This window comes from Natator depressus, chromosome 5 (genome assembly GCF_965152275.1).
Source record: "Natator depressus isolate rNatDep1 chromosome 5, rNatDep2.hap1, whole genome shotgun sequence".
Lineage (NCBI taxonomy): Eukaryota > Metazoa > Chordata > Testudines > Cheloniidae > Natator > Natator depressus.
This window is the reverse complement of record NC_134238.1, coordinates 1,772,032-1,904,790: the sequence shown is the minus strand read 5'-3', so window position 1 is coordinate 1,904,790 and position 132,759 is coordinate 1,772,032. Positions and strand designations below refer to the sequence as shown.

Genomic DNA, 132,759 nt, shown 5'->3' with positions numbered 1-132,759 from the left:
TCAGTGCTCCGTACTCTAAGACCCTGTTGATGCAAATGTAACACCGACAGACCCTGGTTGTTGGCAGGCGGGATTGAACCTGGGACTTCTGGAGCTAAATGCGTGAGCCTCTACCGCATGAGCTAAAAGCCACGTGCCTGTGAGCTAAGGCTGTAGAGCAGACTCATCCATCTCTCTCTCTCTCTCTCTGAGGGGTCTTGGTGCCACGAGATGGGCCAGAACACCACACCAGGAGGTGTGTGGGTTACACAAACACTTGGGCACATGCTTAACTGTACACACATGAGTAGTTCCATTGAACTTGACAGCTTCCAGGACTTTCTCCTGTCTACCGTTAAATGACCCAAGAGATGAGACTGTCTCTCAGGTTACAGGGCCTTTATCCAAACTGTTTTTCCTGATATTCATCCCAAATTTTCCTTTTCACAGTTTTATCCAGTTGTTCCTGATTACATGCCCTCACATCACCCAAAGTAATTTCCTTTCTTCCTTGGTGCTGTACTTACCCTTCAAATATTTGTAGAGGATTTTTCCCCGCCCCCTCCCCTCATAATTGTTCTGTAGCAAAGACAAGACTAGAAATATGAACTGAAATTAGACAAAAACCATCAAAACTATAGGAAAACCTGTTGCAGTTGTAAAATGAGCTGGGGAATTAAGCCAGCTTCCAGGGAGGCAGTGAAGTCAGTCACTAAATCTTTCAGCTGCTGATTGATGATCACTTGCTGGGAATGTTCTAGAGATGTTACACTCCTGCAACAAGCAGCAGCAGCCAGGGAATGGATTAGATGACTTCATGTGGGACTCGACCAACGTTAAACATGTGGTTTCACTCCCCTTCCATCCACTGAACCCCCCACAAGCTATTCTAGACTTTCCAAGCAATTTTGAGCTGAAGATATATTTCTAAAACCAGCTTCAAACATTACTCTGGAGCCTTTACACCACAATAAAGGTGTGCATTGACCCAGCCCTGCATTGTCCTTTCAGACTGATTAATACAGCGATGTACAGTGCGGCCTGTTTACATGTTCATGTCTCTCTGGGATGATTGCATCAGCATGGCTGGGGTGAGCATGAAATTCAAAGCCGTGGGGATTCCAAAGGCGTCTCTGCTAGGCCGTACGTGATGCTCTACAAGGGTCTCTTGATCTGTCATTGAATTAGCCTGTGAAATCGTTGCTGTGTTTTTTCCCTCCGGGCTCTGTTTTCCTAATTGTCATTGCTGCATTTCCGTGAGAAGAACATGTCCTGCTTAAATTTCCCATCCCATCCAGAAGGCCCTGTGCTGAGGGCAAATTTTTCTATTTTTCCATCTTGATGCACATGGATTTATGCGCAAAACTCCCGTTAATGCTAATGAGAGTTCAGTATGTAAATACTGCACTGTACCTGTGCATGGAGATGAGAATAATAGGTCCCTTTGACCCTGGCTTTGGGAGCTAGGAAGAGGTGGCTTTTCCCTTAAACACCTTGGGTCTGGAGGACAGAGCATGGTCTAACAGCAAACAAACTCTAGCTGCATGAATGCAAAGGTGGCATGCTACTTTGAGAACTGTCTCAGGCCCTGAACCTGCCTGTACACAGCACTGGCTGAGCTACGGTTACTTGTAGCTGATATTTACTGGACAGGTTATTCGATGCAATTAAAATGAAACCTGTTGCTATACATGAGTGAAGGGTCACCAAGGGAAGCTCCATGGAAGATAATGGACTAGTGCATACTTATACCAGTGTGAATTTGATGCCTAGTCTTTTCCATGCCATTTCAAACTCTTGGGTATTAGCTCCAGTGTCCTGACTCTGGATCAGCCAGTACCTGATGTTTCAGAGCAAAGTCATGTTAACTCTCCCATAATGCACCTGGCCAGTTGTGCCAACCTGATGGGCATTTCTCACTGACCCTTCTGGCAATGATCCTCTGCCATGAAGCAGGGGTTCTATCCCTCCTCTTTGAGCTTGCAGAACTGGAGATTTTATAGGTCAGGAAGTTATCCAACCAGAGTCTTTAACGCTAGAATAATAAGTCAATCTGCTTGTATCTCCCAGCGTGAGTGCAGGGGTGGACCTGTGGATAGCATGTCACACCTGCTTAAGTGTGTGAGATCCTGTCACCCTCTGGGAACTGAATATAACTATATAAGCTGCAGACTTGACCTCTCTGGGTGTTGCCATTTTATCACCCTCCAGTAACTGCAGCCTACAGAGGCTATAAAATTGACCTCCAAGGGATGACTCATATACAAGACAATGAATTGCTGCACTCTGTCCCTGGAGAAGGTGCATGTCTGTGGCCCAGGGGAAGAGATGATACAGGTGCACTCGCACTTAATGTGTTTAACATGGAATTGTGACTAAAGCATTTCTGAGACTAATGTGATCTGTAAAAGGAATCCCCTCTGGGTTGTGTGCTGGGGTTCTTCTGATAGACACTACTTGAGGGTCAATGTACTGAATGACAGGAACTGGGAGACCATGTCCTCCCTCTCCAGACATCTCCACTCTGGCTGACAGTGCCATCAGAAAAGCAATAGAAGCCGCTCTTTTTCTGAAATCCCATGGATCATGTTCACGTTCACAGAGGCTTTGTGCAGGAAACTGCAGGGGCGGAGGAGGTGGAAATGGAACACAGTGCTGCAGTGCAGCCCGTAAGAAACTCTTCTTCCAAGCGCTTGTCTAGGCTAGTGAGCCCTGCCCCTCCATGACCCTCATTGGGGCAACTCTGGAGCTCTGAGGGCTGATCCACTGATCTCCTGGTATTGCTCTCTGACAGGTTTGCTCTACTCACCGCTGGATGGCGCCTCCTCCTGGGGCTTCGCCTGGTCAGGCCAGAGCCCCTTCCAGCGGTTAGACCCCGTCAGTTTCCCCCCTGCAGCCCCTCTCTCGCTCTCAGGAGCTGCAGCGTCCTCTTCGGGACTCAGCCCTCCGGGCAGATCACTACTGTGATTTCCCTTTCTGGGGGAGCGTATCAAGGTTCCCGCTCTCCAGCAGTATCGGGCAGTCTTCTGCCTCACAGTGCCGCTCCCACAGGGGAACCTGGGCCCACCTTCTACTCCGGGTCCTGGCTCAGGGACCCTCAACACAGCAGCCAAGATCTGTTCCCTGCACCTTGCTGTCTTTTCCTGAGCTGCTTCTGTACCTCCTGGCCTTCCCCACTCCTCTGGGCTTGCCAGTCTCTTCCCTTCCTCTGCCCAGGGACTAACTTTAGGGAAGTCATCTCTGCAGCCTCCAAACACTCCTCCCTCTTCCCAGGGAGTGACTGCAGCCTTTCCCAGCTGCCTCCTCCGTTGCCAGCCTCCTGGCTTTTGTAGAAACCCCTCCTGTCTCTTGCAGGTGAGCATCTATCTGATTAGCTGCCTACAGCTCCCCTGTTTGCAGCCTAATTAGCTGATTGGGGCCCCCTGGCCTAATTCAGTTCTTGCATGGCCAGTGTGGAGAGCACACCCCATCACATGGTCTATTGTGGTCTGGTGCTGATTCCATCTCCACATCTTGAGGGCCTGCAGAGAACTCTCCATGGTGCCTTAGTGTAGCCCTCTGTGTAGGGTTGCAGCAGGGTTTTCACAGTGCACAGATCTCAGGAAGAACTGCATCCTTACTGCTTTAGTCATGCATTGAGTCTCTGCCACCCAAAACTCCCAGATACTTCAGTGTCACAAAGGTACCATTCTCCCTGGACACAGGGCCAGCCCAAGGTGGGTTGTACAGACAGCCTAGGTCTTGTACTGGCTCTCTAGTTGGGCTGAGTTTCCCTTAGATGTGTGCCAGGGCTAGGCCACAGTGAGGGAGCTTCTGATTTCTCAAAGACCTTTGCATGTCTTTGATAAGTCCACCTGAGGAGGGTGCCTGAGACCAAAGGCTTAAAGGATCCCTGCATACAGCATGTGTGTTAGATACAGCCATTGTCTTGCAAATATCAACAGGAAATGTTGTGTAACACACACTTTAAGAGTGCTTTAATCTCTCTGCGCTCTGACAAGCCTGGCTGTTTTCCTACCCTCAGCTAGTGATTTTCTATTCACACTGGCATGATTAGCCTTCCACAAGCCCTCCTGAGTATCCCCCAGAGGCTCACGGAGGATGATCGGGGAAATGTGCACTAAATGCAGACACATTTGGGGGTTTGCTACTGCTGCAGGTGGTGATTATTCCCTGTGGGTTTCTCTAGCAGCCCAGGTGTGAGCCGCAGTTCACAGTCAAATAAACACACACAGCCTTGATCTTGACCTCTCTCAACTTCCATTGGCTTCAGGGACCAGCGAGGGCACCCAGCACCCCAGTACAGGCCCTGTCTACCTGAGAGAGCACCTCCCCTTTTGATCAGGTCTCCCCATCATAGCAGTGAGGGTGCTGGTGAGTGTGGGAGACAGAACTTCCCTGGGAACTGGCCCTCAGCTCACGCGCTGTGGCAGAATGACCCAGTGCCTCCTTGGGCTCAGAACAAAATGCAAAACTCTGCTCCACCACAGCGCGTTTTGAACACCCACTCCCGCAGAGACACGACTATCAGCAAAGGGAAGGGCCAGAAACTGACCCTACTCTCTTTTCTACGGGCTGGCAAAAGAGAGAGAGATGTTTCTATTTTAAAGCCTGGGGAGGTATCCGTTATGATGGCGACAGGGCCATGTAGCTACCTAGGCAGATAGGACAAAGGGAAATGGAAGGAGGTCACCACTTTCCTGTTGGAAGCATGATTGTGTTGTGGATTTCCTGGTAATGCCATTGGATGATTAATGGTGGTTACAGGGTGAAGTCTCGCTGAGCGAAGGGCTCCGTGGAAGGCAGGGAGCTTACCGAAGGGAGTCCCTGGGTAGTTAGGTTCAGGAAGGCTGTGCCCTGTACAGAGGGGTGGCATGGAAGAAGCACAAAGAAGAGTGGCAGGAGGAGGTGGCGAAGAGAGGTGGGGTGGGGATGGTCTGAGCACTGAGATGGGGCCGGGGCTCTGCTGTTCAGCTGAGCAACTTCTGCCAACGAAGAGATGGTGAGCACCGCTCTGTGATGTGACGAGGATCCAGACACTGCTGCACTCATTGCAATAAATACAGCTAGTGTTACAAGCCATGGGCCTAGATCCAGGCTCTGGAAGGATGCCAGGCTCCCAAACTGCTGAGCTGGGGGTGCACAGCCCAACTCTAGATCTTCAATTCCCATCACTAATGTTCCTCTCTTGCCCAAGACTACAGTGTATATTACACATACTCATGCCAACGAGATGATGTTGCACAATTTATTATGGATTGAAATAGCCAAGTTTGGGGGGGGGGCGCGGGAAGGGTGTGAGTTACAGATTGGGACCAAGTCCATGGGGCCCGATGCGTTGCATCCGAGAGTGCTAAAGGAGTTGGCGGCTGTGATTGCAGAGCCATTGGCCATTATCTTTGAAAACTCATGGCGATCGGGGGAAGTCCCAGACGACTGGAAAAAGGCTAATGTAGTGCCCATCTTTAAAAAAGGGAAGAAGGAGGATCTTGGGAACTACAGGCCAGTCAGCCTCACCTCAGTCCCCGGAAAAATCATGGAGCAGGTCCTCAAGGAATCAATCCTGAAGCACTTACACGAGAGGAAAGTGATCAGGAACAGTCAGCATGGATTCACCAAGGGAAGGTCATGCCTGACTAATCTAATCGCCTTCTATGATGAGATTACTGGTTCTGTGGATGAAGGGAAAGCAGTGGATGTATTGTTTCTTGACTTTAGCAAAGCTTTTGACACGGTCTCCCACAGTATTCTTGTCAGCAAGTTAAAGAAGTATGGGCTGGATGAATGCACTATAAGGTGGGTAGAAAGTTGGCTAGATTGTCGGGCTCAACGGGTAGTGATCAATGGCTCCATGTCTGGATGGCAGCCGGTATCATGTGGAGTGCCCCAAGGGTCGGTCCTGGGGCCGGTTTTGTTCAATATCTTCATTAATGATCTGGAGGATGGTGTGGATTGCACCCTCAGCAAATTTGCGGATGGTACTAAACTAGGAGGAGTGGTAGATACGGTGGCAGGTAGGGATAGGATACAGAGGGACCTAGACCAATTGGAGGATTGGGCCAAAAGAAATCTGATGAGGTTCAACAAGGATAAGTGCAGGGTCCTGCACTTAGGACGGAAGAATCCAATGCACCGCTACAGACTAGGGACCGAATGGCTAGGCAGCAGTTCTGCGGAAAAGGACCTAGGGGTTACAGTGGACGAGAAGCTGGATATGAATCAACAGTTTGCCCTTGTTGCCAAGAAGGCCAATGGCATTTTGGGATGTATAAGTAGGGGCATAGCGAGCAGATCGAGGGACGTGATCGTTCCCCTCTATTCGACATTGGTGAGGCCTCATCTGGAGTACTGTGTTCAGTTTTGGGCCCCACACTTCAAGAAGGTTGTGGAGAAATTGGAGAGAGTCCAGGGAAGGGCAACAAAAATGATTAGGGGTCTGAAACACATGACTTATGAGGAGAGGCTGAGGGAACTGGGATTGTTTAGTCTGCAGAAGAGAAGAATGAGGGGGGATTTGATAGCTACTTTCAACTACCTGAGAGGTGGTTCCAAAGAGGATGGTTCTAGACTATTCTCAGTGGTAGAAGATGACAGGACAAGGAGTAATGGTCTCAAGTTGCAGTGGGGGAGGTTTAGGTTGGATACTAGGAAAAACTTTTTCACTAGGAGGGTGGTGAAACACTGGAATGCGTTACCTAGGGAGGTGGTAGAATCTCCTTCCTTAGAGGTTTTTAAGGCCCGGCTTGACAAAGCCCTGGCTGGGATGATTTAGTGGGGGATTGGTCCTGCTTTGAGCAGGGGGTTGGACTAGATGACCTCCTGAGGTCCCTTCCAACCCTGATATTCTATGATTCTATGATTCTGCTTAGTTCCATTGCTGTAAATCCAGAAAAACCCTGCTGAAGTTAATGGAGTTAGGATTTATGCTAGGGCTTGGCACTGGGTGTGAGAGAGGTGTAATGGAACAGGTATAAATGGCAAAGTAGCTTGCACTGATCTGGTAGTGTGTGCCCATAGTGTGGCTTACACAGCTGTGGTATCCTGGGAGGATGTTGGACGGTGCAGTGGGACACGCCCCTTTATCTTACACCATCCTGCCTCAGTTTCCTCTCACCAGGGTTTTCTCTCTCTCCCAGCAGGGGTTCATGTGGATCAGCCTCTCCAGCTGGGTAGCTCTCAGAGTTTACTCTCCTTCTGGGGTAACAAAAGTTGGCACAAACAGCTTTTTCACTCTGCTTGGGCTCCTCTTCTGCCCGCTTTCTGGGCTCCCTTTAAATCTTGCTCTGCAGGGACAGAGCACTGACTCCCAGGCTACTTCCCTGCAGTTCTTCCAGGACCTTCCACCGGAGCCCCCCGTGCTCTCTGAGGTTCCTTCCAAACTGAGTGGGGCACAGGGGCTGACTGAACAGGGCTGGTGAGCCCCAGGCCCATGGTTCTTAAAGGGGCAGGCCACCCTGTCACAACCTGTAAAAACTTTTCACTGTCCTTGGCTTCCTTCAATTAACCTCAAGAATATTGCCTACTCCAGCTGCCCCAGGAGCAGGTGAACTGGCAGCTAGAGATGAGGCTGCTTGTCAGTGGGGGAAATGAACCCTGCAGCCATTGCTTTGTGAGGCGCTTGCAGGGGCGAGGGGGGCAGCCTGGCTTTGCTGCACATGCTCTAGTTTATTCAGCTGGCTGGAAGGTAAACGCTATTCTGAAACGGACACGGATGAATAAGCCACGTGACCGGGTGCTCAGGAGAGACTGGATGGACAAGACATGTACAGCAAAGCGAAGATCATCAAAGAACCTTTTGAACTATGCAGAGAGTAAATGTTGGTTGCCAAGAACTGAGAAGGCAGCTGGACTTGAGTCAGCTGTCGAGGGATGGCTGACTGGTTGGCCGAAGGGACTGGCAATGGGATGTTGAGTCTCCCACCTGGTGTTTTCTTGTTCAAATCTAGCACAGGTTGAGTTTGACTGGAAATCATTCCCACACTACCATCCGATGGCTGTTTGGAGACCAATGAGAAATGAAGTGTGGGTGAGATGGCATTCACAAGCCAGGACAGAAACGTTCTGCACTTAAATCAGCCCCACCTTAGACTGGAAGGTAAGCTTTCTGGCTGTGGCTGACAATCAGGACAGGACAGGATACAAGGGAGGAGACAGGCCTGGAGGTGGCTACCTTGGCCTGGCGAACACGTTCTTAGAGAGGCTAGAGACTGAACTCCCTTCCAGATCAGGAGTAAGGCCCGTGGGCAGGGCAGGGCAGTGGGGGGAACCTACTGCTGCCTGTCTTGTACTTCCGGGGCTAGACAGCATCAGTCTTCAGAGTTGTCAGTCCAGCACTTGGTGCAATCAGACACCCACATAAGAGCAAATTAACGTTATTGACCATTGAGGAGCGGTTCCTTGTCTCCCTAGACATGATGGAAAATCCTGGTGCAAGTGGCCATGCTGTAACTGAATTGATAATGCTGTGCCATCCCCAGTCCTCCAGACGCTTAATGTATGTGCTTCGCTTCACTCCCGTGAGCAGCCCCAGTGAAGTCCATGGTGAAAGGGTAATTGAAGAAATAAAGATTAAAAAATGGAATCCAAAGCAGGTAACGTGGATTCCAGTGTGACTGAAAAGCTGGGGAGCAAGCCAGCCCGTGTGATCTACGAGGACTAGGGACCAAGTGGCTAAGCGGCAGTTCTGCAGAAAAGGACTAGGGGTTACAGTGGACAAGAAGCTGGATATGAGTCAACAGTGTGCCCTTGTTGCAAAGAAGGCTAACAGCATTTTGGGCTGTATAAGTCGGAGCATTGCCAGCAAATCGAGGGACGAGATCATTCCCCTCTATTTGGCATTGGTGAGGCCTCATCTGGAGTATTGTGTCCAGTTTTGGGCCCCCACACTACAAGAAGGATGTGGAAAAATTGGAAAGAGTCCAGCAGAGGGCAACAAAAATGATTAGGTAGCTGGGGCACATGACTTATGAGGAGAGGCTGAGGGAACTGGGATTGTTTAGTCTGCAGAAGAGAAGATTGAGGGGGGATTTGATAGCTGCTTTCAACTACCTGAAAGGGGGTTCCAAAGAGGATGGATCTAGACTGTTCCAAGTGGTAGCAGATGACAGAATGAGGAGCAATGGTCTCAAGTTGCAGTGGGGGAGGTCTAGGTTGGATATTAGGAAAAACTTTTTCACTAGGAGGGTGGTGAAGCACTGGAATGCGTTACCTAGGGAGGTGGTGGAATCTCCATCCTTAGAAGTTTTTAAGGTCAGGCTTGACAAAGCCCTGGCTGGGATGATTTAGTGGGGGATTGGCCCTGCTTTGAGCAGGGGGTTGGACTAGATGACCTCCTGAGGTCCCTTCCAACCCTGATATTCTATGATTTTAGAAGAAGCATGGTCCAAGCCACAAAGGTGAGAGCAGTTTGGGGACAGACTTGCAACAGGGACGGAAGTAACAAACCTGACAAGGGGTGTAAAGCAGCAGCAAAGAAAGAGTGGGAGACTCATATAATGAAACGTCATCAGCTAATACGGGAACATTAAAAAAAAAAACCTGTGCCCAAGGAGCGAGGGAACCTGTAAGGCAAAGGGAGAGCAGGAGGTCCATTAAATATGGAGAGAAACCAAAATCCGGTGGACTTGGGAATGGCTGAAGTAGCCCTTATGAATTTAAGGAGAATGAGACCCTTGAGAGAGCGAATGTTGCAGCTGAGCTGGCAGAAGCAGGAGAAATGCCCTGTACTGGGAAGGGGAGAGAATTCCTGGCAAAAACGAAACAGTTGTCAGCAGGAAATCCTGTGTGAGAATGATCTGACTCCCAAGGAGAGCCGTCCTGCCTGCTGTTTCCTAGATTGGCTGTTCATATTAATTCTCTGCATTGTAGTATGTGGGGAAAAGATTGAATGGAAGCTGCCCCTCCTGCCCCGCCCCTCATGGCCCTTCTGAAAATAGATGTATCCTAGGAGACTAACCTTGGGATCAGCAGTGATAGGCCATGTGCTTCAGAGGCTGCTTGCCGGGGTGGAGAGGTACTCTGCATGTCCTTTCTGCACCCTGTCGCCGGTGGAATGGCCCCAGTTCTGCTGCACGCAGGGTCTTCTGTGGCTCTTCCTTTGACTGGAAGATTTGGACCTAATAAACAAACACCAATTTCATTGCTAGGCTCTTCCAGGAGCAACCCCTGACCACTCTTGTGGACTTGGCCGAAGAATCCTTTGCTTTCGTATTGCTATTACTAATCAGTTAATTCACGGATGCATTTCCTTCTTGATTAGTAGTCCAGCCCCACCCACAGCGAGTGAGATCCTGTCCACACACAGAGAAGTCATCATAGCTCCTTCCCCAAAGAAAGCCCAGTGTAAGGGGACAGACAGACTAATGGGATGTGGGAGGAGGAGAAGTAACAACATATATAGGCTTTTAATTTTAAATAAATGAGCTTCTCCACAATGCTCCCCATACCCGGCCATTCTGAGCTGGCTCGTTTCTTGCAGGCATTCGGTAGAATTGGACTTGAGGAAAGGGCAGTGGCTTCCCAGATGCATTCAGCGAATGCCTTTCATGTTTAAGGGGCAGCATGGCAGGAAGCACGAAGGTGCCTGTGGGAGACGAGGATACACGGGAGGTCAAGGCTTGCATCAGTAGTGGAGGGTGAAGTGATGGGAGACAGGCAGATAGGGGCTGCATTGTGAAGGGTTCTGGAAGTGAAGACAAGAAACTTGAACTTGATCCCCTGGAGGAGGGGGACCCAGGGGGACAGTCAGAGGGTTGTGGAGGTGGTCAGAGTGACTGGCCAGGAAGATGAGCTTGACAGCTGCACTCCATATGTAGAAGGCAATATGGGTATCATGGAGACCAGAGGAGGAATTGGAATAAGATTTTATAGAGACTATAAGCCCTCATGCTTTGTGACAGAAGCCAGCCACTAGCAGCCTTGGAGCTAGGAGGAAACCCTGTAGTTCGGTTATGACGTAGTCTGTGTGGTTTCTTGCACCTTCCTCTGTAGCATCTGCTGCCGGCAACTTTTGGAGACAGGAGACTGGATGAGAAGGACCCCGGTCTAATTCTGGTATGGCAGCTCCTCTGTGCCTAAAGAGAGCTAACTGAATTTGGGATAAAAGCAGAGAAGGGCTCTCTGGTGCTCAGAAATGGATCCACTCACAAGTTCCTCCTTTTGCTTCCCCCTTTTCAAAGTGTTTTCTTTTTCTCTGCCTTTTCGTTTCCCTTTCTAAAACCCTCCACACTAGTATGGAATGAGTAGCAGTGGCCCCTGGAATCCAGGCTGGACACTCCTGTGCTGGGTGCGTTGCCTTCCTGCCCGAGCGTTTCACAGCTTGGTGTGACTGGCATTTTTATTTTTATTTTTTATTTGTTTAAAGGAGCAAATCCACTTTCCCTATCTACAGGAAACAGGAGGGGGGAAAAGACAGAAGAATTTGGCAAGTAGCCAAGGCCAGTCAGTGAAGTCAGTAGTAAGGAATTAAGAGTAAATTTAGTCACCAGTTCATCACAGAGGAAACCGGGTCTGCAGTGGATTTTAACGTCTGAGACAACCCTATAGTGGCTTGTTTCCCAGTTTAGAACAACTTTGCTTTCCTAGATGCACATCCTGCGTGTGCAATAACCAGAGGAGTTTAAGTTGATCTAGGGAGGGGATAAAGCAGCATATAAATGAGAAGAGAGGAGTGTATTCGAGTGCTATGGAGGGCAGTAACTGTTGCTGTGACTTTTAAAAGTCTTCAAGGGTAAGATTTAATGCTCTCTTTTGCCTTGTTTGTTTTTCTGTCAGCTTCAGTTGTAGAAAGTTTGCATTTTTAGACATGGAAGCTTTGTAAAGTCTGACCAAAATGCGTTGGTTTTGGGGGGAGTTTATGACTAAATTGTAGAATTGCTGGGTGGAGCGAGCTGAACTCTGCATGATTTTAAACACAGACTATTCGGGGAAACTCGGCTATTGTTTGAATTGTTTCACAGTGAGGAAAGTGCAGTTTGCTTTTCTTTCTGCAAAAATCTCTCCCCACAGCTGTTAAGAAGTAACATGAAAACCATCACTAGCTTGTTCAAATGTGTCCAGTGCAGATCAGTACTGCTTTCCATATGTGTCAGTTTAGGGAGTATTTTATATGAAAACAGATGGCTGATATTGGGTCATTACTTCAACCCATGACAGATAACTGGCTGTATCTCTTTCCCAGTAATTATCTTGGCACTTTGTAGGGCTCTAGGTCTTTTCATATGGACACAGTTTTATGAGTTTCCTTGGTACAGCATGACATTTTGATTTAAATAAAAAAATAGAACGATGCAAAATGAACATGGTACACATTCAATGGATTAAAAATGGCTAACTGACAGGTCTCAAAATATAATTATAAATGGGGAATCATCATTGAATGGGTGTGTTTCTAGTGGTCTCCCTCAGGTATCGGTTCTTGGCCCTATGCTATTTAACATTTTATCAAAAACTTGGAATAAAACTTACAATTATTACTGGTAAAGATTGCAAATGAGACAAAGTTTGGGGGAATGGTGAGTAATGAGGACAGGTCACTGATACAGAGCGATCTGGATCACTAGGTAAGCTGAGCGCAAGCAAACAATATGCATTTTAATACTGCCAAAGGTAAAGTTACACATTAGCAACAAAGAAAGCAGCCCATACTTATGGGATGGGGGACTCTGTCCTGGGAAACAGGGACTCTAAAAAGATTTGGGGGTCTTGGTGGACAATCAGCTGAACATGAGCTCCCAGGGCAACACTGTGGCCAAAAGGGCTAATGCCATCCTTGGATGTATAAACAGAGGAATGTTGTCTGGGAGTAGAGGTGTTACGTTACCTTGTATTTGGCACTGGTGCAACCGCTGCTGGAAGACTGTGTCCAGTTCTGGTGTCCACAATTCAAGAAGGAGGTTGATAAATTTGAGAGCGTTCAGAGAAGAGCCACGAGAATGAATAAAGGATTAGAAAACCTGCCTTACAGTGGTAGACTCAAGGAGCTCAGTCTATGTAGCTTAACAAAGAGAAGGTTAAGGGGTGACTTGATAAGTCAATAAGTACTTACACAGGGAACAGAAATTTGATAAAGGGCTCTTCAGTCTAGCAGAGGAAGGTCTAACATAATCCAATGACTAGAAGCTGAAGCTAGACAAATTCAGAGTGGAAATAAGGTGCAAATTTTTAACAGTGGGGGTCATTAACCAGAAGAACAATCTATCAAGGATTGTGGTGAATTCTCCATCACTGACAATTTTAAAATCTAGATAGAATGTTTTTCTAAAAGGTCTGCTCTAGTTCCAACAGAAATTAATTGAGGGCAGTCGTATGGGCTTGTGTTACACAGGATGTCAGACTAGTCCTATGGCCTGTGCTATGCAGGAGGTCAGACTAGAAAGATGATCACAAAAACTCCAAGGCCAGAAGGGACCAGTGAAAACCATCAGCTTTGAAGAGCTCTTCAAAATGTAATCACTGAAGGGCTGGCTCATCTCAGAGCCTCAACAGCGCTGTCTGGCTGCCCTATTTTTGATTCAAAGGAAAACTTGGGCTTCTAGGAAATATTTCAACTTGCCAATTGGTGCTACTAGAGTACAGGCTGGGTCACTACTTCCAGCATGAGTCCCATTTGCAGAATTCATCACCTAGGTTTCCTAGAACTTGTTCCAGGCTGAAACCAGTCAAACCCAGCCTCACCCCAAGGCAGCAAGGGAGGTCCAGTGGTTGGGTCGCTAGCCTGAGGCTCAGAAGGCCTGGGTTTAATTCTCTGTTTTGCCACAAACGTCCTGCGTGACCGTAGGCAAGTCACTTCGTCTCTTGGTGCCTTAGGTCCCCATCTGCGAAATGGTGAGAACAACCCTGCCCTACCTCCAGGACATTCTGTGAGGATATGCACATTAAAGGCTGTGAGGTGCTCAGCACTACAATGATGGGGACTAGATTGTGACTAGTTTTTAATTTTGTTTGAAGACCAAAATTTTCCAATTTCAGTGCCCAGAGAGAGAGAACTGAATCCGCCTTTACCTCTGGGCACCAGTATTTGAACAATTTGGCTGAACTCTTGAGTACTGCAAAGGGAAGGCTTTACAAGCATTAACTAAAGTGGCACCATTACAAAGTCAGCACTGCCCACCATTACCCGAGAGTGGTGTCTAGACAGCACAGGTTTCTTCTCTCCTCAACACAGAAAAGAGTGCAGTGTCTTGGAGACCACCGTGTGTGTGTCACCTGTTGTCTTTTTAGTTGCAGCAACCATAGGAGAGTATTGTGTCCACTTAACAGGTGAGTAAACTAATTTGGAAAGAATAAAAAAAATGAGTTGGGAAACTTGCCTATCCTATTTCACTCCAAAAATTTCTTGCAAAATCTCAACAATCCTTCCGACCCCTGCTGATAGTGATGGAAGGTCCAAGCTCAGGGCCTCTTCTCATGGTGCATAGTATTACTTCACTCAGATCAGATGGCTGGCATATCCCACCAGCTGCCTTGAACTTGCTCTGGGTCCTCTAAATATTTATTGGTTAGCTATTTAGTATTTTAATGGAAGGATATTTTTGTTCTGAAGTTTGTGAAGGTTTATAGTTTCTTCATCAGATAGAGGCAAATAAAACCATCCGATTACATGTCCCATTCACAGACTAAACTGCTGTGGAGAGTTATCATGTGCACAAATGGCATGTGCTCTGTGTTTCAAATATCACATGGACGTTTACATTGTGAGGCGCTGGCCAAGACACTGACCACACCCTCCATCCTGGACATTTGCCCTCTGATCATGAGAGTAGTGCAAAGTCTCCAGAGCTGATTGGACTCATTGCCACTTTTGATATGCAGAGAGCAGAAGTGCCTTCTTCACATCCAGTTTGCAGGAGACTCTGCCCTTCCTCAACAAGGAACTAGCCCTGGGGAGCCATGCCTTTAGATTAGGCTGTTGTATCTCACTGTAATCAGGGCTGAAGACAAAAGGCAACTCTGGCTAATGCAGCACATAGCAGCTTGCCTCTTAAGCAGCAAAGAACACCGAGAGTACATTTACTCCTGAAACAGTCTAGATCACCATTTCTCAAATGCAAGGTTTTCTTGCATCCACAGCCTACTAGGCAGTGATGGGGGGGTGGGAGCAAAGCAGTGGCCCTTCCCCTGGGGTTGCCAGCAGGGGGTTGGGCCGTGTCCCCCTCTGGAGCCACAAACGCCAGAAGAGCGGGTAGCCACCTTCCCAGGGTGGTGGGCTTCTGGCTTCAGCCCTGGGGCGATGGGTGGCAGGCTCTGGCTATGGGGTTTTGGGCTCTGACCACAGGCTTTGGGTTTTGGCCCCAGGTTCGCCACCCTACCTCCCATGCCAATACTCCTGGCCCCCACTGCCTCCCTACCCACCTCTCCATCCAGGGCTTAATTTTTCCCCCAGCTTGCCAGGGCTGAGTAAGTCTGCTGTGAAAAGCGATATTTGTGTGTTTGTTAATATCACTTTTCACTGCCTCCCAGCTAGCTAACAAGTCTGCTGTGACAAGTGATATTAACAAACATATAAATATCAGTTTTCACCGCAGCAGACCTACTAGCTAGCAAGTCTAAAAATAAAGCAACCAAAAAAGCAAAAGAAACAACAACAAAGACAAAGCACCTTCTTTTGTTTCGTTCTGTTTAGATCCAGTAAAGAATCGAGACAACTGTACATTGTTTTTATTATTGAGTCTACAAAAAAACCCCAAACCTCTACATCGATAAATTACAATGATTTGGACGTGGCTATGTGCATATTTATTGGTTTTTCCTAAAGTTAATTAAGTATTTTAGGAAAAATTGTCAGAGCAACCACCAGTAAGAGTTGGTGGCCGCACTCTGAGACCACCAAAAATTTTCTCCTGAGAACCCCTGGGCTAGATCCTGGCTCTTATCTTTAAGACTTTCAAAGGCTTGGACCTGGTTTACAGACACCCCCTCTCCCACCAAGGCAGCTGCTCTCATGGATGCTGAAGCAATATCCACAGCGAGACTCGCAGAGGCAGTGTCAAGTCTTTGACTGTGGAACTCCTCTTTTCGGGGGGAGCTGAATGAATCCTAGTTAGACAGTGTGCAGAACACAATGCTAAAACCTCTTTGCAGTAACAGGAGAAGAATTAATCCGCTATTAAACAAAAACCACCACCACCACCCCTCGGGATGCAGACTCTGGTAAATCAGTGACTGAGCTTGGTATGGTGGGCAACAGAGCATCCCAATTCTGTGTTTGATGCCAATGCTGTATGGGAGTTGGGAGGATGGATGAAGTGTTAGCTGCTGTGGGTTTTTTTTTTACATCCCAGGCTTAATGAGTTACAGCTACTCAGGAGCAACTTTGCATTAGCATTTTGGGCAGAGAGGATCTGCACAAGAAGGTTTGGATCCAGATCAAAGCTTCTCCAGGGATCTGGGGTTTTTGTTTGTGTTTATCTCTAATTCCAGGAGGGGAGAGGAGACCAAATTAATTCCCTGCACAACCGCAGTGAAGCTACACCAGGGAGGCATTTGGGCCAATATATACCCTTTATTTAGTTCTTAGAACAGGGAGAAAATATATACAATCTGATGTTCCTGTCCCCTCAGGTGTCCTCACTGCGGATGACTAACTGGTGGTAGAATTAATCTCAAATGAGAGCTGGATTCTCCCTGTTGAAGTTACACATACACACACACCGCGGCCCTTGTTGCTTAAGTGGGAGATGGGTCAGGGTCTTTCGCATGGAATTCATTTCTGGAGGTTGTTTCAGCCAGATGTTTGTATTTTCTTCTTTAACAGTTTGTGTTATGAATATAACATTATTTCTTGTATTAAATACTGTACTGGTTAGATTTCTCTGCAACACACAGAGCTGTATGGAAAACATGAGCCAGGGCTGGATGTGGAGAATTCGGGGCAAGCTTTATACCTTTAGAAGCTTGTCTGAGGTCACCACTGTTAGAGTGTCCTTCATGAGCAGTTCTGGCATCAGGATACTGGACTGCAAGGACGGGCCTCTGTATCTCAAGGCCTTCACTTCATGCTAGGCATCTGATCAGGAATTGAGTCAACCTCAGAGTGGCAGAGCATATAAAGAGAATGGTACTTAATCAGAACTAACTGAATGCCAAGGTTTCTCCATATCAGGCTCGGCAGAAATTAGTGCTGTGCTGGGATATGAGCTACAGAACTCAGACCCAGAGATACTGCAATAGTACTAGGGTACAAAGGGTATTGGCTCATTCCTGTTCTCTACAACAGCTCTTATTAAAAATGAAAGAGAAACCCTAAACATGTGGAATAGGTGGGGGCTGAAAATGAAGAGTTGCATGAGAACTAAAAGTAATGGACATTATCCCGTGACCGAATATGCTGACCCTTGCTGCAAAGACACTGGTTGTCTGTGGCTTTGTGCTGGGACTCCGTATTCCAGAGACAGCCTGTGGTTTTGTTCTCAGTGGCTGTATTATGAGGAATCCTTTCCCACTAAAGCATGAGAGCTTGTTGGCCTTGCCTCATTGCTGTTGTCCAGAAAACTTGTTTTAATAACAACACGGGGAGTACCTCAACCTTCCCAGGCTGGCCCTGTTAGCCAGGCAAGGCTCAGTTCCTGACAGCAATCATGGCAAAATCCATCAAGCACACAGGGGAATGGAGACTCGTCGGGGTGTGGGAGGGGTCTTCCGGCTACAGTAGGGGGTTGGAGTATATAGGGGGTGTATGGACTCCGGGTATCACTTACCTCAGGTGGCTCCTGGAAGTGGCCGGCATGTCCCTGCAGCCCGTAGGTGGAGATGTGGCCAGGTGGTTCTGCACACTGCCCCCATCCACAGGCGCTACCCCCGCTGCTCCCATTGGCCGCAGTTCCTAGCCAATAAGAACTGTGGAGCCGGCGCTCGGGACAGGGGCAGTGCACGGAGCCTCCCTGGCCACCACTGCGCCTAGGGGCCACAGGGACATGCTGGCCACTTCCAGGAGCCGCGTGGAGCCAGGGCAGGCCGGGAGCCTGACTTAGCTCTGTTGTGCTGCCGACTGGGACTTTTAATGGCCTGGTGAGTGGTGATGACCAGAACCGCCAGGGTCCCTTTTCGACGGGGTGTTCCGCTCGAAAGATGTCTGGCAACCTAACTGTCACTGTGAGTGCTAGCCTCAGGCCATACCTGTGCACCCCCAAGGCAATGTCTGTGAGTGCAGGTGGCACGAGGGAGGAAGGCCCTTTGCACCCTGTCTCCCACCTGACCTATTCCCTGTGCAGGATCAGGAACCAAGCAGCTCCAAATGTCCTAGTCAAGTAACCTGTGTTTATGCAGGATTATTGGGAAACCTGAGCTGATTATGTAATTAAAAATCACCACGTGAAGAACTGCAGCCATTGGTCATATTGTTTAGGAATTGAACTCTTCCATTTGAAGGCCGCAAACCTTTACTTTTTGTGCGGCAGGAATCCCCATTGTAACTAATCTTCTCTTTTCTTCTCCAGAAATTCCATGGAACTGCACTGAAAGAAACTTGGGATGCCGCTATTTGGATTAAAGTTTGGAAAGAAGAAATTGAAAGGTAAGGCAGAGCCAGGTGGATCCCAGTGTCTGTGACAATCCACAGAATGTACACACAGGACCCAGTCTCTGACTCCTACGTAAATGTGTGGGAGCATGTCTTACACCTGTGGAGTAGGCCAGGAAGTCTAGGGACAGCCACTTTCTGTTCACTTTCCCAGCACTGGGAACTCCCCCAGGGAGGTGCTGTAAACTGAGTCCCAGTGAACAAGATAATGTTTAAACAGAACAGTGAAGCTTGAACTAAACCCCGGGAAATGGCTGGGCTTGGAAAACCTTGGGCTTGTCTCCTTTTACGCACAGCCCTGTGGCACTGCACCCTCCAATGGCTGACGAAACATGCGGCTGGCAAACGGGGATGTGGAATTAATGGCAATGACCCAGGTACACCTCTCTGCTAGGAGGCAGTAGGGAGCTGGAGCCGGTTCGCACCGGTTTGCGTGAACCGGTTGTTAAATTTTGAAGCCGTTTTAGAACCAGTTGTTAACCCGCTTCCCTGCAGGGGGCACTGAGGCTTTGATGGGCTCCGGCCAGGAAGTGATGTAATTCCTCCTCCGGCCACCGGGGGCGCTGCGCTGCGGGAGCCACGTGGGCTGCCCCCTGGCCCTGGGCACCAGCCCTGGTGCTGCTGCTGCTCCCCTGGCCCTGGGGCTCCCGCTGCTGCCTGGGGGGTCCCCGGCTGCTCTGCTGGGCCTGGGCTGCGTCCTGCTGCTCTCCCCACGAGCACCCACCACCCTGCCCGCAGCCAGCCCCGCACCTCCTGCCTGCAGCCAGCCCCTGCCGCACCCCCCTGCCCTGCCTCCAGCCACCCCCTGCACCCCCTGCCCTGCCCGCAGCCAGCCCCTGCCCGCAGCCAGCCCCTGTCTCCAGCCACCCCTGCACCCCCTGCCTGCAGCCAGCCCCTGCCGCACCCCCTGCCCTGTCCACACCAGCCCCGCACCCCCTGCTCTGCCCGCAGCCAGCCCCTGTCTCCAGCCACCCCCGCACCCCCTGTCCTGCCCACAGCCATCCTCTGCCACACCCCCTGCCCTGCCCACACCAGCCCTGCACCCCCTGCTCTGCCTGCAGCCACCCCCTGCCTGAAGCCAGCCCCTGGGGCACCCCCTGCCCTGCCCGCAGCCAGCCCCTGCCGCACGCTCCCCCTGCCTCCAGCCACCCCCTGCACCCCCTGCCCTGCCTGCAGCCAGCCCCTGGGGCACCCCCTGCCCTGCCCACACCAGCCCTGCACCCCCTGCTCTGCCTGCAGCCACCCCCTGCCTGCAGCCAGCCCCTGGGGCACCCCCTGCCCTGCCCGCAGCCAGCCCCTGTCTCCAGCCACCCCTGCACCCCCTGCCTGCAGCCAGCCCCTGCCGCACCCCCTGCCCTGTCCACACCAGCCCCGCACCCCCTGCTCTGCCCGCAGCCAGCCCCTGTCTCCAGCCACCCCCGCACCCCCTGCCCTGCCCACAGCCATCCCCTGCCGCACCCCCTGCCCTGCCCACACCAGCCCTGCACCCCCTGCTCTGCCTGCAGCCACCCCCTGCCTGAAGCCAGCCCCTGGGGCACCCCCTGCCCTGCCCGCAGCCAGCCCCTGCCGCACGCTCCCCCTGCCTCCAGCCACCCCCTGCACCCCCTGCCCTGCCTGCAGCCAGCCCCTGCCGCACCCCCTGCCCTGCCCACACCAGCCCTGCACCCCCTGCTCTGCCTGCAGCCACCCCCTGCCTGCAGCCAGCCCCTGGGGCACCCCCTGCCCTGCCCGCAGCCAGCCCCTGCCGCACGCTCCCCCTGCCTCCAGCCACCCCCTGCACCCCCTGCCCTGCCCGCAGCCAGGCCCTGGTGCACCCCCTGCCCTGCCCGCAGCCAGCCCCTGTCTCCAGCCACCCCTGCACCCCCTGCCTGCAGCCAGCCCCTGCCGCACCCCCTGCCCTGTCCACACCAGCCCCGCACCCCCTGCTCTGCCCGCAGCCAGCCCCTGTCTCCAGCCACCCCCGCACCCCCTGCCTTGCCCACAGCCATCCCCTGCCGCACCCCCTGCCCTGCCCACACCAGCCCCGCACCCCCTGCTCTGCCTGCAGCCAGCCCCTGCCTGCAGCCAGCCCCTGGGGCACCCCCTGCCCTGCCCGCAGCCAGTCCCTGCCGCATGCTCCCCCTGCCTGCAGCCAGCCCCTGTTGCACCCCCTGCCCTGCCTGCAGCCAGCCCCTGCCGCATCCCCTGCCCTGCCCACAGCCAGCCCCTGTCTCCAGCCAGCCCCGCACCCTCTGCCCGCAGCCAGGCCCTGCTGCACCCCCTGCCCTGCCTGCAGCCAGCCCCTGTTGCACCCACCCCCTGCCCTGTCTCCAGCCAGCCCCACACCCCCTTGCCTCCAGTCAACCCCGCACCCTCCTGTCTCCAGCCAGCTCCGCACCCCCTGCCCTGCCCGCAGCCAGCCCTGCACCCCCTGCCTCCAGCTAGCCCTGCCCCATGCCTCTGTCTGCAGCTGGCCCCACGTCCACTGGTGCCCTGCAGTTCCCAGGGCAGTAACCCTGCACACCTGCTTCAATGAGGGGGGCAGGGAGCAGCTGGGACCCACACATGCACACCCTAGGGTGACCAGACAGCAAGTGTGAAAAATCAGGACAGGGGTGGAGGGTAATAGGAGCCTATATAAGAAAAAGACCCCAAAATCGGGACTGTCCCTATCAAATCGGGACATCTGGTCCCCCTAGCACACGCCCAGGGTGTGGCGGGGACCCACACCTGTGAAACGGAGCTCATTTCTAGGTCAGGCCCATCTTTTTGAAAAAGAACTTTAGGCAGGGTTAACACACACGCTTATTTTCCCGGCCTTGTTCGGCTTTTTGGTTCTTAAATCGCCATCCGGGAGGAATTTTTAAATTTTAAAAGTTCCTCCCAGGAAAATATGGACGTACGGTAACCCTGTTGGTACAAAAAATACATACTGGGGCACATCCCTTACATCAGAACTTTTTATAGGGAGCCGGTTGTTAAGATTTTGGCAGCTCAGCGCTGGGTGGCAGCGATCTGAAAGCTACAAAGCAGGGGAGTGCTATCAGCCGCAGAGACTCTCCAGACCCTGCACTCCCTGGGATTCCAAGTCAGAGCCTGGGACAAGAGGGAGTGAAGTTAGGGAGCAGCCAGTCTGCCCAATGTGATCTTCTCAAGAGCCCATGGTGTCTCCACTGGAAATCCATGCAGAAATGGACTCTGCTTGGAGCAGCATGAACTTCCATTCTGCACCTGCAACAACTGCTGTGGCTGGGGGATAGGGCTCAGGACAGGTGTAGCAGGGAGGCCAAGGGCAGCTCTTCTGAGAGAGGACTGGCATCAGCTAAGCAATGCTGCAGTGGAGGCTGACTCCTTGTATAGCGGCCCTGGGATCCAGAGACTCTGCCTGCTGACTCTTGGGCTCTGAGGATGAAGAGGCCTTGTTCTCTTTAGATCTGCTAGGCTTCAAACCCCTCTCTGGCAGGAGCTTGGACAGTCTGGTCCCTTGTAGTGTCCCATGGCCTTTTCTCCTTTCCCATAGGTATTTTAGTGGGAGCAAGTCCAGTTGAGTGTAACTTGCACCTTCTGTCAGACCCTTGGCCATGCTCTTGGCACCAACTTCGACCCTCTCAGGGCATGGCTACACTTGCAGATGTAGAGCGCTTTGAGTTAAACCAGCCTTCAGAGAGTGCAGTAGGGAAAGCGCTGCAGTCTGTCCACACTGACAGCTTCAAGCACACTGGCGTTGCCACATTTGCAGCATTTGCAGAGGCATTGGGAGCGATGCATTATGGGCAGCTATCCCAGCATGCAAGTGGCTGCAATGTGCTTTTCAAATGGGGATGGAGTGTGACAGGGAGTGTGTTGTGTGTATATGGGAGGAGAGAGAGTGGGTTTTTGGGGGGCTGAGAGCATGTCAGCATACTGTCTTGTAAGACCAGACAGTAGAAGACCTCCCCCCCCCCGGCCTCTCTCTCTCTCACACACAGCATTCCACACAAATGGTTGCTTTCTCTCGGAGCAGATAAGCAGCTGGCTGACAGAAACCGAGCTTTCAAAGGGCATTTCTGCATTCCTACAGCCGATTCCAAACAATGACAAGAGTGGCCACGTGACTTAAGGGGACTATGGGACGTTTCCGGAGGCTGATCAGAGCACAGTAAAGCAACACCTCGTTCACACTGGCGCCGCGGCGCTCCAGCGAGGGCGCAGCAAACGTTATCCCACTTGCCAAGGTGGAGACCAGCAGCGCTGTAGCCGTGGAGTCAGAGCGCTCTACCTGCCTTCCCAGTGTGGACGGGGAGTGAGCTAGTGCGCCCGGGGCTCCTTTTATTGCCCAGTAACTCGCAAGTATAGCCAAGCCCTCAGACTGTCACTCGTTCATTGACGTGTAACTTCCCCACTTTGTACTCCTCCTTCCCGCTGGGCCCATTGAGTCTAAGGGACGCCACCTCCCACACTGAGGGCAGGTCAGAGAGGAGAGCAGCAGCAAAGGTCACTAACAGGAAGGTGTAAGAATGTGTTAAGTTCACACGTCTTGTAATCCCTGGGGCCAGGTCGACACTGTAAACGTACACTGTTACAACAGCATCGCTCTCGGGTGTGAAAAATCCACCCCCCATGAGCGACTCTGCTGTACTGACCTAACCCCTGGTGTAGGCAGCACTACGCCAGTGGAAGGGCTTCTCACAGCGCCATGCCACTGCCTCTTGGGGAGGAGGATTAACGACACCGGTGGGAGCAGCTCTCCTGTCGACATAATCGCATCTTCCCGGACGGGCTGCAGCAGCACTGGGGCAGCTGTGCCGCTGCACCATTTGAAGTCTAGACCTGCCCGCGGTGTGTGCTACTCTCACGCAGGTTCCTTGAGTCTTGATTAGACGTAGGGCTTCACATCAGGCATAGCGTTTCCTCATTCCATGCCATAGGTCCTAGGTCCTAGACGGACACCTCCCTCTCTGTCACGAGATGGCGTTCAGAGAGGAGGCATTTTCCCTTGCCTTTGCAGGGATTCTGTTTGTTTCTCTCTGTCCAAAGAGGTATAAGAATATAAGAATGCCAGATCAATGATTCATCTAGCCCAGTATCCTGTCTTCTGACAGTGGCCAGTGCTAGATGTTTCAGAGGGAATGAACAGAGCAGGGTAATTATCGAGTGATTAATCATCTGTCATCCAGTCCCAGCTTCTGGCAGTGTGAGGTTCAGGGTCACCCAAAGTATGGGGTTGTCCCCCTGATCATCTTGGCTAATAGCCATTGATAGATCTGTCCTCAAGGAATTTTTTTTATACTTTTGGCCTTCACAACATCCCTTGGCAATAAATTCCAGTGGTTCACTGTGCGTTGTGTGAAGAACTTTCTTACGTTTTTTTAAACCTGCTGCCTATTAATTTAATGTATTGACTACTGGTTTGTGTGTTATGTGAAGGGGTAAATAACACTTCTTGATTCACTTTCCCCACACCCGTCATGAGTTTATAGGCCTCAATCACATAGAATCATAGAATCATAGAATATCAGGGTTGGAAGGGACCTCAGGAGGTCATCTAGTCCAACCCCCTGCTCAAAGCAGGACCAATCCCCAATTAAATCATCCCAGCCAGAGCTTTGTCAAGCCTGACCTTAAAAACTTCTAAGGAAGGAGATTCCACCACCTCCCTAGGTAACGCATTCCAGTGTTTCACCACCCTCCTAGTGAAAAAGTTTTTCCTAATATCCAACCTAAACCTCCCCCACTGCAACTTGAGACCATTACTCCTTGCCCTGTCCTCTTCTACCACTGAGAATAGTCTAGAACCATCCTCTTTGGAACCACCTCTCAGGTAGTTGAAAGCAGCTATCAAATCCCCCCTCATTCTTCTCTTCTGCAGACTAAACAATCCCAGTTCCCTCAGCCTCTCCTCATAAGTCATGTGTTCCAGACCCCTAATCATTTTTGTTGCCCTTCGCTGGACTCTCTCCAATTTATCCACATCCTTCTTGTAGTGTGGGGCCCAAAACTGGACACAGTACTCCAGATGAGGCCTCACCAATGTCGAATAGAGGGGAACGATCACGTCCCTCGATCTGCTCGCTATGCCCCTACTTATACATCCCAAAATGCCATTGGCCTTCTTGGCAACAAGGGCACACTGCTGACTCATATCCAGCTCACATCCCCCCTTAGTCGCCTCTTTTCTAAACTGAACAGTCCCAGACTTTTAATCTTTCTTCAAATGGAAGTTGTTCCATACTCCTAATCATTTTTGTTGTCCTTCTCTGTATTTTTTCCATATTTTCTGAGATGCAGCAACTGGAACTGCACGCAGTATTCAGGGTGTGGGCATACCATGGATTTATATAGTGTCATTATGATATTATCTGTCTCATTATCTATCCCTTTTCTAATGATTCCTAACATTCTGTTAGGCTTTTTGACTGTCGCTACACATTGAGTGGATGTGTTCAGAGAACTACCCATGATGACTCCAAGATCTCTTTCTTGAGTGGTAACAGCTAATTTAGACCCTTTCATTTTGTTTGTATAGTTCGAATTATGTTTTCCAAAGTGCATTACTTTTCACTTATTGACATTGAATTTCATCTGCCATTTTATTGCCGTCACCGAGATCGCCTTGTAACACATCGCTGTCCGATTTGAACTTAACTATCTGGAATAATTTTACATTGTTTGCAAATTTTACCTCCTCACTGTTTACTCCTTTTTCCAGATCATTTATGAATATGTTGACCAGCTCTCGTCCCAGCGTGGATCCTTGGAGCACCCCAGTATTTACCCCTCTCTACTGTGAAAACTGACTATTTACTCCTACCCTTTGTTTCTTATCTTTTAACCAGTTACTGATCCACGAGAGAACCTTCCCTCTTATCCCATGACAGCTTACTTTTCTTAAGAGCCTTTGGTGAGGGACCTTGTCAAAGGTTTTCTCATAGTCCAAGTACACTATATCCACTGGATCACCCTTGTCCACATGTTTGTTGAGCCCCTCAAAGAACTCTAATAGATTGGTGAGGCATGAATTCCCGTTAGAGAAGCTATGCTGATTCTTCCCCAACAAACCGTGTTCATTTATGAGTCTGATCATTCTGTTCTTTACTATAGTTTCAACTAATTTGCCTGGCACTGAAGTTAGGCTTACCAGCCTGTAGTTTCCAGGATTGCCTCTGGAGGCGACTTTAAAAATCAGTGTTACATTACTATCCACCAGTCATCTGGTACAGAGGCTGATTAAAGAATAGATTGCATACCACGGTTAGTCCTTCTGAAATTTCATATGTGTTCCTTCAGAACTCTTAGATGAATACCATCTGGGCCTGGTGACTTATTACTGTTTAATTTATCCATTTGTTCCAAAATTTCCTCGAGTGACACTTCGATCTGGGAGAGTTCCTCAGATCTGTCACCTAAAAAGAATAGCTCGAGTGTGGGAATCTCCCTCACATCCTCTGCAGTGAAGACCAATACAAAGAATTCTGTTAGCTTCTCCGCAACAACCGTGTCTTCCTTGAGTGCTCCTTTAGTACCACCATCGTCCAGGTGTACTACCAAAACTGACAGCATTTCTTAGTCTTTTGCTAGTTGCTCTTCACATTATTTTTTGGCCTGCCTAATTACACTTTTACACTTGACTTGCCAGAGTTTATGCTCCTTTCTATTTTCCTCAGTAGGATTTGACTTCCAATTTTTAACAGATTTTTTTTTGCCTCTAAGCACCTCTTTCACTCTGTTGTTTAGCCATGGTGGCATTTCTTGGTCATCTTAATATTTTTTTTAGTTGGGGTATACATTTAGTTTGAGCCTCTATTATGGTGTATTTAAAGTTTCCATGCAGCTTGCAGGCATTTCACTCTTGTGATTGTTTCTTTTGATTTCCATTTAACTCGCCTCCTCCTTTTTGTGTCGTTCCCCTTTTTTAAGTTAAATGCTACTGTGGTGGGTTTCTTTGGTATCTCCCCCAGCAAGGATGTTAAATTTAATTATGTTATTGATGCTATTACCGAGCGGTTCAGCTATAAGCACCTCTTGGATCAGATCCTGTGCTCCACTTAGGACTAAATCAAGAATTGCCTCTTCCCTTGTGGGTTCCAGGATTAGTGGCTCCAAGAAGCTGTCATTAATGGTGTCTAGAAATTTTACCTCTGCATCCTGTCCTGAGGTGACATGTTCCCAGGCAATATGGGAAGAGCTGAAATCCCCCATTATTATTGAGTTTTCTAGTCTTGTAGCCTCTCTAATCTCCCTGAGCATTTCACAGTCACCGTCACCATTCTGGGCAGGTGGTCGGTAGACTATTCGTACTGCTATACTCTTATTATTCGAGCATGGAATTTCTATCCAGAGAGATTCTGTGGTATAGCTGGAGTCATTTAAGATTTTTACTCTATCCGATTCTACGCTTTCTTTCCTATATGGTGCCACTCCCCCACCAGCATGACCTACTCTGTCATTCCTATCTATTTTGTTCCCTGGTATTACTGTGTCCCATTGATTATCATCGTTCTATCAAGTTTCTGTGTTGCCTATTATATCAATCTCCTCATTTAATACCAGGCATTAGTATTTAGACTCCTAGCACTGGTATACAAGACACTTACCAAATTTGTCACTATTTAGTTGTCTGTCTTCACATGATGTAATTGGGTTAGTCCTGCTTATATTTTAATATGAAAAAGAATTATGGTACCCTCTCCTGGATCTTGGAAGACCAAAAGAGTTCCTTCAAGGGATTTATTTTTGATCAGTGCTGCTATATCCCCTCACCCAGGCAGCACGGCTGGGCTCGGGGCATTTGAGTGAAAGAACAGGGGCGTCCACATGTCACTCAGCATCTCATAGGAAGAGACTGTGGTCTCCGGTGGGAAGGCTCTCTTCCAGGTCGGGGCCAGTTTGGCTTTGGCACCTTAGTATTTCAACCAGGGGCCTGTCTGTGTGGGGTCAGCATATTTCCGGGTGTTCTCAGACACAGCCTCTCTTCTCTGTCCAGATGGATTTTTCAAATAACAGGCAATGTTTGGGGTTTTTGCAGAGGAGGCAAGCTGCAGCTCAGAAAGAGCCCCGATTGGTCTGCTTCATGACTGGTCCCTCCATTGCATCTGCAGCTGATTGATCTATTCCCCTGCAGCCGTAGCTGCTGGATCCCACCCACCCAGGCGCTGGCTCCCAGCCCTAGGGAGGTGGTCCTGCAGGGAGGCACTGACGGATGGCTGTTGCTGTGTCCTGGGCTTGCGCCAGCTGCCCTGCCACTATGACACGGAGCAATACTATCCCCCACCTCCAGTGAGTACCCCTGCTGCAGCTCCCCAAACTGTACCCCACCCCCCCAGTTCCACCCCCTCCAGCAGTGTCCTCTTTTTGGGAACCTGAAATATGGTAACCCGATCAGTCTGTGATCCCACTGTCCCTTGGAGCTCCTGGACTTGGATAACTGCACTGCTTGGTTCCAGCCAAATGGAAGGCTACCTTGGCTTTGATTTTTCACTGAGACTCTTTTTCTCTGAACCATAATGAGGAGTTTTCTAGTCCAGTGTCTTGACTTCAGAGGGACATTCAGACCGTCTGTTTCTTCTTGTGTTCTGCACACTACAGGACAAATCAGACCTTGCTAGCTCTAAAGGAGCATAGTTCAGAGGGAAAGATAATTTATTTCTACATTTTAAAGGGTTTATACAGACAATGGACACTCAAAAAGCCGGGTCAGTTTCTTTATTTTCTCTTTGGTGTAGATGCAAATATTATTCCCAAATTAAGGCCTCACAGTTCAGAAGAGGTTTAACAGCTTCCTGAAAGTTAATTTGTAACTCTTTAGAATGAATGGGATTTGTTTCTTTACAGTTTCCTGTTTTTATTCATGCTTGGTTCAGCTCAGCGATTCTCACCAAATTTATGGGAAATAAAGAGTGAAACTAAAACTTTCAAGAGAATGAAGCATGTTTACTTTTACCCAAAAAAACAATCTATGTTAAAGGTTATTGCTGGGGCTAGCAGAAAACTCCATCTGCCACCTCCCACCTCAAACATCCTTGCCCCTCTGCACGCCCCCGCCCCCGCCAACACCAGTAGAAGGTCAGAAGGTAAGGGACCTTCTGGTCAGGAATGAATTGTGAAGTGAGCTGAAGCTCACGAAAGCTATAAATTGGTTAGTCTCTAAGGTGCCACAAGTCCTCCTTTTCTTTTTTTAATGAATTGTTTGTGACTCACCAATGAGGTTTTTGAGTCTCTTGTTGCTGGGACATTTTGCTGGAAATTGACAATAAGAAAGCCTCTGGTCAGAACTTGGAGACCAGTTTTCATCCTGCATGAATAATGGCTTCATAAGTAGAAAAACTAATATTTAATCACCGCATTTACTTTTTAAGCAGTACGCGTCTGATTCCCCCTTTGCTATCACCAGTGTAAGGCCACTGAAGTCAATGAACATAGGATATAGGGATACCAGATTGGAACATGCAGGGCCAACACCAGCTAATTGAGAGGAAGGTGCAAGTAACCCCATAATAAGCATCTATGGGATAATCTGCCCGCCAAGAAGGTTTCATCCTAATCCCTAAGAGCTAGAGACTGGCTTTTAACCGTGAAGTATGATGATTGATATTCCTTCCAAAGAGTGCATGAGCTTTTATATTGTTGGTAGCCATATAACTGTCCAGTCCCTCTTCGAATCTTGCAAAATTATTGGCCTCAATGCCATCCTGTGACAATGAAGAGTTACCCCAAATTACACAAATGTAAAGGAGAATGGAATTTAGCCCTAACATTCAAATCCTGCAGCTCTGGAGCAGGCAGACCTCCCCCGATGTCATTGGGAGTGTACGCTATGGGCCCGTAGGATTTTGTCAGAAAGCTGTAGAATTAGTAAACCAGGATGTCAAAGGAGGAAGCAGACTTTTTCAAAGTCTCTCTCACTTGGCCTCTTGTCATAAACGGTGTCTGTTCTCAGCAAGAGAACTGCTTCAGGGGTTACACTGGTGTAATTGGGATCAGAATTCATCTCATTAGGGTCAAAAACATTTCATGGTTTCTTCCTTGTGAGATGCATACCTTGCCTTATGAGCTGTGGCCTAAGCAAACTGAGTGGAGTTTTCTTTTACATGTCACTGCAGTCCTGTTAAATAGTAACTAGATGTGAGACCGAAGCAGATGCTCTGAATGAGAATTTGTACTTTGGGGTTATTTATACAAACAAGAGGGACATATGTGTACACGGTTTAAAACTAACCTTTATGAAACACGATTTTTACATTTGATACTGTTTCAAACAGTTGCACCAAAAGCTTTGGGGAGAATTTATTGCTGAGTGGTTGGCACTTGACAAAACAGATGGAGGTGGAGCAGAGAGAGATGCAGTGCTTAGTTAGAAACCAATCAGCAGTGCTGCAAGGGAAGGCAAAGGGAGAGCTTTTCTGATCTGCAGCCAACCTTGCTTTGGAGGGGTGGGGATTCAGGATGCTCACAGAGAATGGAAGAAAACAATGGCGAAGTCATGATCTCAGTTACACCAGTGTAAATTTGGAGTGACTGCACTGATACCTAGAGAGTTATTCCAGAGTTAATGATGTAAACAAGAACAGAATTTGGCCTTGATTAATCAATGCTAGGGAAATAAGTGTACTACTTCCCATATGAGCTAAGCACAAGTTGTGTTACAGGGAATACTTTGCAGCTGACTCTTTGGACATAGAATCATAGGGTATGTCTACACTACGAAATTAGGTCGAATTTATAGAAGTCGGTTTTGTAGAAAGCGTTTTTATACAGTTGATTGTGTGTGTCCCCACACAAGTGCTCTAAGTGCATTCATTCGGCAGAGTGCTTCCACAGTACCGAGCCTAGCGTCGACTTCTGGAGCGTTGCACTGTGGGTAGCTATCCCACAGTTCCCGCAGTCTCCACTGCCCATTGGAATTCTGGGTTGAGATCCCAATGCCTGATGGGGCTAAAACATTGTCGCGGGTGGTTCTGGGTACATATCGTCAGGCCCCGTTCCCTCCCTCCCTCCCTCCGTGAAAGCAGCAGCAGACAATCGTTTCGCACCTTTTTTCTTGAGTTACCCGTGCAGACGCCATATCATGGCAAGCATGGAGCCCGCTCAGCTCACCGTCACCGTACATCTCCTGGGTGCTGGCAGACGTGGTACTGCATTGCTACACAGCAGCAGTTTCTTGCCTTTTGGCAGCAGACAGTGCAGTATGACTGGTAGCCGTCGTTGACGTAGTCCTGGGAGCTCTTTTAACCGGGCGCCCGGGCAAACATAGGGAGTGACTCAGCCAGGTCATTTCCCTTTAAAGTTTCGTCTCGTGGCGATTCAGTCCTACCGGCAGTGCGCTGTCTTTTAACCTCCAGCCAGCAGAAGATGATGGCTAGTCGTCATACTGCACCATCTTCTGCCGAGCACCCAGGAGATGATGACGGCTAGCGGTCGTACTGCACAGTCTGCTGCCAGCAAGATGTATAAAGATAGATGAAGTGGCTCAAAACAAGAAATAGACCAGATTTGTTTTGTATTAATTTTCTCCTCCTTCCCTCTGTGAAATCAACGGCCTGCCAAACCTGGTTTTGAGTTCTATCCTTGAGGGGGCCATTCAGTTTCTCACAAAGCCATCCCCTTTGTTGATTTTAATTCCCTGTAAGCCAACCCTGTAAGTCATGTCGTCAGTTGCCCCTCCCTCCATCAGGGCAACGGCAGACAATCGTTCCGCACCTTTTTTCTGTGCAGATGCCATACCAAGGCAAGCATGGAGCCCGCTCAGATAACTTTGGCAATTAGAAGCACATTAAACACCACACGCATTATCCAGCAGTATATGCAGCACCGGAACCTGGCAAAGCGAAACCAGGCGAGGAGGCGATGTCAGCGCGGTGACGTGAGTGATGAGGACATGGACACAGATTTCTCTGAAAGCACGGGCCCTGGCAATGTGGACATCATGGTGCTAATGGGCCAGGTTCATGCGGTGGAACGCCGATTCTGGGCTCGGGAAACAAGCACAGACTGGTGGGACCACATAGTGTTGCAGGTCTGGGATGATTCCCAGTGGTTGCGAAACTTTCGCATGCGTAAGGGCACTTTTATGGAACTTTGTGACTTGCTTTCCCCTGCCCTGAGGCGCAAGAATACCAAGATGAGAGCAGCCCTCACAGTTGAGAAGCGAGTGGCGATAGCCCTGTGGAAGCTTGCAACGCCAGACAGCTACCGGTCAGTTGGGAATCAATTTGGAGTGGGCAAATCTACTGTAGGGGCTGCTGTGATGCAAGTAGCCCACGCAATCAAAGATCTGCTGATATCAAGGGTAGTGACCCTGGGAAATGTGCAGGTCACAGCGGATGGCTTTGCTGCAGTGGGATTCCCTAACTGTGGTGGGGCCATAGACGGAACCCATATCCCTATCTTGGCACCGGAGCACCAAGCCGGCGAGTACATAAACTGCAAGGGGTACTTTTCAATAGTGCTGCAAGCACTGATGGATCACAAGGGACGTTTCACCAACATCAACGTGGGATGGCTGGGAAAGGTACATGACGCTCGCATCTTCAGGAACTCTGGTCTGTTTCAAAAGCTGCAAGAAGGGACTTTATTCCCAGACCAGAAAATAACCGTTGGGGACGTTGAAATGCCTATATGTATCCTTGGGGACCCAGCCTACCCCTTAATGCCATGGCTCATGAAGCTGTACACAGGCAGCCTGGACAGTAGTCAGGAGCTGTTCAACTACAGGCTGAGCCAGTGCAGAATGGTGGTAGAATGTGCATTTGGACGTTTAAAAGCGCGCTGGTGCAGTTTACTGACTCACTTAGATCTCAGCGAAACCAATATTCCCACTGTTATTACTGCTTGCTGTGCACTCCATAATATCTGTGAGAGTAAGGGGGAGATGTTTATGGCGGGGTGGGAGGTTGAGGCAAATTGCCTGGCTGCTGGTTTCGCACAGCCAGACACCAGGGCGGTTAGAAGAGTACAGGAGGGCGCGGTGCGCATCAGAGAAGCTTTGAAAACAAGTTTCATGACTGGACAGGCTATGGTGTGAAAGTTCTGTTTGTTTCTCCATGATGAAACCCACCTCCCCTTGGTTCACTCTACTTCCCTGTAAGCTAACCACCCTCCTCTCCTCCCTTTGATCGCTGTCAGAGGCAATAAAGTCATTGTTGCTTCACATTCATGCATTCTTTATTCATTCATCACAGAAATAGGGGGATAACTATCAAGGTAGCCCAGGAGGGGAGGGGAAGGAGAGAAGCACCAGGAGGGGTGGTGGAGGAGGGAAGGACAAGGCCACACAGCACTTTAAAAGTTTAAAACTTTAAAACGTATTGAATGCCAGCCTTCTGTTGCTTGGGCAATCCTCTGGGGTGGAGTGGCCGGGTGGCCGGAGGCCCCCCCACCGCGTTCTTGGGCGTCTGGGTGAGGAGGCTATGGAACTTGGGGAGGAGGGCGGTTGGTTACACAGGGGCTGTAGCGGTGGTCTGTGCTCCTGCTGTCTTCCCTGCAGCTCAACCATACGCTGGAGCATATTGGTTTGATCCTCCAGCAGCCTCAGCATTGAATCCTGCCTCCTCTCATCACACTGCCATCACATTTGAGCTTCAGACCTCTCTTCAGCCCACCACTCACTCTCTTCAGCCCACCACGTCTCCTCCCGGTCATATTGTGCTTTCCTGCACTCTGACATTATTTGCCTCCAAGCAGTCATCTGTGCTATGTCAGTGTGGGAGGACACCATGAGCTCAGAGAACATTTCATCACGAGTGCATTTTTTTCGCCTTCTAATCTTCACTAGCCTCGGGGAAGGAGAAGATCCTGTGGTCATTGAAACACATGCAGCTGGTGGAGAAAAAAAAAGAGGTAGTGGTATTTAAAAAGACACATTTTCTAGAACAATGGCTACACTCTTTCACGGTAAACCTTGCTGTTAACATTACATACACAGCACATGTGCTTTCGTTCCAAGGTCGCATTTTGCCTCCACCCACCACGTGGCTAGCCCCTCACCCCCCGCCACCCCGGCTAACAGGGGGCAACATTTCTGTTCAGCCACAGGCAAACAGCCCAGCAGGAATGGGCACCTCTGCATGTCCCCTTAAGAAAAGCACCCTATTTCAACCAGGTGACCATGAATGATATCACTCTCCTGAGGATAACACAGAGAGATAAAGAACGGATGTTGTTTGAATGCCAGCAAACATACACTGCAATGCTTTGTTCTACAATGATTCCTGAGTACATGCTACTGGCCTGGTGTGGTAAAGTGTCCTACCATGGTGGGTGGAGTAAGGCTGCCCTCCCCAGAAACCTTTTGCAAAGGCTTTGGGAGTACATCCTGGAGAGCTGCAAATGCCAGGGCAAATTAATCATTAAACATGCTTGCTTTTAAACCATGTATAGTATTTTAAAAAGTACACTCACCAGAGGTCCCTTCTCCACCTGGCGGGTCCGGGAGGCAGCCTTGGGTGGGTCCGGGGGGGACTGCCTCCAGGTCCAGGGTGAGAAACAGTTCCTGGCTGTTGGGAAAACCAGTTTCTCCGCTTGCTTGCTGTGAGCTATCTACAACTTCATCATCATCATCTTCCTCGTCCCCAAAACCTGCTTCTGTGTTGCCTCCATCTCCATTGAAGGAGTCAAACAACACGGCTGGGATTGTGGTGGCTGAACCCCCTAAAATGGCATGCACCTCATCATAGAAGCGGCATGTTTTGGGCTCTGACCTGGAGCAGCCGTTCGCCTCTCTGGTTTTCTGGTAGGCTTGCCTCAGCTCCTTAAGTTTCACGCGGCATTGCTTTGGGTCCCTGTTATGGCCTCTGTCCTTCATGCCCTGGGAGATTTTGACAAATGTTTTGGCGTTTCGAAAACTGGAACGGAGTTCTGATAGCATGGATTCCTCTCCCCATACAGCGATCAGATCCCGTACCTCCCGTTCGGTCCATGCTGGTGCTCTTTTGCAATTCTGGGACTCCATCATGGTCACCTCTGCTGATGAGCTCTGGCCAGCGTGGCAAGCTGCAGGTGACCATGCAAACAGGAAATTAAAATTCAAAAGTTCGCGGGCCTTTTCCTGTCTACCTGGCCAGTGCACCTAAGTTGAGAGTGCTGTCCAGAGCGGTCACAATAGAGCACTCTGGGATAGCTCCCGGAGGCCAATACCATCTAATTGCGTCCACAGTACCCCAAATTCGACCCGGCAAGGCCGATTTAAGCGCTAATCCACTTGTCAGAGGTGGATTAAGGAAATCGATTTTAAGAGCCCTTTAAGTTGAAAAAAAGGGCTTCATTGTGTGGACGGGTGCAGGTTTACATCGATTTAATGCTGCTAAATTCGACCTAAACTCCTAGTGTAGACCAGGGCATAGAATCATAGAATATCAGGGTTGGAAGGGACCTCAGGAGGTCATCTAGTCCAACCCCCTGCTCAAAGCAAGACCAATCCCCAACTAAATCATCCCAGCATTGACATTTGTCAAGCCTGACATTGATAATTCCTACGGGTTTAGTCACCTTGTGTGTGGCCAATGCCTTATAGGTCACGTTGGGGCCACTAGCAGACACTGCCTTGGGAGAAGGTGAGGCAGGAACAACCTCCTCGGCAGGTCAGCCCTCTGTTTGTGAGCTGCCTGTCTCAGGCCAGGACCCAGCAGGCATGAGCTGGTACCTATGGAGACAGCTGGTGGGAGGGGAAAGTCTCTAGCCCAAAGCCCCCAAATGCCAGCCCCATGTCTGAGCACAGAGCCAACTCTGAAGAGGAAGGCAGGGTGCTTCAGGCTTCTGCTGGTTCTCAGAACGGGAGGACCCAGGAGGTGGGAGAGAAAGGAAAGGAGGGACCAGGGCCGGAAGAGAGCTGGCCCTGTTGCTGGGGAAGAGCGATGTTAACTCAGCTGTTGTCCCTCATCATAATGCCCTGAGGGTGAGCGTTTTCTGCTTTAATGTTCTCTTGGTTATTGGCAGCCAGGCATGTGGCCCACAGTCTGGTCCACAGTACAGTGAGGGGTCTACCAACCTCCCTGCTTCTGAGAGGAGAAAGTGCCAGTCTCCACCCTGCTCTGGGAGCTCTGATGTCACGGCCCTGGAAAAGAAAAAAATGGGGTTGGTAACCCACATTCTGTCCCTCAGTGAGAGGGGCCCTTGTCCGTCCGGCTTGGAAATATCTGGTGACAATCAGTGAGTCTTGCACCAAATTATATTAAAGCCCCGGCTTGTAAAGCATTTCTATGGCCACAGGACACTGAGGCTGATTTGGGCTGCTGCCACCTTCTCTTTGATTAGTTGAAGTCAGAGCTGCACTGGAGAGTCTAGCTAGATTCTAGATACATAGAGTGGAACCCACTGGGAGTCATTTCTTCTCCCCCAGTCATCTCTCCCTGCTGGTGAGGATAATATAAACATTTGCTTTTAAAGAGGGCAGGGTCTAATATTGCACTTTATCTTCAGGTTAAACATTGACTGATCCCAAGAAGGAAATAATTCCAAGTCACCTTGCAGTTCAAGAGTTTAGAATTTGGAGCCTACAAGCCCGCTGTGTAGAAAGAGATGGTGTTTGTATGTCGTGTACTTGGATAGTACGTCAGTCAGTATGAGCAGAATTTCCTGTTGCATTTGTGCCCTGCACTGGAATGTCTTCAGTGTCTTACCCACCATTGCAAATTCCCATGATGATATGTTGTTTGTTTAGTGCTGATGCTGGACTTGATTCTGTACCGGGCACAAAATAGACAGCCTGTGTCCAAAGAAGCTCATGTTTTACAACAATATTTCTCTTTGTATTGCCTTCCTGGAGGGGAGAGAGAAATCCAGTTCCCTCTGAGGACTCTCTTGCTTTCATTTATAATGGGAGGGACTTAGATACGGTGGGGATGGGCTCCAGATCAGACCTGAGGAACTAGGAGGTAGGAAAGGAAACAAGACATTTCAGGGGGATCTTGCTCTAGGATTTTTTAAAATTTAAATCCCTGACACTTGGTACAAGCTGGTTCATTCCCAAGGTACGACATGTGCTCAAGCCCCAGGTTTTGATCCTCATTGGGACGGATGCTTCTGCAGCATTCAGAGAGTGGGCACTCCGGCAGAGGCTCGGAAATCTACCTGTTATGGAATTTTAACAAGGCACACCCAAGAATCCCCTCCCTCACGCTCACTGTCCTAAAGTCTCCTTTCTTCCGTCATGCCCACAAAAAGGGAGTCATTATTAATCGTACAGAATGCTGCAGTGTTTGCCCGGCGGCCACGCGTGTGCCTGATTCAAACAGCCCCTGATTTTATCGCTGCGACCTTTTTCGTTCCCAGTGCCCTCCCAACTGACTGTTACTTCCACTCGTTGCATCACGGCACCATCACGGCACCCTTGCCCTGTCAGCCTTTCAGGGCAGGTGCTGGCGTCCTCGCGGCTGTGTAAAGCATCCAGCAGGTGCTGGAGCAACATACGAACACTCCGTCACAGAGGGCAGGGTGGACTTGTGGTTAAGGTGTCGGACTGAGACGCCAGAAATCTGGGTTCAGGCCTGGCTCTGCTACAGGCTGCCTGTGTGAGTTCAAGTCAGTCATTTACCCATTTTGTGCTTCAGCTTCCTGGCTGTAAAATGGGCACGAACAACCCTTCCTGCCAGACTTTATCTGCTCTCTGCTTGGCCTGTGAGCTCCTTGGGGCAGGGGACTGTCTAACCATGGGCTCGTGCAGTGATCTATACTGGTGCTGCCATAATACAGATAATACATCCCAACCGTACTGGTGGCGTCAGAGCTGCCCTTATTCTCTCCCCAACGGGCCCTGAGTTGCTATAATTAGCTGAGACACCTGCCAACCCGGCAGACGTGGTGGCCTGGTTTCTTTGGCACTTGTGGCTGGTACATAATGGGGAGATTCATCCGATGGTGTAACCTGGGGTCACTACTGTTGCACCAAGGGGCAATTTTGCCCATTGGTTTGTTGTAATAACCTCTCCACGTGCGATAACTCAGGTCTCTCTCATCCCCTAAAAGTGTGGCTATTTAATGATTAATCTTCTCCCTTGGAGCTGTGGCTGCAGTCCTGAATTGTCTCCTTGTTTCAGGGATGATGCTAACAATTAGCAACTGACCAAGGCTCATCTCTCTAAGGCAATAATATCCCATCAACAATCTGAGCTAAGGGTTGTGATTTTCCTACCCATGGTAACATGGTAGTGTCCTCTGGGGGTTGGATTAGTCAGATGCAGCGCTGCAGCTCTCTCCATTGAACAGAACCAGCAGCTTACGAGGTGCCCAAAGAATGTGACTGTCTGCAGAGGGGTGGGGTGGGTCAGGGGACCAGGTGTCAGTGTTTCTTTTGGGGTTTCATCACACTATTCTCATCTAATCCAAACACCTTCCCCATCTCGGGGTTAGTGAGCAAATAATAATGAATTAATAAGACTTAGCGCTTATTTTATTATTGTTCATACATTTCTCCAAAGGTGTGCTGGGCCCTCGTCTACCCACCTGTCCTTGGGGGCCTGGGCTGCAGTGACCCTGTGCTGCAGAGGCAGGATCCGGCTTTGTGGACGGTGTATGTCCGCTGCTCCTTGGCAGCGTGGCTCCGGAAGGAGTTGTGTTGCAACTGTCTGTCCTCCGGAGGCTATTCACTCACAGCTCAGTGTGGGGGATGGGTCCCCACAAAGGTTACTGCCACTGGAAGGATGCTGCGTAGAGAGGCCAGTCTCCATCCTGCCCCAACCACCAATGGGGTATTCCTGCAGTGCTGGGGATGGGGGGACTGTGCCATGCAGCTTGCCCCTCACGCTCATGCATTGGCATAGAGTCCCCCCCTACACGCAGATCGCAGGAGATGATCCAGCCCCCTGACATGGGTGGCTGCACGAGTCCAGTGTCATGCTAGGGTTCCGGGGACTGGTTTGTTGGATGGTGGAGCACAGATTTCTTGCACAGAGTCTGTGTTGTCTCTGTTCTGCTGTCAGGCTCTGTCGGTGCATCACTCTTAGGGCTGAGATGTGTCTCTCTTCATGCATCCGGTGTCAGGCCTTAATTTGTGTAAAACTTAGCAAAACCATTCAGTTCTCCACTCCCCTCAGGCAGCCACAGAAACTAATATCCACAAATTCCGCCCATTGGCCTGTTTAAGGCTCTGCTGTCTGCGCTTTCATTTATAACTCAGACAAATTTCCACTGTCCTCAGCCAGGTCTCGAATGTAACCTTTCATAAGACTTTTCCATGCAACAGCCCTACATTTAGAAGACTGGATGGACAATTATATTTATAGCTGCTTTTTGGCATGAGTTTAAAGTTATTCACTCCAGATGTTGTTCTGTGGCTTAGCTCCTAAATCTCTCTGCCTGAAAAAGCAGCCACTTTCCCAGAGACTCGGTTGCTGTGGTTAGACCAGGGCCTGGGCACTGGGCTACAGTTACATGTGGTTAGTTTCCAGTGAACGAAATGCTAGAGAGGGTTGTTTGTCATTGTTTTCAGCAGCAGTGACCTGGTAACCTGAAGCACAGACACCAGCACTGACTTTCATTCTTTCTTTCCAGTGACTCCAGTCATCTGGAGTACTGTGTCCAGTTTTGGGCCCCACACGACAAGAAGGATGTAGAGAAATTGGAGAGAGTCCAGCAGAGGGCAACAAAAATGATTAGGGGGCTGGAGCACTGAGGGAACTGGGGTTATTTAGTCTGCAGAAGAGAAGAGTGAGGGGGGATTTAATAGCTGCTTTCAACTACCTGAAAGGGGTTTCCAAAGAGGATGGAGCTCGGCTGTTCTCAGTGGTGGCAGATGACAGAACAAGGAATAATGGTCTCAAGTTGCAGTGGGGGAGGTTTAGGTTGGATATTTGGAAAAACTGAGGTCCCTTCCAACCCTGATATTCTATGATTCTGCGAAAAGGAGCTGCATGGCCTTAGAATTAGAAGGTCATTTCTGGCTGGGATCCGATGGGCAGCATGTGGCACGGCACGGTGCGGCTCTCCTCTCCAGCCGTAGGATTTCGCTGCATTTGCTTAAGCTGAGCTTGTTTGGCTTGTAGCTTGTTGAAGTTTGTTGCTTCTTTTTTTTTGATCGGCTCCCGGCAAGGGGGGGCAAACAGGGGCAAGGTGGGGAGAGAGTCAAGGGTGCACAGTGGGCCCATCACAGTACCAGACTGCACACCGGGGGGATCTAGTCACATAGAGTGTTGGGGTTCTTAGGGATTGGTTTGTTTTGGCCTTGTTTTGAAATGGGATTAGCTTGATTTTTGGCTTATTGTGAAAGACGGGGTGCTTATTTACCACGTGAAAGTTGGCAATGGTGATCTGGGAAGAGGCCCAGGGAACTAGCAGCCACTACTTGCAGTGAGCAGTATGTGGCTGCTGTGGATAGGGTCCCTGGGTTGGAACCCAGCATAGTAGGCACTCCCAGGTTCCTTCCCAGCCACCGGCAAAGTGGTGTAAACCCTGAGAAAGGGACAAGACTTCTTGGGGAGCCCAAGCAAAGGGCTGAGTTTACAGGGGCCAGGGCGGAAGACCCTGGTGAGGGTAGACAGACAGTTTTGTTGGACTCTTTGGGGTGCCAGGAGTGGGGAAAGGCCTGAATATGGCACTCAGCAGCTGGAGATACTCAAGAGGAGAGTGGGTGTCCATCCCCCCCCGGTTACAGGGATTCAGTTGCGTTATTTTAGTTTTTTGTTTATAGCACTCATCGGAGAGGTTTCAGTGGCCCCTGTTCCTTGTTGCGCAAGGGAAAGCAGAGTCGTTAAAGCAAATGGTTGTCATTTGCTCTGTGAATTGGTGGTAGCTGCTGTCTACAGGCAGTGACAAGTCTGGAACTCCCAAGAGAGGAATTTGAAGAAACGTGGGGGATGTTCCTTACTCCTACAAAACAATGTGCAATGCCAGTTCAGGAGCATCTGTTCAGCTTGGAAAAGGGTCATTGCTGGGAGTGGCACAGCTAGTTTGCTTTAGGAGCCACACCTCTTGGGCAAAAGATAACACACAAACTTCCAGCTCTTTAGACTTGTCCTTATCTCCTCGAGAGTCATTGTGATATGGTTATTAACAGACCACGCTGGCTTGTGGAACACAGTAGCAGATAACACACTGGCTGGTGTGCATTGCTCCCTTGTGCTGGTAAAATAGGAACTGTTCACCTGGGTGTCAAAGGCATTATACAGCTAATGGAGATTCTCTCTTTGCTCAAGTGGGGGAGGCCTGTGCTTTCGGGTGGGATGGTGGAGATGGGTGAGGTGCCTGTTTGTCTTTTAACTTTTGCAATTGTACCTGCAGTGTCTGCACCCCTTCACACCACCCTTGCAAGTATTTCCAGTAAAGACCATAACAGTTTGGGCCGTTTCCAAAAGTGGCTTTTGATTTTGGTGGCCTTTGTTTTGGGGAGCAACATCTTGGGGTCCCAAAAACAGAGTTCACTGTTCAACTTTGGCCTCTAGAAATAGCCATGGTGTGCAGTGTTAAAGTTCCTATGGCAACCCAGGAAGCTTTCAGTCTGCTTTGGGCCCCGACTGAGCAGTCGGTGCTGTGCCCAGAGGAGAGGGACCTAGACTCAGCTGTCCTTCCAGTCTGAGGTTCAGGTGGCCACTGCCTTTGTTTCTGGGGAAGGTTTACAAAGCCCAGCTGTTTTCTATTTCTACCTCACACCAAGGAAAGCACAACCCAAACAACGACTGTTGCCAGCTTCTGGCACTCTCTCCTAGTGAGCTTCTGCCTGAGGAATGGTTTCAGAGGGGCAGCCGTGTTAGTCTGTATCAGCAAAAACAACGAGGAGTCCTTTGGCACCTTAGAGACTAACAAATTTATTTGGGCATAAGCTTTTGTGGGCTAGAACCCAGTTCATCAGATGCATGGAGTGAAAAATACAGTAAGCAGAATATATATTACAGCACATGAAAAGATGGGAGTTGCCTTTCCAAGTGGGGGGGTCAGTGCTAATGAGTCAATTCAATTAAGGTGGAAGTGGCCTATTCTCAACAGTTGACAAGAAGGGGTGAATACCAAGAGAGGGAAAATCACTTTTGTAGTGCTAACGAGGCCAATGCAATCAAGGTGGCCAATTTCCAACAGTTGACAAGAAGGTGTGAGTATCAGCAGGGGGAAATTAGTTTTTGTGGTGACCCATCCACTCCCAGTCTTTATTCAGGACTAATTTTGATGGTGTCCAGTTTGCAAATTAATTCCAGTTCTGCAGTTTCTCATTGGAGACTGTTTTTGAAGTTTTTATGTTGAAGAATTGCCACTTTTAAGCCTATTATTGAGTGTCCAGGGAGATTGAAGTGTTCTCCTATTGATTTTTGAATGTTACAATTCTTGATATCTGGTTTGTGTCCATCTATTCTTTTATTCCACTTCCTGGACACTACAGTGAAAATAAGCGATGGTCACACAAACACCATCGTATACTGGAAACCTACTGACCGCTATTCTTACCTACATGCCTCCAGCTTTCATCCAGACCACAACACAATATCCATTGTCTACAACCAAGCTCTAAGATACAACCGCATTTGCTCCAACCCCTCAGACAGAGACAAACACCTACAAGATCTCTATCAAACGTTCTTCAAACTACAGTACCCACCTGGTGAAGTGAAGAAACTGATTGACAGAGCCAGAAGAGTACCCAGAAGTCACCTACTACAGGACAGGCCCAACAAAGAAAGTAACAGAACGCCACTAGCTGTCACCTTCAGCCCCCAACTAAAACCTCTCCAGCGCATCATCAAGAATCTACAACCTATCCTGAAGGACGATCCCTCACTCTCACAGACCTTGGGAGTCAGGCCAGTCCTCGCTTACAGACAGCCCCCCAACCTGAAGCAAATACTCACCAGCAACTACATACCACACAACAAAAACACTAACCTAGGAATCAATCCCTGCAACAAACCCCACTGCCAACGCTGTACGCATATCTATTCAAGGGACATCATCATAGGGCCTAATTACATCAGCCACACTATTAGAGGCTCGTTCACCTGCACATCTACCAATGTGATCTATGCCATCATGTGCCAGCAATGCCCCTCTGCCATGTACATTGGTCAAACTGGACAGTCTCTACACAAAAGAATAAATATATATTCTGCTTACTGTATTTTACACTCCATGCATCTGATGAAGTGGGTTCTAGCCCACAAAAGCTTATGCCCAAATAAATTTGTTAGTCTCTAAGGTGCCACAAGGACTCCTCATTGTTTTTGCTGAGGAATGGAGCTCTCTCTCCAATGAGATACCAGGCTCCTTCCTCTGGTGCTGCACACACACATTGAACTCCCAGCTTTGCCTGGAAATGCTGAATTCAGACCACATGTCTGAGGTGCATCTCCCTGTCAGAGCCTTTGTTCCCCAGAGGGAAGCTGTACACAGGCCTGGGTGACCTTGAGGATGGCCAGGCTGGCAGAGTAAGGAATGCAGCCCAGCTTCTTAGCTGCGCTGTGATCAGGATCCAGCGAAAGCGCAAAGGAGCTCTCCATATAGCCCTCTGCAGATCTGGCTCCTTCCTCCCCTTTGCAGTCCCCATGCAGGCTACTCCCAGTGGCCCTGAAGAGAAGGAGAGAGAGGAGTCCAGGAACTGGGAGCTTACTCTTAGCCTCTGAAATGTCAGCAGGTGTCACAGCTTTTGCCGTGCTCCCTGCTCCGTATTGCCCTGTTCCTAGTCTACAGTTCCCGCTGTGGGGATATCAGCCAGCTCCCCTCACTCTCTGGGCTGCTCCCCACCTTGCAGTATCCTCCAAATAGATTCTCGCCTGGCATCCAGCTAGGCAGACCCTGCCCTCTGGGTAGGGTGCTGCTGGCTGTGGTCAACATCTCTGATGCTGCCCAGATTCCTAAGTGTACGGTGCTGGGCACTGAGGATCTGGGCAGAAGCACTGCCCGTGTGTAGGCTGGATTTCCTTTGTAAAGTCCTCTTCAGTAACAGCTCGCTCTCCCGTGCCCGCGGCTTGTTTGAGCCTGGCTGTCTAACCACACAGTGTTTGGTTGAATGATGCTGCTCTGGCAGTTCTGCGGAGCTGAATGTTGTTTCACTTTTCCCAAGCCCTGCCCACACTCTGCTCCTGCATTTCTGTTGGTTTTTTGATTTTCTTAAGGTTTTACCATCTCTTATTTTCTCCATGATCATTTATCTCTTTGCAGCATTTAATGTGGGACTCAGCTCAGAATCCCCAAGGAGGGATTCAGAGCAGCCCTAACTGTATAAAAGGAATGCAGCAAGTGTTCTGAAATAGCCTTCTCTAGGTGTGTTGCTTAGATCTGCCCAGTGACTAGTGGGGAACGTTTTATGTAGGGGAGTGTGACTTAATGGTTAGAGAAGGGGAGCGGAAGCCAGGACGCCTGTTTTCTATTCCTAACTGCCTCTGACTCCCTCTGTGAGCTTGAGAAGGTCATGCTGACTGCTCTGTGCCTCAGTTTCCCCATTGTAAAATGAGGCAGAAGAATTTTTCTGTCTCACTAAAGGGGTGTAAGGGTGAATGAATTACTATCTAAAGCATTTGAATTCCTTGAATGAAAACATCTCTGCGAGCTGCTTGTTATTACACTGCTGATGCCCTGCCCTAGTACCCGCTCCAGTAATGGTGCAGAATTGACAATAGAGCTAGGGCACCAGCTTGTCAAGATTTTTGTGGAGGGAGGTTGGGAGCTTGAGTCCCACTTGTCTAGAACTAATCCTGAGCCTCCGGGGAAGCTAATATGATGGGTAGGAGATCAGCCTGTCCTACTGATGCCATGCTGGGACCACAGTGAGGTATGTGATCGGAACGTGTTGGTGAATGAACGCCACCTCACTGTGACACCAATGCTCAGCACTAGCATCATGGCAGGTGGGTGTCTGCCACACACCACTAAGCCTGGGCACTGGGGTTCTGGTACACAGCTTGGGTCTCCCTGGCATTACTCTCCTAAAAGTCCCCTCTTCTTGCTGCTCCTTGGTGCTTGTAATTATTCATTCTCCTCCTCCTCCTCAAATAGCTGTTAAGTTCTCCTTTGCTGAAATCTAATGTGTGTGTTCTTCTCTACAGAGGAAGAGAGGCACCTTCAGGCAAACAACCGGGACTTTAATCTGGAGTTCGAATATGCTGTAAGTAACAATCATATGTTTAATGCAGAACAATTGCCAGGGCTGCTTCATGGGACACCAGCTCACTTGCAAGTTTCCTTCCAATCGGAAGTGTATTGTGAGTATGTGGATTTGTTATGGTAGGGTCACTCGTGCACATGCTGGGGAGCACTTTGTAAACAAAGTGCTGAAGTCTGTTTTGAAAAAAAAATTGTATAAAAATGTCTTGGACTTTATCAAAAGATCTAAATGAGGCTGGTCAATGTCTGTCCCTGGCAGCCTTTCAGTAATGACATATGAGTGCACAGGGGAACCTGGTTGTTCATTAGAGTCAGGCACTGGAAGTTTCATCTCTGGCATCTGTTCTGCAAGCAGGGCACTAATAAAGGACCTGATCCTGAAAAATCATATCCTAGTGACTTCATACCCGCAGCTAGGCTCATTGAGCTCACTCAGTTAAAGATACACGTCTTTTGTAGGACTGGGCCCCAAGACTTTACAATAAGTTTCATGCTCACGGCAGCATGAACTGGATATTTTTCATTGGTTCTTTTTCATGCCTGGACCAAGCCAAACACCTGGGAGACTTGCATGGGACATGACCGCTGCGTTCACATTGAACGCACAATGTGTGCACAGGGTGAAATATGCATGGGGCTAGGGCAAGGCCTTTATACCACTTCAGCCCTTCGGTCTTGGTGATATGGGATTGGGAAGGTGCATTTTATGCATGTGGGGCCTGGCAATGCAGGACTGGATGTGCGTTCCCAGCTTACAGGGCTTGGCGATCCAGGATTGGGAGGATGCCAGGCTGGGACAGGACACTGTGCTCATGGGGCTGGGATGAGGATGTAGGAGGGAGGGAGCCTGTCCTGTCTGTCCTAATGGCCTCTCCCACATGCTCTGACGAGAAGTGAAAGGGGTGACCTTTGCCAGCCCGATCCTCCTTTTCCTCCACCCCCACCCCGAGTTCAGAAGTGTGTGTGTGTGTGTTTGTGCATGCCTGTCTGTGTGCGGGAGCATACTTCTCTGGTTCTGACTCCCAGTCCATGTACAGCCATCAATAGGATTAACTTCTGTAGATCCCTGGTTCCCAGCATGCCAGTTGCATGTCTGTAGATTTGCAAATAGCCGAGGGCAGGGAGAGAGAGTGTGAATCTCTGGAGAGCTGCCATGAGAGTCCATTGGGTTAGATGTGGAGGTGCACACTGGTAAGCAGATGGCTGCAATATCATGTGTTAAATGTGGCAGTGAATTTCTGTAGCCCTGCCCCAGACATTAGTCTGACGTGTCACATGGCCCAGCATCCCTGGAGCCCAGCATAGACTGAAGCTGAGAAATTCTAGAAGAGTGTCTAGAAAGCCCAAGCCCTGGAGCATGCCAGAGTGGGGGAAACCATAAAGCTGTCCCGAAACCATGCTAGCGCAGTCTGACTTGCACAGAGCTGCAAATCATGCCCTGGGCTTTTTATTTCCAAATAAGTCCTGGTAAGTTTTCCGTTCAGTACATTCATACTGGCAGGATGTATGGAAAAGAGCTGGCCTAGCCCAAAGTGACTTCAGACCCTATTTTTATTGGCATCTTGGGTGCGGCTGGAAACTCCAAGGAGGACAGAGAGGCTCCTGGCTCCTTCCCCACACACTTTACACTTTATATTGTTTGCAGTGTAGTTGTAGCCACGTGGGTCCCAGGATGTTAGAGACAAGGTGGGTGAGGGAATGTCTTTTATTGGACCAACCTCTGTTGGTGAGGGAGACCAGCTTTCAAGCTGCACAGAGCTCTTCTTCAGGACTGTTCCAACTAAATACGAGATGGAACAAATTGCTTAGCATAAGCAGTTAACACACATTCCAGCAGGAGATATGCTATGCATCCGATGCAGTGAGCTGTAGCTCACGAAAGCTCATGCTCAAATAAATTGGTTAGTCTCTAAGGTGCCACAAGTACTCCTTTTCTTTTTGCGGATACAGACTAACACGGCTGCTACTCTGAAACCACACATTCTAAGGCGCCCCTCAAGGTGAAGCCGCCCATTAACACCCCTGCAGTCATAGGGGTGCTTCTAAACTAAAAAAGGGGGGCTTCTAAACTTTTCATGAGTCGGAACAGGAGCCTGCAATCCAGGTAAAGAATCAAATCCTGGCCTCTTGGGTGGGTACAGATGGTACAGACTTCAAAGAGAAACAGCAAAACTAAAATTCATTTGCAAATTTAACACCATTAATTTGGGCTTGAATAGGGACTGGGAGTGGCTGGCTCATTACAAAAGCAGCTTGGCCTCTCCTGGAATTGACACCTCCTCATCTGTTATTGGGAGTGGACCACATCCACCCTGATCGAATTGGCCCTGTCAGCACTGGTTCTCCACTTGTGAGGTAACTCCCTTCATGTGTCATTATATAACGCCTGCATCTGTAATTTTCACTCCATGCATCTGAAGAAGCGGGGTTTTACCCACGAAAGCTTATGCCCAAATAAATCGGTTAGCCTTTAAGGTGCCACCGGACTCCTCGTTGTTTTTGTGGATACAGACTAGCACAGCTCCCTCCTGATACTGAACACCGTGACACTGCGGCAGCCAGGGGTGCAGTGCTGAGGGGAGGAGCCTGGGCACCCTGCCTGCCACAGAGCACTGCTCCGGGGGAGTGCAAGAGCAGGCTCAACGGGAGCGAGACAATGCACTGTGGGTCTGCGATTGCGTGGGCCTAGGGATGCAGAAAGGCGGCAGCAGCTGCTGCTAAGATCACTGGGCGACAGCATATGCAGCCCAGAGCACCTGGCTTTTATGTTTATGCCACATGATCTGTTCATGGAGCGAACACAACAGGTTGAACTGAGGAAGCTTCACTGTGCCATTCAGCCGCTTGGGGCCCGTGGGCTCCACAGCTGACATGGGCACCTTCAGGGAGGACCAGAGGGTAGTAGCCATTCCTCCCTGTGGCCCATATTGGCTGGCACTGGTGTTGGCTCTCGAGCCCAGGAGTTTTTCCAGCTCTCTGGGCACAAGAAAAGTTGCACTGGTAGCTTCTGCGTGAGAGAAGGGCCAGCGAGGACAGACTAGAATGAAACCTGGTAATTCAGCAAAGAGCTGAAGAAGAGTTGTAGCAGTGGGCTTCCTGTTTGAAGTTTGCAGCCGTGGGCAGGGTTCATTTGACTCTTTTATAGCTTAATAGGGCCATAAATGACAGTTATAGAATAGGTTCTGTGTCTGGTCTGGGAGCACAGCCCGCAAGACTGTCATGGTTTCCTAGGGGCAGTGTGTTCTCCCCAAGGAGTTGAGAGAGGTTAGAGGAGGAACTGTGCAAATATGGATTTGAGGGATTGTTGTATTCCAGACAAACACCCGAGTTGTATGGGGGCAGATGGCGGTCGGTGGGTTTAAGCCCTTCATCAATTGGAATGATTTCTCCTGGCCTGACATCCCCAGGACAAAGACTGAGCAAAGGGTGGGAATGCCTTGTCCTTGTTTAGACTTATTGAGGGCTGGGCAGCTGGACTGTGCTGCAAAGCCAAGCCTGAGGTGGGTATCCTCTAGTTATCTCCCTTCCGCAGCGTGTTCTCCTCCTCCACGCTCTGTGGAACAGTCATGCAGGAAGATGTGAGTGAGGAGCCGAGGAGGGTGAGAAATTCAGCTGCATGTGGAGCAAGACCAGACTGTTCGCAGAGTCATAACACTGGGCCATCCTAACGTCAGCCAACACTCCTCCATAGTCTCAAAAGAGCTGTCAGGAATGGGATTTCCCACTGTTTCAGACAGGCCCCATTAACATACCCAAGGGAGTGTAAATAAACCTGTCGCACTTGGACTTGCAGAAAACTTTTGGTCACCCATCCCCCCACAGATCATCTTCACTCCCAGGAAACGTGGCAAGAGGGCAAGCTACTGGAAGGGCCCTGGGGGCTTCAGCTACTGGAATGGTGCAAACCCCAGGGGGGGATGGGAGTACGGTACAAGGCGGGACTTAATTAGGACTGATGGAGTGAAATTAAGGAAGAGAAAAAATAGGTTGACTATGAAGGAAAACCTCCTACGAGGGAGGTGGATCAGCGTGGGCATGTGTCACTCAAAGGAGAGGTGGAACAGGAAGGCCCACCCATCGGTTATGTGATAGACCCAGGCCAGTTGGGTACAGCAGAGTAGCCTTATTGGGATCCAGGCTTTGCCCGCCCACTGCTAAAGGATCCCCCCCAGCGTAAGGGGGGGTCCACAGGACCTGGAAAACCAAGTAATTACGGGGGACAGCTAATGAACAACAGGGACAGGAGTGCGGTCAAAGGGTCAAACGAAGGGAACCGGACGGGGACACCGAGCAGAGTACAGCAGAGTAGCAGAAGGCAGATATACTGGGCACTGGATTAACAGGTTTCTGTTCCCTGACTGACCAGAACAGGGGCTGCTCCAGGCTAATGAGAACACCTGACTCCAATTAACCTGCAAAGAGTCAGGTGAGGCCATTAAGCTAATGTGACCACCTGACTCTAATTAAGGCCCCTCTGATAACATAAAAAGGCTCACTCCAGTCAGGCAGGGAGGAGCCAGGGAGCCAGAGGAGAGGAAGTGTGGCTGAAGGGCTGGTTAATGAAGATACCCTCAAGTCTCACTAGTAAGGGAGCCCTAAGGTAAGGGTGAAGAAGGGAGAAGCAGGAGAGCTGTGGGGGAGTGGCCCAGGGAAATGTAGTAACTCTGGCAGTGAAAGGTCGGCTGCCAACAGCTGCTACCATTAGGGTCCCTGGGCCGGAACCCGGAGTAGAGGCCAGGCCCGGGTTCCCCCCAACCCACCACTACAGAAACACCTCCTGGGAGGGGAAAACAGGCCCCTGTCAGGACAGGAAGCTGAACTGTTTTGGCATGAGGCCGTAGGAGCAACAGAGACTGTGGGAACGCTCTCACCAACCTCCATTGCTGGCTTATGATGAAAAGGGCTCAGTAGACTGTATCCCTGGCCCTCGAGAGAGAAGGGCTACGTGGAGGGTTGCAGTGAGCCTCTAGGAAGCTAGCATAAACTGCCTGGAAGCGCGGGCCCTCGGGGACAAGGTTGGAGCTCTGCCACAGGACGTTTAACACTAGACGGGACTAAGCGCTGCACAAGGTGCTAGTGACCAGCCGCAGCAAATGGGCGTTTAGAGAGGGCGTGTGAGAGCCGATGCACCTAACAAGTATTCTCTAAACTTAGGCCAATAACCCCCTTCCCCCCAGAAGGAAAAAACCCTTCAAGAGTAAAGATAATGCAGGCAGACGTGCAGCAGCAGAGTGGGGGGTATCCCGGTTATTGCACTGAACGCAGCATGTAGGATTCCCTGCCTTGTGGGTAGGTGGCATAAGTGCGCACTCGGTGCAAGCAACTCTCATTCCTCCGAGACCGTGTACGGGCGCTTGAGACCAGAGTGGCTGAGCTGGAGGAGCTAAGGGAGACAGAGAGGTACCTAGATGAGACTCTCTGGGACACAGTTGAGTGGTCCCATCCCCAGACTGACAGCCTCAGAAAACTCAGTAATAATGCATATTGATTGGGATCATGGTACCTTAGGATAGGCTGCAGAGAGAAAATTTCTAAACACCATTAATGACTGTGTCCTGGAGTGGCCAGTCCTGGAACCCGCAGAGGCCGTTCTTGATTTAGTTCTCAGTGGAGCCCAGGATCAGGTCCAAAAGGTGAACGGAGCTGAACGGCTCTGTAATAGCGACCATAATGGAATTAAATTTGAACATCCTTGGTGGGGGAAATACTGAGAAAACCCTCCTTTTGATACATCAGTGCTACTGTGGTGGAACTGCGCAAAAATGAGGAGGCCAGTTAAACAGAAATTAAAATGAACAGTCACAAGAGTGAAATGCCTGGAAGCTGCATGGAAACTTTTAAAAAACACAATAATTGAGGCTCAAACGAAATGTATACCCCAAATTAAAAAACCAGTGAGGACCAAAAAATGCCCTCCCCTCCACCCCCGGCTGAACAATAGAATAAAAGAGACAGTTAGTGACACAAAGACATCCTTTAAAGATTCAAAGTCAAGTCAGATGGAGGAAAATAGAAAGGAGCATAACCTCTGGCAAGCCAAGTGTAAAAGTATAATTAGGCAGGCTTAAAAGAATTTGAAGAGCAGCTAGCAAAAGATACAGAAGCTAACAGCAATTGTATATAAATGGATCAGAAGCAGGAAGCCTGCCAAACTGTCAGTGGGGCACCTGGACGATGGAGGTGCTGAAGGAGCACTCATGGAAGATGAGGCCATTGTGTAGAAGCTAACAGAATTCTTTGTATTGGTCTTCATGGCTGAGGATGTGAGGGAGATTCCCGCACCTGAGCCATTCTTTTTAGGTGACAGATCTGAGGAGCTGCCCCAGATTGAGGTGTCATTAGAGGAGGTTTTGGAACAAACTGATAGATTATGCAGTAAAAGTCACCAGGCCCAGATGGCATTCACCCAAGAGTTCTGAAGGTGAAATTGTGAAATTTCAGAAGTACTAACTTCTGAAACCTATTAGGGAACCTATTGCTTTAATCAGCCTAGCGTCCAATCAGATTCACAGTCCATTGTGGTCAATTTCATGGTCACAGGATTTTAAAAATGTAATGGTATTGTAACCATGAGGGTCCCAACCCAAAAGGGAGTTGGGGGGGGTCACAAAGTTGTTGGGGGCTTGCGGGATTGCCACTCTCACTTCTGCGCTGCCTTCAGAGCAGCTGGGCAAGGAACCCGGAGGTGGGTGTGATCTCCCCTCGAGAGCAGCCCGTGCAGGTGAAGAGGAATCCTGTCCTGCTCCAGCCCCACTGAGACTAGCAGCTGGAGCCCAGTGCACAGTAAGAGCCCCTGGCTGGGGTACTGCCAGTCCCCTGCCATCCAGTAGCTAGATTTCACTGGGAAGATCTGACTGCACAGTCCGTGACCTGTTTTTCACGGCTGTGAATTTGGTACGGCCCTACAGATGACTGGTGGATAATTAATGTAATGCCAATTTTTAAAGAAGCCACCAGAGGTGATCCTAACAATTACAGACTGGTAAGCCTCACTTCAGTCCCAGGCAAACTGGTTGAAACTATAGAAAAAAACAGAATTATAAGACACAGAGATGAATATATGTTGGGGAAGAGTCAACACAACTTTTATAAAGGGAAATCATGCTTCATCAATCTGTTAGAATTCTTTGAGGGGATCAACAAACGTGGACAAGGGGGATCCAGTGGATATAGTGTACTTGGACTTTGAGAAAGACTTTGACAAGGTCCCTCACCAAAGGCTCTTAAGAAAGTAAGCTGTCATGGGATAAGAGGAAGGTCCTCTCATGGATTGATAACTGGTTAAAAGATAGGAAACAAAGGGTAGGACTAAATGGTCAGTTTTCAGAATGGAGAGAGTTAAATAGTGGCATCCCCCAGGGGTCTATTCTGGGACCAGTCCTATTCAACATATTCATAAATGATTTGGAAAAAGGGCTAAACAGTGAGGTGGCAAACAGTGAGATGATATAAAACTACTCAAGATAGTTAATTCTCAGGCAGACTGTGAAGAGCTACAAAAGGGTCTCTCAAACCTCGGTGACTACCAGAGGTCGATTATGATTTACTGAGGCTGTGGCCACAAATAACATTTGGGCCCCTCACACTCTGGGGTTCTAGGGGTGTCGGAACTGGGGGGGCTATGGCCCCATGCACTTTTTAACATGGGCAGGCAGAAAACTCAGCCCCTGCTAGCGGTGCCAGCCTCTTCCCGGTGGGAGAGGGCTGAGTTGGGCCGTAGCTGCCCCCACCATGGGGCCCTGCTCCTCTTCACTTCCCCCAGGCCTGTAAGAGCCATCCAGAGAGCCTGGGCCACTGTGGGGAGCTCCGGACCCTCCACCTGTCCGAGGTGGCATGCCCCAGGGGGCAAGGACATGGGCTGGGTGCTGCTCTTGGGCACCCTGGCTCCCCGTCTAGGACAGGTGGAGGGTGTGGGGCTCTCCACAGCAGCCCAGGCTCCCTGGGCAGCTCTTACCTTGACCCAGCTCCAGCTTCTGGCCTGGCTGGGGTCTCCGGGGGAAGAGGAGGAGCAGAGGGTGGGACCCTGCCTGAAAGAGGAAGAGCAGGAGTGGGGCCACAGTTCCGGCGCTGGTGGCCCTCACCCCTTCTACACAGGTTCAGGCACTCCTGGGCCCCCCAAATTGGATGGGGCCCCATGGACCTGTGCGTTAATCCACCATTGGTGATGGCAACGAAATGGCGGATGAAATTCAGGGTTGATAAATGTAAAGGAATGCACATTGTAAAACATAATTCCAACTATACCTATGAAATGACAGGGTCTAAATTAGTTGTTACCACTAAAGAAAGAGATCTTGGAATCACTGTGGACAGTTCTCTGAAAACATCCACTCAGTGTGCAGCATTAGTCAAAAAAAGCTAACTGGATATTAGGAACAATTAGGGAAGTGCTAGATAATAAGACAAAAAATATCACAATGCCTCTATATAAATCCGTGATATGCCCACAACTTGAATACTGCATGCAGTTCTGGGTTCTGGGCAGCCCATCTTTAAAAAAAGATATATTTGAGTTGGAATAAATAAAGAGAAGGGCAATAGGAATGATTAGGGGATTGAACAACTTCCATATGAGGAGAGATTAATAAGAGTGGGACAGTTCAGCTGGGAAAAGAGGTGACTAAGGGGGGATATGAGAGAGGTCTGTAAAATCATGACTGGTGTGGAGAAAGTGAATAAGCAAGTGTTATGTTACCCTTCATGTAACATAAGAACCCAGCATCACCTAATGAAATGAATAGGCAGCAGGTTTAAAACAAACAAAAGGAAGTATTTCTTCACACAGCATACAGTCAACCTGCGGAACTCCTTGCTAGGGGATGTTGTGAAGGGCAAAACTATAACTGGGCTCAAAAAAGAACTAGATCAGTTCCTGGAGGATAGGTCCATCAATGGCTATTAGCTAAGACGGTCAGGGACACAACCCCATGTCTTGGGTGTCCCCATATCTCCGACTGCCAGAAGCTGGGACTGGATGACAGGGGATGGATCACTTGATAAATTGCCCTGTTTTGTTCATTCCCTCTGAAACACCTGGCACTGGCCACTGTTGGAAGACAGGACACTGGGTAGATGGACTCTTGGTCTGACCCAGCATGGCCATTGTTCTGTTTTTATGTGCTGTAGGGACTATCCTGCACTGGCTTCTGGGACGTGGGCTGGAGGATCTGGTAGGTCTCTTCCGCCTCTCTGTGTAAATGGTGATGGTACCCACTGGAGGGGAGACAACAAAGTACTTTTTATCCAGATAGTGTAGTGCCCCTTACCCACATCCTGGAAGGAAGTCCTAATGTTACCAACAGCAGGGAGGCCTTTTGCTGCTGTACAGGGGTGGGGGTTCCTGCAAACAAAGGTAGTACCATTTAGAGTGAATGGGCTGGCTCTGGGCATGGCTGAGCATGGCAGTGGTTTGTGGGATTCGTTGCAAAGACACAGGTTCATCATGAGACTTGTGCCCCCAAACTCGCCCAGGCCTGACATCTCTTTGGCCTTATGCTGCACAATGAGAGATCAGTGGCTTGAAATAGCTAAAGCAAACCAAATTGTGTGCCGTGTCAACTGCAGAATTAAAAACAAACAGACATGCTTTATCCTGGCACCAACTAGGGGAACCGTAATGCCACGTATGATCCCACCCTAGTTAGAAATCAAGGTGATGACTTGAGGTAGAAAGTAGCCTGAATGAAACAGACTTCAGGGACCCTTAGCACGGGAGTTAAAGATAGAGAAATTTGTCTCTCGTCTGCAGAAAGAAAGGGTCAGATCCCAATGCTGTGTTTACTCAGTTCTCACATGGGCCAATTCCCATTGACAGCAGAAAGGGTTTTTCCCGATAAGGATTGAGTGAAAATGAAATGACGAGCTCAGGGCTTGATCCAGTGAGATTCAAGAGACTTTATTAAGGTTCATTTTGGAGGCAGCTTAGCCCCGCTGCCACTTTCCTGGTACAATGTCAGTGTGGATTCCTCCAGGGTGGATCTCCCCACCCCACACACCCCCTTTAAGCACCAGCTGATGGGCCTGTCTCATGATTGTTGTGACTTGGTTGTACAGAGGGCATGGAGGAGGAAATCTGCTTTGCAGGATTTTAGTGTTTGCTCTGACTCAGATTCTCCTTCCAGTTCTCTGGCTTCACTTTGGAATTCAGCACAGCTGTGTGGAGACGTCACTGGGGGCTGCAAAAACAGCTCGGAAATTGGGTATCCAAGAACTGGAAAGGAAATGCAGGGCCCCTGAGGCAAAGGCAAATTTCAGCTTGGGTCAGGAACTGATTCTAATGTCAGATCAGTAACGAACATGGAGCCCTCAATGTACACCCCGTAGCCAGTGTCTGTCCATCTGTCCCTCTGGAATCTGGGCTCTGTTTTTGTATTTCCACATCACCTGATAAGGCCTCTAGAGAAGTCCGAGGGAGCCTTGTAACTGCCTGTGATAACTACATGTGGCACTGGGCCCGAGCCGCAGCTGGGGTGTCTCATCTCTGTGCACTGCTGTGGGAAGGAGGAGCAGAGCCAACACTCTCAGGACTCTAACACTGCTTCCTGTGCCTCTGCGCCGCGATTCCCAAATGGGCGCAAGATGGGACTTCCACATGGGCCACTCTCGGCGTGTGCAAGCCGGCCACAGCGTGCGCCCTTGGGTCCAGCACTGAGCCTGAAAATGCTGGTGAGCTTTGGGCGCTGCGTCTGCGACACCCCCATCCCCGACGACTAGTCGTGGGGAAAGTGGCCGGGAAGCCAAGACTTCTGGCGCACTCTGCTCTGGAAGGGCAGGCTATCGAGCAGTTACAGCAGAGGGCAGACATCTCTTTCCACGTCTAGGAAGGAGTCTAGTTGTCACAGCAGGAGCCTAGGAAACGGGGCACTCTTGGGATTTGTTTGTGGTGCTGGGATGGGTTGCGGGGCATGTGGCCTCATAGTTAGAAAAGACGACTGGGAGACAAGGCTCCTGCATTCTACTCCTGGCCCCATCACTGACTGACTTTGTGACCTTGGACAAGTAGCACCACTTCTGTGTGCCTCGGTTTCCCCCTCTGTAAAATTAAGATAATACTAATTCCTCTTTGGGTGATTGCATAGGTTAACTAGTGTTTGTAAAGCACATTGAGATCCTCAGGTGAAAGGCCCGATATAAATACAAAGTGTAGGCAGTACATTTTCCAAAGGATTTTCCTGGACACTCAACGTGTGATTAGAATGTAGAACTCGCTGCCATAGGATGACAGTGAAGCAAAGAATTTAGCTAAATCGAAAGAGGTTTTGGATGGTTACATTATAACAAAAATTCCCAGAGTTATAAAAGTTTATGTTAAGACTTTTTGAAAGGGAGATAAAACCTGCTCCTTCAGGTTTTAGGCCAATCTCTATTATGAATTAGGATGAGACCTTCATGGGGTCAGATTATCACAAATCTACCCACAGTGGGGTTTCTTGAACCTTCCTTTGACGTGTCTGATGCTGGACATTCTCAGGGGCTGGCCTAGATGGACCTTGGGTCTGTTCAGTCTGCCAGTCCTTGTATTCCTCCTAGATTCTAGTCCTCTGTGCTGTATGCAGTGTTCAATATACCCTGCTTTCAATATACACTCAGGAAAGAGATCTTGGAGTCATCGTGGATAGTTCTCTGAAGATGTCCGCGCAGCAGCAATCAAAAAAGCGAACAGGATATTAGGAATCATTAGAAAAGGGATAGGGAATAAGACGGAGAATATCTTATTGCCCTTATATAAATCCATGGTACGTCCACGTCTTGACTACTGCGTACAGATGTGGTCTCCTCATCTCAAAAAAGATATACTGGCATTAGAAAAGGTTCAGAGAAGGGCAACTAAAATGATTAGGGGTTTGGAATGGGTCCTATATGAGGAGAGATTAAAGAGACTAGGACTTTTCAGACTGGAAAAGAGGAGACTAAGGGGGGATAGGATAGAGGTCTATAAAATCATGAGTGGTGTGGAGAAAGTAAATAAGGGAAAGTTATTTACTAGTTCCCATAATATAAGAACTAGGGGCCACCAAATGAAATTAATGGGCAGCAGGTTTAAAACAAATAAAAGGAAGTTCTTCTTCACTCAGCGCACAGTCAACCTGTGGAACTCCTTGCCTGAGGAGGTTGTGAAGGCTAGGACTATAAAAGAGAACTGGATAAATTCATGGAGGTTAAGTCCATGAATGGCTATTCGCCAGGATGGGTAAGGAAGGGTGTCCCTAGCCTCTGTTTGTCAGAGGGTGGAGATGGATGGCAGGAGAGAGATCCCTTGATCATTACCTGTTAGGTTCACTCCCTCTGGGGCACCTGGCATTGGCCACGGTCGGCAGACAGGATACTGGGCTGGATGGACCTTTGGTCTGACTCAGTGCGGCTGTTCTTATGCTTTTTAGGCCCTTCTGTTTTTTTCATGCACCCTGCATTTGTGTGATCAGGGATGAACGCTCTACATGGGGGAGCCACATCCCTTAGTCCTGGGTTACTGTAGCTAAAAGAAAAACAGTGAAATTAGTGTCCAACAATTTCGCAGTGTGGCCGCCTGGAAGGCTACAGTGGCAATGCAGCTGCGTTGATGCCCATGCATTGCGGGGAGCAGGGAGCCTGCCAGTCATGCGGCAGCACCTAGCTGCATGTCGGCTACAGCTGTAGCAGAGTTGCTATTTAGACACAATTTTCCAAATGTTATAACGCAGGGGTCGGCAACCTAGGGCACGCGTGCCAAAGGCGGCACGCAAGCCGATTTTTAGTGGCACGCTGCTGCCTGCCAGGTCCCAGCCACTGGCCCCGCTCAGCCCGCTGCCGAACCCAGGCCAGGACCCCGGCAGGCAGCAGTGTGCCATTAAAAATCCTGCCCGCCCCGGCCCCCTTTTCTCTGATTAGCCTTGGAGGGATTCTGAACTGCATGGGCCAGTTCATCACAGAAACAAAGACAAAAGCTATGCATTGAAAGTATGTGATCAAAGGACCACAGACCACCAGCCTTCTCAGCCTCAGTGTGGCAGCCATGATGGGCCTAGTGAGAAAGGTGGAAGAACTCGATGGGATATTTGGTGATATTGGGATTTTGAAAAGAGATCCAGTACAAATCACCTTCTAGGACAATGCCTAACCATACAGCCAGCGTACATACACCTCGCAGGATTCCGATCCCATTTCTTCATAGAGTGGAGACCGAGTTAAAGAACATGGAGCAGATTGGCGTAACTGAGAAAATCTGAGCCAACAGCAATGTGTGCCCCAGTGGTACCAGTTACAAAGAAAAATGGAAAAATATGAATCTGTGTGGATCTTAAAAAACTTAATGAAGCAATTGTGAGAGAAAAATATCTCCTCCCAACACTGCACGGCTTCCTCCCCAAGGTGAAAGGAACTACAGTATTCTCCAAGCTGGATGCCTCGAGCAGATTCTGGCAAATTCTTTTAACCAAAGAAAGTGCTAAATTGACTATATTTATGACACCCTTTGGGAAGTTTTGCTTGTGAAGATCATCTTTTGGGATGACCACTGCACCTGAAATTTTCCAGAGAAGGATGGCAGAACTGTTAACAAACACAAATGGAGATGTAGTTTTTATGGGCAGCATTCTGATATATGGATCTTTGATGGAAGAACACAACAAAACCTTCAATGAAGCCCTAAGCCCAATCAGCCAGTCTGGACTGAAGCTACACAAGGAAAAATGTGTTTTCCACCTACCCCAAATTGAGTTTCTGGGACAGACAGTAAACAGATGGATTCAGTCCTAGCCTTGAGAAAGTAAAAGCAATTTGAGAATTGAATGCATCAACTAACGTACCAGAACTGAGACGTATACTGGGGGTGGTAAATTACTGTGGTCGATATCTACAAGACCGTTCTACACAGACAAAACCACTGCATGAACTGTTAAAGTCCAACACACTTTGACTCTGGGGGCCAAATCAATAAATTGCCTTAAAAAGGTAAAAGAAATGATCTCAACAGCTCCTGTTCTCAACTACTACGATGTGAACAAACCCACGATGGTTGGTGCAGATGCAAGCAGGTGCGGCGTCTTGTTCCAACAACGAGGCTCAGGGTGGAATCCAGTTGCATTTTGCTCTTACTCACTCAAAGAAGCAGAAAAACAATATGCACAGATTGAGAAGGAATGCCTGACAAGAGTATGGACATGTGAGAACTTTTACAGATATCTGTGCATGGACAGGATTCATTTACACTGTTAACAGACCATAAATCACTTGTAACCCTCATTAATGGAGAAGACCTGAACCAAGCACTGCAGAGATGCCAGCATCCATTGCTAAGGTTAATATGATTTAACCCAATTGCTCCATATGTTCCTGGGAACAATCTGGCAGTAGCAGACACTCTGTCACAGAGCCCATCATCGCGCACTCTGTGAGCTCGAAGATGATGTAAAGGCATTTGTGGAGGCTGTGGACGCATGCAGACCAATGTCAGAAAAGAGACTACTCCAGTTACAAAAAGCAACCTTGACAGATACACAACTTCAGGAAATTCTAAGTTACATTGGGGCGGCTGGCCCAAGTAGCTCCAGGATAATAAGGAAGTGACAACAGACTCCTTTGCAGAGCATGGACAATCAAGTGAATCAAATGGACTCATGATTAAAGGCATTAGCATTGTTATTCCAAATGAAATGAAAGAGGAAATCCTAAACCTCATCCATGAAGGACAGTGAGGATTACCTAAAAGCCGTGAACAGGCCACCCAGTCAGTGTGATGGTCGAGCATCAACAAGGCCATAAAGAATAAAGTATCCACATGTGAACATTGCAGAATTAACAGACCAACACAATACGAAGAACCTTTAGTAACAACACCGCTACCTGACAGAGCTCGGGAAACCATCCCTCAGCAGAGCCCAGGGTGCCACGAGGCACCGGATGGTGGATCTGTTTATTTAAATTGCCTAATAACAAGTAAATTCTTAATTGCAGCAATAACACACATAACTGATCATGCAAATCAAGGTTCACTCTGTCCATTCCGGGGCAGCCAATGAGACCAGATATTTATTCCTTCGTGTCCTAAGTCTGATGCACGGTTCTCCTATGTACCAAAGGGTGATGTGCAATAAACAATGTATTGATCATGAACCAGCTTGCAAAAAAATCCCAGTTGGGAACATTCTTTCAGGCCAGCATTTGGCGCCTGCCACGTGACCTGGGTGTTTAGTTTCCTGACGCTACTAGGAAATGGAATGAAAGGCTCTGGTTCACTTGCAGTTTTCTTGGCGTAATTTATAATTTATATATACAGGACTAGAATGCAGGAATTGAAAGAAACCACTCCTGCTCACTTCTCATCTCGCCTCTGACATTTCTGGTGCCAAATCCATTTTAATTTAATTCGAGTATCTTCAAAGCAGATTTTCCCATAATGTACATGATTCCCACTAAAGGCTGCTGACAGCTGAAGCCAGTTCCTAGTTCTCAATACTGTCCTCTTGAGTTTGGGGTCCCTACTGTCTCCTTTGTAGGTGGAAGTGACTGTCAATGATATTGGCCAGATGTGTGGGTAAGGGACCTCTCTAGAGGCTGATGTGAATGCCTGAGGAAAGATGCTTCCGTGGTGAAGACTCAGGACTGGCACTCAAAATAACCTATTCCCAGCTCTGCCACAGCCTCACTGTGTGACCGTGGGTGGGTCGTTTAACCTCGGTGTGTGATGGGGATGATGTTATTCCATTACTTCAGGCCCTGCAATGTGGAGGGAGCCCATTTATGCACATAACCTAGAAATCATGTGCTTTGAATTAATGAGCCAGCCTTAACAGTAGCCTAAAAATGGTAACATTCTGATCTTGTGATGGGAAACATGAATCCCCATCGTGCCACGCCCACAGACAGCTGTCTGATGGCAAGAGACATACAGCGTTGTTTAAAGAAAACAAAAAGATAAACATTTCTCCAACTTCGTGGAGTGCAGCCATGAGTCGCTGACTGGGAGACGTGTGCCTGGATTTCCGTGAAGGAAGGGCTTCATCTCTGCTCTGCTCAAGCACTTTAGATTGGCTTGTCCAATAGGATGGAAAATCGAGCTCATGCAGAAGAGAGTTGCTCCTGTTTTTGTGTCTGGACATAGAGAAGAGTTAAGAGAGCCTCTGGAACGGCGTTATCCACAACCACACCAGTGTGGTGACACTGGCCCCCTGCCATGCCGATAGACGCTTCCCAAGGTGATGGCGTGTGCACAGGAGAGGGACTGGATTAGTGAGCGGACTGACAGTGCCCACTGGTTCACCTTAGAAACAGCGATGCGATAAGGAGCTGTATGCCACCAATTAAAACGCATCCCTGCTTGGCACGGTCTAGAAGCCGATTCTGTGCAACATCTGTTCAGTTGCCGTACCGGTGGAGCTGGAACACCGTCTGGCAGAGAGATGTGCACATCGCAGCAACCACTGCTGGCCCCCTTGCTGGCTTCTCCGCTGAGAATCCAAGGTCTGAATGGGCCATGGAGACATCCTGAGAGGGGACCTCTCCAGAGCAGGGTTCCGATGCCTTGGAGTGACCTTGAGTTCATGCTGCTGGTACTAACCCTGCTTGAGAAGACTTCAGTCTCCAGGACTCAGACACTTTTAACCAAGAAAAAAATCACATGAAAAGAAAACCCAGTGCACCCTTTAAACCATAGCAAGGGGGGAAGTCACTGTACTTCTGCTTGAAAGCCTATTTTGTAAAGTGTTTCCCCAGACCAAGGAAACCACTTCTGGGCCTTCTTGCCCCTCCCTATCCCCAGTAGTTGAGTCTTCTCTCACACCTGTGCTTGGTGCAGAGAAGCCCCCATTGGCTCCATCGCACTGGCCTTTCCCAGTGTGTCTGTTCATGCTTCCATAGATGAGCCACTGCCTGGCGTTCTGACTCATCACCTGAATGTGGTCCACCAACACCCTCACACACAGCATGTCGGACTGTCTTCTTTAAAAGAACACCTGCACTACGATAAAGTTCACTGGGGAGATGCCGTGCATGCGGGCCTGGGCTCTCTAACTGGTAGGGCCCAGACAATGGGGAGCTGATTGATCTTCTCCATCTCAGTGAGATAACACCTGACCTATGGAAACAATGACAGATGTTGTTTTGGTTGCCACACTCCCTGGCTGCCCAGCAAGGTGCAGGCTGCACTGACAGCTGGCACTATGTAGCTTAGTGTGGTTACAAAGCAGAGACAGATCTCACCTAGAATACCTCAAACTTTGGGGAAGTTCATCTCTGCATCCCAACTTCATGGGCTGGGCTGGGATTTTATCAGAGCACTGGATCAGAACTCCCTGAAGCTTTGCGGAAATTCAAACCCAGGTCTGTATTAAGTAGCGTGGGCCGTTCTCTAGTTTGAAGAGGTTAGAGGTAGGAATGGCTATTGTATGGACGGCCTGTAATTAAAAGAAGATGGAAATGGGAAATGTGACCCCAGGGCAATAACAATTGTGAGTCGCCAAGAGAACACTCTTGCTGTATTCGTGGATGGTGCTGAGATACATATTCAGAACCATCTTTGTAGATGCATCAGATCCAGTAGCTTTTTCAGATCCTCAATTTACGAGCTGTTTAAGCAGCTAATGAAGTGGAGCTTGGTAAAACCTGCAGGGCCCTGTTATGGTAAACTAAGAAGTCCAGATACCACTGTATGAAATAAATGTGCGAAGTCGGAATGAATGTTGTGTTGGTGTCTGCATCAGCATGTCACTAGCAAGTGACTCAATGGACAGGTCTGTGCAGTGCCCCAGGGACTTCTGAGCTTGTTAGTGAACTTATGCTACAAAGCCTGGCAACCTTCAGATCATTTGGCTTTTTCCAGTTCTGCATTACCCCTACCCTGGTCTCGCATTGCCCTTTCACTCTGCCAACAGTGCCAGTCTCCTTCCCCTGGTAACATGTCACTGCGGCCCCCTCCCATGGCACCTGAGCATGAAACTCTCTCGTTGAGCGAAATTACAAGGCCCTCTCCTCATTCAGATCCCTTCTAAAGACTCACTCCTGCCATGATGCCTAGAAGGGATCCAGCTGACCTATGCTGACAAATCTGAGGATAATTATGGATAGTTTATAGAGTTTCTGTATTTTTAACACTGCATTAACCCTATATTGCTATGAGATGGCCAAATGCCTTGAACACACTACCCCACAGTTGTACTCCTGCCTCCCTTTCAATGTCTGCCTCCCAGCCTGCTGTCTGTCTGTCTGTCTACATTTGGAGCCCCGCAGGGTAGCAGCCGATCCCTGTTTGCTGGTTGGAAAGCAGCTAGCATATTGTGGATGCTACCAGAAACAAACAAAAACCGGTAAAATCTTCGCTGTGTGCCAGTTACAAAGAGCATAAAAATGTGTCTCCCATAATACAGGAAAGTGTGTGTGTGTTTGTGTGAGTTGGGGAAAAGGAAATGTTTTTGAGTGGCTGCTGTGAACAATGTTATTGCTAAATTTAAACCCGTAAAACCCTGCTGAACTGGGTTGTGCTGCAATTTCTTTTCCTGTTTTACCACCCATTTGTTTGCTTTTTGTTTCCACAGAACAATTCAATTAAAACATCGAAATACAATTTCTTCACTTTCCTGCCTCTCAACCTGTTTGAGCAGTTTCAGCGAATCGCCAATGCTTATTTTTTGTTCCTGCTGATTCTGCAGGTATGAATTCACTCTCCTTTTTACCAGACTGTCTGGCCTCTTCCCAATGCCTGGCTGTGGGTTGACTTGGACTAAAGCAAGTCAACCCACAGCCCAAGCAACTGTGCCCATAATGTGAATTAGCATCTTATTAAAACCCAAAAGCAGAGACATAAAACAGGGCAAGAAAGGAAACTTGTCCTGACGAGGTCTGGCAAACGTGGTACAGTTCCTCTCCGGCGGGAGTGCCTGTTAGACATGCTGGCTTGATCCCAGGGAAGGGAAGATTTTGTTAATGTTGAAAAGACGTTGTGCCCATTTTTCGTCTCCTGTTCTACAGGTAAGTGTTGCCAACTGCTCTTGGGTTCCCTCGGATGGTTTCCCCCTGCAGCACCTAGTGAAACCCGTCCTTATCAATCTTATTAAAAGACAGACTGCTGGTATCTACCAACTTCATCACCGGAGAGCCTGGGAGAGAGCTGACTTTGCAAACACTAACATTTTCATGAGACTGGGGGTGTTACAGCAAGGAGCTTGCAGTTAACTTACACAAAACGGAGCAGATTGCTGCTCTGTACTCAGAGCAGTGGGTGGAATTGCATGCTGGGGCACGTAGGCTTTAATAAAGGAGGTGGTAGCAGAAGGCACCAGCATAGAACTCTAAGGCTCATACGGGTCCCTGGGCTGAAGTTTGCCCATTCCCGATAGTAATGTGTCTCTGCCCTAAAACTGAGCATATCTCACCAGCTTATATCAGCGTCTCTGCACCTTTGTACTTTGCTCAAACAATGATAAAAGGCATGTGCTTTGTCATTTTTAAACCATGTCTCTTAACCCTGCTATCAAAGAGCGTGGCCCTCATGGAGGACTGATTCTAAGGCACATTTGATGTTTTTAGTTTGTCTTTTTAGACTCATCCAAGCACAAACAAGCATGGCACATTATCTTGTTAGAATCACCTTTGCCATGCTCAGACAACTCAGAAATGACTGAACAGAATTTTACTAAACTTAAATCCCTCCTGTAACAATGCTGGCTTTGGTGGGACCCAACTGAGAGTACCAATTCAGGACAAGTTGCTCAGAGCAGGGCAGTTACAGCCCAAGGCTGGGGTTTCTCCCCTTCTAAGGCACACCAAACCAGCCAAACAGAGAGGACTTTGGTTTTATCCCACTGGCTAACCATAAGTCACATAAGCAATTCCCTTAGACACTCCAGTTTCCCACTTGTTATGGGGACAAATGGTTATGAAAACCAATGCCACAGTAAAAGAACAAAGGTTCTCTCGATCCCAAAGGACCAAGCCCCAGACCCAGGTCAATATACAAATCAGATCTTACCCACAAATCACGCTGTTGCCAGTCCTTTAGAATCTAAAATCTAAAGGCTTATTCATAAAAGGAAAAAGATAGAGATGAGAGCTAGAATATAGATGAGAGCTAGAATTGGTTCAATGGAATCAATGACATACAGTGATGGCAAAGTTCTTGGTTCAGGCTTGTAGCAGGGATGGAATAAACTTCCGGTTCAAATCAAGTCTCTGGAGAACATCCACAGCTGGGATGGGTCATTCAGTCCTTTGTTCGGAGCTTCAGTTTGTAGCAAGGTTCCTCCAGAGGTCAGAAGCAGGATTGAAGACAAGATGGAGGGGTTTTCAGGGCCTTTTATATTCTCTGCCCGTGGAAGGACCCCTCTTTGTTCTTACTGTGGAAAATCACAGCAGCAAGGTGGAGCTTGGAGTCACATGGGCAAGTCACATGACTCAGTTTGCAGGCCGATGCCATTGTTTACGTGTTGGTTTGAACATTCCCAGGAAAGCTCAGATGTGGATTGGCGTCTCCCAAAGTTCATTGTCCGTTAAGTATATCTTGATTGGGCACTTACTGAGAATAGTTCTTTCTCAAGAAGCTGACCAAATGCTTCACTGAGGCTACTTAGAATCAAAACACATTAAGATGAAGTGAGCTGTAGCTCACGAAAGCTCATGCTCAAATAAATTGGTTAGTCTCTAAGGTGCCACAAGTACTCCTTTTCTTTTTGCGAATACAGACTAACACGGCTGCTACTCTGAAACCTGTCATTAAGATACAAGTACATTGCCCATATTCATACCCTCAACTACAAAATGATACACACATACAGACAGCATCATCCTAACCAGCACAGCGTGACCATTTTATAGACACCTCCCATGACAACCTTTGTACAATATTTGCTGCAAACATATAACAGAGGTTGCAACAATGATCTATACGGTCATAGTTTATGTCAATAACGTCACACCTCCCCTATGTGCTGAGAGCAAACCTGGGAAATTTCAGCTCACAGGGACACATTTTTCAGGAAATCATAAGAACCTAAAAACCAGGCTTATAGTGAAAGTACCTCCTCAGCCATAACTACAGCCTTGTTACTGGTAGACGACACTGTGGCTGTTGGTCTTTAATCTATAGATGAGATTTATCAGGTAGGCCACCACCACCGCCGCCTCCTACAAATATCAGCTCCTTGCCCTTTCTTCGTTTACTCAGAGGACTTTGGTGATATTTGTAGGACTTGGAATAGGACAGTGGAGCAGAACATGGAATCCCAAGCTGCATCTCTCCCATTCTGAGGGCTTTTCTGCGCTAGAAATCTGTACCGCTGTAACCGGTATAGATAAACTACACCACCCCCTAGTGTGGACAGTTATCTTCGTATAAAGGTGCTTATGCCAGGGGTGCTATTCCCGTATGGGAAGGGGAATAATTATACTGGGAAAAGTCACATTTACACCACTGTAACTATGTCCACACTTGGCATCTTACCAGTAAAATAAATCTCCCCTCCCTCACTGAGTCAGATCAGTTTAACTCTTAAGTGTGGCCAGGGCTAAGCCTCCCCGCATTCTTCACAATCAAGGACTGGGATAGCCTATCGAGGTAGCCACCATCCCAGCCCTCCAAATGTCAGTGCCGAAGTCTTCCAGAAAAGGGACTTGATATTTCGAATGTAAAAAAAACTAGAGGGAAATAAATCTCCTCCCTTTCCCAAGGCCCCCCGGTCCCTTTTTACACAAAGGCTGGTTTTCCTTTGTGGGTTTGTGTGTAAATGATCGCACAGAATTTCCATCTTTCTCTGTTATTTGTATGCAGAGTAAAATCTTTTAGCAGCCTCCCTAGGATCCAGTGTTTTGTTCCAGGCTATTTACTTGTTTGCTGTGTTGGCTGTAAAGCTGTTAAAGCCCGCTTTTCTTCTCCTGCAGCTCATTCCTGAGGTTTCCTCCTTGTCTTGGTTTACGACGGTGGTGCCGCTGGTGCTGGTGCTGACTGTGTCGGGCGTCAAGGATGCCATCGACGATTTTGTAAGATGACTGGATTCCCCACCCTTAGTTCAGAGTGTGTCTGTGATCCCCAGTGACACGATCAAACAAAACACTGCCAGTCAATACAGCCGGAGGGGGGTGGTTGCAGAGTTTGTCTGTGGCCAATGTGGGGCACTGCGGTCAGGCCCCAACATCCATGTTGAATCACCTAAATACGTAGCTAGATTTTCTGCAGTCCTGAGCACCAACAGCTCCCACTGACTTTCGTGGGAACTGTGGGGGGTGCAACACTTCTGAAAATCCGGCCACTTATTTTGCTGCCTGAATACGGATTGAGGAGTCTGTTCTCAGGCACCCGTGCTGGAAAACCTTGGCTCAGCACCTTAGAACCCACTGCAGAGCTGCGCTAGGAAAGCACATGGGGGGAGGGGGGGAAGTTGGGTCGGATTGTTTAGAGGTGCTCGGCGTTAGCCTAACTCTGTTCCCGTTGGAGTTGGTGGTAAAAGTCCGATTGGCTGCAATGGGAGCGGAGTGAGGCCTGCTGCTGAGTGCTTTCCAAAATCCCATTGCATGTGTGTTGGCACGTGGTTTTCTGTGCTCCTTCTAACAACCCTGGTCACTGAGTCCAGTCACACAAGGGGTCGGTGCAGTTCTGAATGAGACCGAACGAACTCTCGTTCTGAAGGGTGGGCAGTGAAGAGCCCTCTTAAGAAACAGGGGACTCACCCAGAACCCTTATGGCCATTTCACGTAGCAGCAGTGAAACGGATACCTCCAAGCACCTTATCTGCAGAACTGTGGCAGTCAAGGCCAGCCTGGGCTTTTGTGGGACTCCAGGTTAAGTGATACAGCAGGGCCCGTCTATCTCTTTCTCCTCAGAGTGGGCCCTTCCATAGCAGGATCCTTCTTGCCTGTCAGTCTTCTGTCCCAGACAGCCCCCTGCACCAGATGCTGCCAGAGTTCAATGTGGACTTGATAATTCAACCTAAAATGCTGGGTGGAGAGACCCCCAGAGCGGTGGAATGGAGTCTTTGGCTCATGGGTGCATATTGATGGCGAGCAACCAAAACCACTGGTTCTCTTAAAGTGCAGGGGTCAAGGGCAGCAGCCCCTGTGCAGGGTTGGCCCTGGTAATGGTTATGGGTATTTCCCCTCTTCTGTCTTTCAGAGTCATTTTGATTTCTGATGTAACTGAGCGAGGTTTCCCCTAAACAGGAGGGTTAAGAGCATAGAAAAAGTTATGGCACTATTCTGTCCTTGCATTTATGCCCTTATCATTTCCCCAGCTGGGCAGAAATCCTGAAATGGGATTGCTTTTTCCTCTGATTACACACACTTGGTTTCTGTGGAGTTTCTTCTAACACCCCGATCAACTTTTACGTTTTTCAGAATCGACACAAAAGTGACAATCATGTCAATAACCGTCCCGTCCAGGTGCTGATTAATGGCAGGTAAATCGTATTTCTTTACGGAAATTTTGGCTGAAGGTTTGTCTCCAGGAGACGCTTCTGCAAAAACTCAAAATTTCTGACAGATTCAACAAATGTGACTATTAAAGCTCCATACTATGTACATTCTATTGTCCGCATTCTACTTCCACTGGAGATCATGGCAGCTTTGTTTTAAGGTATTATTTTACCTTATGGGATCCCAAAGTCCGCTCTGCTTCCCTAGATTTCACTGTGCAGTCTTCAGTTCAAGTAGCATGACAGACATCCCAGGAAAGTTCATTGTTCGCAGTGCTGTGTGTTATTGTTTGGTTAACGTATCTGGTTAATAAGTAGCAAAAGGTACTGTCACTTTGTCAGTGTAGGTACTAAAGCCGTCAGCCCACCCAGAAAAAGTTGGGCTGTCGATTTTAAGTTGGAGATGCCAACTGTATGCGTTAACAATGACAGATTATTTTACAAAATATCCCAGAGGCATCAGACGTGACTGCATTCTCTGGTGCCACATGCATTTGTTTTATGTATTCATTCCTGAGCAGACAGAACTAGACCTAATCAGCAAAGACTTTTAATATTAAATTAACAACTACAAGAAACTTCTCTGTACACAAACCCACCCCCATCCCCTGCTGTCTATTGGATGGAATCAGAACTGTTCAACTCTTTGGCCTGGGCACCTTACGGCTAGCAATGATTTTCCTTTTGCTCCAGCGGTAGGGTCCTGGCCTTTTGTGGCAAGTAGATGAGTTCTGTACTCATTGTTCCATGAAGACCCAATTGCTCTTGGAGTATAGCTGGTGACAGAGGTGGAGTGCTTGGTCGCCCTATGGTTTTCACAATACTGTAGAGACCAGTGTATTGTACAAACACTACCAAATAATACGAACAATGAAATAAAGCTGGAAACCAGTGATTTTGGTGATTGTTAGCATTTTCAGTCCAGTAAATCTGAAACCAGTCACACTGGCACTACCATCCCCACTAAACAGATACGTTTATATAGCAATGTGCATAATTCACTTCCACGGTGAAGCGGCCAGAGGCCACAGGTTCCAGTGTTGCTATCAATGAACTCAAATGGAGTTTTACTAATGACTTCATGGAGACCCAGATCAGGTCCATGTGATCTGTGGGGGAACATACACCATGCTGCCTGTAAAACTATTCTGGCAATTTTTCACTTAAGTTTTTGCATATGCAGAAATTCTGATTTGTTCATACAACTGGAGGTACCAGACAGGTAGCTGGATGCCTGTACATCTTGCTTTGTGCATTAAAAAAGGCCATGAACAGCACAGATCGGAGTATATGCACATGCAGCTTTCGCAGCTGGGTTGCTGTTCTTTTTGACAGCTAGACTGACAGAGAGTACGAGCTGCCTTTGCACCATCTGGTCTTCTTTAGGGGACTTAGACAACTTAAAGAACGGGGCTAATTTCCAAGTAATTTTAGTGGTATCTGCTCAAAATGTAGATGGGAATCTCTTCCCCAGGACCCCACCTAGATTTTGGATTTGTAGCAGAAGAGAAGGGAAAGTCAGTGTCTGTTAGTAGAGTAGTGCACCGGTAACATGTTTATATTGTGGAGCCTACTTCTCAACTGCATGTGTGTGTAAACCTCTCCCATGTATTACTGCTTTATACTGGTCGTGGCTAGGAGCCTGTCATGGACCTGCGCCCCTTTGTGCTACTGCTGGACAGACACAGAACAGAATGACAGTCCCTGCCCCCAACAGCTCACCGTCAAGTCCTAATATTACTGGTGAACGGGCTTCAAGAGCACCGCTGACTCTCTCAGGGTCGGAGTGCTCTGCCACTCTGTGACTATTTAAAGGGAACGTTCTCTTGCAGATTGAAGGATGATAAATGGATGAATATTCAAGTGGGAGACATCATAAAACTAGAGAACAACAACTTTGTGACGGTGAGTGCAGTTCGTTGTAGCCACATGCGCTGTGACTCTCTGGAATTACTCTTCAGACTAATAAACAAGTTATTCAGTAGTGACGCTAACTGACTCAGAGATTTTCAAATACATTTTCAGTTCAGGGAAGTCAGTTGGACGTGTAGTGTTACTGTGTCCTCTGTCCTGAGATCTCAAGGTAACCTGTGGTCTCCTGTGGTCAAGGTAACGTTACTGTGGCTGTTTTTCTGTGGCTGGGTCAGCTCATACTGCCCTGGTTTTGTTTGTGTTCAGGCAGATTTACTGTTACTCTCAAGCAGTGAGCCGCACAGTCTGACATACATCGAGACGGCTGAACTGGATGGGTAAGTGGGCCTGGCCCTGGGGCTGCAAACACAAGGCTAATTTTTGCATGGTGAATCCTGATATTGTGAGGCCCATCTGCTTGTGTGGTCTTGATGCTGCCTAGTCCAGAGATGAATCCACAGAGCATGGATTGTTCCTGCCAGGAGACCCATGACCCTGACTGCACACAGCAAGTGTAGGGTGATCGTGTTTTCTAACCCTACAGTAGAAGGCTCTTTCAGCATCACCTCCAATATAAGCATCTTCTCTTTTCTATCTTGAGAACACGGCATGTCAGGTGAGAGCTCTGCCTGTGGCACATTCTCCTGCCCGTGCACTGATCCTGTGGTTCCCAAAGAGTCACATCTCATTTCACCTTTCCTGTTAAGTGCATTTGAGCACGAGATGGAGGCATAATTGCTTGCCCTGGGTAAAGATTGCGCTCCACTGCTCACTACTTACTCCTCTGAACAGCTCTCTGATGAGGGAGGCAGCTTTTGTTTCAGTCAGTGGCCCATAACGAGTGATCCTCTGGGAAGTGTCTTGAGCAGAGTACCAATGGCTGCCTCCCCAGCAGTATCCCAACAATGGCAGGATCCTCACATGCAGAGGCCTTGGCCTGTTTTACTCATGCTGGCAATTCTGGTAGCACTCATTGATGGTTTACAATGCATGTCCCTGGAATACCTCACATCAGCAGCAATAGCTCTGTGGTTTTATGTTCACCCCGGCTGTGCTTCTCAGCCACTTTTCTGTCTATGTGAACAGCAATCGCTCCCAGCATCGCCCTAGTGACCCATTGTATTCCATCACTCTGCATCGTGGCCAGCTGGCCACAAGTCTGAGGGCCACACTCAATTCCTGTTAGTTGGGATAAGGTGGTGCCACCCTCATCTGTAGGGCCAGAGTCTGTACTACCAGTTCTCGGTGGCATGGAGCCAGCCTCAGGTGTGGAGTATGGCCTGGCTTTATGGGCTCAGAGGCCTAAGCAAAACCTGAGAGAATGCCACACCTCAGGGGAGGCTGCATAGAACCCGCATAGCCATCCAAGCCCTCCCGCTGCCCCATGTGAGCTCTAGGGGATACTGTATGGGGCACTGAACGTTGCTGTGCTTCTCTGAGGTCCGTGGGAGAGCACCCTCCCCTACCTGGCTGCCCCAGGGTTGCAGTAACTTCTGCACTCCCAGAGTGCAGTGACAGAGGGTCCAGAACCCACAGAGGTGCTCAAATACTACAGGGATGCGTGTGGTGTAAGAACTTAGTTGGACAGAGGGCTGCTCAGAGGGCTGACATGAGCAGCTCGGCGCTTTGCAGTGATGGCATGAGACCAGAGCCCTCTGACCCTCTTCTGCACCAGGCCCAGCGTACCGCAGGATCAGCTGACTTGGTGCAGAACCAGTTTATACAGTGGCAAGGGACTATATTCCCTTTGTGGCCATGTAAAAATGGTCCTGATTTGACTCTTGGTAAGGAGATGAAGCCTGGAGACCCTGCACGCTCCATCTGGACCCTAATGAATGAGATCAGCTCCAGGAACAGAAGAGTGACCAGTCATGTAGGATTTTGACTCATGCTTTTATTATAGGGAAACCAACCTCAAAGTGAAGCAGGCACTGACAGTCACTGCGGAGCTGGGAGAGGACCTTCAGAAACTGACTGATTTCAACGGTGAGTGCAGGGAAACATGAAAGTCCCAAAGCATTTCCCCTAAGGCCTGAATTCCACCCAAAGCTGGAATTCTCTTCTCCAAGCCGCACTGCAGGCCCCTGGTGTCCACTCTGCCCTGGGTCCATGCCCAGCGTTCCCAGGGATAGCAGCGTCACACCGTGCAGATCAGATCTTGTGGGCTGCCATTGACTGCAATGGGTGGGCAGTCACATGGTGAAGTGCGCTAAGCCTGTCACTTAGTGTCTGTCTAGGCTTGTTGAGACCCCATCAAATCCTCCATGTAAGGCTCCTGCAAATCACCCCATGGGAAACAGAACAGGTAGTCACTGCACTGAATTCACCCAGAGGGCTTGATTCTGATCTCAGAGCAGTTTTACACAGATGTAAGTCCATTGACTTTAGAGCAGTTACACTTCATTTACACCAATGTTAGCTGTAGAACCAGCCCCTCTGCCCACGGGGTGGATTACTTGGATTTCTCAGTTTAGAGCTTTGCACTTTTGTCCTTTCACTGTTTTCTCAACAGCTCCAAAAAGGCGAATCGGAAAGTGTTTTGCTGTCAGTGCCTGGCAGCTAACGCACTGAAAGTCCAGGGGTGCTGTGAAATGTGTCCCTGCCACATCACATGTTCCATGGGCCTGGTAGACAGGTGTCCATGTCACAGAAATCACACTCGGCGCTATTTCCTCCCCTAGCCACAGCAGAATAAGCCAAGGACAAAAGACTAGACTTATTTTTTCCTGACCTCCTAGAGCTACAGTTCAGGCAAGGACCTGCAAGGCCGACTTCTCTGACTTGGCTTTTTCTAACCTAAGCACTTGGCAACATGCACAAAAAAACCCCAACCGAACCCTACAGAAACAAAACATTCCATTGTGCACACAGGTCTCCTGCTGGGAGAGGACAAGACAGAGAACATGTGACAGATGCTAGTCATATCGCTCAAAGCCCAACTAGAAGGTGCTCAGGTACCTTGGGCATGAGGGTGATAAGAGAACCCATATGGAATGGAAAGGAATGGCGCAGAGCAGTGGTGTAGTTGAGCTTATAATGCTGCTCTCCCTGTTCTCCGGGGACTTTTCTTGAGCACCAAATTCATAGGAAATAAAAGCTAAATGACTGAAATGAGTCAATGACTCCACTGTCATATCCATGATAAATGGCGGAATGATGATCAGCTGGTCCATACGTCAAAGGTCTCGGAATGTCTCTAAGCCGTGCAGTCTAAAGGGGCTGCTAGACACCCTCTTTCTACAGTGGGATCTTATGGAACAATATTCTTAGTCTGATTTCTCAGTTGTGCGACAACACCTTTTGACTGGATTTCTCTCAAGTGAGGCCTGTGGTTCTGGGCTTTCATATTTCCAGAGCTCTCGTAGATCATATACTTTTATTGCTGCAATGGGAAGCCCTCTGTAAATGACTGGCCTTCTCTGAGTGAGGGGTTCAAACCCTTATTTTACTGAAGAGGCCGTGACATGTAACAATGTGGAAACCAAAATCTTCGTTTTAAGTTAGAGAACTCCTTTCTCAGACAGTTTGTCTAACGAGGATCAAAACAATTGCATTTTCTAAATGAGCATAACTCGACTCAACAAATGTTTCAAAAGCTTTTACAAAGTTAAAATTATTCCCTTATCTTATGTTTAGTTTTTACAAACTCTAGTTTTGTTTTAAATAAAAGGGGCCCTATTTGTGATATCTAAAGTGAAAATAAAATACTTCCTCTTGTGACTAATAATTGCAAAAGTACTGGGAAGAGTGCCTGGGATTAGACCTGACCTCACATTTCTCTAGCTAACCTCTGTACAAGAATTAAATATTTTATGGAGCCCTTCATGCAAGGGCTTCATGGGGCAGGAAGACAGGAGAAGGTGGGATGGCTAATTCACAAGGGCAGTGAAGCAAAATGCTCAGCCCAGAGCATGGTATTTGTTGGTACTGTGCTGGGTCAGGTACAGGGGATTTTTCCAACAAGAAGACCTTTATTTATTGTTAGACTTGGGGAAGTGGGAAACATGAGAGGAAACAATAATCAGGTATCAGTTAGCTACCGCTGGCCAGGTCAGAGCTTCATGGGGTTTAACCTTTTGGGTAAAATGGATTCAGCAGGTGTCCAATAACTTCCCACCGGTAATTGTACTCAATGCAGGATCACTGGGTGAGATATTATGGCCTCTCTTGGACAGATCAGGCGAGATGATCACTAAGGTCTCTTCTGGTCTTACAAGCTGTACATCTGTTAGTACCAACACAGCATAGTTACTGGAGATGACCCTAACACCGTCCTGGCGTTAACACGAGATGTTAGTCAGGGTGTTCTTGGTGCTGGAGCCTCAGCTCTAGAATTCACTTCCCTTGTTGGTTCACCTGTAAAGCCTCTCGCTTCTCCCAGGCTCTTCTTGAGTAGAGAGTGTGGGGAGAAGGTTGTAGTGGGAGAGAGCTGGTTGCCCAAGAATTAGGGGTTTAGAGGTGTGTGTGGCTTTTCAGAGATTCCAAGGTTAGAAGGAACCACTGATCATCTAGTCAGAGCTCGTGCATAGCACAGGCCACTGCACTGCCCTGAATTAATTCCTGTTTCAAGTCCAATAGCTGTGGTTGAAATAGAGCAGATCTTTTAGAAAAACATCCAATCTTGATTTTAAAATTGCCCATGATGGGGAATCCACCATGGCCCTTGGTAAGTTGTTCCTGTGGTTAATGACCCTCACTATGAAAAATGTGTGCCTTATCTCCAGCCTGAATTTATCTAGCTTCAACTTCCAGCAATAGGATCTTGTTAGACTTTTGTCTCCTGGATTAAAGAGCCTGTTATCAAATATTCATTTCCCATGTAGGTACTTACAGAATGAGATCAAGTCACGTCAACTTTCTCTTTGTTAAGCTAAATAGATTGAGTTCTTGGAGTCTGGCATTAGCTGGCATGTGTTCTAATCCTTTAGTCATTTCTGAACTAACTGGTTCTAACTGTTGATTTGAATAATAGTTTTTCATAGAATCATAGAATATCAGGGTTGGAAGGGACCTCAGGAGGTCATCGAGTCCAACCCCCTGCGCAAAGCAGGACCATATACTAATTGCAGCTGGGCCTTAGAGTAGTGGGTGAGCACATTTTATAATGAGAGATAATTATAGAATATGGAAGCAGAATCCACCCCTCTAGCCATCGTGAATTTGGTGGGTCAGCTGCACGGCCAGCAACAAGCATGTCTTCCTTCAGGTTCCAAAGAGATTCAAGGGATGGAACAGAAGAGACTAAAATATAGTGGGCCGAAGAGGGACACTTGACTATTAATTATGGCCACGCGTACGGTCATCAGACATTAATTTCCCAGTTGTGCTTATTAGAGTCTGAGAGAAAACTGAATAGGTGAATGTACCCGGCTGACAGCATTAGCTGGAACCCTGACTCTGCTAGTACATGATGGTGCTGCTGAGAAAGGTCTACCAGTGGTTTTGACTCACTGTGTCAAGTGACTCATTACCCTCCCTAGATATAAGGGAGGCAGGGCCAGCTTCTTTGCTTGAGAGAGAAAGGGGGATCGAGAGTGTGGGCTGAGCAGTCCTTGGGAGGGAACTCTGGGAATAACTAAGCTTGCAGACAGGACTTTAGCTGGATTTTGTGTGTTGTTTGACCTTTGTTTGTTAATAAAACCATACCCCATGAAAGGGGATTAAGTTCTGACCTGCTACAACTTGAAGGGACTGTGTTTAGGGCAGGGTGAGGAAACCATGAGCTCACAGGAGTTAAGTTCTTAAAATAGCTCTTCTCCCCCTTATGGAGGGTCCTCTGCAGCCCTGCTAGAGCTTCAGGGATTGTTACACACACACACTTCCTTTGAAACTCCCCACCTTCTAGCCCATATTATGGCCATGGTCCTTTGGGCTACAAAGTCCTCGATAAAGCATTCCCACCTGCACACAGTGCTCCCAGCCCCTGCTGCACGCGAAGATACCTGTCTCTAAGGCCTGGTTAAGCGGAGGTCACTCTGCGCTTTGCGGGAGTTGGGTGGGGGAGAGAAGGCTTATATAGAAGCATGCTTATTCCTTTGCACCCAGCAATTCTTCCTGCCTTTTCACAGATGCTCTCCTTGCTTATCTTATGAGCCCTTTCCTGCTTCATTTCTTTGGGTGCCAGTATGTAGTCACACTGTCAGTGGGGCATCCCAAGTGGTGTAGACTGCACCAGTCCAGTGTTGTAATGGGCAGAGTTACAGTACCTCTAAAGAAACCTGATCAGGTATGTTCCTTGTTTGCACTATCATCTCCTCTGTTGTCCCTAGTCTGTTCCATCAGTGATGGCTGCTCTTGTGACGTAGTTTGGAAGTCTAGCCTAGTGTGGGCCTTCAGCTCACTAGCAAGGCTGCTGCAGGAGGCCGTGGTGCAGCTCGTGCTTGCCAGGTCAGGGTTGTCATCTGTGTGAGGTTCTGCTCGATGTTGTTGTCTGCATGTGTGTGTGTTCTCAGCATGGAGCTGTTCCACTGCCCTCCAGTGCACTCTGCTGCTTGCAACTTCTTCTCAGGCTGCTTTGGGATTATTCCATGCTGGGAAGTGTCCATCAGGTCATCTGTCCGTCAGTATTTGTTGAAGGCCTCTACCAATGCGGTTCTGGGTGCTGGAGCTGGCTAGTTTGTGACTGAGGGGTTGGCAAGGAGAAGGGCATCTCCGTTGGGTTCTGCCAGGTGAGAGAGAGAGCTGGTGGCACTTATCAGCTAGGGATGTGAAATGGCCTCAAAGGGCAGGGCACCATCCTGTGTTCAATGGCAAAGGACAAACCTAAATATGCAAGTAATTTAATGCAGACAACTGGATTGCCATGGGAAGGCAGGATAGGAGCAGTCTCCATGTGGAGCAGTGCTTGCAGTATCCAGTAGAATGTGATACAGGGGTGGACAGCTAAGGTCCTGATGTGGCCCCTGTCCAGGGCACAGCTGAGGATGTTGTATGTGCTGCCCAGTGGGGGGCTAGTCCCGGGAAGGTTTTCATTGTCTGATCTCTATTTGCAGGTGAAGTCAAATGTGAGGCACCGAATAACAAACTGGATAAGTTCACTGGGACTCTTACTCTCCACGGGGAGAAATTTGCCCTGGACAATGAGAAGATGCTGCTGAGGGGCTGCACCATTAGGAACACAGAATGGTGCTTTGGGCTCGTTATTTATGCTGGTAGGTGGAATACACAGAGGTGCAGAGTGAAAAAAACTGTAACAGTCGGGCATGTAATTCCCAGTGGGCAGAGAAGAACCACTATTGTCCCCTTTAGAAGCTTGGTTTCCACTGGGTACAAGAACACAAGTGGAACGTTGAACCTTCCTCTTAGTCCCAAGCTAGGAACATCACAAACTCACTATGCGCAGGATTTTAACTGGAAGTTTGCTAGACCAATCCACAAGAGAGAGGAATAGTGAAACCTATATTGCAAAATCTCAACACATCTTGATGGGGTTCTTTGACATAAAGAGCAGCTTCTCTTCCCCCGGAGCTGGGATCAGCAAATAACATGGGAAAAAATCTCAGCCCATCCACCTGGGAAAAGAGTCCTCAAATACTGATTCTGTTTGAGGGCACAGTGAGCTAGTGCAACTGAATTACTTTATCTCTCCAAGCATGTACTGAGCAGGTCCCAACTCCAAGGCAAGCTGATTAGCTTAGAGAAATACTATGCTCCAGTTTACACCATTGTAGCAGAGTGTCAGAATTGCCTCCTGTATTAGTGTGTGTGTGGGGGAAATCTACATTTTAATGGGGGTGAGATTTGGATTATTTCTGTAGCACTGGAGACACATGTGACATTGCGCAATGCAGGTCACTGCTGATCTAATATCCATTATTCTCCATAAAATAAATGAAACCCACAGGGGAGGGTGCACTGGCTGTAAGAGAGAGCAGGGAGCAAGAGTCAGGAATTCTGGTGTCTGTTTCTGACTCTCTCTATGACCTCTGACAAGTCATGTTACCTTGCTGTGCCTCAGTTTCCCCATCTGTAACACCGGGGTACCAATGTGACCCGGCCTCACAGTAGGGTTGTGAGGGTTAACGTATGTTTGTAAATGCTTTGGCGTCTTGAAGGGAAGCAGCTCTAGAATTGATCCAGGTTCTTAAAAATCATGGCTGTGTTTGATCTACTAGGGCCAGACACCAAATTAATGCAGAACTGTGGGAAAACAACCTTTAAACGGACCAGCATTGATCGGCTAATGAATGTCCTCGTGTTAGTGGTAAGTCTGATTAATTTGTCTTCACTCCTTCAGACATGTTCATCATTTCAGAGTGCTCCACCCTCCTTCCTGACAAATGAGGGGGCATCAAAAGGGACTAATGAGAGAAAGAAGAATGCTAAAAAAGTACATTAGCATATGGATTTCTGCAGCCCCTTTCACAAGTCCCATCCTCCAGAACGAGGCCATTAAATTGATAGTGTCAAGGACCTCTCTTCATGGCTTTTCATTTGCTGTGCTCTTTTTCTCCACTGTTTCTGATAGTCACTTTGAAGCCTGCGAGTAACATTTTCCCAAATATCTTTTGTGGTTTTCCATTTAAATAAACATTGATTTTTTCCTTCTCGCTTTCAGGCTTCCTTGATATCTGCAGTAATGTCTATATGCACAGCATTCGATAATTACATGATGCTCTCTGCTGGCTGCTAGACTGGCTCTCCTGCATTGGAGGAAAATATTACGTGCTCATTCATAACCAGAGAGGGGTTTTTTAGCAAGTGGTAAATTTAAACACACTAAATAGATATTTACACTCCAGGGGGACAGTCTCCAACTCTCCACTAATTAAAATGCTGCGGATCGAATTTGGGATGGAAACTTCTTGACAATTGTAACAAACTGCATCTGCTCACACATGGATGCCACAATCATCGGCAGGGATCACTCTTGGGGATTCCGACCCAAGGGCCTCTGCCGGGAGCTAAACGCACAGCTCCTTTCGGCTGCTGCCGCGTGTAGCAGCCGGTCCTAGTGACTGGGCACTGTCCCGACAGGGAGATGTGCTCACACACGCTGGCCAGTGCCTTATCCAATTTTGCTTGAAGAACAGCTTGGGAGTGTGCTCAAGGAAATGAGAATTTAGCTTAGCCCAGATATTTAGCTTTTAATAGCAGCTTCTGTCCAAGTGTTTCAGAGCAGGCCTTCATTGACATGGAGACTGTCAGCGGTTTAATGTTATGAGACTGGAATCATAACAAACAAACCAAGATTAGACTGGTTCCCGTCAAGCCAGTGCAATGCCCACAAAAGCCTCATGAACACTTGTGTGTACATTGAATCGGCTCCGGCCACGGGGGGATGTGACCATGCCAGCACAGATTAACCTTCAGCCATCATGGGAGTACTCTGGCTGGCCAGCCGCTTATTTGGCATTTGAACTTCAGTTTGAACCCGCCAGCCAGACCAGCTCCGCTGTGATGTGATGCACCTTTGCCAACAATTTTCTCCTTTGTAAAACAGTGCTGCAAACACTGGCTTCATCACAAACACAGGGGAGCAGATCGCTCGCGGGTGGAGCTCCACCAACTGCAGGGGTGTTACCCTGATTTGCACCAGCTGAGAACCTGGCCCAGCACCTTGAGGTCATTTTCCTTCTCAGCTTTTTGTTACTCAGAGCCTACAGGGCTCAGGACATGGAGGGGTCTGTGAGTCTGGCCCTTGGCCAGGAGGGCTCTCCACAGATATTTGGATTCCAGTGATTCTCACACAGTGCACCCCTCTTTGTCTGGGGGTGATTTCCCCTCTTGTCATGGAGCTGGGGCTGCCATAGGAATTCTGTGAAATGCCTGGAACCTGTGGGGAGCTGGGCGCTCCCACTGCCAGGAGTGAGGATCTGCTCAACTCCTGCTTGCGCAGTTTCTGTCTCAAACACAGTGCTGGAGTCAACCCCCAGGGAGGCAGCAGTGATTGTCGGATGGCGGCCGATGGGCGTTGCGTTTCTGTGCCGTTGCAGTGTCTCTTAGCCACCTTTGACACAGTAGATCAGCACGTCTTGTTGAATCTGTTGGATACTCGCATTGCCTTGTAACTGCCTCAGTATCAAAATGCCTTTGTCCTTCTGTTTTTCAACAGACTAATTTTGTTTCAGTAGGACAGCGTCTGGGATCGGGCTGCCTGTGGCTTCCCAGGCTCCATTCTGGAACCTGTTCTTCTGGGCTTCTTTCTTACCAGGGTCCAATCCTGGGGTCTTTACTCAGCCCTTATTTAGTCGTCGGCTTCCATGAGAAGAAGAGTCATGATTAATTAGAATACAGTAGATCCTGCGGCATGCTTGGTACTGTACAGACGTAGGAGAGGTCTGTCTGCAATCTGTGAAAACACAAACAAAAGGAAGCACAAGGGGAGACATGCAACGTTTCTGCCAAAGGACCAGGGCAATGACAGGCACCTGGCCTGGTAGTTCCAGGTCTGGTCAGCTGTTTCTGAAGTGTAAATGTGCTGCTTTCCACAGGTCACGCTGCAGGCATAGGGCGTTAGGGATTTTACGTTGGTAAGTGTTTGGGAGGTTGTTCCAGGCGTGGCAGAAGGAGCAGAGCCGGGTGTGGAAGAACAGGAGGAAAGGAGGGTCAAGGCTGCGTCATTGGCAGCGTGGGACTGGGGACACAGAAAGCGGCAAGGGCAGGGGTGATAACTGATGTTGGCAATGAGAAGTGGTGAAGCGGCGAGGTCAGCGTGCAGGCAGCAGGCTGACAGGAATCAGAGTCCTACACTTAGGACGGAAGAATCCCATGCACCGCTACAGACTAGGGACCGAGTGGCTAGGCCGCAATTCTGCAGAAAAGGACCCAGGGGTTACAGTGGATGAGAAGCTGGATATGAGTCAACAGTGTGCCCTTGTTGCCAAGAAGGCTAATGGCAATTGGGCTGTATAAGTAGGGGCATTGCCAGCAGATCGAGGGACGTGATCATTCCCCTCTATTCGGCACTGGTGAGGCCTCATCTGGAGTACTGTGTCCAGTATTGGGCCCCCCACACTACAAGAAGGATGTGGAGAAATTGGAAAGCGTCCAGCGGAGGGCAACAAAAGTGATTAGGGGGCTGGGGCACATGACTTATGAGGAGAGGCTGAGGGAACTGGGGTTATTTAGTCTGCAGAAAAGAAGAGTGAGGGGGGATTTGATAGCTGCTTTCAGCTACCTGAAAGGGGGACCAAAGAAGATGGAGCTAGACTGTTCTCAGTGGTAGCAGATGACAGAACGAGGAGTAATGGTCTCAAGTTGCAGTGGGGGAGGTTTAGGTTGGATATTAGGAAAAACTTTTTCACTAGGAGGGTGGTGAAGCACTGGAATGGGTTCCCTAGGGAGGTGGTGGAATCTCCTTCCTTTGAAGTTTTTAAGGTCAGACTTGACAAAGCCCTGGCTGGGATGATTTAGTTGGGGATTGGTCCTGCTTTGAGCAGGGGGTTGGACTAGATGACCTCCTCAGGTCCCTTCCAACCCTGATAGTCTATGATTCTGCAGGGCCTGGAGTGACTCTGGGCGGAATTTCACAGAGGCCTAAGAGGAGGAGCTGTCGTCAGAGGCAAGGGCAGCTGACAGCGTGCGGATGAGTAATGTGGGTGGGCCGATGGGTGGATTGTAAGAAGAGGAGGTGGCAGAAGGAGCAGGATTTGGCCATGGCCTGGATGCGAGGGGAGAAGAAAGGAGTTGGGGGGGGGTGAGCAGTGGCAGGAATGGAGGAGTTGTCGGGGTAATGGAGAAAGGGGAGAGGTCAGAGAGGTTGGGAGGAGAGTTCAGTCCTGGGCTGTGGTGAGTTAGCTGTGGCAGCAGGCCTTCCAAGACGCAGGGTCAGAGGGACTGTGGGAGAAGCGCTGTGTGGGGTGAGAGAACCTGTGCCAACAGGGGACATCTCCTCCTTCTGAAGTTAGATGGAAAAGAGGAGAGGGTCCGGGACAGAGCACCTGGTGACCCCCACCGGAACGGGGAAAGGGACAAAGGTGGAGCTGCTGACAGACACTGAGGACCTCAGGATCTGGCCCTAGCTCAGAGTTAACCACTCGTCTCCCAGAATTTACGTGTGTCACACATACAGAGCTTTCTTTCCATGTTCAGATCTACTCTGGTCTCTGCTCCACTTCAGGGTGAGTGCAGACAAGCGTCATTTAGCTCCTTGCTTTTTTTGGAGAACTGAGCGAGTTGAAGCTGAATACATTATCCTCTGTTTGTGCTCTCCATGGCTGATGGGGCCAGGTGTCTGCCGGTCCTAGGCATTTGTGAGACACCGAATACTTGGGTATCTAAGTACTGCTCAATCCTTCCCACACTTGCTCTCAGATAGTTTCGCTCCAGTAATCAGGTCCTTCATGCTCGAAAGGGAATGTGGTCAGGGCCTCCTTTCTCACAGGGTGATCGGAAAGGTGAACCGACAGGATTGTAACCAGAGGCAGTGTATTTCACTGCTGACGTACTGAGCCAAAAGAATGCAAAAAGCCATTATTTGCTAAATAAAAACAGAGCTACAAATATCTCAACTTCAGGTGAAATGAAGCTTGCAAAATGTAAACACAGGAAAAGCTCGTTTGCGCTGAATTGTCTGTAACTCTCCCAGTGACAAATTAATTTTTAAACAGGGCCTTGAAACACTGCCCAGTTTACATGCAGTCACTTTGCCTCTCAAGTCAGGTCAGGCAGAAATAACCCTCTCTCCAGACTCACCCCCTGCCTTTCTCCATGTTTAGAAAAGTTTTTTCTGTGGGAATCTGCGGCAGGCTGACTGTTTGAAATTGGGCCAAGAGCGGGACATCACTCCCTAGCGAGCTCAGAAAGAAGTTAACGTTCTGCGGCTAGGACACGCCATCCTGCAGAAGGAAGTACCCTTGATGCAAGGGTTTATTTGTGCCGCAGAGGGGAGGCTGTGCTTAGCAGACTCAGGAAAAAGGCACTTTCTGATCAATAGAGCTGTCACTGCTGGCTGCTGGGGCCTTTTCTTTTGGCTTCAGATATAGGTGCAGAACCCCTGAGATGGCTGGAGGTCACAGCCTGACATTAAATGTTAGCCCACGGAAATCAGCTTGCCTAAGGAGCAGTTTGGGCCTGCTCTTGCAGGCATCAGCCCTCCTACCCTGAGGTGGGTGGGAAGCGCTGCTCGGGAGCAAGTGTTTGCATGGCTGGGCCTGTATTTGTAGACTCCCTAGTTCTCCGTGTGCTGCAGAAAAGCCACAGCCTGCCAGACAGTGTTGTTCCTGCGGGTTAGTGGCGACACAAACCGCAGCATTATGCCCCCCGCTCAGTCTCTCTGCACAGGAAAAAACCTTAGCAGGGATGTTCTGCTAATAGCTCACTCCCCTCAAAGAAAACTGAGCATCAGGAAAACTGAGTATTCCTGTAGCATCTCAGAGCCCTAGTCGGAGACCAGAACCTGCACTGTGCCAGGTGCTGTACAAACACAGAACAAAAAGATGGAGGTTACAATCTAAGTACAAGACAACAGACAACAGGTGGATAGAAACAGACCGGGGAGGCCAAGTAAATAGGCATGTTAGTGACCCCTTGCCTAAGCGTGTGTATTGCAGACACATCTAAGTACAAAGGATGTGGACATTGGTGACAATCGTGTTAGAGGCAAAAGTAGCAATTGTACCCCTGTCAGATGAGTGCTCCTGTAATATTGGGAAGTTTAGCTGCTTTCTGTCCTTTAGCATTTTAATAGACTTTGTGGAAGTATTACATGAGTCACCGTGTTTTCCATGATGAACTGCAGTACATCAAAGATAATCCCGTGTGCTCTGCAGTGTTCGGTCTCTGTGGTGCTCTATCAGGAGGTGTGAAGGGCAGTGAGAGAAAAGATAAATGATCTGGAGAAAGGGGTAAACAGTGAGGTGGCAAAATCTGCAGATGAAACAAAACTACTCAAGATAGTTACGTCTCAGGCAGACTGCAAAGAGCTACAAATGGATCCCACAAAACTGGGTGACTGGACAACAAAATGGCAGATGAAATTCAGTGTTGATAAATGCAAAGTAATGCACATTGGAAAACATAATCCCAACTATATATATAAAATGATGGGGTCTAAATTAGCTCTCAAGAAAGAGACCTTGGAGTCACTGTGGAGAGTTCTCTGAAATCATCCACTCCATGTGCAGCAGCCGTCAAAAAAGCGAACAGAATGCTGGGCATCATTAAGAAAGGGAGAGATAATAAGACAGAAAATCTCATGTTGCCTCTATATAAATCCATGGGATGCCCACAGCTTGAATACTGTGTGCGGATGTGGTCGCCCCATCTCAAAAAAGATCTATTGGAATTGAAAAAGGTTCAGAAAAGGGAAACAAAAATGATTAGGGCTATGGAACTGTTACGAATTATTCCAGTTAGGACACGTACAGTTTGTTTCTAGGCTGAGGCAACCAAATAAAGACAAACTGCAGAGTATCTCAAAGTTTGTAGGTTTATTACGCTCGAGCGTGGTACCACTCTGTTAAGCAGAACGGGACCCCGATTACAGGTTACACCAGGATTATACACTGTGGGCAAAACATCCTGCCTGTGTGCCTCGGGGGGGCCTAAACCAATAAACAGGCCTTCTCCTTCTCTATCGCCGATCCCCTGCAGCCACCTTCGCCCTGCAAAAACGCTGAATTAGCAGCTATTTCTGGCATGTCGGCTGGTTCCTGTCTCCTTTGTTTCCCTTCTCTTGAAACTGTCCAGCTGCCCACCTTGAAGGATCCTCCCTTGGCACGTGATGTGCTCGCTTCTCAATGGAGTCACATATGCTAACTAGGTTGATTTCCCCTAACAGAACGGCTTCCGTATGAGGAGAGATTAAAAAGACTGGGACTTTTCAGCTTGGAAAAGAGAAGACTAAGGGGGGATGTGACAGAGGTCTGTAAAATCATGACTGGTGTGGGGAAAGTGAATAAGGAACTGTTATTTACTCCTCATAACACAAGAACTAGTGGTCACCCAATGAAATTGACAGGCAGCAGGTTTAAAACAAACAACAGGAAGTATTTCTTCACACAGTGCACAGTCAGCCTGTGGAACTCCTTGCCAGAGGATGTTGTGAAGGCCAAAACTATAACAGGGTTCAAAAAAGAACTAGGTAAGTTCATGGAGAATAGGTCCATCGATGGCTATTAGCCAGGATGGGCAGGGATGGTGTCCCTCGCCTCTGATTGCCGGAAGCTGGGAATGGGCGACAGGGGATGGATCACTTGATGATTATCTGCTCTGTTCATTCCCTCTGGGGCACCTGGCATTGGCCACTGTCGGGAGACAGGGTACTGGGCTAGTTGGACCTTCGGTCTGGCCCAGTATGGCCGTGCTTATGAGCTTCTTTGGATCAGGCAGCTTGGAGGTTCTCTAACTGGGTTCTTATATGGTGCCCATTCCCATAGTATCAGAGCCCCTCTCGGCACCCCTCTGAGCTAGGGAAGTGTTATTTCCAATTCACAGGTGGGGTAATTTAGGCATAGAGGGATTAAGTGACTTTCCTGTGGGCAACCAGAAAGTCTATGACTGAGCTGGGAAATAAACCCAGCTCTCCTGAGGTCTAGTCCTGTGCCCTATCCACTAGATTTAGCTCCCCTGCCTTGGGAGTCCGTGCCTGTTGACTGTTGGATTCTCTACTGTGATGCCATGGGACCTTCATTCTCCACCAACATACGTAGCTTGTACAAGAAACAAGCCCTAGGTGATGGAGGAGCAGACTCTGTGCAGGTGGGAGCGGGTTGTGTCCCCCACAAAGGAGGGGACTTGAAAGCTTAGCCCTGATGTGAAATGGCTGAGACCACAGGGATGGTTCTGGCAGTGTTAGAGAGAGGATTTATTGGGTCAATGAGCCCACCAGCGCCACCTGTCAGTGTAGGGTTGTTACCTGCTCTATGAACATGTGTCCCTAAGACGTGCATACAAGAGAGAACGACCTGGGGAGTAGCTGGGAGCCGGGGGTGAAATGTTTGGAAAGAACATTTTTAAACTAGATACCAGAAAAAATTGGGTTGCTGGCGCGCAGTAACTGCAGCCACTCGTGCTGCCCAGTTTCGTCTCACTGTTTCCTTGTGCTCTCCTGCCTGCCTGCCTGCCTCCCTGCCTGCCTGTCTGTCGGTCGCTGTCCGTCTGTCAGCTCTTGTCTTAGACTTGACACTGTCAGTGCTCTGGGGCAGGGCCTGTCTTTTTGTTCTGTTTGTACAACACCTGGCACCGTGGGGCCCTGGGCCATGACTGGGGCTACGGTAATACAAGTCATAAATAATGGTGAAATCAGTGACGCTCCAGGGCTGGCACCCAGGGGAAGTTTTGGAAGCTCCATCTCTGGAGTTAGCAATAGGCTACAGAAAGGTTTCAGGCATGTGCAGGGAATGGTCAGTCCTGCGTTGGCCAGGAGTTAGACCAGGTAACCTAATACCAGCAGATCTTCCCCTGCGGTGTCTCTGATTCATACTGTACCATATAATCAGGGCACTGCCCATACACACTGAACACAAGACACTTTATTTTCTGAAATGCATCTCTTCTTGTTGCAGATTTTTGCGTTTTTAGCCCTGATGTGTTTCATCCTGGCCATTGGAAATGGCATCTGGGAATATGACAAGGGCTATTACTTCCAGGTCTACCTGCCCTGGGCAGAAGGCGTAGACTCGGCTCCCTACTCTGGATTCCTCATGTTCTGGTCTTACGTGATCATTCTGAATACCGTGGTGCCGATTTCACTCTACGTCAGGTATGTGACTGCCTTTTGTGTTACAGTTCCTGCTTGGAAGAGTTTTTTAATATTCACCTTAGCAAAGAGCAGTGCTTTCCCCTTGTATGAATGTGTTACAGAGCTGAGCTCTCTCAGCAAAATCAGCTCTGCATACGACTGCCATCTAGTGAGGATACCTGATGGCCACTGGATCTCACTGTGGGTCTGTATTGGTTAGTGCCCTCTGGAAGAGCACAGACTTCACCACACGTTCCTTCTGTGCTTGAGTCAAACCCTTTCCTCCTCTCCCCAAAATCACCATGTTCGTTCTTTCAGACTGAAATGGATTCATTAGAATAACTCTAAACCATAGAGATGTCCCTTCAGTGGGTGGGATTCTGCCGCAGCCCTGCACAGAGGCTGGTGCAGAGCTGGCTGCCCTGGGAGGAGCCCCAGAGACTGTGGGTCTTGGAGTTCTGCCATCTGCAGTGTGCGAGTCATGCAAACCTGGAGCAAAGGCCATCTGTGATTAAGCAGGGATTCCAGACATCGAAGTATGTCCTTCCAAAAGAGCCCGCACCTAGGATGGTCCTGTGCTTAGAGGACTGGAATAGGCATCAGAAGTCCTGGGTTTTGTGCCCAGCTCTGCTGCTGGTGACCTGGTGTGCCACATTTTCACCATCTGAAAACGGAGCTAGGAATAATATGTATTTCACAGCAGTGGCTTTGAAGCCTAAGTAATGAGCTTATTACCATTGGTATTCCAACAGCACTTAGAGGACTATGGGGATCCATTGTGCTAGGCACTCTGCAAACACAGAGTAAATAGAGCTTACACCCTAAAAGCCCAAACATAGTTGGTGAATGAGACGAGAGACAAACAGGCCAGGATGGGTGGGCAAGATACATCTGTGAAGCAATTTGAGATCCTCAGATAGGAGCTGCTAGAGTGAGACAAAGTAGTGGTGTTCATTTGTTACCGTTTACATCTCACTTTTCAGAGTTTTGCGACTGATTACAATGGGACCAGGATTTGCTTCTCAGTGTTTAGCATAAAATTCCGAGAGGTGGTGTGGGGAGGGATTATGCTGTCAAACCACTAAGCACAGCTGCTGAATTGTGGCCGCTGGTTTTTCAGTAAGGCTATTAGGGAGGGTGAATGATGGCACTCTGGATTAGGAGGTTGGAAGGTACATTCTGGAGTGTGTTTTGGTTTAGATCATGCACAGAATTCATTCTTTTCCTGTCCAGTAGTTCACAGTGACAGTGAAATGGAAATTCAAGTTACTTGTGTACGAATAAATCTCTCTGATTACATTAAATCACAGAAGGGCTCACTTGCTCTGAAGGTCAGATTGTCTTGTTCAAGCTTCTTCAGAAAGGCCACCATTTCTGGCTGTCCTGCACACTGCACACTAATTCGTGGGGCATCCTATCTTTGCCCAGCTGAGAACCCCATTAAACCTGAGAGCTGCACCCTAATGTGCAGAAAAGGAAGCAGATCACTGCAGCTGCCTTCCCCCTCAGTATGGAGCTGTGGCCTACACAGGCTTCAGGTCCCAGAGTGCAGTGCTGCTGGTTAATCACAGCAGGGTTAACTGGAGCTTGGGAGTCCTGCGGTGGGATTCACCTCTGGGCATTGTTCACACCACTGCCCTCCCGCAGGGTTTCTGTCATTGGAGTGCAAAGCCTGCTCCAGGGAAGGACTAACTCAACCACACCCTCTCCCCTGTCAGCCCTGCCCAATTTGGGGCAGGGCTGGCTGCATCTTCCCCCACACCCAGCGGGTATTTTTGCCAGGCATACTTTCGGCCACCCGGGCCCTGTGCCTGGCTTACACCCAGACGGCATCGAGCAGCCACATGGACTGGCCATGGGTTAGGAGAAAGCAGCTTAGCTCAGTGGCTCTGGAGTGCTTGTGGCTGTGAAGCCTTTGAAATCTATTCTAAAAAGGCACTAAAAACCCAGAAGGAACCTGGACCTCGGTCTAGCAGCTGTTTTCATGGCGCTTGTCGTAGCACCTTTAAAACGCATGTGGCCTGCAGCCATCTCAGGATGGTCTGAGGGATACACCAGCCCACCACGACGCTTGGATTCCTATCCTAACTGCAGCTGCTGGCCCCAGAGCTGAAGACAGAAGATCCTGTTGCCTAACCTAATGAATGTTCCATCATCTTCTCTTTCTCTTTTCCCCAGTGTGGAGATTATACGCTTGGGCAACAGCTTCTACATTGACTGGGACCGTAAAATGTATTACCCGCTGAACGATACGCCAGCCCAGGCCCGCACCACCACCCTCAACGAAGAGCTGGGACAAATCAAGTACATCTTCTCTGACAAAACGGGAACTCTCACTCAGAACATCATGGCTTTCAACAAGTGCTCCATTAATGGGAAATCCTATGGTACGAACATCTCTGATCTTCCTCCCTATACCTTCTGCCAGAACTCTTCTTGGGTCACAGAAATGGGATACCATAAGATATCCAGAAGAAAAGGACTTGTAAGAAGTGGGGGAAATTACTTAAATAAATTGTACCATATGAGAATTACTTAACCCACTTTAACACTGTATTAATCAAAGCCTGAGCATTATTCTCACTTTCCGTCATCTGCGCATCCTCTATCTATTTACTGTCCACCAATCCACCCCAGTAGGTAGGCATTGCATGCACATTCTAGGAACCAGTGGGAACTGTCCAGAAGGTGGACACTCAAGTCTCTCTCCTACTGTTTAGTTAATGGTGGGCTTCTTCCTTGAATCATGTTACTGGGGCATCTTCTGTTCTGGGTCTTTGAGGAAAACCACGGTAGAAAGGATGAGTGCTGAATTGTGACCGGGAGATATTAGGTTTAGGGCTGTTCCTTGGAAGCGTGCTCTGGAGGCGTAGGTCTGGTGTTGAGAAGACTGCCCTCAGCTCTTTGAGGTGACACCTGGGCTCTGCTAGAGGTGCTCTCCAGTGGATCATAGCTGCGGTGCAGATCTCAGAAGGCAGGGCAGCTTCTAAGTGTTGACCTATTTCATTAATACTTTGAGAGTTCCAGAGCCATGAAGGGGCTGTGGCAGGGATTGGGGTGCGTCACATCTGTAATATGCTCTCTCCAGCTTGGACCATTTAAGAGAGAGGTCACCACCTGTAGCTTCCCGGTGAGCTTATCTGGATAGGATGAGTTGCAGTAGTGCGTGCTGGAGGTGGTGAATTCCTGAACCACTGTGGCCAGGTGACTGTCCACGAGGAAAGGATGGAGCAGTATTGCTATCTGGAGAGGGGAAGAAGGGGCTTTGCGTGTCTAGTATGACCCCAGACCTGTGCACTGTCTCCAATGCCAGAGGGAAGAGGCCCTCGGAAAGATGGTATCAGTTATTTCCTGAAAGCATTTCCCTCTGCCGGCTGGCTTCCTCGGTGCTTGCTGGGTTCAGTTTGAGCCAGCTGGTCTTCATCCAGGTTCCTGTCCCCTTCACGAGCCTGTCAGGTGCTTGGGTTTTCCATGTGCTCTTCAATCCCTGGGTCACATTGCAGGTAGGTTAACAGAGAAGCTGTTTGATCAAATCCGGTGGCTGCATGAGGCTGGTGGCAATTATATCAGTATAGCCCTGCCTCTGAAAGAGCAGTAAAGCTAACCCAAACTCCGCCAGGGAAGCCTTTGACACCTGCCGAGAAAGTGGAAAAGTGTTTCACCCCTCTTGCTACAACGCTGAAGAATCCACTCTTAGCCTAGGGGACTTTCAGCAGTTTTTCAGTGTCTGCAATCGCTATTACTTACAGGGGTAGGAACAAGCAGGAGGCTGCTTATTGCCCCCATGTTGCAGACTCGTGCTCTGGGCAGGGACAGTGGGAGAGAGCTTGCTCTGTTGTGCCTTTCATACTAAACAGCAAAGTCTCCTTCCTGGCCCAGCTTCCCACTCCCAAGGAATGTGCACGCTCAGCCTCACACTCTCAACTTTCAAGCTCTGTCAGCATCAAAGGCTCAAAGCTTGTGCACAGCTGCAGTTTGTGTGTGTGACTCGCTCTGTGTTTGTAAACTGCAGGTGACGTGTACGACATGGCTGGGCAGAGGACTGAGATCACTGAGGTACGTGGTTAGCTGCCAGCGGGTTCTGTGTACTCTGCCACCCTGTTGGCGTAGGCTCCAATGGACACATGCCATACCCCACCCAGGTATATAATGCACACACACACACACACACCTAGCACCTACAGAGGGGAGCTAAGACTGCACCTTTTGAAAAACCCCAAACATTAGAGAGCCTGAAAATGAGCAGCGAGGATCCAGCCAGTTCCCACTCTCTCAGGCAGCAGAATGTGGAAGACTTATTTGTTGTGGAAGAAATGCCTATTTCTTGGCAAGCCACCACCCTGTGGGAGATCTGCCAGCCCCCCAGCCCCTCAGGGCAGCACAGTACCAGCAGGTCAGAGGTTTGACACTCGCACGCATTGTGCTCTGGCTGGCTGAGCTCCGCTGCGCACATTAGTGCGGGGGATTTGCTCCGTGGGTAAGTGCCAAGTGTCATCTTGGGCTGGTCGAAACACAGGACTGGTTCTAGACGTGGGGCCTCACTGGAGCTGGGGCAGGAATCCGCTCTGTGTGGCGTGTTCCCGCTGCGAAGCACCACGCGTTAAAACCCAAGCTGCTGGGCCGCTGGGTCCCACAAAGGGAGAGAGCGCCGTGCAGTGCGTCTTTGTTTCAGAGATGGCCTGGGGTGGGGAGAGTTTAAACTTTACATCGGGTTGCCGTCAGCTTTTTCCATGTGGGTTTCTCCCCTGCCCTGGGAGAACGTGGCGAGGGCACAGAGGACTCCCAGTCCTGCTCTCATTGGAATGAGCAGTCACACCCGGGAGCAGGGCCTGGGGCAGGGTGTCGGTGAAAGCATTCGGCTCAGTGAGTGGATGGCCTGCAAGAGCGATCCCCGTGACTTCAGGGAGAGGTCGTGGTAGGGGAACCCTATGAGCAGGGGGAGGAGGGAGGGGTCGTGTGGGGAGATCAGCGAGAGTCTGGGGAGGGAGGCATGGTGGAGGAAGCACCCTGAGGGGAAGGGGGAGTTGCAGGGGAGGGGAAGGGGGGTCACGGGGAGTTCACCATGCGGGAGGGAATCTCTTTCAGCATGTGGGCAGATCATTGAGGGTGCAGGGCCAGGTAGGGCAATCGTGGGGATGAGAGATCGCTGAGTGCAGGGAGGGGAGGCATGGTAGGGGATGACTGTGAGTGGTGGGGGCAGTCGTGGGGGAGGGGGATCCCCGCGAGTATGTGGGGGAAGGGCAGTCGTGGGGGAGGGGGGATCCCCGCGAGTATGTGGGGGAAGGGCAGTTGTGGGGGAGGGGGGATCCCCGCGAGTATGTGGGGGAAGGGCAGTCGTGGGGGAGGGGGATCCCCGCGAGTATGTGGGGGAGGGGCAGTCGTGGGGGAGGGGGATCCCCGCGAGTATGTGGGGGAAGGGCAGTCGTGGGGGTGGAGATCCCTGTGAGCGCGGCGAGGCAGCGAGCTGCCTGGCTGACCCTCAGCCTCACCTTTGCAGCACACAGAGAAGGTTGATTTCTCGTACAACCAACTGGCCGACCCAAAGTTTGTGTTCTACGACCACAGCCTAGTGGAAGCTGTGAAGCTGGACAATGCCGCGACACACAGGTTTTTCCGGTTGCTCTCGCTGTGCCACACCGTGATGCCAGAAGAGAAGGAGGAAGGTGAGCACCGATGCGGCTGTCATGGCCTGTAACCTCATAGCAGTGTGCTGGGCCGTCATTTCTCTGCAGACGCTGCTACGGGGCCACTGGGAAATCATCTGCAGAGCCCGGCAAATCCGCAGATATCTGCTTTACGTCCGCGGATACGCACATCTGCAGATGTGGTAGGGTTGCCAACTTTCTAATCGCACAAAACTGAACACCCTTGCCCTGCCCCGCCCCGTCCCTGTGGCTCCACCCCTGCCCCACCCCTTCTCAGAGGCCCCACCCCCCACTCACTCCATCCTCCCTCCCTCCATCACTCGCTCACCCTCATTCACTTTCACTGGGCTGGGGCAGGGTGTTGGGGTGCAGGAGGGGGTGAGGGCTCCAGCTGGGGGTGCGGGCTCTGGGGTGGGGCCGGGGATGTTTGGGGTGCAGGATGGGGCTCTGGGCTGGGGCCAAGGGGTTTGGAGTGCGGAGGGGGCTCGGCTGGGGCATGGGGTTGGGGTGTGGAATCTGGGAGGGACTTAGGGTGTGGGAAGGGGCTCCAACCTGGGGCAGGGGGTTGGGGTGCAGGAGGGGGTTTGGGGTTTGGGCTCCAGCTGGAAAGTGCTTATCTCAGGCGGCTCCCAGTTGGCAGCACAGTGGGGCTAAGGCAGGCTCCCTACCTGCCCTGGTTCTGCGCGGCTCCCAGAAGCAGCTGGCATGTCCAGCTCCTAGGCACAGGAGCAGCCAAGTGGTTCTGCATGGTGTGCGCTGCCCTCACCTGCAGGCACCACCCCTGCAGCTCCCATTGGCCGCAGTTCCCAGCCAATGGGAGCTGCAGAGCTAGTGCTCAGGGCAGAGGCTGGTGCAGTACGCAGAGCCTCCCTGGCCATCCCTACACTTAGGAGCCAGACATGCTAGCCGCTTCCATGAGCCACATGGAGCCAGGGCAGGTAGGGAGCCTGCCTTAGCCCCACTGCACTGCTGACCGGACTTTTAACGGCCCGGTCTGCGTTGCTGACCAGAACCACCAGGGTCCCTTTTCGACCAGGCGTTCCAGTCAAAATCCAGATGCCTGGCAACCCTAAGATGTGGCTGTATTGTTTGCCATCTTTGTGGACAGCAGATTGGATGTGGATCCAAAGTTATTTATCCACACAGGGCTCTAGAGCAGCCGTTCTCTACTGGGGGTTCGTGGCCCTCTGGGGGGGCTGTGGTTTCAGGGGGTCCCCCCACAAAGCCCTGAGTTCCCAGGGGGCTGATGCCTGGAGCAGTGAGCCCTGGCATCTCCTTTGCGGAGCTCCAGGCTTGGGCCCCACGGGACTATGGACCCCCTGAAACCGGCTCACAGCCCCCCAGGGGGCCATAGATGCCTGGTTCAGAACTGCTGCTCTAGAGGGTGCTGGTGCGGATTGGATCCAAATTTTTGTATCCACACGGGGCTCTAATCATCCGAGTCAGCGTGTGGTTGCTCATTAGCTGGCGTGGCTCTGCGGGTGCCTCGTGGGGAGAGGACCCCAGGAGACTCCCATGCCTTGTGGCCTAGAGTAAGGGCTGGCCAAAGTGCAATAACTACTCCAAGGAGTGCAAAGGCTCTGCAAGCAGAGAGCTGCTGGTGTCACTGGCCCCACAGAGCCGATGGGAATAAAGCCACGCACTGCGTCCTCCCTGTACCAGTCAGCAGAGCTGAGCTCATGCAAGGGGCAGTGCCTGCTGCATCCTGACAAACGGGGGCTCATTAGTCATGCTAATCCCACGCTCCTGTCCCCCCAAATTCCATCTAGGGCAGAGTCTCATTGCCCTTCTGAGAGCTGTGCCAGTCCTGTCCTTTGGGATCTGAAAGACGGCAATACTGGTGCAGAGGGTACCTGGGGTGGTGAGGAAGCTAAGCAAAGGAAACGTTCCTGGCAGTGAGAGTCCTTGGGCTGCAGAAGTCTCCCAAGCAGAGGGAGATCCTTCCACTAGATGGAGGCTAGGAACCTTGCACTGGCTCTGGGGAATGGATTCGATGGGACCTAATGGAGCTTCTCCGTCCCTAACGTGTGTCAGTCTGTGGCCTGTGGAGGAGTGCGTCTGTGTGCGAGTTTTATTACATCTGGTCGGTATATAGCCAGACAGGAGGTGAGCAGTGGCTATAGAAAGCCTCAGCCCTTGTGTTTGATTCATGTCAGGAGCAGAGTGATGAATCCAGGCCTGAGATGAACATACATTGTTTCTTTCTTGCATGGCAGGTAACCTGGTGTATCAGGCCCAGTCTCCAGATGAAGGAGCCCTGGTCACCGCAGCCCGAAACTTTGGCTTTGTGTTTCGTGCTCGGACCCCCGAGACCATCACTGTGGTGGAAATGGGAGAAACAAAGGTCTATGAGCTCCTGGCTATTCTGGACTTCAACAACGTGCGCAAAAGGATGTCTGTCATCGGTGTGTTCCCATCACTCCCCTTCCACTTTTCTGCTCGTTTGGGCTCTCCGACTCATACTTCTTCTCCCTGGTCTCCTCTTCTGTGGCTATCCTTGCAAGGCGTCCAGATACTGCAGTGATTAAGGTGGTGTAAATGTATTGATAGAGTGGAAGTAACCAGGGACTTCACTGGGAGCCGGCCCAGGTCTTCAATGGTAGACTTCTCTTGGCATCTGGATATTAATGTCCTTGCGCCCCACCCATACATGCGACTACAGGCTTCAGCAGTGCATCTGCTCAAATCACAGGGGAGCAATGCGTGTTGGGCCTGTAGTCTGTGCCACCACTCCTCCGTATTAAAGATGGGAGTGGCTGCATTCTCCTCCATTCTGTGCAGAGCAGGTGTGACCCTCACCCCTGGTGGGCCGAGTTTGGATGTCTCTACACACACTTGATGTGATGGCTGCCAAATGCTGTAGTCTGGGTTTTGCAGAACTTTTGTTCCCATTGCTTTTAGTGCGAAGTCCGGAGGGTGACCTGACCTTGTATTGCAAGGGCGCTGACACCATTATCTATGAACTGCTGGATTCTTCCTGTGGACCCCTCAAGGAAGAGACCATGGAACACTTAAATGTAAGTTCCCCTTGCAGGGGAACCCCTCTGTAGATAACGGGTAGGGTGGGAGTCCCTTGTTCTCTGTGAGCGTCTCTGATGCCACCATTGGAGCTGGAAATGGAACCAACACTGAGGCTGAAAAGTAGATGATCTCTATAGCAACCCTAAAGGCATCTCCCTGGGAGATCGGCAAATAATGTGTAACTTACCATGGAAAGGAAAGAGTTATTCTGTAAAGACTCAGGGGGCCATTGCCTGAAAAACACATTCATCGGGTCCTTACATTTAGTTGTGTTTTGGAGTCTGGATAGTTCAGGCAGTTGGTAACAGGCTACTGAGCCTTTCATCTTTCTAAATACAACCCAGGGCAGCAGTAACCTCAGATCTGACCGTTGCTCTTGTTTTTGTGTCTTTTGCTAGTTGCTCTTCAAATTCTTTTCTGCTCTACCTAATTATACTTTTACAGTTGACTTGCCAGAGTTGATGTTCCTTGCTATTTTCCTCAGTGGTATTTGACTTCCAATTTTTAAAAGGTGTCTTTTATCTCTAACCACCTCTTTCACTCTGTTGTTTAGTCATGGGGGCATTTTTCTTTGAGGTATACACAGAGTTTGAACCTCTATTTTGCTGTTTTTAAAAGTTTCCATGCAGCTTCCAGGCATTTCACTCTTGTGACTGTCCTTTTAACTTCCGTTTAACGAGCCTCTTTTTTGTGTAGTTCCCCTTTTTGAAGTTAAATGCTACCGTAGTGGGTTTCTTTGGCAATTTTTCCCCTACAAGGAAGTTAAATTTAGTTACATTATGGTCACAGTGACTTAGCTGTTCAGCTATAATCACCTCTTGGATCAGACGCTGTGCTCTACTTAGGACTAAATCAAGAATTGCCTCTCCCCTTGTGGGTTCCAGGACTAGCTGCTCTAAGAAGCCGTCATTAATGGTGTCTAGAAATTTCATCTCTGCCTCCCGTCCTGAGGTGACATGTTCTTAATGAATATGAGGATAGTTGACATACCCCATTTTTATTTGGTTTTCTGTTTTTGTAGCCTCTCTAATCTCCCTGAGCATTTCACAATCACTGTCACCATCCTGGTCAGGTGGTGGATAGTACATTTCCACTGTTATACTCTGATTTTTGGAGCATGGCGTTTCTATCTGTAGAGATTCTGTGGTACAGTTTGATTCAATTAAGATTCTTACTACGTTTGACTCTACACTTTTTTTCACATATAGGGCCACTCCCACACCCCCACCTGTGTGGCCTACTCTGTCATTCCTGTATATTTTGTACCCTGGTATTATCATGTCCCACTGATTATCATCATTCCAAGTTTCCGTGATGCCTGTTATGTCTATATCCTCAGTTAATACCCGGCACTCAGGTTCACCCATCTTAGTATTTAGAATTCTTGCATTTGTATATAAGATACAATTAACAAGATAATATTATCTATCGGGGCCTATGCTCATCCCCCAGATGACACTGGCTTTTGCTGGTGCAGTGCAGAACCCAGGGCCCCAGGTAGTGGAAAGTCCACCAGGAGGGGTTACGCTGGAACAGATGGCCTGCAGCGAGATAGCAGAGTGAAGTCCCAGCACAGGAAGACAGCAGGCCAGGGCGGGAGGAGGAGATGCTGAGGATGCAGCACATTCCATGGGTAGCTGCAGCTGAAAGCTGCCCTCCCCCAGTGGAACCCACAGGTGGAGGATGGTGGGTCTACCACCTGTCCTCCTCGAGGGAGAATCTGGGCTTTCCAAAAGGGAACCTTGTTGCTGGGCTGGTTACAACAAGCATTGGGGTCCAGATTTTCAGTCACTCATGCTGTGAAGGTGCAGATGTGATTGCTCGTTGAAATCATGCATGCAATGACTGGTGTTCAATGCAAAGAAAGCATGCAGTCACATCAACAGTTCTGCCAAGCAATTGCATGGGCACAATTCTGAAATTCTGGGAGTAGCTCTTTTCTGTGTGTTTTACACAGGCCTCATACAAATACCAGTGACATAGATGCATTGATAATGGAAAAATTTAGAGTCAAAATTTAGGAAAACCCTTTGGATTTGGTCTTGTATAGGCAATAGACTGCAGTTAAAAACGGATCTGTACAAGAATAGAGCTGGGTTTCCAGGTGCTGGTGAGTTTAAAGTGTTAAATGCAACTTTCATCCTATTCATTGCAGAAGTTGGGTTGGCATCTTTCGGGTGAGAGGGTGTTTGTAAATAGCGCTCCTTGCAGATCAAGCTAGAAGAGTGTTCCACCGCCTGGATCTCACCTATTCCACCCATGTCTTACAGGAGTTTGCAGGTGAAGGCTTGAGGACTCTGGTTGTGGCCTACAAAAACCTGCAGGAGGACTACTTTGAGGAGTGGCACAAACGTCACCATGAAGCAAGCACTGCCCTGGATGGACGGGAAGAGAAGTTATCTGAGTTATACGAAGAGATTGAAAAAGACTTAATGGTTGGTCTTTCATGGAATTTGGGTCAAGCTGTGGGCAGGCAGCCGGGAAGTTGGTTCATCAGTAAGCAGATCGCTATGACTTTACATGCGTTGTGTAACTAAAATGGGTAGATCATGGCAGACCTGGGTTTTCACTGATGCCTTGGTAAGCACCCAGTAGCTGTCTGGGAACAGTTTTATATTAACTTGTGTAGGTGTCTGGTTAGCTGACTTTTCGTGGGTGAACACACGAGAGCTGGATGGAGGTGACACTGGCACAGATATTTCATAGCTGTCCCTTGTATGTTCAAGCAGTTGAACGATTATTCTTCTGACTTCTAAATGACGAGCTGTAACAGCCCTGTCTTGAGTAGCTCCTGGGTCCCTCTGCATTTCTGGAGGAGCCTTTACTCTGTTCTGTCAGCCTGGGAGGAGAGGGGGGTGTCCACAGAACAGTTTGTGTCAGCTTGAAGTGAATGAAAGCAATGACTAAACTGTGATCTGCAAGCAGGCTCCTCCTGTGACTGCTGTTGCTGCTTTTGAATGCCCCTGGGGTTCACCGGCGTGTGCTACCTGTGGGGACTGAATGAAGAGAAGATACATACCCTATCTGAATGGAAGCGATGCAGCTTATGCAATCACAGCAGCTCTTATGAAATGTTGGAAACTCTATAGCTGCTTCGTCACGCTCTCTGAGAAGGTTTCTGTTTCCTGTGGGCCTGTGTGTGCACCCTGGAAGAAAGGACTTTATTTGCAGGAAGGAACTGGGGGAGGGATAGCCCAGTCGTGAGAGAGAAAAAGGAGAATCTATTGTGGGGGATGCTGGCAGGGAGGCCATGAGGAAGTAGGAGGGTCCTGGGTCATGCAGTCTTATGATCCTGCTGAGAGCTGAGGACAGGAGGCTTTCTGTGCAGTGTCAGGGGCCTGCAGAAGGAGCCAGGAGGCAGTAGGGGGAGGTAATGATGGAGGGTGGGGATGGAACCTGGTTAAGTTCAGAGATTTTAAGAACACACGTGTTCAGCTTCATGCTGATTGTAGTCAAAGCAAAGGAGAGAGTCATGGAAAGGAAGCTGCTCCCCTCCCCCTTCCACGGTTTGTACACCAGATCTGAGCAGGCAGGCAAGGGCAAGCAGAACTCCTGACAAGGCCCATGGGTTTTCCCCACTGTCCCTGCACGGTACCAGACACCAGAGCTCCATGGTGCTTCACTACGGTTACGGAGAGAGCATGGCCGCGGGAGAGCTCAGGCCTTCGTCCCAGGGCCCTGTAGCCTCAGTGTATTCGGAATTCATGAGCATCGTGTGCGCTCTGTTGAGCGCTGCTTGGGGAGGACTGAAACGCTTCCCGACCAGATTCAAAAGGTGGCAGAGGGCTTGCAGCTGCCTGGGTGAGAGAGACTTTGACGTTACATCTACGACAGCCCTGGGTGACTCAGCCGCAGGCTGCTGTTGCACGCAGGGCGTCAGAGCAGACCTCGCTCTATTCTGTGACAAGCAGGAGTTGTTTAGTCTTTTTCATCTTTTCTTTTCCATTCCATGCTTCCCTCACCCGATCGCTCACTAGCCGGCTGGTTATGAATACACCGTTAGGCCGCAAGGGACCTGGAGCAAGCCCCACATGTAACTGACTTAATAAGATGTGGTTCAGAGATCCAGGTACCTGTCAGGATGGGTCCCAGCTCTGCATTCTGGAAAGGCGAGTGGGCTTGCTGTTACATTGTCTCTGATTCCAAGGAAGGATCCAAGAACAGCTGACGGAGCAGATGTCTGCTGTTCAGGATAGCAGAGGTCTCTCAAACATAGCTTAGGAGATTTTAGTCCTGAAGCCCCAGTCAGACCCAGGCACTGGCTCAGAGCCCGAGACCTGAACTCTAAGCCTACCCCAACAGCAGGTAGAAAGCTCAGTGATAGGCTCTGCCTAAAAACCTCAGCTAGAAGCTAGAGCCGAAATCTCATTTGCATCTGATCATCCCCTCCCTGGGCCCACGTGTCACCAATATTCAAGGTCAGTGGTTGTTGCCAACAAGTAGGGAAAGAGACTCTTAAAACTGTTTGTGCCCTGACACATCCGTGTGGACAATAGTCCCGTCTGTAAGGTACCGCGCTGCGCTGCGGCAAGTGCAGGGCGGGTGGAGAAAGAGAACGGCCGCCAGTCCTGTAAGCAGGTACCTGAGCGCTTTATGCACGCACGCGGGTCAGCAGGATGACTCACATGCATGAGGGTTTGTGGGATTAGGGCCACAATAACGTGTACAATAAATGGAGCCGAGTGGAATCAAGCCCGGGCTGAGCCCCACGCCCTGTGTGTGCGGCCAGAAGGACGGAGCAGAAGTGACTGCACTCTCCTCTAGTGCTGACCACTAGGGAGCTCACACATTTCCCTCTGTCTTTGAAGCTGCTAGGTGCCACGGCTATTGAGGACAAGTTACAAGATGGAGTCCCCCAGACGATTGAAACCCTGACCAAAGCCCACATTAAAATCTGGGTTCTGACTGGAGACAAGCAAGGTAATGGGGATGGTCTGGGACAGACACACACGGCTTTGGGCTGCTGCCTCTGACTATCCTCTCCTCTCCTATGGATAGGCTGTTCCCTCCATTGCCTGCATCCTGATTCTGCCTCCTTTTGAGCACCGAGGAGAGGGCCGATCCTGAGGGCCATGCTCAGTGTTTACTCCGGCAAAACTCCACGGGTCTGAATGGTCAGGCCTAGTGTGAGTCCTGAGGCTGCGGGCACTCTGGAGGGTGGGAGCGATAGAGACAGTCCTCGGGAAAGGAGCCAGCACACGCACACGCACACCTACCTGCCCTGGTGACAGAGGAGAGGGAGGAGTCACTTGAAGATTCCCAGCCCTGTCTGATCTGGTGAAAGGGAATGGAAAGACCCAGTCCTGCTTTCCTGAAGCCAGGGACTTGGTGTTAGATCTGATCTTTGTTAGCACCATGATTAATGATCTGGAATGGTGGAATGGGGGTGGGGGAGGAGGGCCCACAGCATGTCACAGAAATTTGCAGAAAGCACTAAGTGGGGAAGGGTTGTGGTCACAGAGAATAAATTCCTGCAGTTGCCAGACTGTCTGGAATGGCTCACGAAGGTGGGTGCCAACCTCAGGGCAGACTGTTACAAACGGGCACAAACCCCACACTGGTTGTGTGTTCTGTCCTTAGATTTCGCCAACCAATTACCAAGTGTGAACTCCTCAGGCACAACAGCCTAACCATGGAGTCACAGACAGCTCTCTTGGGCTCTCAGGTCTGCTTTGCCACCCAGGGGAGCCTGCCCTTGTGATAGATGGTCCCTTACTCCAAAAATCACAGCACTATTCAGGTTACTCCCAATCCCAAAGGACCAGCCACTTCCCGCATGTCAATGGTACCTTAGATCTCTCACCAAAGACAGCGCTTGTAGCCAATCCTGTTATAAACTAACTAAAGGTTTATTAACTAGGAAAAAGAAAGGAGAGTTGTTTGCAAGGTTAAAGCAGGTAACATATGCACAGAAATGATTTACAGTCCTAAGCTTGGTTGACACTACACACTTACTTGGTATAATTGCGTCGCTCAGTGGTATGAAAAATCCACCCCCCTGAGTGATGTAGTTACGCTGACCTTACCCTGCAGTGTAGACAGCGCTGGGTCAGCGGGAGACGCTCTCCTGCCTCTCATGGAGGTGGAGTTAAGCTGGTGGGAGAGCTCTCTCACTGGCTTAGAGCGTCTTCACCAGACATGCTACAGGTGCGCAGTGCGCCAATGTAAATTCGTAGGGTAGACCAGCCCTTAGCTTCCAAAAAGCAGCAGGAGCTGCTGTAATGTGCAAGCTCTATATGTCCTTTAGGGGTAACCCAGGCTAAGCAGCTAGGGGATCCCTTGCTTATGCTTAGAAATACTGCCCTCTCCAAATGCCAAGCAGCCTGGTGATACAGAGCCTTCCCCCATAGTTCATACTGTAAGGGGACATGGGTTTGCGTACTTCATGTGTGTGGGGGAGCAATCCACAAAGTCTCCTGTCCACTGATGTTCCCCAGTGGTTCATCTGGTGTCTATGGGTGTCCTTCTGTTGGGCAGGGGACACCCCTAGTGGTTCACTGGTATGTCACACTTGGTCATGCTCCTCTCCTGACAGGGGGGTTTCCAGTGTCCTCGTTCTGGAACACTTCTGTAGTTACCCCTATTCCCTGCAGCATGGGGCGCAGCTATTACCAGTGAGATCAACGCCTGCAGCAGCTCGCACACAGTTCACAAAGGTCAAACACTACACCCTTCCTTGGAAATGTAACATCCGTTTTAGCAATGCTAGCACACAGGTGAGCCACATGGGTTTCCAGCTGGGCATTTGTCAGTGTTTTCAGGGAGGCCTAGTGGCCTTGGCATGAGCTGGTACCTGGTCTGCCAACCTGAGAGCAGCATTTTTCTGTGGAGCTTCATTTTCCCAAGAACTAAACAACAAATGGAACCACACAACCTGTAGCTGCCTCTCTGGTCCTCATGGCCTCCCCCCTGCATCTGGAGAGCTGGAGAGAACGCTTCTATTATGCCTTTCTTCCCCAAAGAGGCCAAATGGCTTTTTGGACACAGGCCAGATCCTTAGGTGGTATAAATTGACATTGTTCCTTTGATGTCAGCAAGCTCAGCATCCGGCCCTTTTTACCTTCAGTCCTGCTGAAATCCAGCCAGTTCTCGGGTACAGGGCTGAAGGCAGCGTGTTGCAAAGCAGTGCAGGCAGGAGAAATGCCATTCAGGGACACGGGCAAAGGGCCCTGGTCTCCTCAGAAGTGTCTTTGTATCATCAGGGTCCATGCACAGCAGGTGACCCACATGCAGTAAATGGCATGGGAAAGTCAGTGCATCCACCTCAGCAGCAGGAAGAGCTGAGTCTCTTGTGCCGAGATGTCAATCTCTGTGGCCCTAGGAAGCCCGGTCTCTGATGAGATGCACAGTACTCGTCAGTCATGGAAATGGCCCAAGGAGAGCGCAGGGTGGCTGGGTAACCGATATCATTCCTGTCTGAGTCTGAATGAAGTTGTTGATTTTTCCAGAGACTGCCGTGAATATTGGCTACTCCTGCAACATGCTGCATGATGACATGAAGGACGTTTTCATTATTGAAGGCAACAGCTCTGAGGACGTGTTAGATGAACTCAGGTAAAGAGCCAGATTGTGCATCGCCACGTAGTGTGTTTAGCATAGAGAACTGGAGGGTGTTTGTGCCATTCTAGCTTTCTGTCTTCATAGGATCATAGACATGGAGGACTGTAACAAGGGACCTCGATAGGCCATCTAGTCCAGTCCCATGCACTGTGGCAGGACTGTGTATTATCTAGACCATCCCTGAGAGGTGTTTTTCTAAGCTGCTCTTAAACGCCTCCATTGACGGGGATTCCACAACTTCCCTAGGCAATTTGTTCCAGTGCCTAACCACCCTGATGTCTAACTTAAATTTCCCTTGCTGCAATTTACGCCCATTGCTTCCCGTCCTTTCCTCAGTGGATAAGTATGTACTTGAAGGCTGTTATCATGTGGCGCCTCAGTCTTCTGCTTTCCAGACTAAACAAACCCAATGTTTTCAATCTTCGCCCACAGGCCATGTTTTCTAGACCATTATTCCTTGTTGTTGCTTTTCTCTGGGCTTTCTCCGATTTGTCCACATCTTTCATCTAACACAGTTCACCAAAAGTGAACTTTAACTCTAGACTGGCTGTCTCTGAAAGGTCCGCCCTAATTCAGCCAGCAGAGATGGGCTTGATGCAGGAATCATGGAGTGAAATTCTGTGGCCTGTGCTATGCATGTCTGACTAGAGGATTATGAATGGTCCATTCTGGCCCTAAAATTGATGTAAAAAAGGACAGTGGTGACCACTCTGGATCGTCGTGGGCCAGAGGGTCTGGGGCCATGGTGCCTTCAATTGTGGACATAAAGTGGTTCTTGCTGCACCAACAGGTCATAGAGTCACAGACTTTAAGGTCAGAAGGGACCATTATGATCATCTAGTCTGACCTCCTGCACAACGCAGGCCACAGAATCTCACCCACCCACTCCTGTAATAAACCCCTAACTTTTGTCTGATCTACTGAAGTCCTCAAATCATGGTTTAAAGACTTCAAGGTGCGGAGAATCCTCCAGCAAGTGACCCGTGCCCCACGCTGCAGAGGAAGGTGAAAAACCCCCAGGGTTTCTGCCAGTCTGCCCTGGAGGAAAATTCCTTCCCGACCCCAAATATGGCGATCAGCTAAACCCTGAGCATGTGGGCAAGACTCACCAGCCAGACACCCAGGAAAGAATTGTCTGTAGTAACTCAGATCCCACCCCATCTAACGTCCCATCACAGGCCATTGGGCATAGTTACTACTAATAGCCTAATTTTTGGCAATTAATTGTTCTTTGACTATCCCATCATACCATCCCCTCCATAAACTTATCAAGCTCAGTCTTGAAGCCAGATATGTCTTTTGGCCCCACTGCTCCCCTTGGAAGGCTGTTCCAGAACTTCACTCCTCTGATGGTTAGAAACCTTCGTCTAATTTCAAGTCTAAACTTCCAAGGTCATCCTTTTTTCTGGTCCCGTAGCTGGATGCCTTTCTCAGCTCGTCCGTAGGGAGGAGCCAGTCTGTTCTTCATGTCTGATCCTAAGCTGATGATGGGGGCGTTGGTGGGGGGCCGGTGTCTCAGAAGGCACTGCCTGATGGGAGGGGTAAAGATGGTTTGAAGCCGCCTTTGTGCCTGCTCCAGAGGCCAGTACAAGCTCCAGGGGCTGCTATAACTTCCAGGGGTCATCCCACAGCTTCCTACGGGCTGCTTTGCATCCTAGCCCCAGCCAGCCTCGAGGCTAGGCACTTCGGGGGCAGGGAATCCTAGGGCTCCATATCCTCGCCATACACTGCTCTGTCACTAGAGGAATTCTCCGAGGGCTACTCCAGCCCTGTGTGCTGCCAGAGTCCTTCAAACCCTCTGCAAGAAGAATGATACTAACAAGGGGGAACATGTTTTTCTTTAAAAAACCTGGGTTTAAGAAAATAACATACATTTGTTTCTGTATTTTTAATGACTGATCCTTTTAAGGACTGCAAGGAAGAAAATGAATCCGGATTCCTTCCTGGACAGTGATGAAATTAACATCAAGTTTATAAACCCTTCCACGAAGTCAAGGATCTTACCTGAAGAGCAAGCGAATGGGGTGTATGGCCTGGTTATTAACGGCCATAGTTTGGTAAGGATGGCTTGGTGTGCCTGCTGCCGTCAGGCTTGTCAAAGAGTTGGCGGCGGTTCCCTGGAAAACCTGACTCTTCGTGTGCAGGAAAGCCGCTAGCTTTTCTCACGCGGAACCTGGAGCCTGGACCAGCTCCATGAGAGTGGTGACAGAGTCCCAGTGTTGCCACATTCACATCTGTGATCCTGTGTAAACAAAAATATCAACAGCGAGTGGAGAGCAGCACCATGTTTGTTATAGCATTCCATAGCCCATTGATTTGCGTGCATGGAGGGACATTACCGAGGCTTGCATATAATATTTTGTTAGATGAGGTTTTTGTGCATTGAGGTTGTTTTGGAAAGTGGTAAAAACTATTGCTCTCCATAGCATGGTAAAACCAAATCACGAAAAGGTCTCTCCAGCTGAGCAAGCCTGCCTGCTGCTGATGGGAGGGACGCGGGGGTGTGGGTGACTCACACAGCGTACTGTTTTTGGAATAAAGGAAATCTGGGCTGCTGATTTGCTGCCTTAAGTGGAAAGGGCAGCTGGCCTGCTGTATGGCTCTGGGAGGAGGGAGTCATGCGGATTCCCTCCGTGAATGTCTGCAGAGAAGACATTAAAGCACAAGAAGCACATTCTGTAAGAAATGTGAAAAGGCAGAAATGTGTCCCTACCTGCCAGGCAGTGTCGGAGGGATGAGTTTCTGAGCAGACGTCCAGTTATCTTTGTTGATTTCAGGAATGGAAATAACACATCCTAATAAAGTAAAAGGTCAACACTGGGAAGGAAGATTTATTTTGTTTGTCTTTTTCTTATGACCAGTTCTAGTAGCCTTTTTTAAAGCACTCCCAAATTGTAAATCAGTCCATCTGGGACGTAGTTTTGTTTGGGGGTTTTTTGGAGGCAGGGGGCTTGGAGCCTGTAGATCAGCCAGATGAATTTTACATGGGTCCCAGGTTTGGCAGGAAAGGGAATTATGGAGGGTCCATTGAGGAATGTTCATGGGAGTTGATTAATTGTAAGTTACAGCATGTTTATAATTGTAATAGAAAGTCAGTGCTGCAGGGTCTTCTCAGGATACAAACCTCCACTCTCACCTTAGGAACTAAGCCAGAAGGAGTGAGCAGAGACCCACCCACCAAGATCAAGAGGGCAAACTCCGCTAGTGTCACTGCTAATAATGAAAAGGGGGATCTTTGGTGATAGAGGCAGGTGTCGTTGCTGCTCTGAAATCTCATCCCAGCTCTTATTCTTGGCCTAGTAGCTCCTTTGGGCATCATGATTCACAGGCACTTTCTCTGACACAATGGGTTAGTTATTCTTCCTCCTGCTGGTTCTGTGGTTCGGGCTGGCTCTGTATCTGGACTGACCTCACTTTCATAGCATGTTCTCCTCCGCTCCACAGGCTTACGCACTAGAAGGGAACTTGGAGCTCGAGCTGGTGCGAACAGCCAGCATGTGCAAAGTGGTGATCTGCTGCCGGGTGACCCCCCTGCAGAAAGCCCAGGTGGTGGAGCTGGTGAAGAAGTACAAGAAGGCCGTGACCCTGGCGATCGGTGATGGGGCAAACGATGTCAGCATGATCAAAAGTAAGTAGAGGCAGCCCTGCCCAGCTGTCTCCTGGTGTGTTCTTCCTCCCTGGCACACAGCAGTGCCCATGCTGCAAGAAGCATAGGAGCTGCTCTGCTAGTGCAAGGCTCTCTAATCTGGAACTTGTCCTGGATCCAGATTCTTCTGTGCCATGGTCACATCACTGCTACCAGCAGCCAGAGCTGTCAGACAGTCTCAAAGGCAGTCACTTTCACATCTTCGTACATCGGTCTCTCTGCACATCCCTCTGTTTGGAGTCAAAGTAGACCTTGGTCAATAAAATTGTACCTTCATCCCTGCTAGGCAGCATGGGGTCTTTGAAATCTGGATGTATTCCAGACCTACAAACTTTCCTGCAGGGCTCAGATTCCTTACTGGTGCAGCTTAGCGATAGCTTTCACACCAGACTGTGTCTGAGGCCTCAGCAAGGTTCTTCCTAACTCCATTACCTTGTCTTTACACAAAGATCACCCGAGTCACAATGTCCCAGTGCTTTTTAGATACCTTATTTCACTAGGCAGGGAAAGAACATGCCCTCCAGGGAGTTTCCCAGGTCACCTTCCTGCCAAGTGCGGTATTAGTTCTAAAGGAGAGAAAAGATTCTTTACCTCACGCTCCGTCCGCTCCCAGGTTTGTCGTCTCAGTGAGAGATGTGGCTCCATGTCGAGGTACCAGAGGTGAGAGCCATTTCTGGCTTGCGAGGGTTTTCTCCCCTTCATAAATCCAAACCTAGGTTCTGATGGACAGCATTACAGCGATGCGTTACCTGGACCGCCACAGAGGGGGTTGCTCTAGCCAGTTGTGTTAGGAAAAGTTCCCATTCATAAAGTTCAGTGTCATCACTGGATGGGTCCAGTGTCTCCTCCACCAGGGAAAGAAGACACAGTGACAGACTCTTAGAGCAGAATTGACACTCAACCGTGCAAGTGCTCTATCAAGGGCTCCATCTCGTATTAATTTTTTTTCTACAAGGGGGCAAATACCAGTTAAGTCCTTTCCCACCAGGGATACTGTGCTTGTCGATGGTTCTGATTCAAGGGCAAGCAAAACCTAACATCAATATTGCATTTGTTTCCTGCACGAAGAGCAGGAACTTCTCTATATGTCACCCTGGATTGAATTTAAAGGGCTTTCCAGTGTCGGTTTAGTTGGTACCAAGTTGCTGTCAATAGCCTTGACTAGAGACTGGCAATTTTGTCATTCAGTATCGTGAATATGAGATTAGTATCTGAAAGTCCTGCTTTCCAAATCATTTTGTCGCCTGCCTCCAAGATGAGTGGGAGTCTCCACCGAGGTTCAGAGTTTCTCTGGTCAACAGCTTGAATCTGGATAGTGGACTCTTGAACAGGAACGTTTATACTAAGGTCCAAAAGATTCTACTGGAAAGCAGAAATCTTTGATCTGCCAAGGCTACTCCATGAACTGAGAGAGATTTCCCCATCTGAGCAGCTCCAAAGCAGGTGGGCCTGATAACGGGCTCATTGGCCATTACCTTTGGACTATTTATTACACTTGGCATAGTGTAAAACAACAATTTTTTGATTTCTGCCAAGAGACACTTCGTTGCCTTCTCCAAAGTGGGGAAGGTGGATGAGGAGTATGAACACAGACTCCATCTCTGTGAACTCCGGTGCCAGATAAGTAACCTCCATTTCTTCCTTGAGCGGCCTCTGCACGTTCCCCGTGGTGGGAGTTCAGCGAGCAGTACCGCCCACAGGAAAGCAGGATATGCAGCTCTAGGCAAACAAGGACAGCAGGGCACCAAAACGAGCATCCGCTCCAGGTGAAAGGACCAAAAAGTGAACAGAGGTGACCGAACTGCTGGCTCCCCTAGAACAAGTCACAATGAGGGAAAATCTGATGAGGGTCAACAAGGACAAGTGCAGAGTCCTGCACTTCGGACGGAAGAATCCCATGCACCGCTACAGACTAGGGACCGAATGGCTCGGCAGCAGTTCTGCAGAAAAGGACCTAGGGGTTACAGTGGACGAGAAGCTGGATAGGAGTCAGCAGTGTGCCCTTGTTGCCACTTATACAGCCCAAAATGTGTAAGTCAGAGTATTGCCAGCAGATCGAGGGACGTTCCAGAAACTCGTAGCATGGGACCTTGATCCCACAAGTAGGACTTTGCAGAGCCCATCTCGATGAACTCGGGTTACAGGTAAGTAACCAAGTCAGTGTAGATGTTCCCCTCGGCTTCCAAGCCAGATTCTGCTCCCCACCCACCCACCCTGCTGACTTCAGTGGGAATGACAGAGACTAGAGCGTGACCCTCCCTGGGCACGTCTCTGCTCCCAGAGCTGACGGCTGATCTTGGTCCCATGTTCCACTCTCCCGACACGCACGGAACTGCCATAGATCTCCTCTCCAGTCTGGCTCCAGCATGATCTTCATGAGGCACCACAGGGTTGGTAGAGATAGAATGAAACCCATTATTGGCCAGGGCTCCAGGGCTGCCACTCGGATGGCTTTCACCAGCAAGACATTCACCTGGCCAGCAGAAAGAACACTCCGTTCTGCGGATGTCTGGCAGCCCCAGATCAGAGCTGCCTGAATGGGCAGGTTGTGAAGTAAGTGTTTCCTGGGTGGGGAAGTTCCATGATCTGTTCCCAGCTGGGTATGTGGCCAGCCAGGGTTGCTGATCTTTGTTGGTTTGTTTTAGATAGTCCCTTTTTTTTAAAGACTCAGGACCGTGTGGGTGCACCCAGAGTGGGTCTGTGTCCCCCTGAGTGCCTGTCAGTGTTACCCTTGTCCTTCCACCAGTCCCTCTGCCCGTCTACTACTCCCACTCGTTACTGTGATTGCAAACCCTTTGCGGCAGTGTATCAGTACGGCCCTCATCCCAGGGAGGGCCTTGATCCTGACTGGGGCCTCTGGGCACTCCGGCAGTGCAAATAGTAGCTGCTGACAGACCTGTGAGGAGAGTGAAAGGAGACCGCTTGGGTGCCTGTAAATGTTCTGTAGAGTTTTGTGTGAATGTCTTAGCGTCCCCGTGTGACCCCTGGGGCACCTCCCGGTCAAGCCCTGAAACGCAGCCTTCTAGTCTCTGACAGTACTGTTTCTTTATTTGGTGCCTTATGACTACAACAATTCCTCACACTAGATTTAATTAAGTGAGATTATTCAGAAGAGTCTCTTGTTAATCTTCCTCACTTTAATTTATACAAATTGATTAACCGGGGCCTTTTAATTAAGAAAGAAAAGACTAAGGCCGGGGGCTTCAAGGGAGATGATAAGTCAGGCAGCCAGTCAAGAAAGGGGGGAAAAAAGCATGTTACAGGGATAATTAGAAAATACCACCACCACCACGAAAGGATGGGGACTCAGAGTTCTCCTCGACTCGTTATTCCATAGGAACTTCCGAATCCAATCAACCCCCAGCCATCAAGAATGGTGTCATTAGTTAAATCTCTATCGTTAGCTGTCACATTAAACTTATGTCTCTGTTTAATAAATGCAAGTTATTATTAAGACTTTTCTGTGTAAATGTTTGAACTAATAATGCCCACAGACTATAAGATGACTCAGGCTGGTTTGTACTAGATGGACTGTTGGTCTGACCCAGAATGGCCATTCTTATGTTCTTAGTGTATAGAAGCATAGTATGCAACTGGGGGTGTGGTGGCGGCCATGCACACTCCATGCATTTAAACACATCTCAAAGGTCATTTTCTCGCAATGGCAATATTATAAAGTTGGTTTGTGCTGCTGGAAAACATTGACAGTCAAGGAAAAGATTCATTGTCATTAGCACATAAATGAACTCAGCTGTTGGAAATATACAAATTAGTACTCAGAAACCAGTCTGTTACTTAGCAGCCTGCAGTGTGACTGGTGGGATGCAGGAATGCCCTCTGCTCACGTGTGGGTGTGACCCACAAAGACTACATGTCCCAGCATACAGTGGGTAGTCTAATAAACACTAACGCGACCAAAGCTCTCATTGTAATGATCTGGATTCTCCTCTTTTTGCAGCTGCCCACATTGGGGTTGGTATCAGTGGCCAAGAGGGGATGCAGGCTGTGCTGTCCAGCGACTTTTCCTTCGCACAGTTCCGTTACCTGCAGCGCCTGCTCTTAGTCCACGGGCGATGGTCCTACATCCGCATGTGCAAGTTCCTCAGATACTTCTTCTATAAGAACTTTGCCTTCACATTAGTTCATTTCTGGTATGGATTCTTCTCCGGCTTCTCTGCACAGGTGGGCCAGTTTCTGTGTTCCTGTCACACTCTATATTAAATGTGATAATAATCCTTTTCCTGCCCTAACATCTTCCAGCAGAGGAGCCCAAAGCACTTTACAGATAGGACTGAAGAGTCCCCTTCTCGTCCCGCTGTGAGGTACTCTGTGGAAGTCCAGTTATCCCCCTTTTCCTGATGGAGTCACTGAAGCATAGAAAGGCCAAGGGCCAGATTTTTTCATCATCAGCTTTGGGTGCCTACATAACTTTCACAGTGTGGTCCTGAGTGACTTGTCTGAATCACATGGGGAGCCTGCGGAACCCAGATTTCCTGACTCTCAGTCCTGTGGACAAAAGCAGCTTCCTCTGCAAAATACAGCCATGATGAGACAAGCCAGCTCCTTCCTTGGGGCAAACACTACTCATATGTCTTCATCATTCTGAGTGTTTCTGGCTGGGATACTTCTTCTTCTTCCCATGGGCACTGGTAGAGAATTTCCCTAGCTGATGTTCTCACCCATTCTTCTGCACCATTGCTGACAGCAATGGGGTGCTCAAGGCCTGCTTAACACCAGTAGCCACCCGGTGACACTTTTCTCTGGTGTCACGGAATTTCACATGCTCATCAGGATTTTGTGAAAGGATGTTGATGTAAAATTATTGAGTATTTTGTAAATCCAGAAGCGGGGATGGGGAGGCCGTTCCATTCATGAGGGGACCACGTGGGAAAACATGCGAGAAGGGGGAAGGAAACCCACGGGCTGGTTCACATTATAGGTAGGGCAGGGATGTCAAGGCAGGGACCTGGCCGGGCCTGAAGCGTATGCTGGGGCAGAGCTGGGCAATGCCATGGCTGCCTTTGTTGGTTTAAGCAACATGCCACAAAATTATTTGAAGCCCAAATCTCCTGTGGATTGTAGCTGCTTCCCAGGGAAGTCTGTACGGTGAAAAGCCACGTGCTGTGACCCACGTCCCCTGCACCCGGACACTTAGTGCTAGCTACGGGGAACACACGGGTGCTTCACAGTAGCACGGGGGAGACACAGATAATGTGACAGTGTTTGGCCAGGAAAGTGCCCCGGGGCTAACAGGCAGCAGACGGAGCAGAGAGCAGGTCAGCATTTCTCCCAGCAGGCCTCTGATATACGGGTCAGAAGGCGGCATCCCACGCCGGCCTCAGTTGCAATTTCTGCTGCTTCTGCAGGGGCCTGTGATGGATCACTGCTGCCACCTAGTGGCTGTCATACCACCCTACTGCCACCTCATAAGAAACATAGAGCAGCGGTTCTCAAACTGTGGGTCGCAACCCCATTTTAATGGGGTCGCCAGGGCTGGTGTTAGACTTGCTGGGGCCCAGGGTCGAAGCCAAAGACTGAGCCCCACCACCTGCGGCCGAAGCCGAAGGGCTTCAGCCCTGGGTGGCAGGGCTCAGGCTTCGGCTTCAGCCTGGGGCGGCGGGGCTCAGGTTACAGCCTCCCCTCCTGCGTCGCTGAAGCACTTGGGGTTCAGCTTCCGCCCCGCCCCTCCCGCCCAGGGCTGCGGGGCTCAGGCTTCAGCTTTGGCCCCCCGGCCCGGGGCAGCGAGGCTCAAATGGGCTCAGGCTTCGGTCCCCTCTCCTGGGGTCTTGTCGTAATTTTTGTTGTCAGAAGGGGGTCGCAGTGCAATGAAGTTTGAGAATCCCTGACACAGAGGACCAAAAAAATGCCACCATGGCTAACCAACAGAGTAAAAGAAGCTATTAGAAGCAAAAAGGCATTCTTTAATAATTGGAAGTCAAATCCTACCAAGGAAAATAGAAAGGAGCATCAGCTCTGGCAAGCCATGGGTAAAAATATAATTAGGAAGGCAAAAATGTTTTTGAAGAACAACTACCCAAAAATTCAAAATCTAACAGCAAAAAAATTTTAAGTACATCAGAAGCAGAAAGCCTGGCAAACAACCAATGGGACCACTGGACACTGAACATGTTAAAGGAGCACTCAAGGAAGATACGGCCATTGCAGAGAATCTAAATTAATTCTCTGCATTGGTCTTCACAGCTGAGGATGTGAGGGAGATTCCCGAACCTGAGCCATTCTTCTTAGGTGACAGATCTGAGGAACTGCCTCAGCTTGAGGTGTGACTGGAGAAGGTTTTTGAACAAATTCATAAATTAAACAATAAGCCACGATGACCAGGTGGCATTACCCAAAGGTTCTGAAGGACCTCAAATATGAAATTGCAAAACTACTAATTGTGATATGCAAACTATCACTTAAATCCACTTCTGCACCAGCTGACTGGAGGATCGCTAATGTAACGCCAATTTTTTAAAAAGGCTGCAAAGATGATCCTGGCAATTACAGGCCGGCAAGCCTGACTTCAGTACCAGGTAAATTGGTTGAAACTATAGTCAGAATTATCAGACACACAGATGAACACAATCTGCTGGGGTTTTTGTAAAGGGAAATCATGCCTTACCAATCTATTAGAATTCTTTGAGGGGATCAATGAACATGTGGACAAGGGTGATCCAGTGGATATAGTGTAATTAAACAACGAGGAGTCTGGTGGCACCTCAAAGACTAACAGATTTATTTGGGCCTAAGCTTTCGTGGGTAAAATACCCACTTCTTCAGATACATACCGACCCTGGTATGACTCATAATAAACTTAATAAATAATCATCATAATCTGAAAATGAGAGGGCCCAGATAGTTCTGTATTTCAGCTCATTTGTGTTTAATTTCATTTATTATCTATTTTCTTCAGTGTAAATTTGGGGGTCTTTTTATTTATTGATTTGTTCTTTTAAAGGAAGCTGCAGGATTTTGGCTCAATATTCCAGAACTGCCCAGCTGTTTTTCAGTGCTGGGCTGAGGCCAGTGGGTGCCATTTACTTTTCAGTCGCATGCAGCAGCCTGGACAGGTGCTGTTTGTGCCACAGATTGAATTTTGAAACGTGAACAGCAAAGGAATTGTTTTGCAACGGTTTGTGCCCTTTACGCCTGGCTTAGCTGGAGCTCAGTGTCCTGGGCCTAGCCCTTAGGCCGGCCCTCTGCTCAGGGGTGAATGGCACCTTCTGTGAATGAAGATGTGAAAGACGGACAGGTGGGCAGGGTCATTGATTGCTGTTACAAATGAACAGAGGCATCTCTTTGCTAACTGACCTCTCCACTCTTTTCTAGACTGTGTATGATCAGTGGTTCATCACCCTGTACAATTTGGTGTATACCTCCCTCCCGGTGCTAGGAATGAGCCTCTTTGACCAGGTAACCTTTACTATTAATACCCAGGCTCACCTCTAGGGGGTTTATTCCTGGATTCTTTGGCTCAGTTCCGTGATCCCTTCTGGACAGGAACTAGGTGAATAAAACCTGTGCTAGAAACTGAAGCAATTTCCCTGCAATGAGTAGAGTGCAGAGCACAGTTCTGAAGTGTGTGGGAGCAGATTCTGTCTTGCCATGAATGTATGGCCCCTGGTTTGAGAATGGCTGGAGCCCTCTGGGTTGCACTGTTAGCGACAGTAATGGAAAAGATGCCCTCTACAACCCTCACCTAATAGGAGAGTATTCACAGCCTGTTGGGCCTGGATTGAAACCTGAATCAGTCCTTAATCTTCCTTGACTAAGGATTAAGCAATGGCTTCAAGATGTGGCCCAATAACCAATGTCCTATATTTCTGTAGTGCTATTTGTAAGCCCTTTACAATCATGTACATGCAACTGCTTCTGGGGTGAAGGCTGGTGACTAACAAGTGCACACGTAAGAGTGGGGGTGGGGAATTTTGGCCAGGGACACTGGTGTAGATCCCTAATTATACAAATCTTGAGAGATCTTCAATCCTTTCTGGAAAAGTCCTTTACAAATTAATAGAAAATAACCTTGGTATAGGAATGCTGAGCCATCCAATGAAATGCGGTGGATGATTGTATCCCTGATGTAGAATTCTACAGGATGGTTAAAAAAAACCTATAGAAAGGATGTTGTGTGAATCACTCCCTTTGGTCTGGATGTCATGTTCCTATGTAAAATCTGTAGGATTTTAGAGTAATTTCTATAGAACTCTGTTCTGAGTCTCGAGGGTCCTGCTGATAGTAACCCTATGAAATTGCGTACGAGTTTTAAGGAAATCAGTGCAGAGCACACCTTGGTTAGGAAGTCTCCCATAGGGCCTGGTATGGTGCAATCTGGGTAGGTGTCCCATGTCGGAGGCCTGCATCAACCATGCCGGGCTATGAGCATAGGGTTCTGGGCAGCCTAGGTGGTTCAGATCTGACTCTTTGATCTCTGGCTCCATGATCCCTTGGAGTGTGACCAGTGTCTCTAGATAAAGCAAATACTTAGTAATATATTAATAAAATGGATCACTAAAGGCACAGAGCACACAGTCATGTCCCCAGAAGACTTCCTGGGGGATGCCCACTGTCCTATCATGTGTATTTTTATCTTAGCTCCTTTATATGTATGAAGCTATATCCTCTGTACTGCTGCCCTTTCCCAAGCAGTGGCAGATTTTGGTCTTTATTTTGGGGAAGGGAAACTGAATGTCGTGAAGGCCAAAAGAGTAACTGGGTTGAAAAAAGCATTGGATAAGTCCATGGAGGACAGGTCCATCAAGATGGTCAGCATGCTCTGGTTTCAGAGTAACAGCCGTGTTAGTCTGTATTCGCAAAAAGAAAAGGAGTACTTGTGGCACCTTAGAGACTAACCAATTTATTTGAGCATAAGCTTTCGTGAGCTTGAGCTGTAGCTCACGAAAGCTTATGCTCAAATAAATTGGTTAGTCTCTAGGGTGCCACAAGTACTCCTTCAGCATGCTCTGGGCGTCCTTAGACCTCTGCCTGCCAAAAGCTGGGAGTCGATTACAGTAGATGGATGAACATCAAAACTCCCCTGTCATGTTCATTCCTTCTGGGGCACCTGGCCTTGGCCATTGTCAGCAGACAGGACACTGGGATAGATGGACCTTTGGTCTGACCCAGTCTGGCCGTTCTTATGTTCATATGACACAGACTGAGTATTTTCTAGTGTAACTCATTTGCACTGTCAAGAAAGTCCTGAGTCTTGTTCACCTTGAACTTGACCAAAGCTACCCACAGGCCATTGCCCCGCACCCCACCCCCCAGCTAAGACAGCACTGAGTTAAACCCTGCGGCCAAGAAAGATTCATTCATCAATTCCAAGGCCAGAAGGGACCACTGTGATTAGCTAGACTGACCTCCTGGAGAATGCAGAGATCTCCCTCCTCCTTCTTGCCCTCGATCTCTAAATCAATCATAGAATATCAGGGTTGGAAGGAACCTCAGGAGGTCATCTAGTCCAACCCCCTGCTCAAAGCAGGACCAATCCCCAATTAAATCATCCCAGCCAGGACTTTAAGTCTGACCTTAAAAACTGTGCCTTTAACATGCTCCCTCTTCCCCGCTCCACCTAGTGCCTTCTTTTCTTCACCCGGAAAACCCCTGAGCCCCAACTCACTGTCCTGGGGCCTCATGGCGCGCACGTTCTCAATACTATGTATGGACCCATGCAGGCCAAAGAGATGGGTTAACGCTCACAGTCCCCTTAATCACCCTCTGGTGTGATGGCCACAGCCAGGGCTCATGGGTGTCTCCAGGCCAGACCCTCTATGCTTACCCCTTTCTGTGGAGCGCTTCATACGGAGCACTTGTCTCCGTCATTCAGAGCCTGCATTCCATTGCTATCTTTGCCCCAGCAATATATCAGTGGCATAACCTGGCCCTACCTGCATTGCAGAGGCTAAACGGGTGGGAACTTGAGAGACATCCAGTGGCTCACAGGCTCAGGGCTCCATGTGAGACAGTCCTGGACACTGGGCTGGAGCGTGCCTCGTAAGGCATGCAACCTCCATTTCTCCTTCTCATCAGCACTGGGAAGGTAAAACCCACCTTGGAGAACATGCCCCGAGTGCTCTGGTGATGTGACCTGTTGGGAAGCATGGCTGAGCGGTGTGCTGGGGCTCTCCCACGCAGGAACACATGTCACAGCTGAGGTCGGGGGGTCCATGTCACTGCTGGGCTGCCAGCCTCTCCCCTCTGTTCCCAGGACGTGGATGACCGCTGGAGCATGCAGTTCCCTCACCTCTATGAACCCGGGCAGCAGAATCTCTACTTCAACAAGATCGAGTTTGTCAAGTGCGTGCTGCATGGGATCTACAGCTCCCTCATTCTCTTCTTCATCCCCTATGGGGCCATGTACGACACCGTGAGAAGCGATGGGAAAGCCATTGCTGACTACCAGTCCTTCGCACTGATGGCCCAGACCTGCCTACTGATCGTGGTCTCTGTGCAGGTCTCTGACATTATTATTTACTTATTTATTTTACTATGGTAGTGCCTGGAGGCCCCAACTGGGATTGAGACTGGATTATGTTCGGTGCTGTACGTACACTCAGGCCCCAACTGGATTGTGTTTGGTGCTGTACGTACGCTCAGGCCCCAACCAGATTGTGTTTGGTGCTGTACGTACACTCAGGCCCCAACCAGATTTCGTCAGGTGCTGTACGTACGCTTAGGCCCCAACCGGATTGCGTCCGGTGCTATACGTACACTCAGGCCCCAATCCTGCAAAGATTTAAGTGGACACACGTGAGTTGCTCAGTTCTTCAGTGGCACTGCTTGTGTGGAAGTCTTTTCAGTACAGGGGCCATAGTGAGGAAGAGCTCTTGTGCGGGGGAGTTTACAGCGCAGACAGACAACACAGACTGGGCTGGGAGAGGAGGAGGATTCTTATCCCCATTTTACAGGTGGGGAACTGAGGCACACAGTTGTGTATCTACTGTCTGTTTACACGGGCAGTGGTGTCTGCATTGGGTGGATGCCCTTCACTTCCACATTCTGTGGATGTAGAAACAAGCCCCATGGATGGAAGGGGTGGGGGGAAGAAGTAGATGTCATGTATCTCGACTTTAGTGAGGCTTTTGATACTGTCTCACACGACCTTCTCATAAGCAAACTAGGGAAACACAGCCTAGATGAACTTACTTTATTGAATTTCATCAGTTGGGTGCACAATTGGTTGGAAAATTGTATTCAGAGAATATTTATCAATGGTTCACAGTCAAACTGGAAGGGCATATTGAATGGGGTCCCACAGGGATCTGTCGTAGGTCTGGTTCTGTTTGATATCTTCATACGTGATTTGGATAATGGCATACAGAGTTCACTTATAAAGTTTGTGGACGATGCCAAGTTGGGAGGAGTTGGAAGTGCTTTGGAGGACAGGATTAGAATTCAAAATGACCTGGACAAACTGGAGAAATGGTCTGAAATAAACAGGATGAAAGTCAATTAGGACAAATGCAAAGTACTAGGAAGGTACAATCAGTTGTATACACACAAAATGGGAACTGACGGCCTAGGAAGGAGCACTGCGGAAAGGGATCTGGGGGTCATAGTGGATCACAAACTAAATACGAGTCACCAGTGTAACACTGTTACAAAAAACCTGAACATCATTCTGGGCTGTATTAGCAGGAGTGTAGTAAACAAGACACGAGAAGAAATTCTTCTGCTCTACTCAGCTCTGATAAAGGCCTCAGCTGGAGTCTTTGTGTCCAGTTCTGAGCACCACACTTGGTGAAATATGTAGACAAATAGGAGAATGTTCAGAGAAGAGCAACAAAAAGGATTAAAGGTTTAGAAACCTTGACCTGTGGGGGAAGATTGAAAAACCGGAGTTTGTTTAGTCTGGAGAAGACAAGACTGAGGGGGCACATAACAGGCTTCAAGTATGTAAAAAGTTGTTATAGAGAGAGGGTGATAAATTGTTCTCCTTATCCGCTGAGGACAGGACAGGAAGCAATGAGCTCAAATTGCAGTAAGGGGGATTTAGGTTGGACATTAGGAAACACTTAGACTGGATGATCCTTGCGGTCCCTTCTAATCTTGTGGTTCTATGATTCTTCCTAACTGTCAGGGTGGTTAAGCCCTGGAATAAATTGCCCAGGGAGGGGGTGGAATCTGCATCATTGGAGGTGTGTAAGAGCAGGCTGGACACACACCTGTCAGGGACGGTCTAGATAATACTGAATCCTGCTGTGAATGCAGGGGGCTCAACTAGGTGACCTCTCGAGGTCCCTTCCAGCCTGACATGTCTCAGTGCCTGACACACTACAAGAAGGATGTGGAAAAATTGGAAAGAGTCCAGCGGAGGGCAACAAAAATGATTAGGGGACTGGAACACATGACTTATGAGGAGAAGCTGAGGGAACTGGGGATGTTTAGTCTTCAGAAGAGAAGAATGAGGGGGGATTTGATAGCTTTAATGGTCTCAAGTTGCAGTGGGGGAGATTTAGGTTGGATATTAGGAAAAAATTTTCACTATGAGGGTGGTGAAACACTGGAATGCATTACCTAGGGAGGTGGAATCTCCTTCCCTAGAAGTTTTTAAGGTCAGGCTTGACAAAGCCCTGGCTGGGATGATTTAGTGGGGATCGGTCCTGCTTTGAGCAGGGGGTTGGACTAGATGACCTCGTGAGGTTCCTTCCAACCCTGATATTCTATGATTCTATGGTGCTGTGATCTTGGTCTCATGAGACCAGGCTGGCACAGGGGGCCAGCTGAGCCACTGCCTTGCTGAGACTCGGGTTGGGTCAGGGTGAGGCAGTGCTGACAGGATGGATGGAGTTGCTCTCAGCTCCACAGCCTGAGGCTCTCCGCCTTATGCAAATTGGGGTCTTCCTGGCTCCTCCCCCTATTTTTTGAGGGCCCGGTACCCACAGGGAGCAAACGCTTTGTCACCCCTGTGCATGGCCCGGAGTGCACAGCCTTTCTTCTTGGGCCGGGACCTCGCCACAGCAATTTGCAGACTAAACGAGACAGATGGCCGAACAAGTTCCACACCGGTGGGTAGGGGACAACCCGGGGGAGCAGCCCTCTCTGCCTGCCTGTGTTTGGCACTCGGATGTGGGGTTGTTAAAGCCATTGACCGCTGCTGTATTGATTTATCCTTTCAGATTGGGTTGGACACTGCCTACTGGACAGCTGTGAACCAGTTTTTCATCTGGGGCAGCCTTTCCGTTTACTTTGCCATCATCTTCACCATGTACAGTGACGGCATGTACCTGATCTTCGCAGCCTCCTTCCCTTTCGTTGGTAAGCACTTGGACAGCTGATGCAGAGGGCTGTGTCTCCGGGTGGGCTGTACTTAACCTGGTGGAAGTACATCCAGTATGTACTGAGGAAGTGCCCATAGAGACAATACCAAGCTGTGGATCTTATGTGTCGCCGTCAGGTATTTACTCCACACTACAGTACATGCTCGTTTTCTCTGGCGCCCACTCGTGCATACACATGTCCATGTGCCCATTCACCAGCACACAATGCACACTCATGCATACCCATATACACGCACATGCCCTATAGCCAGGTGAATGCTGCACATGTCTGCAAACACTCCTCCAAATAAATCCCTTGAATTGGATTTAATGCAGCCTATTATTTTTATCTCTTCTCCAACATGCAGCTGGGTGGAGTTTGGGCCCCACAAATGTTTGGGGAAAGTTTGTCTGTACAAATATGTTTGTTCATATGCGAACAAGCTTGTGTATTGGTCCCGGAAGGTATCAAAGTGTGGTCACCCAGTCAGGGAGAGAATCTATGCTATGTGACTTTAGTGCGCAGTCACCCATCAAAATAGCAAATGAATGCTGGTGACAAATGATTTGTGAGCAGTCCTCTGACTGACATTATTGTGCATAAGTGCCTATGAGCACATGCAACCTGTGAACAGCATCATCGGAATGAGTCCATCTGTGGACAGACTGTGAACAGGAGGAGGGGACTATAGCCTCAATGAAGGTGTTTGCTTCAAATAATCCCACTAGCTCCAACACCTCTCTGCATCCAACATGAATAGAGCTCAGCTGGGAGCATCTTTTAGTTTTGGAAGCCCTGAGGTTTGTTGGTTCCAGTCTCCAGTCAGTGTTTTGGCTGACGCACACTGCAGTGTCACCAGCTCCCTAACTCCTCCAGACTCGGTCCTTTGGATGAGAGATGAAACCAAGCTCCATTCTGCTCATCTGCACTTAGATAAAAGGTGCACTTAGATAAAAGCCACATTAGCAGCCCACAGTGCGTCAGGGAATGGTGCCGGGGATTCAGTATGTGGCACTCTCCCTTGGAGTTCCTGCGGAGCTAATGCCCTGGCGAGGGGCTGCTGGAGGATGACTATCTTTGGAGGAGACAAACATCGAGGTCTTGACCCCAGGCAGTCATTAAAGAGCCCCTGCCTTTTTATAAAGTGACAAGCTGTTAACGCTGGCATCCAGCAAACTCCAGTTCCGGCCATTCTTTTCTGCCTCCCTAACCCCGCACTGCAATTGGATTTGGACACAAGATTAGTCTTCCCGTGCTATCTCAATCTGGTGCAGTGTTGTGGCTGTGCATTGTTAAAGCCTGCCAAGTCCCACCTCCGAGTGGGCCGGCAGTCACTGGGGGATTACATGAGCTTTGGGTATAATTTGCGTATTCCACTGTGTTTGCAGAGTGCTTTGGGATCCCTCCACATGCAAGGGGCTGTATGAATGGAAGCGCCTGCTGCTGCTGCTGTCATGGCTTTCATTGTGCTCTTGTTTTTCAGGGGCAGCTCGAAACACCCTCAATCAACCCAGTGTGTGGCTGGCGATCTTCCTCAGCATCACCCTGTGTGTGCTGCCGGTGATTGGCGGTCGGTTTCTGAAGGCTCAGCTAATGCCGACCGTCAGTGACAAAGTAAGGGGCTAGCAGAGCAGGAGCCTGACCTCTGCTGTCGTAGCCCCACTCAGCTTGCTTTTCGCAGTCAGGGTCCGGGGGCCTGGGGCTGCTCAGTGTGCGAGTGCTACCCGGACTCGCGCCTGCAGCCCTGCTTGGGAAGGAGGGTTTGGCACAGTTCAGACCGTCTGCAGCCTGAGATTACTGAGACATGGATTAGACTGGTCTGGGCGTGGGGGGATTGGGGAAGCAGGGCTATTTTTAGGTGCCGGGTTTAAGTGTTGTGGCTTGGTGACAAAGCAGCTGTGCATTTCGCAGCCAGCAGAGCCGCCCCTGCTACTGCAGTGCAGGTGTTCAGTTCCTGGCCCGGCCTCCCGGACGTACACGTCTGCTTGGGTTTTGCTGGCTGAAGGGACCCGCTTCCTCTTCTGCTAACATTCACACTCTCCTCCGGAACCAGCCTCCCTCCCACACCCAGGGAATAAGCAGCAGAGGTGGGGCTGTTCCTGCCGGGGGGGGTGTGTGGGGGGAGGCTGGGAAAGGCAGGGGAGGGCTGCCATAGTGGGGAGAGCAGGCTGGCCATGCCACATTAGTGTGAAGGAATCTCCGGGAGGAGAACCGCCTCGAGCACGGCTGCAGGTGATGCTCTGCTTCACTTCCGACCGGAGCAGTTTGCTAAACGCTGCTGCCCCCCCCCCCCGAGCCCCCCCAGGTTTTCTCTTCTTTCTGCGCTCTGCCAGTGTTAAGGCACAACATCCCTGAGCAAGGCCCGTGGCTGTGGCCCTTGCCTTATGGCCACACCACTTGATCGTCATGCCCTTGGTCCCTGCAAAGCTCCCCAGAGGCCCTGTGGGAAGGGGAGGTGACACAGCTAGATCCTCTGCCGCTAAGGCCGAGGGTGATGGTTCCACAGAAAATCAGCAGCTCGAGAGACAGAAGAGGTGCCGTCCCGGAGGACACATTGAGCTGAAGTTGAGGCTGTTCAAACCTCCCTGCTGAGTTTAGTTGGCTCTTGCCATTTCGGATGGGATGACCAATGTTTGTGGGCAGTAGGTGGGTTTATTGAACTACAGTATTGGACACGGGCCTGGCCCAGAGTCTCCGACCAGTGCCCTGTCCTTGGCAGGGGAGCTCAGAATCCCAGCTCCAGGCTGTGGCTTGGGCCTGGCTCCCTACAGCAAGCACACACCACTTTCGGCAAGGCCCGCAGTGCCTGCGGGATATGAGCTGTCTGCTGAGAGGGCTGTTCTGGCTGGGGAGGGGTCCCGGCCGGCTGGCAAGCTGGGGCCTAGGTAAAGCCTGACCCTGAGAGAGGCCAAGGACCTGCAGCTCCCATTGCCTCAAACAGGAGGTGCAGAGGGTCAGCATTTCTCCAGACCCTGCCAGACCTCCATCTTCATTGTGCTCTCACGGGCCCTGTGTCTATAGCCAGTCTGGCTCTGAAAAGACGCCCCATGGCTGATATTTGATAGCCCTACCGTGTAGGAGCAAGGGGCTGCTAGGAACCATTTGTACCCAGCCTGGTTACTGCCTTTGGGCCATTTAAAGCCTCTGCAGGGACCTGCTTCTGCCCGTGAAGCACAGGACTGTGGAATGTGCCCCGAGCAGAAGGACGTTCCACGCCCAGCTGTCTCTCCCACCTGCTGAGCGGGATGTTTTCTGATTTCAGGTCCTACGCAAGATCAGAGAGGCCAAGAAGCGGCCGCCCCCTCCCTTGCCCAAGACGCGCTTGCGCCGTACCAGCACCCGTCGCTCCGGCTACGCCTTCTCCCATCAGCACGGCTTCGGCGCGCTCATTATGTCTGGGAGAAACATGCGGCCGAAACTGCCTTTCACGACAACAGGGACGTTTTCACCCAATAGTGAGAAAAACAGACACAAGTGAACGAAAGAATCAGGGCAGCCGGAAAGGAAACTCTGCTCTGCACAGCGTCCCAGCCTGCACCTGCCCAGGACTGCCCTGTCAGCTCCTCCAAGGAGGACTCAGGCCTTCTCTTTCCACCCAGGCGTTCTCTCTAACTCCAGCTCCTGCTCCGAAGAGCACACGCTGCTCCCAGGAAGGCAGGGGAAGGGTGGAAAGAACAGGATGAGTCAAAGTCCTTAAATGTGTGGCATTGACAAGTTGAGAGGGGCAAGCGCAGAGCAGACCAACCCCCCCATCCCTCCGTGGCCTGAGAGAGAGAACGTGCAGGGGAACGCCCACTCCATGCACCAAGATCATCCGTGATGCCCCTGCTTCATCCCCTCAACCCCGTACCTCCGAGCACAGTGAGGTCAGGGCGCAGGGAGGGCAGAGCTATGTAAGCTCATTCCATCCACAAGGCTTGTTTCTGCCGTGAACTATGCCATGAAACATTCAGAGCTGTATTCATCCCTGGGAGAACTCCACTGACCCCAGGGGTGACTGGGGCCCAGTGCCTCAAACCCCAGCTCCCAAATCTTTGCAATCTAAGTAATTGTGCGGCCATTTGTCCATAATGTACATGAGCATTTGGAGAGTGTCACGGAGTGTGAGGGAGTCCGGGGCCTGCACCCCTCTTCCTGGGATTCACCGTGACTCTCAGCCAGCCAGTAAAACAGAAGGTTTATTGGACAATAGGAACACAGTCTAAAAGAGAGTTTGTGGGTACAACCAGGACCCCTCAGCCAAGTCCTTCTGGGGAGCAGGGAGCTTAGACCCCAGCCCTGGGGTTCCCTGCATTCCACCACCCAGCCCCAAACTGAAAACTTAAACCCCCGCAGCAGGCTCCCTCCTGCAGCCTCTGTTCACATTCCCGGTGTTACCTCCCCCTCCCCCTCCTGGCTCAGGTGACAGGCTCTCAGGTCTCCCATTGAAACTCCCCTGCCACATTCCCAGGTCAACACTCCCCCCTCCCTGCTGCATCACAGAGAGTATGAGGTGGGAAATGACCTTCTGAGCTGGTGGGTAACTCTGTCCAGGTCTACGGCCAGTGCCCCAAGCGCAGCCCCTGCCTGGAGGTGCAGCCCCGCTACCTTTGGGAGGTGCTGCAAGTCAGGTGTTCAGCTCTCCAGGCGACACCCAGGGGAAAGGGCCTGCAATTGCACTGCCCTGCAGAGCCAGCCTGCTGGGAAATGCCACTGTTCTCAGGTTTTGCAGCCAGGCACCAGCAGTTTCTTCTAGACTTAAAACAGAAAAGCACCAAAACACTAAGTTCCTGAATTCCACAAATGCTAGAGCTGCTCAGTTAAAGTAAAGCTGGGAAATCCCTCCCTGAGGATCCCTCGGGTCATGGCTAGGTCTCACAAGGGAACCTCCATCAGCAGGTGGCTTTCCAACCAGACCCGCCAAATTTTGCTCTCCAGCACAAACGCCCAGCTCCCATGGACTTCAGTGGAACTGAAAGAGAGCGTCTGATGGCAGAAACTGAACCTCCCGGCGCTGTACAGGGCCGATGGGAGGGTGCCGTTTTCACCCTTACCTCTGAGTGCCCAGCTCTTTAACATGCCAGCCGCCTTCTTCTGTCTCTCTCTCCCCCTCGCCTCCTGAGCAGTGTGGGTGAAGGTTTAGAAGAAACCTCCCTAGGCTCAGGCTTGGCGATCTCCACAGTTTCCTGAACCAAACGGCTTTGCCCGATCTTTCCATTTTGATTGGAAGGCGAATCCATCAGTCCTGCAATACAGACAGCTGACTGCCCCTAAGTCCCGGGTGTGAGGTCAGAGAGCTGTGTCAGACGGCAGCAAGGGGACCTGACAGACTAGAAACTGCTGTCTTGGAGCTGCTGAGCCATTGGGCCTGGTTCTCCAGTCCGTTACACCAGTGCTATTCCACTGGCTTTGGTGAAGTTACCCTGGTGTAAAGCCAGCATGCTGGAAGGGAGAATCAGGCCCATTAGTGTTACTAACTCATCTCTATTGAGCTGTCTTGCCTGCAGGACAAAGCAACCCCCTGTTAGTTCCTCAGCCGGGTGCTCTAACCACTTACGGAGGGTTGTAGGGCTGGATTCGTTGCCTGCTTGGGCTGGGATCCCTGTACATTACACATGTTAGCGGTAACGGGGTTCTGTGCAGAATCCCCCAGGCACTGGCGGAAGGGATGTGTTACTGCGACAGGCCTCGTCTCCCTGGAGCTCCTTGTTCCCTGCTGGGCTCCTTGTTTTAACAGTGACAGCGTGGAATTGTTTACACTCTTCTAACAAAGGGTTTTATTCTCTGGACATGACTCTCCTCTGGGCTTAGCACCAGCAGAGACAGAGGGTCGATTCCACCTGGGCTCTGGGGATGTGTTATAAACCACAGCATTAGCTTTCGGACCTGGGGCTGGGTCTACCCTTGCACAGCAGGGGAAAGGAACGTCCCCTACCCCACAGTGCTGCCCGGAGTCAGCTGTAACACCAAGCAATGCAGTGCGCCGTGGGGAATCAAAGTGAGCAGTGCAGTCATTGCTCGTCACCTCTCTCTGGCTTGTGGTCACGTCCCTGAGACCATCACCTCGGCACTCGGATTCAGATAATAATGTTGGCCTCCCCATGGTACCGAAGGGGAGAGTTTAGATTGTTAAACTGACATCCCCGAAGGCTCAGCCTGCCAGGCTGTCACCAGCGTGTGGTGTAGTGGGCTGCAGTGCTGAGAAGGAAAGGCAGGCCAGCTGCTCATGAACCAGGGAAGCTCTGGGACCCCAGACACAGCTCTGATACGGTTTGCACACAACACGGACTACTTGGCCACGGGCCGAAGCAGGACTTGCAAATGCTGCATAAGACACACAATAGATGATCCTCTTGGTGAACTTGCTCCAACTGCGAAGACTTCAGCAGTTTGACAAGACCAATATTTGTTTTTAATGCGTTGAAATTGGCCCTGGTGTTCCGCAAGCATCTCTCCTTGGTTTGTAAAATAATTTTTTAATATAAATAGTGGCCAATGGGATGAATAATGTGTGTGTAATCTGGTCCTGGGTCCTTGGGGCATGGGCAGGTGCATGTACATTATTCCCTGCAGGGATCTCAGGAGGAGGAACACAGGGAGAGCCAGATTGCATCAGAGTAGTGAGCCATCTAATCCACTGTCATGACTCACAAACAACCCAGACCAGCTCTGGAGGAAAGTGGAGGGGTGCCGGAGCAGGGAGGGGGTGACAGTGGGTTGGAGGAGGGGTTGTGTGGGGCAGCTGAGAGAGGGATTGATGGGTGGTCAGAGCAGGGACAGGTCACGGAGGCAGTTGAGTAGACTAACCATATTTCCTAAAGGGAAAACGGGACACGGTGTGGGGCTGGCCCGAGCATCCTTCATCGCCCCCCCCAGCTGCCAGCCTGCCCTGCCATCTGCCATCGCCACTCACCCCCCCAAATGTTCATCCATGGCCCTGTAGGGGGTGTGTCCCCCCTTTTTTTTGGCACAACTGGGCATTTGTCCTGTTGGCTCTTGACGATCAGACAAATGCCCAGTTGTGCCAAAAAAGCTGGAACATCTGGGATAGGGCTTAAAAAGGGGACTGTCCTGACCAAACAGGACACATGGTTAGAGGGCGATGGTGGTGGGGGATCCGAGTGGGGAGGGTTATGAGGGGCAGTTGGGGGAGGAGATGGGGGGTCAGGGCAGGTATTGAAGGGGAGGGTCATAGGGGTAGCTGGGTGAGGAGGCGATGGGGGGGTCAGAGTGGGAGGGTCATGGGGGAGAGGTGATGGGGGCTGGAGGGATTGGAAGGGAGGGTCATGAGGGCTGGTGGGGGGTCAGGCTCCATGAGGGGCAGGTGGGGGGGTGATGGGGCAATTGGGGGAGTAGGTGATAGGGGGTGGGATACCATGAGGAGGAGGTGGGACTCCATGAGGGCAGGTGGGGCAGGGGTGATGGAGGGTCAGGCTCCATGAGGGGTGGGAAGGGTGATGCGGGTCAGGGTGGGGTCGGGTGGAGGAGGGGTGCGGGGGCAGTTGGGGACAGAGGCTGCCCCGGTCTCTCAGCACTCAGGGGCGGGGCCAGTGCAGAAGCCCCGCCCCCGCCACATAGTGTGGATGGGGCCGGGAAGGGTGGGCCCGGACCGAGCTCGGGGTTCGCGTCCCTACCGGGTGGGGCCGGTGGCTGCGGGCCCCGGAGGGCTCTGGGGGTTGGTGTCCGGGCGGGCCGGGCTGCAGAGCCCCCGGGCAGGTCTGTGGGGGGTGGGGGGATCCACAGGAGCTGGGCTGGGTGTGAGCTGGGCTGTGGGGCAGCAGTCAGGGGGCTGTGGGGGGATCCACAGGGGCCGGGCTGGGTGTAAGTTGGGCTGTGGGGCAGCGCTCGGGGGGCTGTGGGGGGTGGGGGGATCCACAGGAGCTGGGCTGGGTGTGAGCTGGGCTGTGGGGCAGCGCTCGGGGGGCTGTGGGGGGATCCACAGGGGCCAGGCTGGGTGTGAGCTGGGCTGTGGGGCAGCGCTCGGGGGGCTGTGGGGGGTGGGGGGATCCACAGGAGCTGGGCTGGGTGTGAGCTGGGCTGTGGGGCAGCGCTCGGGGGGCGGTGGGGGGATCCACAGGGGCCGGGCTGGGTGTGAGCTGGGCTGTGGGGCAGCGCTCGGGGAGCGGTGGGGGGATCCACAGGGGCCGGGCTGGGTGTGAGCTGGGCTGTGGGGCAGCACTTGGGGGGCTGTGGGGGTGGGGGGATCCCCACGGGCTGGGCTGGGCTGGGTTGGGTTGGGTTGGGTGTGAGCTGTGCTGTGGGGCAGCGCTCGGAGGGGGGCGGGGGGATCTGCAGGGCCCAGGCTGGGTGTGAGCTGGGCTCTGGGGTAGCACTCGGGGGGCTGCAGGGGGCGGGGGGATCCACAGGGGCCGGGCTGGGTGTGAGCTGGGCTCTGGGGTAGCACTCGGGGGCGGCGGGGGGCAGGCTGCCCGTGGGGCCAGGCAAGCCCCAGGCCTTGTCTGTGCAGCTCGTTGGCCCAGGACAGGAAAGCTGCGAGTCACCAAGGGCAGAGGATGAACTGGGAGGCTTTGCGGAGCCGGTTTTCATTAGAGAGAATCTGGTGCCCAGCTGCAAGACGCCCGGGAGGTGCCCAGTTCCTGTCCCATCACACTAAGAGTCTCTGTTACAGCCTGGCTTCTTCACCACTGGAGAAAGGGAGGCAAAGTCAGGGGTTGGTAACTATAGAAAACAAGTATCAAGGGGTCACCGTGTTGTTCTGTATCCACAAAAACAACAAGGAGTCCGGTGGCACCTTAAAGACTAAACGATTTATTTGCGCATGAGCTTTCGTGGGTAAAAACCCATAGAGAACAAGACCCTGCGGAAGCATCGCATCTGGTGCCAGGTTTCAGAGTGGCAGCCCTGTTAGTCTGTATCAGCAAAAACAGCAAGGGGTCCTTGTGGCACCTTAGAGACTAAGAAATTGATTTGGGCATAAGCTTTTGTGGGCTAAAACCCACTTCATCAGGGGCATGGAGTGGAACATACCGTAGGCAGATATAAACAGCTCCCATCTTTTCATGTGCTGTTTGTTTATACCTGCTACTGTATTTTCCACTCTATGCATCTGGGGAAGTGGGTTCTAGCCCACAAAAGCTTATGCCCAAATCAATGTGTTAGTCTCTAAGGCCTGGTCTATGCTACAGGGTTAGGTCGAATTTAGCCGCGTTAGGTCGATTTAAAAATGACTGCGTCCACACAACCAACCCCATTCCGTCAACCTAAAGGGCTCTTAAAATCGACCTCTGTACTCCTCCTCGACGAGGGGAGTAGCGCTAAAATCGACCTTGCTGGTTCGAATTTGGGGTAGTGCGGGTGCAAATCAATGGCATTGGCCTCCAGGAGCTATCCCAGAGTGCTCCATTATGACTGCTCTGGACAGCATTTTGAACTCTGATGCAGTAGCCAGGTACACAGGAAAAGCCCTGGGAACTTCTGAATTTCATTTCCTGTTTCCTCAGCGTGACAAACTCAGCAGCACAGGTGACTGTGCAGTCATAGAATCATAGACTATCAGGATTGGAAGGGACCTCAGGAGGTCATCTAGTCCAACCCCCGCTCAAAGCAGGACCAATCCCCAACTAAGTCATCCCAGCCAGGGCTTTGTCAAGCCTGACCTTAAAAATATCTAAGGAAGGAGATTCCACCACCTCCCTAGGGAACCCATTCTAGTGCTTCACCACCCTCCTAGTGAAAAAGTTTTTCCTAATATCCAACCTAAACCTCCCCCACTGCAACTTGAGACCATTACTCCTTGTTCTGTCATCTGCCACCACTGAGAACAGTCTAGATCCCTCCTCTTTGGAACCCCCTTTCAGGTAGTTGAAAGCAGCTATCAAATCCCCCCTCATTCTTCTCTTCTGCAGACTAAACAATCCCAGTTCCCTCAGCCTCTCCTCATAAGTCATGTGCTCCAGCCCCCTTATCATTTTTGTTGCCCTTCGCTGGACTCTCTCCAATTTCTCCACATCCTTCTTGTAGTGTGGGGCCCAAAACTGGACACAGTACTCCAGATGAGGCCTCACCAATGTCGACTAGAGGGGAACGATCACGTCCCTCGATCTACTGGCAATGCCCCTACATATACATCCCAAAATGCCATTGGCCTTCTTGGCAACAAGGGCACACTGTTGACTCATATCCAGCTTCTTGTCCACTGTAACCCCTAGGTCCTTCTCTGCAGAACTGCTGCCTAGCCATTCGGTCCCTAGTCAGTAGCGGTGCATGGTGTTCTTCCGTCCTAGGTGCAGGACTCTGCACTTGTCCTTGTTGAACCTCATCAGATTTCTTTTGGCCCAGTCCTCTAATTTGTCTAGGGCCCTCTGTATCCTATCCCTACCCTCCAGCGTATCTACCTCTCCTCCCAGTTTAGTGTCATCTGCAAACTTGCTGAGGGTGCAATCCACACCATCCTCCAGATCATTTATGAAGATATTGAACAAAACTGGCCCCAGGACCGACCCTTGGGGCACTGCACTTGATACCGGCTGCCAACTAGACATGGAGCCATTGATCACTACCCGTTGAGCCCGACAATCTAGCCAACTTTCTATCCACCTTACAGTCCATTCATCCAGCCCATACTTCTTCATCTTGCTGGCAAGAATACTGTGGGAGACTGTGTCAAAAGCTTTGCTAAAGTCAAAGAACAACACATCCACTCCTTTCCCCTCATCCACAGAGCCAGTTATCTCGTCATAGAAGGCAATTAGATTCGTCAGGCATGACTTGCCCTTGGTGAATCCATGCTGACTGTTCCTGATCACTTTCCTCTCCTCTAAGTGCTTCAGAATTGATTCCTTGAGGACCTGCTCCATGATTTTTCCAGGGACTGAGGTGAGGCTGACTGGCCTGTAGTTCCCAGGATCCTCCTCCTTCCCTTTTTTAAAGATGGGCACTACATTAGCCTTTTTCCAGTTGTCCGGGACCTCCCCTGATCGCCGTGAGTTTTCAAAGATAATGGCCAATGGCTCTCCAATCACATCCACCAACTCCTTTAGCACTCTCGGATGCAACGCATCTGGCCCCATGGACTTGTGCTCGTCCAGCTTTTCTAAATAGTCCCAAACCACTTCTTTCTTCACAGAGGGCTGGTCACCTCCTTCCCATGCTGTGCTGCCCAGTGCAGTAGTCTGGGAGCTGACCTTGTTCGTGAAGACAGAGGCAAAAAAAGCATTGAGTACATTAGCTTTTTCCACATCCTCTGTCATTAGGTTGCCTCCCTCGTTCAGTAAGGGGCCCACACTTTCCTTGACTTTCTTCTTGTTGCTAACATACCTGAAGAAACCCTTCTTGTTACTCTTAACATCTCTTGCTAACTGCAACTCCAGGTGTGATTTGGCCTTCCTGATTTCATTCCTGCATCCCCGAGCAATATTTTTATACTCCTCCCTGGTCATTTGTCCAATCTTCCACTTCTTGTAAGCTTCTTTTTTGTATTTAAGAGCAGCAAGGATTTCACTGTTAAGCCAAGCTGGTCGCCTGCCATATTTACTATTCTTTCTACACATCGGGATGGTTTGTCCCTGTAACCTCAATAAGGATTCTTTAAAATACAGCCAGCTCTCCTGGACTCCTTTCCCCCTCATGTTATTCTCCCAGGGGATCCTGCCCATCAGTTCCCCAAGGGAGTCAAAGTCTGCTTTTCTGAAGTCCAGGGTCCGTATTCTGCTGCTCTCCTTTCTTCCCTGTGTCAGGATCCTGAACTCAACCATCTCATGGTCACTGCCTCCCAGGTTCCCATCCACTTTAGCTTCCCCTACTAATTCTTCCCGGTTTGTGAGCAGCAGGTCAAGAAGAGCTCTGCCCCTAGTTGGTTCCTCCAGCACTTGCACCAGGAAATTGTCCCCTTCACTTTCCAAAAACTTCCTGGATTGTCTGTGCACCGCTGTATTGCTCTCCCAGCAGATATCAGGGTGATTGAAGTCTCCCATGAGAACCAGGGCCTGCGAACTAGTAACTTCTGTTAGTTGCCAGAAGAAAGCCTCGTCCACCTCATCCCCCTGGTCCGGTGGTCTATAACAGACTCCCACCATGACATCACCCTTGTTGCTCACACTTCTAAACTTAATCCAGAGACACTCAGGTTTTTCTGCAGTTTCATACTTGAGCTCTGAGCAGTCATACTGCTTCCTTACATACAATGCAACTCCCCCACCTTTTCTGCCCTGCCTGTCCTTCTGGAACAGTTTATATCCATCCATGACAGTACTCCAGTCATGTGAGTTATCACACCAAGTCTCTGTTATTCCAGTCACATCATAATTCCTTGACTGTGCCAGGACTTCCAGTTCTCCCTGCTTGTTTCCCAGGCTTCTTGCATTTGTATATAGGCACTTGAGATAACTCGGTGATCGTCCCTCTTTCTCAGTATGAGGCAGGAGCCCTGCCCTCTCGCGTGCTCCTGCTTCCTCCCAGTATCCCACTTCCCCACTTACCTGAGGGCTTTGGTCTCCTTCCCCCGGTGAACCTAGTTTAAAGCCCTCCTCACTAGGTTAGCCAGCCTGCTCGCAAAGATGCTCTTCCCTCTCTTCGTAGGATGGAGCCCGTCTCTGCCTAGCACTCCTCCTTCTTGGAACACCATCCCATGGTCAAAGAATCCAAAGCCTTCTCTCCGACACCACCTGCGTAGCCATTCGTTGACTTCCACGATTCGACGGTCTCTACGCCGGCCTTTTCCTTCCACGGGGAGGATGGACGAGAACACCACTTGCGCCTCAAACTCCTTTATCCTTCTTCCCAGAGCCACGTAGTCCTCAGTGATCCGTTCAAGGTCATTCTTGGCAGTATCATTGGTGCCCACATGGAGAAGCAGGAAGGGGTAGCGATCCGAGGGCTTGATGAGTCTCGGCAATCTCTCCGTGACATCGTGAATCCTAGCTCCTGGCAAGCAGCAGACTTCTCGGTTTTCCCGGTCGGGGCAGCAGATAGATGACTCAGTCCCCGAGGAGAGAGTACCCGACCACCACCACCCGCCTCCTTCTCTTGGGAGCGGTGGTCGTGGAACCCCCAACCCTAGGACAGTGCATCCCATGCCTTCCAATCGGCGGAGTCTCCTTCTGCTCCCTTCCCTCAGACGTATCATCTGGTCCACTCTCCCCATTAGTACCTGTGGAGAGAACATGAAAACGGTTACTTACCTGTATCTGCGCTGCTGGTACATGGACGCTCCCCTTTCTTCTTCTGGAGGTCACATGTTGCCAAATTTCTTCACCGTCCTCCTGTCCCCGCTGCGCAGCCTGCTCTGAATCTTCAGAACCTTGTGCCCGTAGAAGCCT

General features: G+C 49.7%; 1 protein-coding gene across 1 annotated transcript; it reads left to right on the top strand.

The window, feature by feature from the left end:
* Window positions 1-11,357: 11,357 nt before the first annotated feature.
* LOC141987146 (phospholipid-transporting ATPase ID-like) lies at window positions 11,358-125,977 on the top strand. The gene is made up of 28 exons (XM_074952219.1): window positions 11,358-11,707; window positions 18,414-18,490; window positions 44,407-44,465; window positions 62,971-63,084; window positions 66,308-66,406; window positions 67,757-67,818; window positions 69,666-69,738; window positions 70,012-70,082; window positions 71,648-71,730; window positions 76,737-76,895; window positions 77,859-77,947; window positions 86,193-86,389; window positions 88,547-88,755; window positions 90,381-90,424; window positions 91,866-92,031; window positions 94,230-94,418; window positions 94,915-95,030; window positions 97,305-97,469; window positions 99,843-99,954; window positions 102,483-102,588; window positions 104,504-104,651; window positions 106,039-106,222; window positions 110,199-110,422; window positions 113,570-113,653; window positions 116,451-116,696; window positions 119,362-119,500; window positions 120,987-121,117; window positions 122,766-125,977. The coding sequence occupies exons 2-28, from the start codon at window positions 18,448-18,450 to the stop codon at window positions 122,979-122,981; spliced, it is 3,528 nt and encodes a 1,175-aa protein (XP_074808320.1). The 5' UTR covers window positions 11,358-11,707; window positions 18,414-18,447; the 3' UTR covers window positions 122,982-125,977.
* The last annotated feature ends 6,782 nt before the right edge of the window (window positions 125,978-132,759 follow it).

Coding starts and splice junctions, on each gene's coding strand:
- LOC141987146 (XM_074952219.1), top strand. CDS start 18,448: ATGCCGCTATTTGGATTAAAGTTTGGAAAGAAGAAATTGAAAG. Junction 95,031..97,304: donor AGACCATGGAACACTTAAAT/GTAAGTTCCCCT, acceptor CATGTCTTACAG/GAGTTTGCAGGTGAAGGCTT. Junction 116,697..119,361: donor TGATCGTGGTCTCTGTGCAG/GTCTCTGACATT, acceptor TTATCCTTTCAG/ATTGGGTTGGACACTGCCTA.